We start from the raw sequence: 121,896 nt of genomic DNA, 5'->3' as shown, positions 1-121,896 counted from the left end.
GAACTATTGGGCCCGGTGACTGTGTAGGTCCTGTTGCTGGGCCGGGTGATTATGTGGGGGCTGTTGATGGGCCTGCGTCGTCGTCTCTTCTTCTAGGATTTAAAGGGCCATGTCGTTCCCTTTGGACACGCAATTGCCGCTGTCTTTCCTCTTCTGACAGTAAATATGGCTTGCCATAGATCCTAAACCATGGCATGTATTCCGGTACGCACGCCAACTCTGGAACGATGATCGGTTCCCGTGTAGGTATATAATCATACCGATCTTTCCACATTTGGATATAGTGTGACCAGAATCTCGGCCAATCTGTACACAATTGCCGTAAGTCGATTTTGTGATGATCATCCAACACCTCAGATGCCACAGGAATCGGTTGTCGGAATTCAAATTGCGGTAATAGTCAGTCTGATTGGTGCATCTCCACAATAGCAAAGTTGACCAATAGGACCTTCACGTGCCAAGCATTCGGATTTTGCAAGTATTCATCCGGAATTACTGCCCGAATTGCCGGATCCTCGTATGGTGTCCATTGAAACTATATAAAAATGATGGAAATATTAGTTAAATAAAAAATACTAAATACTAAATACTAAATACTAAATACGAATCCACTATTTTATTATGTATGTATATATATATATTTAATACTTACTTATGCTTCAGATCGTTGATCTAATAGAAGCCGTATGTCTTCAAGACAGGTAGGTAATCGAGCATAACTTGCCGAATGGTTCCACCTAATTAAATAAATTTTTAGCATGCGATTATATTTTAAATCTACGTAATAATTGTAAAATCTAATATAAAATTTACCTCGTTATGAGTGGGAATGTATATGGATGGTCCATTCGATGACGTAAAAATGGAAAGCGAAACCGTGCCCATGATTGCAGTAGTGATAGGCAACTTTCGATTTTCGCTTTATTAGGTCGCGTAGCCCCGCACATCTCCCGGTACAGTGTTGCCAACATGGCAGACCCCCAACTAAATTCACCAGCTGCTCTAAAATCAACGAGTTTCAGCAGCCATCTCAGATGTACAAGGTTTCGTGACAAGTCCGGCATCAGATAACCTCCAATTATTTGAAGAATGTATGCTCTAGCATATCAAATTTTTTCTAGTTCGGTAGAATCATCATCCGGCTCTGGAAATGTGTCTTGTAACCAGCCTATCTCGATTCGACCTCCGTTAATATTGTTCGGAATAGCACCCAAAAGCTCGTAGCATACCGCTCCCCAATCAGCAGAATGAACGGACCCAGTGACTGCGTTCCCGTCCACAGGCAATCCTAATTACAAATGCATGTCTTCCAAAGTGATAGTGCACTCTCCACATGGAAGATGAAATGTGTGTGTCTCGGGTCTCCACCTTTCTATCAACGCACTAATAAGTTTCGGGTCCAACTTGCACCCCCGGCCTATCATCGCTACGTGCCAAAAACCCGCTTCCCGTAGGTAATCCTCTATCAACGGTGATGGAGGACCAGTCATGTTACGGATATAGCGTTGCAATATCCGATCTACAGACTTTTATAAGAAATAATAAAATAAAAATTATTTAAATTTGCATAAATGACAGAAATCTTAAATAATATTTAAATATTAAATTTAACACTTACCATTTGCATTTGTTCAACGGATATGTGTTTATCATCGAAGCGAATTAATTTTCCGGCCATTGCTAACACGATCAAATTTTTTTATTTTAAAAAATAAATCTAGAAAAAATAAAATTAGAGCTTTTTTGAAAAAAAATTAACGAGAGTTTTGAGAGGAATTTAAGAGATTTGTGAGGAATTTGAGAGAATATTGAAAGATTGAAGATTGAAAGGATTTAAGTGTGAAAAAAATAAAAGGGGTGGGGGTTTTATAGTTTTTTTTTGGACCGTTGGGGGGTTACCAACGGTCAAAAAAGTAGCCGTTGCTACTGTTCAAACACGGGGAAAACGCTTCCTCAAGGAAGCGCTTTGCCTACGTGGACAGAAAGCGCGCCCTCAAGGAAGCGTTTTCTGTCCACGTAGGCAAAGCGCTTCCTTGAGGAAGCGTTTTCCTACTTTTTCCCCTGACAACGCGCTGACGTGGACACGTTTTGTAAAAACTGGCCCATTCCGGTTAATAATTTTTGACCTGGCCCATTTCAGTAAATTTAAAAAAAAACGAGGCTTTTATTGGTAATTTGTCCAAATAAATTGTATAAAGCATTAATCATATTAGTTAGAAATAAATTATAAATTAATTAATTAAGTCATTCTCTCGTCACTTAATATGATGGATGAACTTGCAAATTCCAAAGAAAAAAATCATATAGATTCAATACAAAGTAGAAAGAAAAAATCATAATTAAATTTAGATTTAATTTAAAGTAGAAAGAATTGAAGGAGAAATACATTTTAACTTTCATCAAAATAAATATCGATGGCAACAGTTGTGTGACTCAAATCTCGTTTGATTCGATTTGAAAAGTTTGATGTGCAACTCACTTGTTAAAAAAATAAAATAGAGAGGCAAAATAGGAGATCTCGTGGTACAAACCATAGCACACAAGTTGAATCTGTATTCTTTTTCTATTAGATATTAATCATAACAGGATTGTTTAACCCTTAAATTGTATAGTCAAAAACCTCTTGTATTGTTGTTTACACATCCACACAAAGTACTGTTTTTTTATAATATAATATTATATTTTAGAAATAAAATTATTTTTAAATTTAAAATATATTTTTAACTATTAAAGTTTACTACAAGTCTGTGCATCATAGTATAAAATTCATTGTAATCCATCTACTACTAAAAGAAACAAATTAACCTCTATACATTTGAAAATCTTACATTTTAGTCTCTGCACGATAACTTTATTACTATTAGAATTACAAGGCTTAACGGTAACTAACGTGACATTAAATTAAAATTGAAAAGGTATAAAACAATTTTGAAGAATGAGTAGAGATAAGAAACTGATTTTACTTTACCTCCAAATTAATTTAGATTCTTTTTTTTAACATAATTGTTGTGTTTAAGTTTTTTTTTTTTTACTTTGGTCTACATCAACCACAATTAAGTCATGTAATTCCATATGTTTTCAAGATCATTAATCTTTGTAATTTAATTCAATGTAGACCATTTTATTAATGACAAAACTAAAGTGCAGGGAGTAAAATATCAACTTTTCAAATATAAAATTAAAATAATTTTCTAATGATAAAAGAACTAAAATAAAGTTTTTGATATGATATAAAGACATGGAGTGAACATTAATTTATCTTTAACATATATAAAATGTGGAATCATTTTAGATAAAATTTCATCATATATATAAAATAATTTGGGGTATTATCGAATTAAATTTAAACAAAACCTAGGTGGGTGCTGACTCTAGTAATCAACTAATGATAAATTAGAAGAGTAAAAAATCATTATGGGCATGAATAAGATAGAGATGGACGAGGAAAAGTGATAAAAAGTGGTGGGTTTCTCCGAATCTTAAGATAGGTACATGCTTCTGGAAGATTTAGTGGAATTTTTTTTTTTATCTCTAAAAAGGAATATGTCTTAATCACTATCTTTTTCTTAAAATATAATTTTGAATTCTATATAAATTTAAGAAGTGTGTACTAAATGGATAATGATAATGTGAACAAACAAATACCAAAAAAGTTAATAATAAATGGATAACTATGAATAAACATGCCACCCCACTGATTAGAAACAAAGATATATTCACATGAGGTGGAAAATTCTTGTAAATTTATTTTTTTGGAAAAGGATATAAAATACTTTAATTATTTTTAATAGAAAAATTAATAATTAAATTTATTTTTCAAATATTTCTTTTAAAAATTATAAAAATATTGATCATAGAGATATTCATAACCCAGACCCAACTAAATATCAATAATGTTACATAAATATAAATGGAATTTTTAAGAAAAATCTTTATATTGATGTGAACGGTTATTTAATGGTTTTAATGCAGAAATATGGACAATAATTAAAATGAAATCGTTTAAATGTATTTTCACCAATTTTCCTTTTAATGCATACAATAATACATACCCTTTTATTATATTTTAATTTAGAAATTATGATAAATAATTTCACAAGTAGGTTTGGACTTGTGTATCTTAAGTTTATATATATATTTTTGTTTTCATTGTTTAATAAATCTTCAATTTATAGAAGTTTTTATCTGCTCTTTTGCACATTTTTTTAGTTTTATTTATACATGTAGTCTTGCTTTTGTAAGTGATTTTAGGTATAATTTTGTCGTCGTCCTCTCCAGTTTGATGGATACTAGATTCTTTTGCGGATATTTACCCATTGCTTTAGACTATCTAGAGCTAATTTCCTTATTGTATTAAGTTTGCAATTACTTCAAATCTGTCGTGCTTGAGTTAGGAGAGAGTCAATTGTCTACGTGTCATTATATTCATTTAATATTGAGACTAAAACCTTTGTTGTGTAGGTGGAGTTTCACCTTCGTCATTTACTACAGATTTTTTTTTCTCCAAATGGTATGGTACTATTCATGAAATAAAATAAATTTTCCTTTAAAAAATAAAACAATGTTAAATAGTGTTATTATTGTAATTAACTATACTTTTAATGTATTTCTCTCTTTATTTTAAATCATCTACATCATTTTCACTTTTTATGAAATTTAAAATTAAGCTTCATGATTCTGGCCTTCACTACACACCTTATGTTTACAACTAGAGTAAATTATACAATTAGTGACCAAAATATTTTCATTTTAACCATTACTATTAATCCAATGTTATTGCAACTAAATATATAAATATATAATTATTGTACATATAAAACAATTACTAAATTTTGAATATGCCATTATATGAAAATCACTGAAAAAAAGTTTACCTAAAAGTATCAGGATATATATTTATACAAATTCAGATTATTTATTTCCATATTTAAACATTGAATTCTTGACTTAGTATTATTTATTGGTTTAATTATATTGTTTGATGATATATTTGCAGTTGCTTAATTTAAATTTTTATTAAAATTATAAAATTTTCATTTGTTATGTTTTAATTTTATACTTAGATTAATTAATGTAACGTCCCTAACCCTAATCCGTCACCGGAATAGAGTTACGGAGCATTACCGGAGTTACCGATTCATTTATCAGATATTTCATTAATCTGATATCTTTTCTTTTCCACGTTCAAGTCTCATATTCAAGTCATCCAGATCTTTATAAAGAAATTTGATCGTCGTTTTCATTTATTTCATGTTATAATACATTCAACTAATGCTCTAAACAAAATTATCATTTTACCCTTAAACTTTTAATTAATGACGATTTCATCCTTAGGTTAAAATCAAATAAATTTAACAGCCCTTTTCGTGCGCGCACATCAAAAACGGAGCACCCTCCTGCACGCAACGCTGCTCGAACACGGGACCTCTTGGGTGCCCAACACACTGCTGACCACTGGGACGGGCCTCCTCCTTTGATATAACTGTGTCGCGTTTACCTTTAAACCTTAACTGCTGACGTCCTGAGGTCTTTTAAAAATAAAACAGAACACATGCGCTTGGACTCGAACCGAGCCACCCTGGGACTCCTAACACACTGCTGCCGCTGCGCCACAAGCCTTTTAGTGGCATAACTCGGTCGCAACTATACTTAAGTTTTACCTTAGCTCAACCTGGCTTCTAAAATAAAAAGCAACTTATGCGCACACCGTGCCTTAACCCAGACACTCCTACAACCTCCTAGCGCCACTGCTGCTGGACCAAGCTTCCCCTTTTTGCCTAATTTAGCCTACCTTATTATTAAAGCCTTATTGCCCAGTTCCCCTAAGAAGAAAAAAACTAATTTCTTTGCTAAAGTCTTGGATCGAACCAAGATTTTTCCCACACTTTAAATACTTCTAAATTTATTTAAAAACTAAATTTAAACACCACATTAATAATAATATCCTCTATATTTTTAAATAATAATAATAATAACCATAACAATGAAAATTTCAAATACGATAATATTATTATATTTTTTCCTAATAATAATAATTATAATTTCCATAAATCAATAAAAATAGATACAGTAAAATTTTCTAATAATAATTTAATTTAAACATTAAATTAACAATAATAATTTTATAAATATATTTGTATCTAATAATTATAATTTTCATAAAAATATTAGTAATAATAACAGAAATATTTTATCAATATATATATATATTTTTAAACACTAGTAATATTTAAAACTTCTCAATATTCAGGATTTCTTCTATCCAAATCCCAAACTCAAAACCCAACTCTTCTAGGCTCAAATTTTGGGGCGTTACAATAATATATTCAACTAATGCTCTAAATAAAATTATCATTTTATCCTTAAACTTTTAATTAATGACGATTTCATCCTTAGGTTAAAATAAAATTAAATTATTGCAATTTAATCCTTATTTCCAGCCGTTATTCTCACAAAAATTGATAACAACCTATGAATTCTATAAAATGTCAGAATTTTCCATAATTTCTACACTTTTCAATTTAATCCTTAAAACATGTTTTTCCCCGATCTTGAGCTAAATTAATAATTTCATTCAATTTTGTAATTTAAATAATAAAATAATCCATTTCACGCAAATTGGTCATTTCTAATATTTTTTTTACAAAATTGCCCATAAAATTTTACTTTTATTCAATTTAGTCCATGAGCCTAAAACATACAAATTAGCCATGCTAGCTGAATATTCATACATATTTTCCTCCTCCCCCTCTCCATTCCACATCCTTAATTTATATAACATGCAACAAGTAACATTATCAATAATTTCACTATTTACTTATGTATATTCAAAACTGTCCATTTGCGTCATAGTCACTAAATTATTTATATCTTAAGCTACAGAACTCAAAATTAAGATCCGCTAATTTTCCTTGAAACTTGACTTATTTATCTTATTACCATAAAATTTTTATAATTTTTGGTTTAGCCAATAAGTACAGTTTATTCTTTAAAGTTGCCCCTGTTCTGCTGTCTGACAGTTCCGACCCTTCTTCACTAAGAATTAATTATCTCATCGTACGAGATTCGGATGATGTTTTCGCTTATTTCTATTGAAAATAGACTCTTTAAGGATTTTAAACATATAAATTTAATCCCTTAATTATTTTTCTCCAATTTTTGATGATTTTCAAAAGTCAGAACAGGGGAACCCGAAATCATTCTGACATGGTCTCTCAAAACTTATTATATCTCATGATTTACAATTCCATTACTTACACCATTTCTTCTATAAGAAACTAGACTCAATAAGCTTTAATTTCATATTTTATTCATCCTCTAATTAGATTTCTAAAATTTTTGGTGATTTTTCAAAGTTAGACTACTGCTGCTTTCCAAAACAGTTTTAGTGCAAAATGTTGATTTCTATTTTGCCCCAAATTTCACAATTCATACAATTCAGTCCTTACTCAATTAACCCCTCAATTAAGATAATTTTCTCAATTAATATTTTTCCTAGACATTATAAGTTATTTCATAACTATTGAAATTCAGAATTTTCACATAAAACTCTAACTTCAAACTCTTTTACAATTTAGGTCCCAAACATTCACTTTCTATTCAATTCTTTCAATAAAATCAGCATATAAAAAATTTAAAGCTCTAATTCTATGTCAAATCATCATATACTTCCAGCACATATTCATAGAAACTTTCAATTTCTTTCATAGAATCAAGAATTAATGAATTCAACAAATCGACCTAGTTGTAAAAGTCATAAAAACACAAAAATTTCAAGAAATAATCAAGAATTGAACTTACTTGCAATAAAAATATGAAAAACCAGCTTAAGGGAACTCTTCCATGGTATTTTTTCTGATGAGAATGCAGAAAAATAAAGAGAAATCTAGATAATTCCACTTTAGTCCTAGCTTTATTAAGTAAATTTTGCAATTTTGCAATTTTTCCCTTAATTCCCCTTATTTTCTTGGTGATTTCATGCTCTTGCCGTCCAGCCCAAGTAGACCTTGGGTCTATTTTCCTTTTAAACCCTCTTTCTTTTATCATTTAAGCTATTTAATCATTTCCCACAATTTTGCATTTGATACAATTTAGTCCTTTTTGTTCAATTAGCTATCAGTACTTTAAAATTTCTTGACGAAACTTCAATACTAACTTATTAACACTCCATAAATATTTATAAAAATATTTATGGCTCGATTTAAAATTTTCGAGGTCTCGATACCTCGTTTTCAATTTTAATTATTTTAATATATATATTTTAGTACATTTCACTATTTCAAAATTTTTCCTAACTTCACATTTAACTTATACTCACTAAATTAATAATATTTCCTACTCATTTGTCGGATTTACTGATCTCGAATCACTGTTCCGACACCACTGAAAATTAGGCTGTTACAATTAATCATGTTAAGGGGAGTTGGGTCTCGAAACCTTAATCGAATGTATTGTTCAATAGGGGATTTTGTATCCCTACTTTGAGAAGAACCCGAAGGTTTCACAAAAGTTAGGGAGTGTCTAGATTGATGTAGATACAACTTGCAAGCTTATGTGAGAGGTGCAACTATCGTTAGAAATTTAATTATGCAAAGTGTGTGAGGGATCGAATCATCAACCAAGGCTTAAATGCCTTACCTTAACATACCCAGGCCCGGCCAAGGGGTTGTTTGAGAGTGTAGTTGCCCAGGGCTCAAGGTTGGAAGGGGCCCAAAAATATATTTTTCAACTTTTATTGTAAGAAAAATAATTCAGGTTAGAATAAACTAATTAAATGCTTAGAGCTTTTAATTTTTCACCATAAATGCTTCATCTTTTAGGGCCCCAAAATTTTTTTAGCTTTTTTTGTATTAAATTTTATAATTTTTTTTAAAAGGGGCACAATTTATTGTTTCGACTAAGGCCTTAAAAATGTTAAGAACGGGCCTGAACATACCAGTACCACTTGGTTAGCGCAAGCTTGCAAGTCGTATCTACATCAACCGAGATGCTCCCGAACTCTGTGAACCTTTCGAGCTCTTCTCAGAGTAGAGAGAAAAAACCCCTAAGTGAAACAATACCTTCCGTTGAGGATTCGAGACCGAACTCCCCTCAACAATCAAATATTAAAATGATAAAAAAAATAAGTATATATAAATGAGATCCATGACAATCTTTTAACCTCGCTAATTATATATCAATAAAAAAATTACACCATCCTTCGACGTGTTTTCTTACGTTTAATCTTAATCGTTAATCCTAATAATTAACATTATTCTAATAAATTGTCTTAAATTGTGTAGAGCGGTAATTAAAGTTTCTATTAAATATTCATTTGGCATAAATTCAAACCCTATTACAACGATCTTCACCTTTATAATTGTAAAAAAAAAAAAAAAGAAAGAACATCAATTCCATGCCATTTTTATTTTTGTAATCCTTGTAACTGTTGAGTCGGTAACTCCACGTCTTACAGAGGTTAATTTCTCAAAGACTTGGTCATAGAATGTGGAGAAGAGCCCACTATTCACTTCATTTCTTGAAATGCAGTAAGGGTTCGGCTGTTTTCCATCTTTGGCCGCAACAAATTTAATTGGTTTCAAAGGGTTCTGCTAATGGCTACTTATAATTATTTAACTAGAAATATGATCTCTTGGTTGACTTTTAATATTTATAAAATAATGATTTTATATTTTATAAAATTTTGTTTTTCAAATTTGAGGTTTTGGTTAAAAATTCTTAAATACTATTAGATTACAGTACACATTTACAGTAATAACTAAATATGATTTTGATTAAAATAGTAAAACTGAATTATTAAAAGTTATATATTTTTTTCAAATTCCATCACGTACAATATTTTTTTAACTTTTATATGAAAGTATAAAATTATTCTCAAAATAATATCTATTGCCATGTAATAATAACTAATTTTTAGTAAACTCTTCATTGAGTTGAGACTCGGTCAAAGATAAAAATTTTAAATATTAATATAAATCAATATTAAAATAATTCTAAAATATGTTATAATTAAAAAGCGTAATATATTTTAATGTATAGTACTAAACCTTAGATGAAAATTTTGTCTCTGTTTATTTAAGTTCATTCCTGATATAAACCAAAAGGTTTTTTTAAATGCTAAATTGTACATACTAGATTAAAAATTTTAAAGGATAAATCTCAAAATTATACATTAACTTTGATCTAATATATAATTTTATATATGAATTTTGATTTTGTATAATTTTATACATAAATTTATATTTGACCCAATTCTTATAAATGATTAACACATTTTTTGATATATCATTTTATGTTTATATATTACATAAAAAATAATTATATTTATCTAATATAAAAACAATATGATGTATTTATTTTTTTAAAATTACATAATTGAATCAAAATGAAAGTTTCAAGTATATAATTGAACCTCAATCTAAGTTTCATATATATAATTGCACCAAATCAAAGTTTATGTATCACATTATACATTAAACCAAAATTAATATATAATTTTGAAATTTGTCCCAATTTTTAAATGATTTAATGTGATTTAGCTATAAAATATATATTTTAATGTGAAGGTGAGATTTATTTATCTATAAATATAGATGTACATAATAAAATTAAAATTATAAATCTGATTTTAAAATATTTTAAAATATGAAGATAATGAATATTAAATTAAATTAGATTTAAAAAGAATTTATTTTTTTTTAAAAATAACAACAAAAAAGAGAATGATGACTCAAAATACTAAAAAAAGTACATGTACACCAACTTATCTAACTTTTATAAAAATTACAATCGAAGTATAAGTGTTATAGGTAGCAGATTAATACATGTAATAATTACATAAAGAGTATTTCATAGTGGTCAATTGATGAAATGGGGTTCATTTAACCTGTTAAAGTCTTGATGGTCTAATAAAACACTCCAATAAAACTAGAGTTATCAAGATAAATAATGAAACCCTAAAAGGATAAGATTATATATAATTTAAACCTCTTAGGACTCTCAATTATAGATAGACCCTAATCTTGACCGTTGATGTAACTCAATCTGTCTTGTTGATTTTGGGGGAGCTTAACGTCTTACTCTCATTTGTAATTATTTCATTCATCCATAGTTGTGAATATATTTAAGAGTATTTACTCGAACACTTGGTGTGCGATATATATATTGCTTTTCTATTCTTCGTTGCTCTTTCGTTTTGAGTTTGCTTCTGCTTTGTTTTAGTGCCTTAAAGAGTTTTTAAGAGAATTTTCACTTTTTCGAGTGTTAGGCTAACTTAGACAAATTCGAAACAAAAAAATTACTTAAAATTACACGATTTATGAGACTAAAATTTTAATCCCGTGACATAAGAACCAATAAATTTCAATAATAAGTAACTTAACAAAATTTAAGTCAAATAAATTTCAATAATAAGTAACTTAACAAAATTTAAATCAATCCACCATTACCATTTCTATCTCATCTTACATGGGCATAAAACCCAAAACATCAAGGCATAAAGATTTTTTTGGCCCTCTAACTTTACAAAAAAAAAAGTTATTTTAATTTTTTATTTAATTTTAACCCTTAAATTTGTATTGTTTATTTATGTATAACTACAATATATATATTTTTAATAAAGTTGAAGGATAAAATAAGCCATTATTTGGAATATTAATTATTCTAGCTTAACAAACAAGTATAGGCATTTAGGTGATTATGAATTACCCTTTTCAAAGGAAGGCAAGCCCATATAAAAACCAATATTGGGCTATATAGCTATTTGACCAACCCTATATCCAAAACTTCTGGTTTTGAATGTTGTATGGTTTAAACTAAAAATGTTAATATATTTGGGCATTTGGTTAAAGGAGTAATTAGTAGCACTAGTTAATATTGGCAAGGTTCCAATTGTCTAACACCCTACAATTTTGTTTTTATCACTTCATTTTAGATGGATATAAATAGTAAAACCTTTTCCAATTTATTCTTCTGATTAAAAACGAACACAAAGCAGCATGCATATTAAAAGAATATGCTCCCTCAAAATTGAGCTACAAATCAAATTACCTTGCTATTTTTTTTTTTAGAAGAACAAATGCACATGCACCCATATGTGCAAATCACATGCTATCCCTTGGACCCAACCCTTAAGTGGCCAAAACCATTGCTTTGCTTCACTCATGCTCCCAATAATCATCACAAACAATAAAATGGTAATATATTGTTACAATTTAATATATATATATAATTAAAACATTAAATAGTATAAAAATATAATGGATATATGAATTTTTAAAATTAATAAAATAAAAATTATTAACATCACAAAATGTTATTAAATATAATTATAATACAAAAATACAAATGGATACATGAAATCGTGGCCTCTATGTAACGTGAGAGCAATCAGTTGGAAACAAAGAATGGAATTGAACATCATGCTAAGAGAGTGACACTTTATTGGTGATCCACTCATAGGTCTTGGAACCTTAAAAGGAAAAAAGAAAAAAAGGGGAAAATTAAAATATATATATATATTTTTATGACTGTCATATGGTTGGGGGAGAAGATATTCTAAAAATTGAACAATTATTTTAATGGTAAATTACACTACAAGTCATTCAACTATAGGTCATTCTTTTTATCAGCTAACTATGAGCTTTTAAATTTGGTCATCCAACTAAATTAGATTTTTTTTTGTCTATTTTCATTAACTGCCATTAAATGTCTAACATGAGGGAGACGTAGTAGTTAAAAAAATCGGTATAATAATAAATTTAACCATCAACTTTTACATATTATATTGATTTAGTCATAATTTTAAAAAAATTAACCCTTAAAATTTATACATGATCTCAATTTGATCCTAATTCTAAAAAAATCAAATAAATATATAAAAATACACAAATACTTTCAAAAAAGAAATTTAATATTAATATTAAATAAAAAAAACTCTTCCCTTTAGTAAAATTTGAGGTTTAATTTTTTAAAATTATGACTAAATTGATATAATATATAAAAGTTGAGGACTAAATTTGTTATTATATCAATTTTTCAACTACTAGATCACCCTCTCGTTAATGCAATTAACGGAAATAGACTAAAAAGTATTATTGATTAATTGAATGACTAATTTAAAAAAAAATTATAGTTGAGTGGTTAAAAAAAATGATCCATAGTTGGGTTAGCTATGGTGTAGTTTAGCCTTATTTTAATTGTTTAAGACATGTGATACGTAGACAATCTATCATTATTTTGCAACCAAGATTAGAGGGCTTTCATGATTTTGCCTCCAAATTAGATAGCAAAAAGTTTTTATTAAAGGAAAATCATAATTTTTTTTTAAAAAAAATTAGGATAGAATTTTTATATTATTTTGAAAAAGATAGAGAGAAATGGTGATAATCATAGTTATGAATGATGAAGAACTTTCTTGTTTGATTGGTGTAATTTTTGTAAGTAGTATCTATTTTTGGATTGGTAAGCACATCAATAAATTAAGAGTAGTTAAAATTAAGCATCAAAATAAGATAAATGCAGTTTTCAAACACGTTTAACTTAATGTTAAAGGAAGTTATGATAGATATAATGGGAGAAATGAGGTGAATTTTGATTTGTTGATGATTGAGTGGCAAATGCTAACTAACACCACTACACCACATCTTCCACACAAAATCTCCTAAGTATAAGTAACAAGTTCAGGTATCTCATATATATATATATAATATTTACCTTTGTTGTTATTATTAGGATTATTGAGTCAAGGAATAATGATATAAAAATTGAGTGGTCAATATATAAACTTATAATTTTACTAATAGTTTAGTGACAAACTTATAATTTTTTTAAATTAAGTGATCAAATTATAAATTTACTTGTCCCTATATTCGACTAACGCAACTTTCAAATAATTTAGTGATCAGTTTGTAACTTTTTAAAAAAATTAAATGAACAAAGTATAAAATTATTAATAGTGAAGTGAACTTGGGTGTAATTTGGCATTCAAACTCAAAAGTGAAAAGGAATCCATGTATCCAGTATGGTAAAATTAGGGATATGAAGAGGAGACAAATAAATGGTCAAGGTTTAGGGTTGCTACTACACTAATAAAGCAACTTTCTAAGATATGTGCTGCCTCTTTTGACCATTTCTTTTTCTTTTACAAATCAGATGTGTTTTTAATCATTTATGTTGGAGTTTGTAACCTGGAAGGATTTATTCCAAAGATTTCCCCTTTTTCAATTCGCTTTTTTTTTTATTGACAAATTTGACCATGAATATTTACATGTATTGTCAAAATGATCTTAATTGTATTTTTGAGTTTTTTTTTAATCATCAACATTTATTCTTCTTTTTTTCAAATTGTTTTTTTTTTGACAGAAATGATAAAAGTACCGTTACAAAATTTAACGGGATGATGTGAAATTTCATATGTGTAATATTTTTAATTAGATAAAATTTATTATTTAAATAACCCAAGAAAATAATTACATGTGGAAAATAATAAAATAAAAAATAATTTATGAAGTTAAAAAAATAACTCTTAATTTAAAGAAAATAAATGTAATTATCTAAAAAGATGTTTCAAAATGAATGCATACATTCAATATTTTCAGTTTGATTTATTAATTATGTTTTTGAAACCTCTCAGTAAACAAACGTATACATTCATTTTGAAGCATTTTTTTAGATAATTATATTTTAAAAGTTATTTTTTAAATTTCATGTAAGATTTATCTATTTTATTATTTTTCCACATGTAATTATCTTATTAGGTTACTTACGTAATAGATTACATCTTATTAAAAATATTTCACATTATCCCATTAAATTTTTTAACGGTATTTTCATCAAATCTGTTAAAAAAATTCAAAAATATAATTAAAATCAGTTTGAGATGTTAATGATGTTATATTAAAAGGAATTCCTTAAAACACTCTAATTATGCAATCTTTATTAGTAATTGGAAATTGATTGTTTTCAATCACATGAAGCAAATGGTTGCTAAAATGTATACATGTTGTAGTATTATTGTGGATCCCTCAAAGTCATGTGTCATAGCTGGGTACTTTAATATTTTAATAAGAAAAAATGGTTGATGTATATTCATATTTATCTTATTTTTGTCCAATTTATTATTAAATTAAATCAATCATGGCAATCACCTTCTACATTTATTTTCTTAGCTCAATGTTTTTTCCAATTTAAATTATCTAATGTTGCCTTTTACTCTTTTATCTCCTTTAAAATCTCTCAAATTTATATTTAAAAAATTTGGTAGAAATTTAAATGTGGAATTATTAATGGTTTATTTATATTTTGACACTTATAGCTTTGGTTCAGTCAAGGGAGTAGTCATAATAATTTATTTTGACTCGTTAAATAATAATTTTTTTAAAATTTTATCTCGATTTCTTTAAACAAAATTTTTAATTTCAATCCCTAGTTTAAATATATCAAATCTAATGTAGTTGAGAATTGATAAATTTATAATACTATTAATTAAACTCAAATATCATAAACATAACATAATTTGGATTGAAATCAAATTTAATAACTTGTTATTTTGGTAAGATGTGAGCTTTACATATTTATTATTATTATTTTCTAAAATTGCATTTTATATAAAATTGCCAATTTAATTATTTTAGTGTCTCAGTAGAATTTAGGTGTGTTAGGTTGAGAGGTAACCTATATCAGTTTATGAGCAACTCTCATAAATCAACATCTACTTCCATTTTTTTTTTTGGCAAAATTATTTACTTTCTGAATTTGAATTTTAAAATAATTTAGATCAAAGTTTGTACCATTAAGCTTTATATGTATCTTTTGTTACATCTAATACTTAAACGCTTTTATTTTGCTCTTACATTTAATAATTTAGAGATTTTTATTTTTTTATTTTTATTTTAAATGTTTTACGTAGTAAGATATCTCTAATGGAATTGGTGTTATGAGTTAATTAGATATCAGTTTGATTATGAAAATTATGAAAATATTATTTCTTAATTAAAATAAGTTATATTATTTAATGGTATTTTAATATTTTTATTAAACCACGTCAATTAAATTACTAAATCCTTAAAATTACTACACATCCAAAACTTCATTTTAATATTTTTTATTCGTTTTTATTTTAATATGTCCTTCATTAATTCTAGATTATATTATTTTTAAAAACTATAATCTATATTCTAAATATATAATATTCACACATATATGCGGATGATAAAGTTTTGTAGGAAATACATATATATATTTGTGCCTAAAATTTCAGCAAATAGAAGAAAATTGGAAAATATATGCTTATAAGTAATTGAAAAAAAATTATATATAAATATTTAAAGGCCAAATCAATACCTGCCGGATAGATTAAAGAGGCATCTCGCACTTCATTATCTTACATGCAAACATTAATTTATTTATTTTTTAAAATAAAAAGTAAAAAATATTTATAGTAGTTTTATCTAGTATGAATGTATGTATGTATATCACTGTTATCCAAGCAATTAAGAGTATTAATGTATATATATAAAATAAAAATATACACTCCGTATATAATTTCCATTCCATATATGTTTTTTTCAACTTTCAGAAACCTCTCTTCCCAGACCTCAAACCTCAGATTCTTTCTTTAAAATTCCACTCAAAGAATCTTAGCCACATTTTGATTGCTGTTTTTCTCTTTTATTCCTTGCTCCAAAGAAACCATGTAACTGAAGAGATGTATGGTTATTTTTTCTTTGTATATTGATATAGGTACGCTTTAAAGTTGATGTTTTTGGTTTATTTCTTCATCAATGTATTTCATTTTACCTTTTCCATCGGAAACAAATTCTGGGTCTTTTTCGTATCTGGGCAACGTTTCATGTTTTTCATGGGTTAAAACTTTTCTGGGTCGTTCTTTTTTCTTGCTTTGTACTCTGTCTGTTTGGTTGGTTTGAAAGCTTGGGAAAAAGAAACTGTTAACTGAAAGTATAGTGGAGATACTTGCTGGTTTACTCAAGCTTTTCGTTTTCTTGAATCTCTTTTGGAGTTTGTGAACTTTTTCTTTTTTTTTTCTTTGTAGCCAAACAGATCAATTAGTAATTCTTGTCCCATAATCCATAATCAACTGAAAGTTTCAGTTTTTTATTCATAAACGTATAATTAATAAGTTTCTGAATGATGCTAACCAGATCAAGTATATGTGCTTCACAAGCTTTAGTCAAAATTTCTTTTTTCTTTTCAATATGTGAATCTTTTAGGATAAGACTATTCAGATAGAAGGCTGAAAATTTGTTCATGTATCTCAATTTTGACTTTTATTTCATTTGCTATATCAAAAGCTGACATTCAAGTTCTAGACTTGACCTTCTAGATTCGGTAAAATTAACATTCTTTGACTCAGTATTGTGTTACAGTTTTTCTTTATTTTTGTCAAATTGTTGATGGTTTAGAAGTGGCTTAGTTTGACCCCAGAATTGTATTTGCAGTTGTTTCAATGGATTCCAGTCCTGAATAACAAATAACAAAAGAGAAAGTCGAGATGAGGGGGGAGTCATCTGGTTTGATTATTGGGATTTCTATAGGAGTGGTAATTGGTGTGCTTTTAGCTATTTCTGCATTGTTTTGTATTAGATATCATAGAAGGAGATCCCAGATAGGAAACAGCAGTTCCAGGAGAGCTTCAACTATTCCTATAAGGGCTAATGGAGCTGATTCTTGTACTATATTATCCGATTCAACTATCGGTCCCGATTCACCTGTGAAATCTGGAAGAAATGGAATGTCTGTGTGGATTGAAGGGTTTAGGAGGAGTAATGTTGTCTCTGCGTCTGGAATACTTGAATATTCGTACAAGTATGTTTCTTCGAAACTTGTTGAATTATGCATCACAATGGTTTGTTTTGATTGGTATTTGCAAATATTTTTCTTTAGTTTTATATGTGATTATGATTTAACAGTGCTGAGTTGGTGATTGGATTATGTTGTTTTCCATTTGATGGATTAATGATAGGCAATGGAAAATTATTTTTATGCTTCAATATGGAATCTAATTTGCTTAATTAGATTGCTTAGTTTTATATATGATATCATGATATGAACTTTTCAAGGTTCTCCTGCTCTGCAATCTGTGAAGTAGTTTGTTTTCAGTAAATGAGGGCATTCTGGAAGAGACAACAACTGGATTATCGCATTTCAATATCTTTTTAACATCACACAATTAGTATCTCGAAAATCATTCTAATGGCTTGAAATTAGGAATATGTTTGAGCACCTAATCCGTTTATTCATGTTATAACAAACTAGTTCCCAGAGTTGGATGGTTTATGGCTTGAAATCTGAAAATTGATTTTTCCATGATCTTTTTTCTTTGCTAATTCATTGATTGCATTACTCGTACAGAGATTTGCAAAAAGCAACCCATAATTTTACAACACTAATAGGACAAGGAGCTTTTGGTCCGGTTTATAAAGCTCAGATGTCAACAGGTGAGACTGTCGCTGTAAAAGTGCTTGCTACTGATTCCAAGCAAGGGGAGAAAGAGTTCCAGACAGAGGTAGCGATGGTTAATAATTAATATTTCACTCTCATTGGCATCTTTCAATGGCAAGATATATCTATTCTGTATTAAAAATTGCAGAAGCATTTGTACTATAGTATTATTATTGGCTTTACAAGATACTTCCACTTTAGCATCTTTTTGTTGTTACCATCACCCATCATGCTTTCTAGTTTCTTATGAACTAAATACAAGTCACCATCTGAGGAAGAATATTAGTACTAACATCTATTTCCACTCTTTCTATAAGAAAAAAAACCAGAAGAGAAGCAGACTAGGGATTGATGATAGTTACAGGGTTTTTCTTTTAGGTGAATAAGGTAAATGAAACAGTGATGCATGGAACATCATATTGAATTGAAAAAATCCTCAAATGCATTTGAATTTTGACCACATGAAATCCAGGGAAAACTTGCTTAGTCAATTATAATCATGCACAGTCCTTTACCCAACTTATTATTTGCCCTTTTTAATGTGCCTTTATTGCTGGCATTTCTGTGTGTATGTGTGCTTTTTTTGTCCCTTTTTTGTTCTTTTCTGCAATTTCAAACTCGTTTAATGTTTCACCCTCAAAACGTTTCAGGTTATGTTGTTAGGAAGGTTGCATCATAGAAACCTTGTAAATTTGGTTGGATATTGTGCAGAAAAGGGTCAGCATATGCTTGTCTATGTATATATGAGTAAAGGCAGCTTGGCTTCTCATTTGTACAGTAAGTTGTCTCAATTTTCAATAGAAGATCAGTATATTTTTTGTGAATGACCAGAACTGAAATATCGTATTATAGACTTGTGTATTGGCTGATTTTGCTCTTCTCTCAGTTAACCTTGTTTTTGTGGGTCTTTGGCATTCAATATTTTCTGTCACTTGTATTTTCTGCTCTTCCTCCTGTTGAATTTATGTGCTCCACTTTACTAAAACAAAAGTTCCATCTTTTTGTGTTTAGTTCATCAAGCCATTGATTATCATTCCAATGCTAAAAACTGTGTTAATGAGCTGGCCAACCTTGCTAGTTGTACACTGTCATTACTTCGAATGCTTTACATGCTTAGATTATGCAAATAAGTGAAATGGTTAAAACAAGTATGCATAACAATCAACTTGTTGCCTGCACTTTGAAAATTCAAGCATGTGCCCAATTAGAAACAGCCTTCTGTCTTTGTGCAGGTGAAAATCATGAACCTCTGAGCTGGAATTTGAGGGTTTATATCGCTTTAGATGTAGCAAGGGGCTTGGAATATCTTCATGATGGGGTAATATTTCTTCTTATTCGGACTATAGATGGACCTGTCCGTGTTTGCAGGCATGTATCTGCAGATTCATGTGCCTGCATTTTATGCTTCTCGACTACGTATGCATTTATAAATTTATTCATATTTCTTTTTCAGGCAGTTCCTCCTGTAATACACCGCGACATCAAGTCATCCAATATCCTGTTGGACCAGTCCATGAGAGCTAGGGTATGTTCTTCGTGTTTGTTATATATTTCATGGAAATCTGTTGAAAATCTATTTGTTTTTGCTTGGGTAAACCTTTGATGTTACAACTAACTTTTAGTTTCTGAAATATTGTCATATTTATGCACATTAACGAAATATATAAAGTTTAATCTTATGGGACTGTCATTTCAAGTAGGTAGCCGATTTTGGGCTTTCAAGAGAAGAGATGGTAGACAAACATGCAGCTAACATACGAGGAACTTTCGGATATCTTGATCCAGAGTATATATCAACAAGGACCTTTACGAAGAAAAGTGATGTTTATAGCTTTGGGGTATTGCTATTTGAACTCATAGCTGGCAGAAACCCTTTACAGGGTCTCATGGAATATGTTGAGCTAGTAAGATCTCTCTTTCGCTTTCTCTCTTATAACTTGATTCTTTTATATTCTGAATATAATAATGATACGACAAGCAGGCAGCTATGAGTACCGAAGAGAAAGATGGGTGGGAGGAAATTGCGGATTCCCGATTGGACGGGAAATTCGACGTGCAAGAGCTCAATGAAGTAGCAGCTCTTGCGTATAAATGTGTCAACCGTGTTCCTAAAAAACGGCCTTCTATGAGGGACATTGTGCAAGTGCTAACACGAATCCTCAAAACAAGACACATCAAGAAGCATCAGATATCTCTATCTGTCGCCACTGCAGGTGAGGTCTCGGTTGACCTAGAGCAAGGAGAAACTAAGATTCCGATAACCGTACACCAGAGAGACGAGTCCATGGATAGTGCAACTGACACATTCGAAATGTAGTCAGCATTTCATAAATTGTTAAAAATTTTCACGGTTTGATTTTTGCCATGTGACATAATTCGAAGGCGAGGTTTGATTATAGCATTTGAGTTGTGTTTTGAGGGTGTTTAGGGTTGAAAAACCATTGTTGTGTAATTTGGTGTAACATATATAGGATTTTTTCTTCATTTATTTATTTTTTTCTCTTTGCTGATTTAATTTTGTATATTGATACTTTAGAAATGAAATTATAAATCATGTCTTTTGAAAAATGTTTTTATTTTTTTTATTATAATATAAATTTCAAACTAATATTAATACAATTAAAAGCACAATTTAATACCTCACATACTCAATTAATCATTTCTAGTTGTTCATAAAAAGTAATGTGGTAAAGTGATGTTCAGTTAACCTGTAGTGTAAGTGTAAAGAGGAAATATGACCAATATTAACTTTATGATTGAAGTATTGAATCTGAATGTCTAAAATATAATTTCATCTTGATAATTCCTCTTATGGATGCACCAAAGTCCAAAGCAAAATACAGACCATCAACCCAAGGCTTGATCCAAAAACCTAGCTACCTACTTAGCCGCCCCCGCCGTCACGCTCCGACGAGCCCACGCAACTGGTCAAGGAAGTCGACACCTCCAGATTTCAGTAAAAATTAATTATCCTTATTTACGCATCACTAATTCCTTAACTTATAATTCACATCAACATATATTTGTTTCAATTCATTGGATATCGCTTGATAAGTATCATATCGAGTTATTAGGATTTATGCATAGTTTACTTGTAATTTTTTCAAACTTAATGAATAAATAAATATTTAAATATGATTATTTAATATTTTTTAAGACTGTTTTTAATGGTTTTTGCATTTAAACTAAAATGAATAAACAAATTTTGATTAGTTGGTTACCTAAAATTTGACTAATATTAACCTGCATTATATGGTTAAATTGTAATACAAAAAATAAAATTATATTAGTAAGTAAACTAAATTGTCCAGAGTCTATGGGTCAATTGAACAAATGATGTGGTCTATAAGTTCAAATGTGGAGATAACTTTTCTTAGCTATTAGAGTTTGTTGGAAAAAATAGATTTTTTGGAAGTTTTGAGGTATATTCTCGATTAATAAAGGTGGAGATTTGAATTATAAAATTATGGTTTTATATTCTAACTCATGAAACCTTTACAACGGTATATCATATGCTCAAAATAGTTGAGTGATGAATGAGAAATTGATGCTCAAAGTAAGCCACTTGTGAATTATGTTAAGGAAAATGGAAAGCTTAGTCCCACATTGGTTAGATATCAAGTGCGGAATATGTTTATATATATGAATCATCTTGATAATTATTAAATGACTAAACTAATGTTTTACTTCATGTGTAGAGGGTGCAAACCAAACTCATTGGGGTTGAGGGTGCACCTGCACCACTTGAAGTCTTAAGAAAATTATGAAAACAGGACTCAACCTACCAATTGGATTTTTGCCACCTACGAGTACAAAACTTATCTAAACGCATAAACTTTTGCTTCAAACATGAGATAAATGAGATATTTCAATTAAAAGTCATTACAAGTGTTAAATGAACTCAAATAGGCCCACATATAATAGACATGTAAGGCCATTTTTCAAGACATACTTCCCCTATTTTTGCTATTTCAACTTCGAAGTTTGAAGTCTTGAGACCTTAGTACCTATGTCTTGAGGAAATAAACCACGTCTCGAGACATTGTGTTGAATATTTGAACTTTTACACCATGTTTGGTTCATTGAATGGAATAGGGTAGGAATGGAACAAATTATTGATTGGAATAAGGTAGGAATGGAATAAACATTTATAATAACATTACACTGTTTGGTTGGTTGAATTAAGTGGCAGATATAGAAATACAACTTAGGGGGCAAACTTATATTAGCATTGTTGACTATGTAAATTTCTAAAGGGTTTAGGGCGCAAAATTTAAATTTTTAAGGGTTTAATGTAATAAAATTTATCTTAAAGGGGGTGCTATGTAAATTTTTAAAAGGCTAGGGGGCGGTGGCCCCCCCTTCCCCCTTGTATCTGCCAATGGTTGAATTATTAGTAAGGAATATACAAGTGAAACAAGGCGTAGCAAGTCACACATATGGACTAAAAAGTAAATGGTAAATAAAGAATTAACACTAAAAAGAGAAAAAAAATTATCAAAACATAAAAAAAAAGTAGTTTCAGTAGTGGACCGAGTTAACAATAAGAAAAACATAAAAAAAAATTAAATGACTAACCGCATAAAAATCAACCAAAACCAACATAAAAAATAACTTTCTATTGGAATAAACAATGAGAAAAATATAAAAAAATAAATGAAACTATCACATTTTGCAAATCATTACCAAAAGTAACCAAGCATGACAAATAGTAGTTTCAGTTGTTTGACTAATTTTGAAGCATGACAACAACAGATAACTAACTAGCATCACAATAATATTGAACTTTTACGTGTAAATTGATTTCCCAAATTCTACTAATAAACTATCAAGACATCTAAATACCTCTTTCCCATTAAGAAATTGCACATTGGTAGGTTGAGGGTATATCCCTTAACTGATGAAAATGCTAGTATCAAGACCCTGTAAAGTTCAAAACTTGTATTAACTCTGCAATAGTTAAGAAATAAGACAAAAAAAGGATGAAAAAATATGAAAGAAACTGTGGAAGTTTCAATTTATACTCCTAAATTTGGCTTAGTCTTTTCATATTCCAATTTTTACTCTCAGATTTGGCTTCTTTAAAAAGATTTTCCCTTTGTTTTTATCAAGAATAATTTTTTTAGTATTATTTTTAGTTTTATAAAAATATTGGAGGGCTTACTTCAATTTTTGGGAGGGCCATAGTATGGGGGGAAATTGAAAAGTCTTAGACCTTGGGGGGGCCATGACCCCTTGGGTCTCTTAGTGGCTTTGCCATTGTGGCGAATACACAACAAACATGTTAGTTCTGATATTTCATATCTTGGGACATGTACTTAGAAATGTGTAAATCACATGGAAATGTTCTTAAAGTTTAAAAACATGTTCTTAATGTCTTAAGACACAAGCCTAAAATTGTAGAAAATATACATAGTCATGCAAACCTGTTCTTAAATGTCTCTAAACAATACCAACATGCAATCAACTCATGCAAACATATTTGTCATATCAAAACAAGTTAAAAACGTGCAATTTTAAAGCTATTAACACTTTAGATCAGGAATTCACTAAGTAAGTAAAATGGAAATTGTAACAACAAGCATCTAACATGAGAAATTACATTACAAATCCAATATAAAGATGATCAACAATCCCAAAATATCATCAAAACATACCAGATATGTCAATCATCTCAAAACAACATAGAAATTAGTTTAAAGACATGAAAGGTCTACCTAGTGATTTAAATACATGCCAAAGACCAAAAGTTTGAAAAGAAAAAGTTACAAAACTCAAGAGATGAGTTGAGTCTTGATCCTTGGATGCAAATAAATGTCCAAAAAAACCATGATATACATGCTGCCTACATACAGAACAAACTTTCTCACACTAAACTTCTATAAGCTCAATGGTGCTGACCAAACCAATTTCATAACATATATCCAAGAAGTAATTAAACATGCTACAATATTAACATAACATCAATTAAAATATGCTTAAAATAAGCTGTCACACCCTCACTTGGAGAATTGGTATGTTTGGAAGGTTGTATTGGTGAAACCACCTAAGTCGTAAGATTTAGACTGGTTGGTGTTGGCAACTTCCCTGGCGAAGTATGTTGCTGAGCTTTACCAAGCTTGTGGATTCTCATTCCGTAGTTGGCAAGTTATTTGTTTGGCGGATCCTCCCACTAATAAGTCTACAACCTGTGTTTTGTGTTACTGTAAACGTATTAGTTGTGTTAGAAATCATGGTGACTAGGATACGTATAAGTCATGTGGCATCGTAGTGGAGGCAACGTGTTAATAACTAGGACAACTGAATAACCTTGCAGGATGTGATTAATTAGTAGAAACGTGTGTACATGGATATTGATTAGAGAACCTACTTAGAGTAGGATTTGGATTAAAGTTGACTATAAATAGGACAACTTGGTAGTGGAGAGAAGACTTTCATTTTCATATTCTCTACACACTTTTGTTATCATCGAAGAAAAACTCAAAAGTGTTCTTCATTATTAACAGAGGAACTGATCATTAAGCTTGTCGAAGCTACCTTCTTTAAGTTGTCTACTGGTAAACTCTTAAATCATTCTTTGAGTTTTTACCAGAAAATAATAGGTAGTTGTAGGAGCTATTCATTAGGGTTTTCATTTGAAATACTTGACATGAAGAAAACTTTCTTCTGAAAACTATTTGCATTTTACCAATTTTTACTATTATGTTGAATTTTGGTTGTTTTTTTATTTAAAAGAGTTATTTGATTTTTTTAGCCAAAGAAACGGAGAAGGTCCCAGTATAAATGGAAAAAAAATCTGTTGATTAGATAAAACTCTGTGTGAAGGTTTCTAGTGAGTTCCTTTGTACTCTATGTTTGTTAACTGTATCAACATATTTAAACTATCCTACTGTTTACTTAGGTGAGTTGTTCTATTTTCTGCATTAAGGTCCTAACCTTTGGTTTTCGTGTGTCAGTTAAAGGAATGTGGAAGTGAGACGATGCATGTACCGGCACTATCGGTAAATCATAGATATGAGTCCCGTATGTGCATCAATATGAATACTCATTTCTTGGTGTATAAACTTCGTATCTGGATCGATGAAAAGAGGTATCAAAATGTTGATACATATGATGGTGAAAAGAAGAAAATAGAATCGTTATTATATGTTTCGCCTCCGGTATGACACATTGATGCAAACCATGATTCGTGAATACCTGACCTTGCAGGGTAACACTTAATTGTTCGAATTAACAATGAGGATTTGTGGAGGTTCTATTGGTATAATTAATCTACTTGCTCTATGGAGCGGCATGATGGAAATGGAATATTGGCTCTTCTGAACAAGGATTATAAGCTAGCACAAAGAAAGAGGTGTATTAGTATCAAGGTGTATAAATGTGTTTAGACAGTGTGTTGATATTTGCATGAAGTGTAAATAGTATGTTGAAACGGTTAAAAAAGTTAGTTTAAAATGGTGACATGTTAAATAGAGTCGTCATGGCATGTGTCTGCTAAATATTGGTATCTGGTAGTAGATAATATCCACCAATTAACTGTATCCACTTGCGGATGGTATCCCCTGGTGGATACTTCAAAAAGGGAAAATTGTATATGCCTGTAGTGGTGTATATTTTAAACAGTCTAAGTAATTTGGTCATGTAGTGTTGGTTGAACCTTGATGCGAGGTTGTACTTCTACGAAACTCACTAAGTTCTTATGAACTTATTTAGTTTTTTTTATTTTATTTTCAGGTGTTTAGGTTGAAAGATTATATTTAGAAGGGATTCAACCAGAACTACACCCTTTTTTGTGAGCCTTCTCTTATTTGTGCTCTTAATATGTATTCATTGGGGATAGGATAAATGTTAGATTCCGCCAGTTTCTAATTTTAAAACTTGTAACTGAACAATTGATTTTGTACCCTTAGGTTCTTATTAGTAGTATTGTTGTGGTACTTTGCCAAACTATTTAAAATGGTTACAGTCAACAAAAAATGAATTTTGAAATTTTGAATGAAAGCATATTTTATGTTTTATATGTGTATCAAAGAATAAAGGGCTTCCGCCAAATGTTTAATTAGATATTGTTTATTTGTACATAGCGTATTACCACATAAACATAAAGTCTACTATTAAACCCATATGTCATTTGATGTTTTGGGTTAATGTCACAATTCGTAAAGTAGTTTGTTGAACTCAAGGTGTTTGATAAACCGTAAATTATACATATTTTTACCCCATGTTTAATGCATTTTATGGATGATTTCTCATTAGAATTGGTGAATTCGATACTCCTAATGCTTTAATTTCATGTTTTATACTTAGGAGAGCATAGGAGAGCGAAAGGAATGAGAAACTGGCCAAACATAGAGAAAATGGGCCAAAGTGCGAAATCAACATGCTTGGACCTCCTCACACGGGCAGACCACACGGCCGTGTCAATTTGGCAGGCTCGAGCACGGCCTGCAGTAATCGAACACAGGCGTGTGCCACGGGCGTGTCCCTGCCGAGCCCAAGTTGAGTCCAATTCAGAAAAGGCTAATTTTGAGGGCTTCTAGGCATTCCAAAGCCTATAAATACACCCTAGAGGAGGAGAAAAGGGAGACGGAGAAGGGGGGTAAGGAATTACCCCAAAGAAGCCGATTGATCCATCTCAGAAGCCAGATTCATCATCAAGACTGAAGATCTCTCATCAATTTCCCTTCAGGAGTTTTGGGTTTTCTTTATGTTTTGTATTCTTTATTCTTCGGAGATGTTTTCTTATTTAGTTATGAACTAAATCCCCTAAATACCTAAGGGGAATGAAACCTAAGACGAATCTTGTTATTATTTTCTAAATCTCATGATAAATATTTGACTTGTTCTTAATTCAAGACATGCTCTTATTCAGAGGAGGAATAGACCCTGTCTATGAGTATTTTTGTCATAATTAAGCAGAGTTGATTGCGTGCCTAGAAATAGGGTGACAAGATTTTGCCGGATTAGGGTGAAACCTAATAAGGGGATCCATAGATCGAGTTAATGCAACCCTAGAGTGGTAATTAGAGAAAAATCTCGGTTTTTCAATCTAGGGATTAGACGTTATTAGTCTTGAATATGGATAATAACATAACTTAGGGATCTCTACGGAACAAGTTGAATGAATAAATCGTCCGATTCGGAGCCAGAATAACAAGTAAAGTCTAGGTGGGTTTTTCCTTAGGTATTGTCTCAAGTCAATCGATTTTCCCAAAAGTAATTCCCCAACTCTTTTCTCTGTGCGTTCTTAGTTTAGATAATTAGTTAATTAAAATAAAACCCCATTATTCTTAGGCTAGATAATAAAAAGACAGTCATTACTAGTACTTTTGGTTCCCTTGGGTACGATATCCCAGTCTTTCCATTACTATACTATTGTTCGATAGGTGTGCTTACCTTTTCGTCGTAATAATAGTTAGTTTAGGTTTGATCTTCATTATAAATATTTATTACTTGTTACGAATCACGCGATCAGTGTTAGATTTTTATTTGGTTCTTCAATTTGTTTTATTTTAAATTGTGACACTCCATACCTGAACCTGACAATCAAGTCAGGTCTAGGGTGTTACATGACTATGGTATCACCAATTTAACTTCAATGATCATATCACTTCTAACACATTCCAAAGGATCAATATATCTCAAAGAATACTTGGTCTTAGCCTCAAATCAATATATAGCGTATCTCTAAAAACCATAATTATCAATATTTTATTTTCATAATACCATTAAAACATTTGATCAATATAATAATCTTGTCCCTATCAACCTAATATGGAATAAAGGACGGATACATGGATTAATCCCCAAACACTTCACATAGTTGATCACAAGCGCTAAATGAGCAATGATACTTCAAAGTGTGTATGGTACGACTTCTTAAACACTCTAATAACGCACACAAATACCAAACTATAATTGCACACAAGCACCAAATGGAAATACAAACAAGTGTCAACTTTATGTTCCCAAACACAGATGTTGTATGGCATGCCAACTATACTCAAATTATTTCCAACTTTGTTTAATAGGACATTTTTTATTAAAACATATATTAGCATCATTATGCATCAACATCCAATTTGATATATCACATGAATTAATCTTATATCCTTTTCAACAACCAACATCACAATGTAATAGTATGCATCCTTGTAAAATTCATTATCACAACATAGATTCCGATATAGGAAAAGATCAACATAAATTATTAGCAACCAATCTTAAGGAAATTAGTAAATTACTTAATCAAGTATATATCACAAACCTAAATTAAGCTAGCACGAATCTAAATTTGTTACTCCTTAGAAACCTTTCTTTTTCTAGGTCTTAGATGTCTTGGCCACGTCTTTAGCTTCAAAATCATAGTCAATCATTAAAATCAAGTTAGTACATCAATAATTAGCATTAAATACCCCCTAATCTAATGATGAAATGTAATTCAATTAAGCAAGACCTTTATTGTTTCCCTTGGCAACTTAAGAAAACTTTAATCTAACCTAACCAAATTTAAAATCTAATTTGAGAACCAAGTTTAAGAATTTATAATCACTCTCAATCTAGCAACATCTCAAGCTCTTGAACCTTTTTGCTAATTAAAACTCTTCAAGCATTAAAAAATCACAACATTCTAGAACTCACTAGGTCAAACTTAAAATTTATTTATCCTACTTGATTCTAAACTCAAATCTAACAAGAATCTAAAAAAATAACAAGAAACACCCTAATTAGTTCATTGATCTTGTTTTTATGAAAGATTTTGATGAAAAATATACTTACATTATGACTTGGATCAATTGAAATCAAGTTCGAAACTGAAAGTGCAAGAAAATTTGAAAGTATTTTTGGTGATTTTTGGAAGACCAATTGAGAAAAATATTGGAGTAACTGTTCCTTCCAACATGATTTTCAAAATGGGTAATTTTCTAAAATGGGATTAGGAAAATAAAAATTTAAGGACCTTGCAAAAATCCAATCCTATTATCTAACATGCACGATTGACCCTTTCAATTTAGCCACTCTTACAATTTAGTCCATAAGCTTTAAATAAGTAGATGAATAACTGGACCTTAATTATGAATTATTTTAGCTTTAATTATATATGTTCAATCAGTCATTTTGCTAGCTTATAGTAACTCTTAAATGATTTGTACAATAAAAACATTGAATGTACATATAAAATGACAAATGAAAAATAGATTACATGAATTACTATCCATTGTAAATGCATTTTTTCAAGAAGGCAAGATATGACTTAGAATTAATTTAATTTTTTAAATTATTAATTAATTAGATGAATAAATTAAATAATTGAGTTTAAAGTGAAAATAAATTATTAAATAATTGTGGTTTAATTTCATTAAGATAATTAAATGAGTTTGCACATAAATTATAATTTAGTAGAGTCCTCATGATTTTAATGGAATTAGAATTGGATTGAATAAATTATCTAATCAAACTTAATTAATTTTTAATAATTAATTGTAAAATAATATTTAATTAAATATATGGACTTGGCTTTTTTTTTAATCAAGAGATGCAAGTTTGAAAAATTAGACCAAACTTGAAATGACCCCAATTGGCTTAAATGGACTACAGTCTATAGTGCCATGTGACTTTGGAACCATTGGCCATGTGACTTTGGGAAGTTCTACTCAGACTAAAACTCCTCTAGATTAATTAATTAAGAACTTCGCATGAGAATTTAACTCTCACATATTTTTCTCTATAAATATTTTATGCTAATCAAAACTCATAATCACCAAATATTAAGGAAAAACTACAAAATTTTAGTGATATTTTATTTGAGTAATTTTTTCTTGTACTCAAATAATTTCTATTTTTTAAGTTAAGATTCTAGCTAAATTAGCCATATATGTTTTTTTTAATTGGCCTTTTAGGCCATTTTTTTAAATTAGGGAAATAAACCGATTTTGGAGAAGTGTGTGAAAGCGTGCCCAGTTGGATGCGCTTTCGCACACTCTCTTCGGTCTTTTTTTAAGGTTAATGTTAGGATTTTTTTGCTAAAAATTAGGGTTTCAAGTTTAATGGTGAAACTGTAAAAGTTTATAGATAGATTTGAGGGGTCGAGGATGCGATAACGCGTCTCAGAACACATTCATTTCATATGTCATGCCGGGATAGGACCATTACCTCAGAAACTCATCTTATGGAAATCAGGCTTCTGGGTGACAGTGCTTGATACGGTCATGGATGAAAGTTTAAGTGGAGGTCCCAGTCGGCGGCCGTTATGCGAACATGGGTTCGAGTGTAACCGGGGGCCAATTGATGGCCGTTATTCGGTTACGAGTTCAAACTTTTTGGATACCCGCAAATGAACCTTTTTATATGCCATACATAAGATTGAAGTCATAATCATAGGGAAAAATGAAGGATTATCCGATATAAATAATGTAATTTTTTTTCTATTTCCAGGCAGTCGGTATCTTTAACCTTTCATTCTTATCTGAAGGCTGACACCGAGGTTGACACAAAATGACTTTCAAGAGGAGAGTGGATGTTTCGGTAGAAGTAAAGGTTAAACTAGGGTTGGCACGACAGTGATTGTAGTTCTTAATAGGTTGTTTAAAAATGAAAACCATTGTTGCACCCTGCTTGAGAGTCCTCTTGCGTCCACAGCGATGCTAGCCTTTGGATAAGAAGGAAGATTAAATATAATGGTTGTGTAGAATTAGAGAAAAAATTAAGTCGATTATAGCGGGAAGCCCTACAGTTTTTCTTTATGATTATGCCGTAAAACTCTATATGGTATTTATAGGGAAACATTTTCAGGTACCCGAAAAGTTTGAGCTCATGCCCTCATAACGACCATCAACTGGCTCCCCCTTTATACTCTGATCCATGATCTAATAATGATCATCGATCGAGACCTCTACGTAGACTTCCGCTCATGATCGTATAAAGCAAAATCACCCTAGAACTCGACTTCTACAGGATATGTTCAAGGTAATGGTCTCATCTCGGCAAGATATATGAAATGTGTACATTTCGAAGCGATATTACATCACTAGTGACTTAAGGATACCTTAAGTCAGAAATTTTATTAGCGACAAAAATTTTTAACATTGAAACGGGAAAAAAATCGACAAATAGAAATATTGAAGAGTGGAAGGATGGAAGCAGGGAAAGATGATAAGTGGTTTAGGGAAGATAGAGTATAGAACGAGACCCCATTTTATAGGCGCAGGGGAGGGCTGAGATTGTAAAAAAAAATCCCCGTGGTCGAAAATGTATTGTACGACCATCGTTTTTATCAAATATATGAAAAACGTGCCTCAAATCTTACTCAAGATTCTTAAGATCAAGATACTTTTTGGCAGACTTTAGTGGAAATGGTAAGAAAGCTTTTCCACCTGGAAAAGCTTTCTTACCATTTCCACTAAAGTCTGCCAAAAAGTATCTTGATCCCAAGAATCCCAAGTAAGATTTGAAGTACGTTTTGAGGCACTGAATACCCTTTGAAGCACGTGTTTAATGAAATTATTTGATCTATGAGTTTTCGAGCACCAAAGAACGTTTCATTATTATTATTCGATGAAAGCACGCCTTTTGAAATGTATTTTGAAACACATATTCCCTCTCTCTTCGTTATATTATGCTATTAAAGTACCGAAATATTAAAAACTTAGACATGCCAAATATTTATATCAAACATTGAAGAGTTGCACTAAGAGTGTTGTTTGCATTTCTTTGGTTAACCATCTAAAGAAATCTTTTTTTCTAAATATTTAATTCGGTTTAAATTGAAATAAGTCAACTAGTGAAATTTGTCATTTACTACGATGGTCAAATCTACAATACAGAAGTCGGGGTCGTATTTGTAGGAGTTCAGTTCGCGAAATTGACTTTTAACCGTACCATTCAATTGCGTGAGCTAAAGACTAGAATCAGGAGGAAAATTTAGGGTTCAAGCTGAAAAAGAATTTCAAGTTTGCAATGTCGATATCTAGTATTGGTTGACCCTTTAAATATAAGCTATTTAATGTGAAAGGCGAGCTCAAGCTGGAGGCTGTAATATCATTGCACTGCTCAAGTGAAAATGCTATAATGGAGTTATATGTCGAATTTGTCGAGATTGATAGAGCTGGTCCATCTTAGAAAATTGTTGCGGCTAATGCGAGAACCGAAGGAAAAGCATAAAGTCCTACTATACAGATGTGCAATGGGTTTACTAGTTTGATACAAAGCTTCTATTATGATGTCCTCGAAGCATCAATAGATAAACCTTCTTCGGTTTCAGGCATTCATTTCAACTTCAGTGACCACTATCAATCAGAATATGAATGTAAGCTAAACATCGGCACTCGGGCATGATATCCAGTTAGTGCGTTTGATTTCAACTTCAGTGGTTCAATGTCTAGGGCAAAAGCACTTATACACTGAGGGGCCATCAACCCATACCAGTTGGCGATCCAATGTAGAATTTATTGAGCATATGGGGTATAGAAGAACTGATGACTTACTCCTTACGATCGGGTCTAGAGAGGGAACATTGAACTATTTGATTGAAGATGACAATGAAGGTACAGCTAAGGAAGAAGATGCAATCGAGGAAGAAGGGGCAACGGAAGCTGTTGATGAAGCAGATTCAATCTCTAATCCAATTCGACAGTACAGTTCAGATGGTTTGGAAGTAGCACTTTTTTCTGAATCAGAACAGGTTCCAATTGAGCCAAAACTTTACGATTTTGACGATGATAGTTCAGACAATGCTCTAAATTTAAATCTACGATTCAAGGCATATAAACCTTTGCCCCACATGACCAACATCGATCTTTCCGCCAAGGGTGGTTTAGAGTTTTGGTAGCTCATGCATAGAACACCTGACCATGCAAGCTCATCTTTAGATGTCTAGGTATTGGAAGTTGGCATGGAGTACCCCAGTAAAGATGTTTTTCTTGCTACACTAAAGCGGTACAACTTCAAAAATGGCGTCAGCTATCATATTATAAAATCCTGTTCAGAGAAATTCGAAGGAAAGTTTACAATGCATGATGGAGGTGCAAATGGAAAATTATGGCATCTTTTCAGAAGAAGACGAGCTTGTAGATGATAAAGAAGTATCTTGTTCCACATACTTATGTTGCAGTAAATACGCAATATGATTATCCGATTTTCTAACATAATATAACCTGATTAGGGTCTTTGTTTTTTCCAATTGTGTAACTTTAACTTGTAATTTTTAGGTGTAAGTCAAGACCTTCCGAGGCTAGACTTTGACATGATATCTAACATAATTCTACCTATGGTGAAAGCGAGTCCTAGGATTCTCATCCTTGTGTTGATTACTAGCATCTGTAGCCAGTATGATTACACGCTATCGTACTATAAGACATGGGTCCCAAAACAAAAGGTTATGGATAAGTTGCATTACGACTAAGACAGATAGTACAATGATTTGTGGCAATGGTGTCAGGTACTTGATCGGTACGTATCAGGTTCTGTAACCGATTTGGAAATACACCTAACATGCTTTAGCAATCGTCTAGTCATTGGGAAAAGAGCATTCCACCGATTCTTTTGGACCTTTGATTAATGCAATGAAGCTTTTTGACATTACAAGCCTTTGGTGCAAATTGATGACACCTGGCTATACAGAAGGTATGAGCATTGATTGTTGATTGTTGTTGCCCAGGATAGTAATCAAAGGATTCTACCAATTGTATTTGCAATAACTCCTTCTGAAAAGGCAGATGATTGAGATTTTTTCCTTAGTTGATTGTGCCATCGCGTTTGCTCACAACTCGACATATGTGTCTATCCGAAAGGGGAATCAGAATCTTTGTCGCTATTGAACGGCATGGTAGCCTTTGGAATCGCACCTACTATAGGTATTGTATAAAACATGTCAGCTCTAACTACCACTCGAATGACCTCCGGAAAGTGAATGAGATTAATGCATTGACATGGGTACATAGTTTTCGCTATTTCTGTAATCATGCTAAACCATATATAGAGTATATTTTTGCATTCATGGTATACATTTCTCGACAGGGTACGAGCTCATCCCACATCATTTCCATGATATGTTGGATAACTTACACGCCATTAACAATGTTGGTGAAAACTACCTCGCCAACATACCCTTCATATAATGGACACAATCGTATGACGGGGGTTTATGGTACGGGTAATAGCAACAAACCTAACTGAATGTATCAATTCTATACTGAAGGGGACACATCATTTGTCAATAACACCGATTGTCAAACAAACATACTTTCGCCTGACTACTTTATTTTTAAAGCGGGAGACGACATATGCTGGGTGGATAGCGGGTGGTTACGTTTGGTACGAGTATGTCATGAAAGAAATTAACGAAATGCAGAGAGAGCAAACATTATGTATGTAGTGTGTCACTCGCGTTCAAACTTGATATTTCGGGTTACGGAGTATGCTAGACTCGACCAAGACATGTAAGAGGCATCATACCATGTTGACCTACCAGAAGGGACGTGCGATTGTGTAAGATTTCAGGCACTTTGATTCCCATGCGTACGTGTAATTGCTACATATCCTAATTTACGTATTGAGTATACGCCTTATATTAACAATGTGTACATATTGGAACGCATGCATAATGTATAGAGATCTAAATTCTTACCAATCCTAAATGAAAGTATGTGGTCACCAGCGCTCAGCGCCCCGTTCGAGTTGGCCCCGAACATGAACTTTCGTCATATCCCGAAAGGTCATCTGACTTCCACTTAGATGTGCACCAAGATGGATGTTCAGGAGAGGGATAATCAACAGAGGTTATGCAGGTACTGTAGAAACCAAGGGATATGAAGGCAACATGTTCCGTATTGAGGGATTCGTTGAGGCCTTAACATTGCTAACGTTTATTTTTTTGCAAAATAAAATTGATTACAATGCTTCTTCCTCTTTTTTTGTACAAAATCTGTTATTTTTTTATTGCTTTCATTTGAATTTGCCACTGTCTATATTCATATATTAGAAAAATTACTACTTTAAGTCCTACTTCAAGTACCAATTACAATTTCTATAGCGATTGAACTTTTACCATTTTTATGATAATAATTCGATAAAGGTACCTATCCAAAGTTACATATTTTATATCAAATATTATATATAGAAAATTACATATAATTTACATTAGAATTTAACGAAGACAAATATTAGTTGCAACAGAAATATAAAAAATTGATAATTTTTTATTGATGTCATTTATATTTACATCACTAAAAGTAAATGAAAAATACATCATCGGTGCCATTGGGTCGAATATGTGCCACAGGAAGGTGGCTAACGGTTGCGCATAGGATTTCTGTATATAAGTGGTGGTGTCTGCTCCTGCTCTTCATTGTGATCATTATCTTCATCTTCTTTTTATTTACCTCAATTTTCGTACTAGTCTTCATCTCCACTGTTGTCTTCATCTTCATATTTACCATTGGCTTCATTTTCGTCTCCATTGTCTTCCACTGTGCTTGAATGCGTCCTATCCTTTCATTGTGTGTCCTCTACTCCATGAGAAGGTGGTTGCGTCGATGACCCACCTCGATAAAGCAAAAACGCAGTAGGTGTTTGTGACACTATCGGTGAATAACTGTACGATGTCATAAAACCTAGATACTTTGACATTGATATGGGCATCGGTACTGCCATTGATGATGGCATCATTGTCGGTACATGTGTCGACATCTGTGTCGACATAGGGGCATAGAATGTTGGGAAGGAAAGTGCCCCAAGAAAGGTACCTACGTGAGGTGTAGATGCAGGGTGTTGTGGTGGTGTATATTGTGGTACTTGTGAAAAAAAAACACGGGGTTAGTGAAATGAACAGGAATAAGTGGAGTGAACTAGCCGGGATGTGGTGTAGACATCAGTGGTGCTTGTTGGGTTAGAGTTAGGGATGAACTCGTCACGGCACCTCCTCCGGACTTACTCTGCTAGGGCGGTCGTCGTGGCCTTTTTTGACGAAGTTGCCTACTCATCGCCTCCATCGACAGTAGATACGGCTTGCCAGCTACTTTAAACCAAGGCATGTACTTCAAACAGGCCGTTGTATCTGATAAGAAAAAAAGTTCACAGATGGGTAAGAATTTCATCCTACGATCCCAAATGTCGATGAACTCATTGTGGTAATCGCGCCAATTTTCGTCAATTTTCTCCTGCAAATCAAGCTTGTGCCGTGCTTCCATGTCTTGCGATGACAACAAAATTTTTTGCCTCTACTCGAACTGTCGCATCACTCGATCTGATTTGTACATCTCCATCGTTGCGTACACTATCAATGGCACATTGGCATCCAACATACTCTAAAATGACAAAAAATTCTAGCGGGATGTAGTCTATGATATCTGAATCGGTGTATAACATCCATTCAAACTACAATGCACAATTGTAAATTTTGTTATGTATGAAATTTTAAATTAAAAATCATTGCATAATTATTATAGGTTTGAAGAAAATCAGTAACTAACATCAGCTTCCAAGCGTTGATCTAACAACAGCTGAATATCTTCGAGGTGCTCCGGTAGTCCTGTATTACTTGGCCCATGGTTCCTTCTATTTAAGCGATATGTTAATTCAAACATATAATAAATAAACAACATTTATTATATTAACTGCATATTATTATCAAATGATTTTTACCTTTTCACCAATGGGAACGTATAAGGGTCGTTCATTCGAGGGTGTAAAAATGGCAGTTGTAACCACGCTCATGACTGCAGTAGGAGGAGACAACCATCGATTAACATCTTATTCGATTTCGTCGCCTGACACAACTCTCGCTATAACGTGGCCAACATGGCTAATCCCCAACTCAGTCATCTACATTTTTTGAAGTCTACTAGGCGTAGTAGCCACCTTATGTGTACCAAATTTTGAGATTTATTAGGCATTAGAATGCCCCCGATTAACCTTAGGATGGATGATCAGGCATATTGTTCTTTGACAACATCGGGTGCGTTCGAAGGAAGTTCTTTGAAATTAGTTTCCAACCACTTCATATCTATGCAGTCACCTTGAAACTTGTTCGACACCTTCCCCAAAAATGCATTGCAAAGGTCCTTTTTATCGGAAACGATCGTTGGCCCTATAACAATTGGTTCATCCACCAGTAAATCAAGTTGTAAACCTACGTCCTCAAGTGTAATTGTACACTTGCCGTATGAAAGATGGAATGTGTGTGTCTCGGGTTTTCATTATTCCACCAACGCACTGATGAGTGTAGGATCCAATTTGTAGCCCTCGAGCATATTAGACATGTAAGAATCCCACGTCTTGCAGATAACCACAAATTTTAGTGTCTAACCTCTTTGACAAATTATGTATAAACTTCTCCAAAACACGATCATCCGCATATTTATATCAATAAAATAAAATATTTTAAAAATTAAAAAACTTCAAATTTAACTTAATTGAAAATAACGAAATTTAAAATTTCTTTTTACCATTATCGTTTGAGCAGCGGAAATGTGCTTGTTATCGAAATGAATCAAAGAGCTTGTCATTTGTGAAAATTTAATCAAAATGAATATATGAAATAATTAAATAAAACTATAGTAGTTTTAAACAAAGTGTATAGGAAAATTTCGAACAAAAATTGAGAGAATTGAGAGAATTTGATTTGAGTGAAAAGAATGAAAAATGGCCTGATATTTTTAAAAAAAAATCATTGGCCCTGTTAAAATTTTTTATCATTGCCAACATTTACGAAGCTATTGGGAAAATGACTGTTGGAGGAAAGCGCCTCCAGCTGGATGTATTTTCACACATTCTCTCAAAAACCGACATCTTTCTCTAATTAAAAAAAAAAGGCATATTTTTCTAATTTAACCTAAGATTCTAGCTTAGCAATAATTGTAATTGCATCATCTAATAATTATATTCAAACAAATTTAAATTTATTAGAGATTTTCTTTATAATTAAGAGAGGGATAAGGTTACATGAAATCAAACTCAAAATTTTATACTTACAACATAATACTTTATTGTTAGAGCAAGAGGTTGTTGGCAGTTTATTAGAGATTTGCACAAAGCTCTTCCTAAGAATTTAATACTTTCAAATGTTGTATTATTTGCATATTTGAAATTTGATACTCTACTTTTAATACCATAAATTTTATTGAAGTATAATTAATAACATTATAAAAGGAATTATGTGATATTTTTAACATCACATTACTTTAAAAGAAGTCAGGTGGCGAATTTAAAGCTGCCTGAAATAAAAACTACTTCTTGAATTTCACAAATTCAACATTTTATTGGAATTTCACAAACTAAATTTTATCATATTTTTGTGAAATTTTTAAAAACTTTAAAAACAAAATTTAGTTTGTGAAATTCCAATAATATGATATGTAAGGTTATTCTAAAAAATTTTAAAAATTTAAACTCAACATTTTATTTGCTTATTTAAAATAAAAACTAAGTTTTAATGGAATTTCTTTTACATTATTATTAATGAGACTTCGGATCCTAAAAAAAAAATAAAAAAAAAGTGATTAAATTTCAAATATGTGAAGAATAGAAGGATTGAGAGCAAAATTAGACCTAAAACTTTCCCTCAGATTTTAACTAACTAAAATCCCCATAATCAAAAAAAGCCGAAGCGGTGTTCAGTTCAAATCTGAACCGTTTATTTCTTCATCATCCATCGGTTTTTGTCATCGATCCGCGTCCTCTCTTCCCACTGGCTAATTCCCTTACGCTTCCAATATATATGTATATATACCTAAACAACCAACAATTGTATCACTTAGATCTTTCTCCATTCCACGCCTTTGTATTTTGCATTTTCGTTTTTTTGGAATTCATCATCTTCGTTGCGAGTATACAATGGCAGGTCGGGGTAAAACTCTTGGATCCGGGGCCTCGAAGAAGGCGACATCGAGGAGTAGCAAGGCCGGGCTTCAGTTTCCGGTGGGTCGTATCGCTCGGTTCCTTAAGGCTGGAAAATATGCTGAACGTGTCGGAGCTGGAGCTCCTGTTTACCTCGCTGCCGTTCTTGAATATCTTGCGGCTGAGGTACCGTGACTTTTCTAATATGGGTTTATTTGGTTTTAAATTCTTAGGGATTAATCGATAAGTTTTTTTTTATTTTTTTTATTTTTTAAAGTTGTTTATTTTTGTTTGTGACCTAATCCAGGGTTTCCAATTTTCTCCCATAGAGAAATTTTTTTCTTTTATTCAAAATACTTTAAAACGAGAAAGTTTCAGCAATTTTATTTTGAAAATTTGGCTTTTTAAAAAAAAAAATTATGGATCTGTTTCTAAACTAGGGTTTCCATATATTTTTTATGAATTCAGATCTATGCTTTATATTTTTAAATGTAATATCTTTTCAGTTCATTGGGCTGCTAAATTAGGGTTTATCCACTGAAAAACAATTTGCTACTAATTCTGAAAGCTTAGATTTTCACGAGATTTCGATACTTTAATCCTCAAATTTAGAAGAAATTAGGGTTTGTATGTACATAAAAACCATATTAAATTTATTGAATATTCAGTGTTTTCTCCTTTCCTAATGTCAATGCAAATTGTATCCTTATTTCAGGTTCTCGAGCTTGCTGGAAATGCCGCCAGAGACAACAAGAAAACCCGAATTGTGCCACGTCATATCCAGCTTGCTGTGAGGAACGACGAAGAACTTAGCAAACTACTTGGAGATGTAACGATTGCCAATGGAGGTGTGATGCCCAACATCCACAACGTCCTCCTCCCCAAGAAAGCCGGAGGCTCCTCAAAGGTTTCCGGCGGGGATGATGATTAGATCCAGATCAATTAGTTTAGATTCTGAAAGCTGGCGAGAAATGCATCCCGGTTCCTTATGTGTTAATGCGGTTCTGAGATGGAACAGGTCTTGAATTTTAGTTTTGATTGTTGTCATTAGTTTCTTGAGATTAGGGTTTGAAGAAGATGAAGAAAAACATGTGTTTCAAATGTCTTTTGTGGGATTGTAGTTTGTTCACGGTGTTTAGTTTAGTAGGTAGTTTAGGCTTCTTAGTTTAATGTGAATATAATCTAATCATCAATATCTGTTACTTGGTCAATAGAAGAGCTGTGACTTTTTTTTCATTAATGAAATGAATGCAATATTTCAATTTCAATTTGTGTATTTTCTTGTTTTTGATCTTAATCTTGATGATTGGTTTTGTTGTTTGTTCTGGTTAACATGTGCGTTAATTGAAGCTTGTTACTTTTGCATAGTGAATGCGTATTTAATGTAATAGTTGACTGTTTTATTTGTAATTATATGCATTATAATATTTTAAAAGTGTGTTTTTACTTTATTTGTTAACAAAATAAAAAATCTTATTATGACAAGTGTGAAGGTGATTAATGCTTGTGCTGGTTAAAGTTTTGGTGTTGTATTTTTGTGAAAATTTGTTGCCATTTGGAAGGGGGTAGTATTTAGATGTGTGTTATATGACTACTAAAACAGATGTAGAATCCTATGTAGTATGTGATGTGTGTTGTGAATTTGTAGGATTTCATGATTTGGGTTGTAAAAAGACCTTAGAAGTGAGATTGATGTGATGGTGTTGGGATTCAGAATCTTGTTCTGGTTTTTTATGTTGCAGGTTGAAATTGTAGGCCAAAACCCTAAAAGTGAACCACCCCCCCCCCCCCGCCCATAGCCATTTTCATGCAACTAACCAACATGTAAGTGCAAAGGCCAGAAGGGCATAATGAAACCAACATTTATGGCAAAATCAAAGATCCCTTTTAGCTGAAGGACCTATACATGCATGTTAAGCTTAGCTCAGCTTGTGTTTCTATAACCTATTCTATAACATCCTTGGGAATGATGTTGGTTCATATTCGTGTTAATTGGTACTATTTTTCTATTTTGTATGTCTATGTTGTATTTAAATTACTACGACATCGTTTTTAATATTAAACGAAAAAGGTGTATTAAAATGTTGTTTTGGCTAATCCCAACTGATGAGCCCCAGTAATCATTTTAAGACTTTGATACTTCTCATGGTTCAATGGAAAATCAGCTTGTCATAATTCATTTTTAAAATTTTTATTGATGAAAATAATGATCAATTGAATTTATATGTCCTTGTTAAAAAATAAAGCATCCAAAATGGATAATAAATATAGCATCCTTGTTAACAATCTGTAATATTTCATATCTGGTCCTTGTGTTTGTTTCAATTTTTAGATACAAAAACATTAGTTAAAAAAAGGAATAATCTTTTCAAAACTAGTAAAAATTATCACTAATTTATGAAAGGTTTTTTCTCCAATTAACCTGTCATAACAGATCCTTAATTACTCCGCTAATTACCCACCCCCTGAAAGCCTCATTTTATATCCCTAAAATGCATTCTTTAAAATTAAAATGCTTTTTTTGCCCCCTCTTCTTTTCTACTCTTTTTTTTCATTTCAAACCCAACAAAAAGAGGAAGCCTTAACCTTGGAAACATTTTATTTTATCTGTTCATTGTAAGAACCCGTGATCAAAATGAAGGCAATGTTTTCCTTATCAACTTTTCTACATGCATGATAACAGCTAATGTATATATATGTTTTCAGTGAGCTGCTGCCATTGATGGGATCTGGTCATAACAATAGGATCCTATCTTTCCCCATTTCTGGTCAAATTTCAACATCTTTGAATTACCAATACAAATGGTCGGTAAAATTAAGAAGAAAAGATTTGAAATTTATTGGTTTTTATTTTTATTTATTTTTCTTTTCAAGCTCATTTCTGGGTTTTTTTGTTTCAAAATAATGATCCTCACCCCATTTTTTATCTCTCTGAGGGAAGATAAATTCCGTGTTTTGTTTGGTTTCTGGATTTCTGATTCCAAGTTTCAATATTTCATCAAGTTTTGGAGGAAAAAAATTCTAAGGGTTTCTTTTGAGGGAAAATTGAATTGAATTGGTGCTATATGATAAGGATAATTTTGAAAGGTTTTGGGTTGTGTTGGTGGTGAGGGGTTCTCTTTATTGATGAAATGAAATGACCCCTTTTTCTGTTTGTGATGATGCTGATGGTACAAGGACAAATGGGTCTCATAAGAACCAATAGTTTGTGGTTTTTGGTAGTTCTGCTTTTTGCATCATTTGCTGTCAGCTTAGATTACACTAAGGAAGAAGAAGAAGAAGCATTCCTTAATCAATTAGTGGATCCATCAACTGGGGAGATTTATGATGATCTGGTAAACCAGTTTGCTCTTCTCTTCATTCCATTATTCTCCTATAAACTCATTTTACACAAACAGTTGGTTTTGTTATTTGTTTTGTTTATTTTAATGTCCATTGAATGCAATTGGTTTTGCTTGAACAACGTTTGTTTATGGATTGAAATCAATTATGGATTTGTTTATTAGAAAATTCTTCAGGTTCTTTGAAACGGTGCTTAAGCCTTTTATTGTTGGTGTTGTAATGGTTGACAGCTTGTTCAATGAGACCACAATCTAGCAGTTAACCAATGCTTATTTAGAAGTATGAAGTAGTTTTTGTAATTTCCACATTGATTATTGATGAGGTATGTACGTAAGTTGGTTGGAACAATATTAGAGGTGGAAACAAGTATGCATCAATGCATTGAAATATCTGCTGCAATTTGCAAGGGTTTTTTGACAATACCAGCAGCTTGCATATATGGGTGGATGGTGCATGCTCAACTTTTGAGAACTAGAAGAGGCATTACATGTTTGACTTTTTGAAAACTGCTGAAATTGTCTTGAATCATGTTTTGTAATGTTTTTCAGGCTTATTATTACTGTTTTCTGATAACGGTGGCATCGAGAATTAACAACATAAATCATGAAAACAAATGTTAAGTAATGACAATTGTTATTAATAAGTTCAACGCTTGTAATATGAACTGTGAATAGGTTAGGACATTGAGATGCTTTTTTGAAGTAAAAACTAAGTCCTCTTTCCTTCTGTTACCAGTGTTTGAAATTCTTAAGTTGTTTACATACAGGCTGAGCTGTTATGGATAAGTTGCAGACAAGATTTGAATAATTTAAAGGAAGCTTTTGAAGATCCCAAGTTACGTCTTTCGGAGGAAACACGAAGTACAATCAATGATATCGGTGCAAAAAGTCACTTATTAGCAAAAGAAAAGTTTCAGAAATTTATTAAGGTTATCCGTCCAGAGTTAAAGCAAGTTCTTTCTGATTGCGTAAGAAAGAATAAACTTCTATTCCAAGAATCTGGAGAGGATAGCTGCTTTAAGACTTGTTACCCCCAGTATTCTGGGTCATTGTTTCGCTGGTGTGAGGTTTCTAGGAAGAGTTTAGCTGCTCAGAGCATAGCTGTAGGCTCTGCCTTGAACTTACGTCCAACCACACCCCGATCCTCAGCTCCGGCCCCTTCTCTTGCTAATGAATCTCCTGATTCTAGTACAGATCTATCAGTAAGTCTGGCATTGTCAACTTCACCTAGTATACATGATAAACGAGCTGTACCTGCAAGAGAACTTGCCGATGATTCAGTTTCAGATTACGAAGAAGATTATGAAGAAGAAGGAGGAGAAGGAGAAGGAGGGACTGATCACAATAAAATAATTATTATTGCTTGTGTTGCAACGGCAGTAGTAACGTCTCTTATTGCAGCATTGATCTTATTTTTATGCTGTCATAGAGATTCTGGATCTATGGTAAATGATGAGAGCCCCCTTCTCAGTTTAAGAAGTGACGCCTCTGGTGGTATAGGCTTTCCCTTTGCCACATACTGTTGTCCTCTAGAATCATTTGACAATTTTTTTAACTGAAACATTCCTTTTCTCCAGGCTCTACTCATGCTCCTGGATCTAGTAAAGAATCAAGCCAACATCAAAAGGCTTCAACTAATGGCAGTGATTACATTGAATCCGATGCTCTACAAATCTCCTTGGATGGAAATTCATCAGATGGAGCTGCTGCTGATGCCTCCAAAGCTTCATCTGAATCTTCTGAGACACCAGGCAATGCTAGTTCGCTGCTACCCTTGCCCCCAGGAAGGGCAGGTCCTGGTGGATTACCTCCTTTGAAGCCTCCCCCTGGCAAAGAAGATCTCACCCCTGAAGCTCCTGTCCCAGCTAAGTCTGCACCTCCTCCTCCACCACCTCCCTCCCTGAAATCTGCCTCCACCAATGTAGGCCCTCCACCTCCTGGTGCTCCTCCACCACCTCCTCCGAAAGCTGGTGCCCCTCCGCCACCTCCTTCTAAAGCTGGCGCTCCTCCACCACCTCCTCCAAAAGCTGGTGGTGGTCCTAGACCACCTCCACCCTTGGGTTCAAAGGGGCCTCGACCACCAAATGCTCCCGGTCGGGGGGGACCTGGCTCAGGCAGTGCTTCTAAAGCCAAACTAAAGCCATTTTTTTGGGATAAAGTTGCAAATACCCCTGAGCAAGGACAGGTGTGGAATCAGATTAAAGGCGGATCATTCCAGTATGTAATAACTCTTTTCTTGTTTCCTTTCTCTTGATGCCGACGGATCATTATGGGATGCTTAATACTAACATTGCAGGGTAAATGATGCGAAGATAGAAACACTGTTTGGGTATTCACCCGTTGAGAAGAGCAAAAGTGATAAAAAGGATTCCACTGCACAGGAACCTCAGTTTATTCAACTCCTGGATGGCAAGAAAGCACAAAATTTAGCAATCATGTTAAGGGCATTGAATGTGACCTCAGAAGAAGTTTCTGATGCACTTGTTGAAGGTGCTTTCCTCCACCTTATTTATCCTTTCAGAAAATAAGCAACATATGTGTAGTTTGATGAATCAGTGCTAAGGACAGATGTTTACAGGGTTCATACCTAGAGATTGTTGTTAGAAGCATTTTCACCACTATAATGTCCCTCCTTTCTATTACTGGTGGATAATTGTTGATAATTAACTCAGCCAGTTCAAATTCTTATACCTTTTGTTGATCCTTCAAAGTAGCACAACCATCCATGGAATCGGGAAATTTTCTATATCCCTCGTAGTTGATTCCTATTGAATTTTCATACATTGTGCCTCATCTTGAGAAAGGATCTCAGTTTCCATGTTCTATATGTCTACCGTGACTGTAGTTATGCTAGTGCCTGAAGAGAGTTGAACATGGATATCTAGTTCAAGCTAAGCATATGAGATAGAATAGCCTGAACTGTTCTTCTCCTTTTCCTTTGAAAAGGAGTTATCACATTGAATGATCTTTTCTATCCTTGAAGTTAATTTGAGCATAACATAGGCATGAATTAATAACATTATTTGCTTATGCATCTTTGTTACCCATCTTGACGTTTGGAGAAAATAGACATAACTACGTAAATTAAAAATTTGAAAATTAGTAAAATAAGCCGGGTTCCTAAAATTCAGTTAGAACATGAGATTATAAACAGCCAAACAAAATTTCTTAAATAAGAAATTATGTTAGATAAATCTTATTATTAGCCCTGAATCCAGTTTCAGATCTGAAAATATTTAAGAAAATATCGTGAGGGAATAGTTCATAACTGAAAGAGCTTCAAGAAACTTTATGTCACTGATCAATCATGTGTTTGATTCATGTTATGCTGTTACTCTATCGTGCTCTTTCATTTGGTATAAAAAAAAGGTAGTACTAATGTGCTGATGTTTCAGTTGTGATATTTTAACTAGTTATTCTGAAATTAGGAAATGAGCTCCCTGTCGAACTCCTTCAGACTTTATTGAAGATGGCACCGACATCAGATGAAGAACTCAAACTTAGACTGTTCACTGGTGAAATTACTCAACTCGGCCCTGCAGAGCGGTTCCTGAAAGTTGTGGTTGACATTCCTTTTGCTTATCAAAAAATGGAAACACTGCTATTTATGTGCTCTCTTCACGATGAGCTTACTGCCACTAGAGAGTCCTTTCAAATATTAGAGGTGGGTCATTATATTTTAAATTGGGTGACTTGCATGATAAATATGGTCTGGTAAATTCATACAAGGTATGTCATGCATCGGAAACATATTTTGGATGGCAAACCAAAGGTAACTTTAAGGATGTGTATTTTCATGGAAAAGCCCAATTTGTTTAATGTTTTATTCAATCAAATTTAGGCTCTTTCCTATTTTTCAGGCTGCTTGCAAGGAACTTAAAAGTAGCCGCCTATTCCTCAAGCTCTTAGAAGCTGTCCTTAAAACTGGAAATCGCATGAATGATGGAACATTCCGCGGTGGGGCACAAGCTTTCAAACTCGACACACTTTTGAAGTTATCAGATGTTAAAGGAGTAGATGGTAAGACAACACTATTGCATTTCGTTGTCCTAGAAATAATACGCACTGAAGGTTTGAGAGCTGCCCGTATTGCAAGAGAAAGCAGAAGTTTTAGTAGCATAAAATCCGAAGATCTGCTTGAGGATGTTTCCCCTGATGATGAAGAGTACTATCGCAACCTTGGTCTCCAGGCGGTTTCAAATCTGAGTAGTGAACTTGAATATGTCAAGAAAGCTGCAGCTCTCGATGCTGAAAACTTATCATCTAATGTTGCCAAAGTTGGCCATGCAATGGTAAAAACACGTAATTTCTTGAACACAGAAATGAAGGATAACGGTGAAAAAAGTGGTTTTCATGAAACACTAGAGAGTTTTGTGAAGAATGCTGAGTCTAGTGTCATGTCGTTGCTTGAAGAGGAGAAGAAAGTAATGGATTTAGTAAAGAGCACTGGTGATTACTTTCATGGTAATGTAAAGAAGGATGAGGGCTTACGAATATTTTCTGTTGTTCGGGACTTTTTGGTTATTTTAGATAAGGTGTGCAGAGAGGTTAAAAATGCACCTAAGAAGCCAACACAAGCACCGAAAAAACAGACGTCCAATGCATCAACTTCCTCTGAGTCTCGTGTTGCACCACCTTCTCCCGACCCTCGTCAGAAGCTTTTTCCTACAATTGCTCAACAAAGGAAGGATGATTCTAGTTCAACTTCTAGTTCAGATGAAAAGAGTTAATATCGTTCACATTCGAGAAAGGTACGATGTTCTTATCCTTATCAAGCAAACCTTTTACCTTGCCACATTTATATGCTGAAACTTCAATACTAAGACAATATGTGGCATAGATAATATTGCTGGTGAGATCTAAGTTCCGTTTCTCCTCAGATGCATGTTCCATTGGCAGTTGATCAAGATGGGATACCGCCAAACTAGTGGTGATGCAATTATCAAATACATACCAAATGTCAACTGAAAGGGGATAAGCTGATGGAATTACAGCTGCAATGCTAGATAGCTATAGAGCTAACATTGTGAACTGCAGTTGATCTTTCTCTGGTACTCGATTCATGGTTCCTGTTGGATTCCCTTCATCTGCCAACTTGTGCATATTTCGATTTTGAAGGAATATTAACCAGGGTAGTGGAATATTAACCAGGGTAGTGTTGAAATTAGAAACTGCTTTAACCTTAGAGGGAAGAAATTTTGATATCTATGATTCTTGATCGAGTCTGGAGAATGATATTTGCTGCCACGTCCTGCTTTGGATTACTTAATACTCTGCTAGGTAGGACGGAAAGGGATCAAAAGGGAGGGAAGTTGAATCCCAAATATTAGATATCGTTATAAATTTCAACTATTGTATTAGATTAATGGTTAATGGTTACTTATTGCATTTTGCCTGGGATGCCTGCAACCTGCAAACCAGGAGATCAGATATGATCTTTAGATTCCTATTCATTGAAGGAACTGCAACTTAGGGGCAATGAATAAAAAAAGGTGTAATGCTTTCTTTTTGTAGACTTTTTTCTTTCTGTTTGACTCAGTTCTGTATTAGTTTACTAGTCATTTACATGCACTGGACCATCAATTTCTGGTTGAATGCTGTCAAATTATTCCAAGATTGGAGTACAAGATGAGCATTTATCTGTAGGAAAGGAATTGTTATGTGGCTTATTTTCCAATATCCAAAGTGGCTGCTGCATATTTCCACAGCTATAAATTCAAGCATCTATGAAGGAAAAGGAAGATACCATTTCTTCTTATCAAGGAAAAGTAAGGTCTAAAAAGATGCCAAAACCAGATGCATGTGCCATCCAAATATTTATTGCCACTATAATAAGTAACAGGTGGAAATGGAACTAACAGCTGCCATCCATTTCATTGAAACAAGTTAATACTCATACCCGAACTTGAGGTAAAATATATTCCTTTCACACACACTTATATTATTTTAATACAAGTTAATACTTATACCTGAATTCCAGTAAGGAAAAGAAATATTCTTTTCATACACACCTTTACATAATTTCCAAGTGTTTTTCAACCTGTTCATTGGTAAACTGTTAAACTGGAATATAGGACACATGTATATTTCAACAACAAACTATAACTGTCTCATGAAAATGGATTCAACAGTGAAACTCGAGATTCCGTAGTCATCAACAGTTTGTGTAGTCGTGTGGTTCATTGGTGCAGCCAAAAACACAAAAATCTCCATAGTCTTGAGTCAACATGGACTCTTCTGTGTCAACTCTCACAGGTTTTATCCACCATGCCTGATCATGATAAGTCTCGAGAATCTTGGTGATCAAACAATCATGTTTTTGAGCCTTTTATCATGAATAATAAGGAATAATGTTTATGTTATGCCATATGAGTTAGTTTTGGATTAACGTCTCTGGTCTGTAATCTTCTGACAATCAGTTCTTAGTTTCTCTATGGAACAATATTGGAACTTTCATGAAGATTATGATGTAATGATTGTTGAAATTTTGTGGAGAGCATAAAAGCAAGAACTGATGGTTCTGCAAATAATTCCAGAAACTTATATCAGATTCTCAGCAAAACAGCATTAGTTCGTGCCTAGTCTACAGCTCGGACTCGAAAGTGACAGATATGGACATGTGTCCGGTACCCATTTCTTAATTTTTTTTTTTTAATATACTCGGAAGATCATGACATTATATTCATATCGGAATATGTATGGGACATAAGTACTTTAGACCAAATGAAAAGTCCGGGTTCCATCTCATCGGTGATCAATGTGCAGAAGAGAATGATTCTTTTTCTACTTTTATACTTTACACTCTTCAAAATATTCCAAGGGAATTTGTCCACTGCTTTACCTAAAAGACTCTCTCTACCACTATAAGATGCTAAATTCCACAAAAACTCTCTCACAGAGAAACTCTGAAATCAAAACATTTTTTTTTCTTTTGGGTTTGGTTACAATCTTTCAATGACTAGTTGCCTTAAACTTGAAGTTCAGACAGAAGACCAAACTCCTCACAAATGGTGTATTTCATTAGCCGAAGACGAATTCAAGAGGTTACTCTCCCAGGGAAATCCATTAGTGCATAAGGTATTTGGAGAAGGATCATTGTTTAGTCCATTGTTGTTTGGGAAATTCTTTGATCCATCAGATGCCTTTCCTCTGTGGGACTTTGAATCAGATAGCTTATTATCAAATCTAAGGAACTCTGGTAAAAGCTCAGTTGATTGGTTTCAGACAGATCAAGCTTATGTTCTTAAAGCAGAGCTTCCAGGTAAGTGTTTTTCTCGAAGCACCCGTTTTGGAATTCTCAAGTTAAAATATAGATTTAATGTTCATAAAGATAGATATGAACCCTAAGTTGGAAATCATTGTGTGCCTTTTAAAACAAGGAACCTTGTTTTTGGAACACCTTTTGGTTCTGAAAAATGGGAAAAATAAGATGAAGTTAGTTATAAAGATAGATATGAACCCAAAGTGTCTTGTAAAACAAGGTACCTTGCTTTCGAAACATTTTTGGTTCTGAAACTGGGAAAAATGAGATGAAGACATTCCTTAGGTTTAGTGATCGTTTCTCTTTGTCAAAACTGATCAAATAATGTTTTGATGAATTGAAGCAGGGGTAGGGAAAACGAATAATGTACAAATCCATGTCGAAAAAGGGAAAATTGTTGAAATTTTTGGGCAACTGAAGTTGCTGCAGAGAGAATCCCAGAAAAAGGATTGGAGAAGCTGCAATTGGTGGGAATATGGATATGTAAGGCGACTTGAACTACCGGAAGATGCGGATTGGAGAAGAATAGAGGCATATCTAAGTATCGATGCAGTTCTCGAGATCCGAATTCCTCGAAATCTTTTGCATTCTGATACTTCTGCCAGTGGAGTTGGAAAAAATTCAGAATGAATGTGGAACAATTGACACAGAAACACAAAAATGTGATAATCTTGACATGATGAAAATTTTTTAATCTGATTTAAAACCATGAGATAGACCATGTGAGAATATGTGTTCAGTTATGAACATTTGGTTTCAGATAGCAGATACAGGCCATGTTAATTATCTGCAATTCAGACCTGGATCTCTTGTTTTTCCATGTATTTGGTGGGTCTTTGGAGGGTCATATTCCCATACTCATATATGTGTCGACTATGTACTGGAAATGAGCACTACAATAAAAATGAAAAATCGGGACAACATGATAATCTGCTGAAATTGCTTCCTACCATCAAAATGAAAACAGCCACCATAATCCCTTTTCTTTGTTCCCTTTCATATATGCTAATGTACTTAAGGATAAATGAGCTGCATCAATGTTGGAACATATAGATTTTGCCAATATTTGACAAAGAAAATGCAGCAGATTTAGGCCATTCGCTCCATGACCTCTTGGAGAATAACTTTTGTGTCTTGGTAACATGATTCCGTCTGGGGCAGATTACGCATCTTTGCTGCATCTTCGAGCTGCCAACAAAATCGGAAAACATTTACAGTTGTTAGCATCTGATATTAAACTCTCATTTTCTGCAAAGATTGATTCAGAGATTGAGTTCTTTTTTACCTTTTCAAAACTGTCAAATAATCTGTTAGCCAAGGTAATAAGAGGTTGCTTATCATCAGTGGCTGCGGCGGAGATGATTTTGTCGAAATCGTAGTACATCACAGTAGATTTAAGTCTCAAATACTTCTTAACATAATTCAAAGTGTCTGGTCCAATCAAATCCGCCATTGCAAGAAGATCAAATGCATATTTCTTGAGCCTATACATGCGGTTCTTGGTGTTAAGATTAGCCACATACAGTCCTTTCTTGACGAAAGATCGAGTTCCGGTATCCGCGTTCGTAATCTCTGCTGTTCAAGAAACCAAAAACCAAAATGAAAAACGCATTTCAATTCATGTCATAGTAGAACTATTTGTTTATTACAAGCAATGAACAGCAGCAAGAATGAGGAAATGATGATAAGAAAGCTTACTGTTTTCGACGGAAGGAACGGGTAAAAGATCGGTAATCCAATAACCGTTATCTTCGGCAAGGGAGATACCGTTGGTAGAAGTTCCAATAAGTGCAATGGAGGAAAAGGCTAATGCCATTCTTCGGGTAGTTTGCAGTGGTGGTTGTTCATGGAAGTTTGAGGTGTTTTTGCCAAGAAATCCGATGATTTTCGATGTTTTGCGGGTTCTTCGGATGGTGGGAAGCTTTGGGATAGCGGGAAGGGTCTCGGTGATTCCATTTAAGCTGGCTAAATGCGCCATTTTCATCACGAATTTGAGAATTGTGTTAAGTTACAGATAAGAGTAAGGTTTCTTAGTATTTCAGTTCATATCCGTTGGGAGCATTGGGAACTACTGTCCACCAGAAGGATATCCATAATACGGGTAGTTTAGTCCTTTTGGCCCATCTCTTCAATGAAAAAAATATTTAAATGTTTAAATCCATTTAAATCCGAATGTATTTATTATCATAAATTATCCGAATATTATGATTCAAATTCATAGTAAATACTATTATTCATCTGAGATATAAAATAGATTTTAAAATTTTTAATCATTTTTCGAATATCTAAACTTTTAAAATTCTAAATTTGAATCTATTAAAATATATAAATTAAAATTATAAATATTTTACAATCAATTCTCTAAATTTTAATCCGTTAATTAAATAAATAATATAAATTTAAATAATGAATAGCCAAATATGAATACATATTTTTCAAATAATAATTTTTAAATTTAAATTTAAATATTATCTAACTCTATAAAAAAAAAACAAATTATAAATACTGTATTGGGTCTTTAGTTGACCTTCATTCAATAAATTTGAGTTGCCAAAGTGGGCTTTCCAACTTCAATTTTCCAAACATTTTATAATTAAAAATACTCGATTAATTTTAATTCGATTAATTAATTATATTACCAGTAGTTTTAAACATTTATTAAAAAATTATTAAAAAGTATTATATAGATTACTAATTTTATCACAGTTCACAAATAAAAAAACAAATAAATACGTGAGGCACATGAGAATCCATGATATTCTTTTTTTTTTCAAAAAATTAAATGAAAATGAAATAAAATAAAATAATTTAATTAGCAAGGTAAAAATTGGGTATAATTCTGTATCAATTTGCTAGTAAAGTTTTTATGAGGAATAAAATAAGATAGACGCACCTGTTATTTTCTCTCTTCCCACACAGAGGCAGAGCCCCCTCCTCTTTTTGAAAGCCGGAAAATCAAACAAAACCATTTTAAAACTTTCCGGCAAAAATTTCGAAGTCAGCGGAGAATGGTGCCCCCTGAAAACCCCAGTTACTGGTCTCACTTCGATTACTCAACCTTGATCGACGATATCCCTGTTCCCGACGGACCTTACACCGGTTTTTCTTGGTCCACGCAGCCAACCAACGCTCCTACCGCTGTCAAGTATCCCGCTAAAATATTCTCTCTCTTTTTTTCTCGCTTTTTCTAATTTTCAATTAGGGTTTGAAAAATGTTTATTTGAGTGGTTGCCTTTGTTTGGAGAATATTTTAATTATCTGGCGGTCTTAATTTTGTTTAATCCAATTAGGTTTCTTGGAGTTCGTTATAAAAGAAATTTACCGGTTTTTCATGGAAAAGTTAAGGCATTTTGGTGTATAAATGGGGAGTTGATTAAGGTTCTTCTTTAGTAAATTATGAAAAACGGTTGGTCTTTTTTTCCTTAAAAATTGTAATTTGATTGAAAGGTTTTTCATAAGTCTAGTTCGATTGTATTTGGATAGTTATATTGAACTTGGTGTAACAAGAAAAATACTATTAATTTGTTCATCATAGCTAAAGGTTGTTAATCTCTGAAGTGGACAAGGTGCACTATATTTAAGCGACCTGTTAGGGTGTGCATTTGGTTTGACTATAGTGTTTGTATGCAAAATAACCTGCCAAGATACTTTCTGTAGTGCTTTCGTCATTTGTTAGTGTTAATGTGGTTTCTGTATCCACATTCCACTAATACTCTCGAATGCATCTTACATTTTGTGTTTCAAACCTGATCCACAATTGAAATGATCTGGGTTTTGTGGTCATGCTACTTGGAGGATTCTTTGAAATTAAAGCAATGTTATTGAAAGTGAGATATGAACTAAGCTGCTGCATGTGTTATGAACGTATGTTATTTGGTGAGGGCGCTATAGGGTGTCCCTTTGAAGTGTGTTACCATGCAATTCAGTTGTTTATGCCGACTTGATTAGGCATGTTGTTTTTATGAATCTTTTCTTGCTTATCGAATCTTTGCGATATTTATGGAATAAGAATTCAAATTCGCTGGGAGGGTAGGAGCACATTAGGATCAACTTCTTTGAAGTCCTAGGCTGCTAACAAGAGCCTAATGAGGTCTTTAGTTATCACTCCCAAGTTCACCAGTGTGTGGTGATTTAGCCACCAACACCTTGAAATGTTGAGGATTTTCATTTAGCGATGTTTGTCATTTTCATGCCAGTGTGTATATTTCAGTACTTTGTTTATATTAATTTAAGCTTGTCAACCATGTTTTACTTCTTGCATTGGCAAGCAAGATTATCTCTCTTTTATTTTTGTGTGGTTGCTTGTGTTTCTCCTGTCTTATTTTTTCTTTATGGTTTGGTATGATCTGTTCCTAGTGTGGAAATTGACAACTCATTTGGGGATCTGGATGGCCTTGCGGAATCTGGTTCAAAGAAGAGGTACTATTCTGCCCTTTCATGCTCTCTATTAAATAGTAGAAAAAATACATATATGCATGTATATATATATTTCCAGTTAAAGTTTCATGATGAATTGGCTTTTGCTTCTTATTTCCTCATATGTGTGTTTAGAAAAATTATAACTGTTTTGGTGGGTTTAGAATACCTTTATTGAAGGAGTTGCATTTAGATTTTTGAAACTTCCAAGGCTTACATATGGCCTAAGGGCCTTTACGGGCTAAAGCATTTTAATTTGTGTTAGCTTTTAACCTGCTGCTATATTCTCTCAGTAAAGCTGGAAATAGTGTCAGTCAAGTCGTATTTATAAAATGATTTAGATGTAGCATGAGCTTCAGAGTTTACTCGAATCTTCATTTTGCATTGTTAGATGACATAGTTAACTTGGTATCTGCAAATGTGTCAATTGTGCTAACAAAAAATCTACTTGAAAGAAGTTTGATATAGGAGGAACCTTGTCACTTGTTTTGTTGCCTGTTGCAGGGGTAGATCTGAATCATGCAACCCTTCTAGCTCAAAAGCATGTAGGGAGAAGTTGCGTAGGGATAGGCTAAATGACAAGTACTCTCATCTCTCTTCTCTTGGTTTTTCTTCGCTTTCTTTTCTTTTTCTTTTATTTGCATAGCATGACTGTTCAACATTTCAAATTACAGGTTTATGGAGCTGGGTGCTATTTTGGAACCTGGAAGGCCTCCCAAAACAGACAAGTCTGCTATTTTGGTGGATGCTGTTCGAATGGTGACCCAGCTACGAGATGAAGCCCAAAAAATGAAGGATTCAAATTCAAGTCTCCAGGAAAGGATTAAAGAGTTAAAGGTGAGACTGCCTTGAAGGTCTTATTTTGGTTAAAATATTATTGAAATGTTTAAGCTTGTGATTTTTCTATTTAGGAACTGCTGGTAACTTGAAATTGATTAAAAGAAACATGAGCATGTCCATTGCATCATATTAAGCTGTCTTTCTGCTGGTTTAGGCGGAGAAGAATGAGCTTCGTGAGGAAAAGCAGAGGCTGAAAGCCGAGAAGGAAAAGCTGGAGCAGCAACTCAAAACCATGAATGCACAACCTAGCTTCATGCCTCCTGCGCCAGCAATCCCTGCTGCATTTGCTGCTGCTGCCCAAGGTCAAGCTCCTGGGAACAAGTTGGTTCCTTTCTTTGGTTATCCAGGAGTGGCAATGTGGCAATTCATGCCACCTGCAGCAGTGGATACCTCACAGGATCATGTACTCCGCCCTCCGGTTGCATAAGGTGGCAACCGATAATGAATTGGGATTTGCATTTTGATGCAAACAAGGGTATTGGTTTTGTCATTGTTCTGGGATGTTCCAGTATTTACTGAAGTTCTCTAACTGGGATTTCTTGGGTGACTATCATTGTACTCTTACAATTTGATACTGGTAATCACATGCAAATTTCTAATAAGTTCATCAGGGCAACCTGTGTTTCTCTGTTCTATAAGCCTCTCATTATTTGCGACTATTATTAGGCCTTTCTTAGAAGTAAAGGGATCTAAATAATTTACTGATGAAATCCCGAGAATTGCATTTTATTTCCGTCGCTAAAAACCAGGAATTAAGAGCTCCACAGAATCAGAAGCCTTTTGCAAAATTTCAGTCACAAAATCAGTGCTGAAGGCCATGAATTCGTAAAGAACTCTCACCTCATTTGATTGTCATATACAGACACTTAATTTTATCATCCATCATTATGGGACACTGAAATTTCTCAAAAAAAAAAAAAGCCCTTTGTTTTAATATACCCGAATGTGACAACCCTTGATGAATTTATCAGAGAAACCAATGTACTTGGCCCACAAAGGTCGAAGTTGAGGGAAAGCAATGTCAAGCCAAGGCTTTGCTCTGCCATTGAAATGGATAACCCCAGCTGTCTCAGCATCAGATAATGTTGTATTATCCTGGTAACCCAATCCCAGCATGTGCCAAAATGGATCAATCACATGAACTTGACCATGGAATGCAATTAGACCAGGCGGTAATGTTCCCAGTTGCCACAAACTCAGGTCTGATTTCAAGTTCTGCACCCCCAAAGTCAGATAATATTATATACCTAAGTTCCACTGTTACTGAAATCAAAGATATTTAATGAAGCTTACCTGTTCAAGCCAGTGATAGTATGTGAGGGTAATGTTGGTCTTCCTCCAAGCCTCAAGATCAAAAATGTTCATACCATAAGCCCATGCACATTCATTAGGATCAAAGTTGTTGGCAATCAAAGGGTGTGAGAAGTTGAGATAGCTCTTGAATCTCTTCGACATGACGAACGAATCTTCGCCTCTGCATGTCTCCACTGCTCCATTAACTTTCCCATTCATATCAATATCCCATAGAGCCGAAAGATCGGTTTGTATCACAATGTCATCATCTAAGAAGACTACCTTGTTCAGGCTCGGAAACAGCTGAAAAAAAAAAAAAGAAGAGTTTTTAGCTATGTTATTCGGACCCAGAATTGAATGTCGGATATTAGTACATGTCTAATATAGTAGAAGGATTACACTTTACCTCGGGTAAATGTATGCGAATGTGATTCATCAAGGAGTTGTATTTAGGACTAAGTGCTTGTAGTTTTGCCGCAATGACTTGAGGCTTCTCAGTATAATTTTTTGCTACAATTGCTGATGAACCCCCTCTGAACTTGGACCTTACTCTTTGATCTTTTTCCATGGCTTCTAAAACAGGGACCTTGCCTTTCGAAAGCCAATCGAATTGATGCAATGCCTTCACCTCAATTACAGCAGGAGCCAAAGGATGCAACGAGAACCATGCCTGCATGGGGGCGTATGTCTTACGATCGGTTATTATGTGTAGCACGAACTTTCGAGGGTGCAAGGCGTTTTTAATGAGGGATTTTGCGACGACGGAGACGGCAAGCACATTATCGGAGGCCAAGACAAAGTGGAAGTAAGAGTTGTCGACGAGGGTGGGGACGAGATCGGCGGAGGGGAGCTGGAGGCGAGCGGCAGCATTGTTGGAGTGCTCATTGGCTAGCTTTAGTGCCAGGCAATGCAAATGTTTTGGTATGCTGCTTGATGCTACATGCCGGTACAAATATTCTTGGATTTTGGCTTTTCTTGTTCTTTGCTCAAGGAGAAGTACCTGGAAAAAAGATTTATTTTATGTTAGATCCAAAAAAACCTATTAATTTAAAAGAAAGTATATTTTAATAATTGAAACACATACCATTTGTCGAAGCTTGAGAGCAAAGGCTTTGGCATCAGGTGTGGTTTGTTTGATGTCAGCCATGAAATCTTGTAGTGTCTGAGGAATATCAGATTTTGGTTCTACTTCCTCTTCGCTGATTGCTTCATCTAGTATCTGGTATATCACCTCTGGAACCTTTAATTAAGAATAACCCACAATTTATTTCACTTACTTGAAAGAAATAAAAATTAATATTCTTAATAACTGAAATATATATATATATATATATATATGAGTTTAAGAATTTACATTTGACTCCATTCTTCCCAAAATCCTTGGCCCTATTCTTTTTCCCAAGCAACCTATCATAAATAAATCAGTAATTAAAATTGAAACCCAAATTTATTTCTATTTTTATTACTTTTTTTAATAATACTAATAACAACAATAATAAGTATTTTTCTTTTTGCTACTGATTGGAAGAAAACATAAAACCCATTTTTATTTTTATTTTAAAACTATTCATGTTTTTACTTATTTAGATGTCAACTAATAAAAATTATATATTATAATTGAGTTAATATTACAAATTCTTCAAAGAATGACCTAGTATTCTTTTAATATTTGAAAAAAATAAATTAAACTCAAAATATATTTATAAATAATAATTAATAAGATTTAAATTTAAGACGTAAATATATTCAAATCTTACAATAAAATTTTTTTTAAAATTAGAAGAAAAAAAGTAACATTGAAAGAATTTAATTCGCTCCCACTTGACTCTTGAATATGAATAATTAAGAGAATAACATTGTTCGGAGATACTTGTATTAAAAGTTAGATTATATTTTATTTTCTTTATTCAAGAAATGAACATATTAATCCTTGTAAGTTAAATCAAAGTGTAAACTAATTTTTCAATTAAAATTTTCATCAATTTCTATTGATAAAATATTATGAAATTGACAGAATAATCAAATAATTAAAATTAATTTAACAATAAAAATAAATAAATTTTTAATAAAATAATTAATTTACTTGTTAATTTAATATAAAAAAAAAGTCACATTAGATCTCATTGGCTAAGACACCTTCAAAAACCAAACTAAAAAGCATACAAGAAAATTTAAATAATATAAATTATTAACAGATTCAAACTTAATGTATATAATAGTTTAACAATGAGATAATAAATACCAATGGTGGAACACTTGGAAGGATCTCCATCAATGGTATCAACGGTGGAGAAAACAAAGATGAATCTAAGAAGGAATGTGAAGAAGAGAAGCGAATAAAACAGCATTCGATAGGAAATCCATCTGGAACCAATCCTAACTTTGATGAATTCTCTTACACCTTTCCCAGGAAACACTGTTACATGCCTCAAACTCGGTGAAACATGAAGCTGCATTGCTGTTTGATTTCTTGTCTTCAAAATAAAAAAAAAATCCCAAAAATACCCGAAAAAAAAGAAGACAATGGGGTTATCAATCTGCTAGAGCTCTTCTGAGCAGTTTTGAGAGAGCTGAAGAAGAACAGAGAGAGAGAAGAAACCCGAGGGAAATGGGTGTGGAAATGGAGGATTTTGAAAGGCTGCTGTGTGTTGGAATTTGCGGCTTTCATTACTTACCTAACATTGCTTGGAACCAGGATGGTTTTCTAGAAGTTTTTTTTTTAATTTTGGAAATAAATAAATTAAAAAAGAAAAAGAAAAAGGTTGTTCAAGAGAAAAAGACATAAGACTTTGTTGTTGTTGAGTTCGCAGGTTTTGGCTTGGTTTTAAAGTATAGAGATCGGGGACGTTGGGAGATCATACTTGACAAATAGAAAAATAAAATTATTAAATTTTTAATAAATTTACATTTTTATGACTTAATTTTAAAAGTTATAAATAGTGACTAAATTATTTAAAATTTTTTATTTAAATTATTAAACTATTAAAATTGTTATTACATAACCTTTTCTATTTGTATTGCCTGCATAAATTGAAACATCTTATTCTCCTCTTTTATAATTCAGTTTATTTTCATGAAATAACTTTAAATGTATCTAAATAACTTTCTTTTTATATCTCCGACATTTACTGTTAAATCAATTTGAATCTAAGATATGTTCTTCTACTCATTAATGTGTACTGATCCACCATAAAATTATCCAATCGTCACTTAGAACTCACTAATTGAACTTTAATATATATATATAACAATCCAATGACTTTAAATTTTTTTTAAAAAAGAAGAAACGTTTGAATAGTTTAATAATTTAAATAAAATTTTTTAAATAATTCAATAACTATTTTGTAATTTTTTAAATTTAAGTGATTAAAATATAAATTTACTAATAATTTAATGACATTAGATATAATTTATCCAAAAGAAGAAAGGGAGGAAAATTTGGTTGGGTGTAAGTAGCTTTGCCTCCACATGAAGGCTTTTATGTTTTTGGTGTGTGTTAATATTATATTCTTCTTCTGAGCATAAACCAACATCCATTGGAGAAAACATTAAGCATTATTATTGTTTTTAATACACTAAATTATCCTTTTGGTATGAGATTTGATATTAGGTTGGGATTTGACTAGCATTACACTTAATTTTTTCACTCCAAATTTAAACTCTAATACATTCCTTAAAAGGTGATCCAACAAATGTTGGTTATTTACTAAATTATTTTACATACTTGTTACAAAATTTTCCTATAAAAAGGAAGCTAAATAAATATATGAAATTATTCTTATTTATTTATATACAACGAAGATAATTAAAATTTTTATTAGACATCGATTTAGTACGAATTCAAATTACGTTATTCTTATTCTCTATCCTAATTTCTATAAAAAAAATTTAATTATAATATTTTTTATTAAAAATGTTTCTATGATTGTGGTAGCTATTTAAAAAAAAAGTAAGACCTTTTTAGATTTATTTTTTAAAAATATTAAAAATATATAAATATCTCTATAATAATATATTTTTAACTTTATCAAAAAAAATTTATATCCTTGTATTTATATATGAGAAAAGAATTCATTTACATTTGTATAAAAATAATTTAATTTTATATTTTAACTTTTTTTATATGATGCATAAAATTAGACATACTTTTTCTCCAATTTTAAATAAAAAATTAAATGTGTTTTGCATTCAAACTTTCGCGTCTTTCTATACTAATAATAATGTCAATGCTAATTAAGTTACAGTTCAATTGATAAATTTTTTACAATTTAATCCTTTATCGTATAATAAATTATTTTCAAACACTATAATGAATCAAAATGTATCACAGTTTATGTTTTTTATTTAGCAAAAGAGAGAAGACATTTAATGATGAGATGATAGAAATGAAAAATGAAGAAGAAAGCATGAAAAGTAAAACATCACCTTAAACAATCTCTTCACATATTTACATCAGTTGGTCAAAGGGAATCAATTTAGCTTGCAATTTAATCATATCAGAATTAATTTAATTAATGATTTGTGTGATGCCAAATTCTTTTTAGTTTTGACCTCATTTCTCACCAAATGTCTAAACCAAGTGAAATAGGAAAAATAAGACTTTCGATTTAATTGGTTTAATTATTATAAAATTTAAAAAATATTTCAGAAAAATAGAAAAATCATTAAAAATAAAGAAAGATAATAATAATAAACACAAATAAATAATATTAGAAGCATTTATTATTTACTGTTTTTTTTACTTGATTTAATCATTTTTTTTATTAATTCAACCCTCTTTTGATTATAAAGTATTGATTAAATCACTAATTTTCGATTCAATCAGCTGTTCTAATTTAAATCTGATAACCATTGGATCGAATTATAATTAAAATTTTTGAGTTTAAATCAAGATTATTTTTTTATATATTTTTATCAAAATATGACAATAATCGTTGTTCGAAAATTTTTATTTTTCTTATTTAAAACTTTCAATCCAATCGTTGGACATTGTTAATATTTTTCTTATCAAGAATTTTCTTACTTTCAAGAATGCTTATTTAGTTTGTAATGATTTGCTTTAGAAGTAAGCATGATTGCATGGATATATTAACGTAAATTTTAACAAAAAAAATACTAATGATGATAATAATTAAACAAAAAATTTTAAATTAAAAAAATAAAATAATTTAACCTTTTTGATATAATAGCTAAATCTCAAACCTTGTTTTTATATATTTTCATCAAAATTCCTTAATTTTGTAAATATTTTATAATATACTAGGGATATGAACACCTTTGCATGGTTCAATTTTTTTTTTAAATTTTAATAAATTATTATTTATAAATTATTTTTAAAAATTGAGTTAAATTATTTTTTTCTTGAATTTGGCAACTATTCCCACATTGAGACTTTAATTTTTTTGGTCCAAGTTAGACCATAAACTTGACAATTATTCTCATATTGAGACTTTGACCTTCTTTTGTTTAAGTTAGTCCCTATATTTCCTTGAAAACTATAAAATTTAGGCCCCAGTGTGGGAATTCAAACCCTAATAAAGAAATAATTACCAAGTTCAAGGACTAACTTGGATAAAAAAAATTCAAACCCCAATGTGTCTATATTTTTTTTTGCTCAAACTCATTTTTCAAGTTTATATTTTTAACCAAATCCTTCCACTTTTTGAATGGCAGGTCTACATTTTGGGCATCACGTAATCTCACACCACAGCATGGTGTTAAGATGTCGTGATATAGGATGTAATCTCATTACAGCTGATTTTTTAGGTTAACTGAGATTACGGGTATAATATTAAAATTTGGACTAATTTACCTTTTTTTTTATTTTAACCAATTTAGATTTTTTTTATTAAACAAAAGTTTAAGAATAATTAAAAACAATTTTTTTATTAATAGTGAACCAATAAATGCCATACGGTAATATACTTATTATATTTTATTTAATAATTTATTTATTAATATATTAATTATGATTATAGTTATAATTATGGTTGGTGTTATAATAACTTTTCATGAATTATTATAATTATGGTTTATAAATTATTTCAATATCATATATTTACTTATTAATATATAAAGTATAATAATTTATTATAATATTATAGAATTTGAGACTAAAAATTATTAAAGGAATTAAATTTGTTAAAAAAATAAATTTTATAAGAAGGATAATTGAGTAAAATGTGCTTCTACATAATCTTATATTCCGTCAACCAAGCACTTGAATCTCGCTTCCCAATCAAATGAACCAAACAATGTGATCTTACATTACACCCGTAATCTTACATTCTCGTAATTTTATTGAGGAATGTAATCTAAAATTCGGCAAACCAAACGTCCCCTAAAAAGTTATCAATGTTTTGTTCAATTACCAAAATGTGTAATTTTGTCAAATATAGATACCACATTGGACCGAAAAAATAATGTGTCGCATTAAAAAAAAGTGTCAAACTCAAGTACCAACTTATGCATTAAGCCATAGTTGAAATGCAGAGAAATTATACCAGATTATGGGACACCCGCAATGTGAACGAACATTTTATATAACCAATTTTAGAAATTTTGATATAACAACCAAATATAACTTTAATTGAAATGGTAAAATTGAGTTATTAAAAATTATAATGCTTTAGTTTTGAATCGTGCAAATATTTTTTTTCTAAATTTTATATGAAAAAATAAAATTACTCTAAAATTAATATCTATTACTTAGTAAAAATAAAAGGTAAATTCTTCGTTGACTTGAGATCCAATTGAAGTTGGACACCAACTTAATAATAATTGTAATAATCTTAAATATTAGTATAAATAAGCTACAATGTCCAAACGTAAGACTTGAATTTTCATAATTAAATAATCTTAAAACTATACATAAATTTTAATTTTTTACATTTTATAAAATTTTGATTTGATCAAATTCTCACAAATTATCGATATAACATCATTTTAAATTTATATAATGCATACACACATAATTACATTTATCCAATATATTTCTTTAAAGATGTATAAGTGAATTAAAATTAAAATTTATTATATACACAATTAAAATTTCTTGTATATAATTGCATCAAATTAAAAATCGTATATAAAATTACACATTAAATCAAAGTTTATGTAATTTTAAGATTTAGCCTATTAAAAATATTTTAGATTTATACAAATTTTAATACATAAATAATTTTTGTGACGGCAGTTGCTTGCTTGAAATAAGTTATGAATAGATTCAAGGATACAAAGATGTGGCCAATTCTGGTTTCGACATTTTGGGATTGGAATAAAAGAAGACAAGACAGGCAGTTCAACATGTTTGTTTTTCAGCTACTTTCCTACATAATCTAAAAATCAATTAACGGCAGCATTGCACAACGGACCAAAACATGCTTTGGTGATGTTCTTTTGGCCAACTTACGGGAGGATGATCATCAGTTGGTCTGGACAGAATCCCATCGCCATATCGTCCCATCCTCGCAGCAGCTGAGAATGGTGCTGCATCAATCAAAACCAAAGGTCAAAGTTTGTCTGGTGTATCGAAAAACATGGTGTTCCAATGGTAAAACAACATACAAAATCCGAACAGTAGTTACCTTCCATCAAAGGACGTGGCAGTTTGTCTAATTGGAGATTTTGACTGTGCATGAGATAGCCTACCGGAAAGACAAAATAAGAATTGACTATTAAATACATAAAGGAAGAATTTCCTTTTAGTGCCCGATGACAGCAAATCAAGCAAACCTGGCAATGAGAACAGGAGGGCTACTTTGCAGTTCCCAGACAAAAATCTTGCCTTCTCTATTCCCTGCCACGTCCGACAAAACTTATAAATGGGTACAAGCTTTAGCAGTAGATTATCAAAATGCGGGATTTGTTCGGGAGACCAAAAGAATGCGCGAGCAATAATCAGATAGGTAAGAACAATAGTTGTAACTCAACAAGTGATTATGCTGTTATTACTAATATTATTCACGTTCAGAAACGAAAAATAGAAAGCACTAGGACTTCCATATACCTATAGCAGCAGCATTGTAATGAAAGTCGCAAGAAAATTTGATGAACCAAATGTCGCACTCCGGGACAGGGTACTTTTGAAGGATGTCAGCTGTTCCCTAGAACATGAAACATCATGAAGTTCATTGTTGTTGCAGAAGTTGCGAGTTTCTGGGAAAGATACATATCTGTAACAATAAACAGAAAGAGAAACAGACGGAATTTTATGTTCAGACCTCTCCTGGAGATTGCTCCTTCATCTTTGGTTCCCATAGCACTATTTCGTTGTCAACACTCTGCAATTACACAACACAGCAACTTGTAACACCCCAGTGACATATAAAATTCCAAGAGAGAGAGAGAGAGAGAGAGAGAGAGAGAGAAAGAGAAGTTGAACTAACCCATGCTGGATACATAACCATGTCCAACACTCATACCCAAGACCAAGTAACAAAACAACATACATGATTTACAGTAACAAGCTCTAGGAAGTTTCATAAGAGAACTTCAACTTGAGCTTTCCACTAGTAAATTATAAGTGTCCTAACTTTAAGAAGGGATTTCATAAATGCTGCATCTCTATTCTCTAAGAATGTAACTTGATTTCTTAAAGAAGATAAGATGCCATTTCGAAGATGACCTAATGGTTAAAGTGACATGCAAAATAAGTGTTTTTCATCTTATATCTTAATTTTGACCCAAGCACAACCTTAGCAAAAAGGAAAGGAGAAGTAAATAACAATTTAAAGTAAGACATCCAAAAACTGCCTTCAGTTCTATACTTTGGCAAGTCATGTCCGCAAAGGCTGTTCAAATATACTTCACAAAATAGCTCAAGGTACTTATCCGAGAATGCAACAACACGATGAGGCAATTCTCATTAAATCAAATTCAAGCTCTCCACAGAAGATAATATAATAATATATAGAGCAAATAGTTTACCTTTGACAGAATGAAATCACCAAGCCACCGATTACAGTCCACATAATTTGAATGAACTGAAGCTAAGAACACCTGAAAATAATAGATACAATATTAGAGCAACAGTCATGATTTACATAGAGAAGATGAAGAAGAAGCCACTCACAGGGAATTGTACGTATTTTGTTGGAAATTTTGAAGGAAGATCCGTCCATGTGAATGATTTCTCCACATAAGTCCAGAACTCTGTAGAAAGATTAATAACATGACAGAAAGGAGTAAATGCCTGAACTGGTGTTTACTCGATGCTAATTCTTGCATGAAATCACCTTCCCGAGAATCATAACGTCACTCAATTCTTTTTGATGCTAGACAATATCTAACCTCAGATCCAACAGTTCCAACTCACCCCAGAACCCCAAAAAGGCAAGGTCCTAGACAACATATAACCATCGTCTATTGATAAAAATCTTGGATTCCCTAGTTCTCACTCTAATGCTCCAATTATATCAGATACATTAGTTTGCTGCCACCGAAAACAATAAAAACAACCCACTCTGATGACAGTCACAATTGTACCTTTCATTGACCAAATCTTTACAGTGTTGTCCATCCCGCAACTTGCAATTCGATAAATGTCTGAAGGATGGAAATCCTACAATAGCCATCATAAAACATAGCAAACATTATACGATTAGTGGAAAATATGGAAGTAGAAAACATAGCAAACATTATACGACATAGTCCCGTTCTCTAGGGAAATGACAACAACACGATAACTCAATATTCTCTGCACCTACCACACTCAAAACTTCATTGCGGTGTCCCCCGGCTCCAGCAAATATCAGAATGCAGATTCCAGTATGAACATTCCACAATCTAACCGATTCATCCTGCTCCAATTTCAAATGTTAGCCATTTGATAAAGCAAACAGTTGCCAAGCAAATGTTTTGACGCTTACTTTGCTTGCAGACACTATAAGTGATGGTTTCAGTGGCTGAGTCCTGATTTCGTTTATAGAGTCACCATGTCCAACAAAACTCTGCACATACACATCCATGCAATGGAATGAAAAAGACTAGGTATGCATACACTATAACAATAGCAGTTTTCAACAATAGAGAATGGACATAAAAATAACATATCTGATTGAGTAAGGATGATACCTTGTGTATTTTCTCATTGCTCGCATCAATTACACGGATTATGCCATTAATACCTCCAGCAACCACAAATGGTGTACCATCAATGTTGCAGGCCCAACTTACAGTGTAGAAAGACTCATCCTTCTGATCTAGAAAGCACACGGAATCAGGCAATGAATCAATAAGAAAACTTTAATGGAAGAAAGAAATACAATCAAAGTGCTGTTTATTACATCTTCATCAACATAAGACTGCAAAACAGCTATAACACCTCCTTCGAGGCATTGGTATACCGTCACCTGTAAACAAAAGGGCAAATTAACAATCACTAACATCACTTCAATGGATGGATCAAGGTGGTAGAAAAGCAAACAAAACTGGTAAAGATTGAAAATTTTCTAATCAAAATAAGAATCCAAAATAAAAATGAATACTGAAAGGGAAAGACTTAAAAAAAGAACAGAACATCTGGTAATCCTAAACAACAAAATATCAAAAAGGGTTAATTCATTCATGAAATTTAGTCCCCAAAAAAAAAAGGTTTTCCTTAAGGAAAGAAGTGCAAACAGCTAAAGTAAAGCTTCGGAGATTGAAGTAATTAATAACAGCTTCTCAAAAACTGGACCTTTTACTAAGCAAATTGAAGCAGAAAAATAATTGTTAAAAGGCAAGATAAAAAGAAACCCATTAAATCATAGGAAAAAGGGTACCCAAAAAGACAAGACTTACCCGATTACCACCGACAGTGGCAAACACGTTGAAGTAACGAGAGTCGATGAAGTTGAAAACGACGGCGTACAGGGGGCGTTTGCCCTCTTGGAGTCGATTAGTGACTCTGTATTCTTTCTTCTTAGAGGATGATAGGGATCCCACCACTGGTTCTAGCCCTATCGGCGTCTTGGCCATTGCCGCTTTCAAACTTTGGTTTCCCGGCAGCACAAAATCCGAGGTTTTAGTTCCAATTGAGTTTCACACTTTCACTTTCAGCTTTTTTTAACTTAAATAAATTATATCGTACTAAAACTTATAATAAAACAAAGGTAGTAATTTTCATTTTTTACCCCACTTTGAAAAATTATAAAATAGTACTAAATTATTTAAATATTTTTATTTAATTTATTAAATTATTTAAAAAATTTTATTTAAATCCTGTTAAGATTTTTTTTAAAATCTAGAGAGTGACAATTTGAGGATCGATATAGTAAATTATATTTTAGATCTAAATTAATCTGATGGCTAGTGTCAAAGATTGAAGAAAATATTTAATGAAAAAATTGAACTGTAGAAAAGATTGGAAAGAAGAACTTTCGATTAGTGCAAGTAATGTAAACAAAAAAAATCATATGATAATGATTTTAACATCTTATAATTTAAATAAAAACTTTTAAATAGTTTAATAATCATTTTATAATTTTTTAAGTAACCCAAAACATAAACTTACTAATATTTTAATGGTTTTAGATGCAATTTATCCTAAAATAAAAGTTCAACATATAAAATTTAAATTAGAATCTAAATTTACCACTTCAACATTTAATTAATTTTTTAAAATTTAAAATTTCAAAAAATTATAAAATAATATTTTTAAAATTTAATTAAATGCAGACTTATCATCTATATGGTAATTCATATGTGTTGGGTAATTTAACAAAAAAATACAAGTACTAAGAAAGACAAAAAAAAAGGTAGAGCTAAAATAAAATTTTTTATAAAGTTAAATCGCTACAAATATTATTATGCCTTTAAAATGTTATAATTGAATTATCGAAATTTACTCACTTTTTAATTTACATTTAGGTTTAAGTTATATTTTAGTTTAAATTATATTTCGATCACTAAATTTTAAAAAATTATGATATGATAATTAATGTTATCGGTTTGTTACATTTTAGTTATTGAGCCATTAAATTCATATTGAAAGTGTAACTTCAAGTCAACTAATACAATTAATTCCTATACTTTTTTCTGAGTAATTTAAATTTTTTATACAATATTAGAGATAAAGATACATTTTTTTTTCTTTTAGCTTTCACTAATGATGGTATAATATTCCATAATTATCATAAATATATATTTTTTGTCTTCTCCATGTTGGTTTTAAGTCTATATTTAGGATTTATGAATCAACCTAACTGCCTTATAAAAGTTTTAGTATAATTAAATTTAAATAAAAAAATTAACTAAATTTATTGGAAATAAAAAGAAATTATCCAAACTGCAGCGGATATTTTGCAAATATCTTCTGTAGCAAACCGCAATTGGCCTATACAGTATTTAACATCCTTATCTTCTTCACTGCAGTCTGGTTTTACAAAATTCTGCCATGGCTTCCACTCTGCTTCACTTCCTTTCTCCCCCAAACCTTCTCCATAACCATACATCAAACCTCTCATCAATCTCCAATAACCCATCAAAAACATTACATTTCCCCATCAAATGCACTTCCCCAACCTCAGAATCATCTCAATCGGATTTCCCATCTCCAATTTCCCACGAAACCACCACAAGTCCAGAAAGTTTCCCCATCGAGAAACGAAGAAGATCGGAAATCGTCCGAGAAAGAAGGCCGAGACCCGACATCGTAAAACCGGAACCGCCGAATTTCGAGGTGGGATGGAGGAGGACAAAGGAGATTAACTTGGAGAAACCCAAAGGGTACGTGATAATGGATTTTTTGGAGAAGCTGGAAGGGTTGATGGGGAGAGAGTTTGGGTCGACGGAACTGTTGGCGAAAGCAGGGGAAATCGTGGCGGAAAGAGCGAGGGAAGAAGCGGAGGTGTTGAGGGATGAAGGGGAAGTAGAAGATAGGATGGTGACGGAGTTTTTTAGGGTATTGAAGTTGATGGAAATGGATTTGGCTATGGTGAAAGCTGCTGTGAAAGATGAGACCTTGAGTGAGAGGCTTGAACAAGCTAAAGCTAGGTGCAGGCAGGCCATTCTTGTGGCTAATTCTTTTTGAATTTTAGGTATTGAAACGATGTCGTGTATGTTATTGGATTTCATCATGAGAAAATTGAATGATATAAAGCTGCATATACCACTCTTTGCCTTTCAGCTCTCACGGTAATGTTTATGTGCATATCTCATGCATGCCATGCCTAATTTGATTAACATAAATAAAAGTATTAGTATTATTATTATTTATTTATTTTTTATACATTCGAGGGTTTACAAGAACACAAACAACGTAGGGACTGGTGACAAAGAAGCATCTTCTGTGAACACTGGAAGTCACTGAGAGCATATCTCAAATTTCAGTGTGGGGAATCAATCTCTCATTTTCAATTGGCATGTATGTCATCAATGGCTGCTAACTTAACAGATGAATAAAACAAAGAATAGAGGCAATCAATGGTTGAAGTTTTAACCGCACACCCATTTTTGGTGTTATGAGATGTCCTCTTCCGGAAGCAATTAGGAACTTGGGTTGATGTGAGATTTTGATATCCAGTTTTATATATTTTAAAAACTATATACCCCGTGTTCAATTCTCAATGGCCTGCCTCTTTAAAAATAATAACATACGAAAGCATCAACGAGGGTGAAACATTCAATGTCCTTGTAACGTACACATTGGGCTATTTCAAGGCTTCACCAATGCTCCCACGAAGAAGACAATGGAAAGATGCGAACAAATTGCTCAACTTATAATCTAAATCTTTTGTTTTTACTACTTTGGATCCAAGTTTCCAAAGGCATCAAACGTGAAAACAAAGGCTAATCTTCAGAATTATAAAAATACCTGTGGCTGGCCAATCATCACGAAGCTCTATCACACGTCCCAGATTTGCTGTGTTTTTATTATTATTTAGATTTATCATTAGCCACTTGGATGGCTGGATTCATTGAAACCAACATTCATTCTGCTGTCCAAAGATGCCCAAAGCCGGCCAATTTAAAAACAAATTAATCAAATTCCATATGTCATTGGCGTAAAAACTGTAATAGAGCAAGACAATAAGCTAGATTCTGCCTGCAAATAGATTGTGGATAACTGTACATATGGTCCAGTATATAAAACTCCTTTAAGCTTCCATTAGAGCTGATGAAAGTAAACAAAAATCAAAAGATAGTGTCCCATTTCTACTGAAAGGAAACATCAGAAAAATGGTTTCCAAAGATGGCATGTTTCGATATGCTGACAATGTCGACAAGCTGTTAATGTTTTTCGGAACTTTGGGTAGTATCGGAGATGGATTGCAGTACCCTCTTACAATGCTTGTTCTTAGCAAAGTGATCAATGAGTATGGAGATCCCAATGCCAAATTGTCTAATGATACTGTAGATAAGGTATGTGCCACTAGCCTGTATGAAAATCTGGTTAACCGAAGCCCAGTTAATTGCCTTCGGACCAATTTGAGTTAATATAAAAGATAGTTGATGAAATAACTGTACCAGATCATTTCGATTTTCTGCAGTATGCACTTAGGCTGCTCTATGTTGCGATCGTAGTTGGACTTTCGGCATTTGTCGGTAAGTTGCAACTATCATTTTTGCATTTGACTGATAAATATTGGACATTAATTTCCGCTTTGCTTCCTTGGGATGCCATTTTATACATATACAGAAGGGGTTTGTTGGACACGAACCGCAGAGAGACAAACTTCCCGAATAAGGACAAAATACTTAAAATCTGTCCTTAGACAGGAAGTTGGTTTCTTTGACACTCAGGAGACTGGTATCTCCACGACCTTCCAAGTCGTGTCAACGATATCTGCAGATGCCAATGCAATCCAAGTTGCAATATGTGATAAGGTTAAGAATCAACTAGCATTCTTGCATACAAAAAATGATTCAATATGCTGTTTCTAACATTGTTTCTTCTTTTTTCGGCATGTAGATACCGAATTGCCTTGCATTTCTTTCAACCTTCTTCTTCTGCCTCGTTGTTTCCTTCATACTTTCATGGAGAATTACATTAGCAGCGATTCCATTGACGTTGTTCTTCATTGTTCCTGGGCTGGTATTTGGGAAACTGATGATGGATGTGATAATGAAAATGATTGAATCTTATGGTGTTGCAGGTGGGATTGCAGAACAAGCAATTTCCTCCATAAGAACTGTATATTCATATGTAGCTGAGAATCAAACAATAGAAAAATTCAGCCATGCACTTGAAAGGACCTTGGAATTGGGAGTAAACCAAGGTTTTGCAAAGGGATTGTTGATGGGAAGTATGGGAAGCATTTATGTAGGATGGGCTTTTCAAGCATGGGTTGGGACTTATTTGGTCACTGAGAAAGGCGAAAAAGGTGGTTCAGTTTTTGCAGCCGGAATCAATGTCGTAATGGGAGGATTGTAAGTAACTTTCTTTATGTTGATGGACTACATCCTCTGATATATCCTAATTAAGCCTTTTAGTTAACTCATTATTTTTTTGGTTTGACATTGCAGGAGTGTGTTGGGTGCACTACCGAATTTAACTGGCATCACCGAGGCAACCGTTGCTGCTACTAGGATTTTCGAGATGGTTAACCGGGATCCTTCTATCGATGCAGACGATAGCAAAGGAAAGGCTTTGTCATATGTAAGAGGAGAGATTGAATTTAAGGACATATATTTTAGCTATCCATCAAGACCTGATTCACCTGTCTTGCAAGGTTTGAATCTTAGAATCCCAGCCGGAAAGTCTGTCGGTCTTGTTGGAGGCAGCGGTTCAGGCAAGTCCACAACCATTGCATTGCTTCAAAGGTTTTATGATCCTAATGATGGAGAAGTTCTTTTGGATGGATACAAAATAAGGAGACTTCAGTTGAAATGGTTGAGATCTCAAATGGGACTAGTTAGTCAAGAACCTGTACTCTTTGCAACATCCATAAAAGAAAATATACTGTTCGGGAAAGAAGAAGCATCGATGGAAGATGTAATAAGTGCAGCTAAAGTGGCCAATGCGCATGACTTCATTGTCAAATTACCGGAAGGATACGAAACTCATGTGAGCTAACTTCTAATCTGTCAACCAGGAAACTGTCTTTGAATTGTTATATTTGGTTATAACAAGAGAACTATGTGGATTGCAGGTTGGTCAGTTCGGGTTTCAGATGTCTGGTGGCCAGAAGCAGCGAATTGCCATAGCTAGGGCTTTGATCCGGGACCCTAGAATCTTGCTTTTGGATGAAGCTACAAGTGCACTAGATGCACAAGCTGAAAGGATAGTGCAAGAGGCGATCGACAAGGCATCCAAAGGGAGGACATCGATCATCATTGCTCACCGCCTGATGACAATAAGAAATGCAAATCTTATTGTGGTTCTACAAGATGGTAGAGTGATTGAATCAGGGTCCCATAATGAACTAATGCAAATGAATGATGGAGAAGGCGGAGAATACCACCGGATGGTAGAGTTGCAGAAAATGGCATTGCAAAATGAAGTTTCTGATGACTCAAGTTACAAAACCGAAGGAAGATATCACCACAGGGTGAATGTTGCACAAAGTCCGATGAGCTATAGATCGAGTGCTGCGAGCACGCCAGCATTGAGCCCTTTTAGCCCTGCTCTATCAGTGGGAACACCCTATTCCTACACTATCCAATATGATCCCGATGATGACAGTATTGACGAAAACTTCAAGCAAGTATCTCATCCTACTCCATCACAATGGCGTCTGTTAAAAATGAATGCGCCGGAATGGGGAAGAGCCTTGGTTGGAAGTGTGGCTGCAATTGGCTCTGGAGCAGTTCAACCTATAAATGCATACTGTGTTGGCTTACTTATATCGATTTACTTCCGTGGAAACAAATCCGAAATCAAGTCGAAATCCAGAACTTTGTCATTCGTTTTCTTAGGCATAGCTGCTCTTAACTTCACATCCAGTCTCCTCCAACACTACAATTTTGCTATCATGGGAGAGAAGTTAACGAAAAGGGTACGGGAGAAATTTCTGGAGAAGTTGATGACTTTTGAGGTCGGTTTTTTCGATGAAGAGGAGAACACAAGTGCAGCCATTTGCACAAGATTGGCTACTGAAGCCAGCATGGTTCGTTCCCTTGTTGGGGATCGAATGTCGTTGCTGGTTCAAGCCATTTTTGGGTCCATTTTTGCATACATAGTAGCACTTAAACTTAGCTGGAGGTTATCACTTGTGATGATCGCAGTTCAACCGTTAGTCGTCGGAAGCTTTTATGCAAGGAGCATGTTGATGAAGAGTATGTCTGGAAAGGCGCAAAAAGCACAGAAGGAAGGAAGCCAACTAGCAAGTGAAGCTGTTGTAAACCACAGAACTATCACTGCCTTTTCATCTCAGAAAAGAATATTGGGGCTCTTCAAAGACACGTTAAAGGGTCCAAAAGAGGAAAGTGTCCGACATTCGTGGCTTTCGGGTTTAGGCCTCTTTAGCTCTCAATTTTTCAACACAGCTTCTACAGCATTAGCTTACTGGTATGGTGGGAGACTATTGACACAAGGGTTAATAACATCAGAGCACCTTTTTCAAGCTTTCTTGGTGTTGCTATTCACTGCTTATGTCATTGCTGAAGCTGGAAGCATGACCAATGATTTATCGAAAGGAAATAGTGCCATTCGATCAGTTTTTGTAATCCTCGATAGGAAAACAGAGATCGATCCTAATCATTCATGGGCTCTAGAGGTTAAAAAGACGATTAAGGGACGAATAGAGCTCAAAAATGTGTTCTTTGCATACCCAACCAGACCTGACCAATTGATATTTAAGGGTTTAAACCTTAGAATTGAAGCAGGGAGGACAGTTGCACTAGCGGGACAAAGTGGTTCTGGAAAATCTACCGTTATCGGACTTATTGAGAGGTTTTATGATCCGACGAAAGGATCAGTATTCATAGATGCGCAGGATATAAAGAACTATAATTTGAGAATGCTGAGAACACATATTGCACTTGTGAGTCAGGAGCCAACCTTGTTTGCAGGAACGATCCGCGAAAACATTGCCTACGGGAAAGAGAATGCTAAAGAATCCGAGATACGAAAGGCTGCAAAGCTTGCCAATGCACATGAATTTATAAGGTATGTAAACCACATTATAAAAAACTAATCAAGAATAGGAAACTCTCAAATTATAGCTGCAAACTCTCTGGTGTTAGTTTTAGAGCTTTATCAGTCAATGAAAACACCATTTTTGTGTTGTGATTTTGTAGTGGGATGAAAGATGGCTACGACACAAATTGTGGAGAAAGAGGTGTTCAACTATCAGGGGGTCAAAAACAGCGGATCGCACTCGCACGAGCCATACTAAAGAACCCTTCAATTCTCCTGCTGGATGAGGCCACCAGTGCACTTGATAGTGTCTCAGAAAAATTGGTTCAAGAAGCACTTGAGAAGATGATGGTGAGCAGAACATGCGTGGTGGTCGCTCACCGGCTATCGACCATTCAAAAAGCTGATACTATTGCCGTTATCAAGAACGGGAAAGTTGCGGAACATGGTTCACATAATGAACTACTTTCTTTAGGTCGTGGTGGAGCATATTATTCGCTGATAAAACTACAGGGTGGGAGTTCTCCTTATAGGTAAAACCTGAAGTTTGAAGTTGAAGACAATATGATTCGGTCATTCACCAGTTTGTAGATGTGAACAAAGGATTTTTGTTGATTGCCTTGCTTTGATATGTAGACATTTATAACTTCAATGATAAATATAGTTACATTCCAATATTAATATATGTCACAATTCCCTGTATTCTTTTTAAATAATATATTCAAAAACAGAAAATCAATGTTTTCCGATGCTCGACAAAATAGCTAGAAAAGCAAAAGATAAAAGAAACCCATAAATGGACTCTTTTCTCTTGATTTTTTGGATTTCTTGGTTGATTTATCTAAACTCTCTTAATTGTTTGGTTGATTTTGAGTTTTGTACTGTGTTTTTTTCTTTGCTATGGTTCGGTCGTCTTCTCTTGATTGAAGGAAGTTGTTTCACTCTAATCTTGAGCAAACTTTGGAAATTTTCCCTCCGTTGATTCAGGATGGCTCCAACATTGTTATGCCTTCGAGTGATATCTTTGAAGAGGGAGTTCGACGATGGCAATTTTCGTTGGTGGCTCAATTTTTGGGCAGGCTGCCAAATTTTGGATCGATGCAGAGGGGGTAAACAAGGTGATTGTGGAGGTAAAATTGGCTGGGGACAACTTGTTCATTTTTCAATTCACCAATTTAGAAGCTCAGTACTGAGTTTTGGAGTATGACCCTTAACATATTCAAAATAAACCTACGATTTTGCGCAAATGGGGACCTAATTTGCAGAAATTGGAGTTTAATTTGAATAAAATGTCTGTTTGGATTCAACTTTCTCATGTTTGTTATGGAACGGCTCCAACGATCATTTACATATTCCTGTTATTGTTGTTACTTCCTTCTCTTTGGAATGCTGCGTTTTAATTCTTGTTGTTCTAGTTATACGGTACGTTTTGACCAATACATTAGCATTAGCTTAAACGGTTCGTTTTGCAAGAAACACTATTTATTGAAACGATATTGTAACAACTTAATTTTTAGTGATGTCAGAAATAGTGGTTCGAGACCACCAAATTCGACGAATAAGCTCATAAATTTTATTATTTAGTATTTACGAGTCAAATGTAATTTTAGTAAGATTTTTAAATTAGTAATTTGTGTTTTATAAGGATTTATTAGGTTAAGTGGTTTAGAAAACGAGGTATTGAGACATCAGTTCTATAGACCGAGCCATAAATATTTATGGAGTGTCATTAAGATAGTATGAAAATTTCATTAGAAAATTTTAATGTTTTGATAGTTAATTAGTTAAAAAGGACTAAATTGAAAAAAGTGCAAAACTTGTTAATTAAAGAAATAAGTGATTAAATTGCCTAAATGATATATAGGGAGGACTTAAAGAGTAAATTAGCCCAAAGGGATAGTTGAGGCGGCATCAGCAAAAGAAAATAATGAAATTAGTGTGAACTAAGGGCAAAATGGTAATTTGAATGAAATTAAACTTAAATTAAAAGAGAATTCTAGACAATTTCTTCATCAATTGTCTGTTCAAAACGCCATAGGAGAGTCTTAAACTGATTTTTCTTAATTTTTTCTTCAAGTAAGTTCAATTCTTGTCTTTTTCTTGAAATTTTTATGTTTTTAAGACTTTTACAATTAAGTACAACTACCTATTTCATTAGTTTTTGATTTTATTGGAAATTTTGAAAGTTACCATTGATGAATGCTGGATGTTTTTGATAAATTAACATGGATTTAGAGCTTTAATTTTGTTATATGATGATTTTATCAAGTGATTTTGACAGATATTGATTTTTGTTAAATATTAAGGTTTAATATTAAATTCTATTTTCAAGTGTTGTATGATAGCTTAGAAAATTTAGATAAATTTTCAAATTAGAAAAATTGGCTCATTTAATAGACTAATTTAGTGGGTGACTAAATTGAAAAAGTTGTAAAAGTTGGGGAAAATGTGTAATTTCAAAAATTGAGGGGTATTAATTGTGAAGTGAATTGAAACGGAAATATATGCTAATAAATGAGTAATTTTATATTTTAGATCAAGAGCCCGTAGACAATTGTGAAAAAGGAAAATTAGCAGAATAGTCCCTGAACTACTACAAATCTTACAAATTAACCCAAGTAAGTTCGTATGGTTAAACTTTAATGTTTATATATTAAATTGATAATTGATATTATGAATTTATTTATATTTATTGTTAAAAGTAAAATATGGTTAAAATCATGAATTTGTACTGAACGCTCAAAATGAATGGAATGCGAGATTGAGTATAATCGTTCTGTGGTGAAAAATAGCAAAGGATGAATTGACGACAAATTACCCAAGTAAACCGAGGTTCAACATTTTTTGTGAACTTTCATGTTTACTTTCCGTTTAGCTCTCACGAGCTTCTGCTAACTCATATGAGTTTTCGTTCAACCCTAATGGGTTTCTATTCAGCTCTTTTGAGCTTCTGTTTGACCCTTATGGGTTTCCGTTTAGCTCTTATGAGCTTCCGATCAACCCTTTAGGGTTTCTGTTTAGCCTTCGGACTTTTGAAAACGATGTACTCATATCCGTAAGCTGTTCTCCGATTTGGTAAGATTTAGTAAATGACTTATGTGAATGGAACTGAAAGATTTATCATTTATTATTGGCATTGATTTGAAGGTAGTGTGTTCATCGATTTATGTTGTGCTTGACAGGGAAAGTATATGATTAATTTACTATTTAATTTATTATATTAAGTTCGGTAAGATTTACGTTTAACCTATCGAACTTACTAAGCTTCATTAAGCTTACTAGTATTGTTTAATGTTCTTGTAGATTAACGTGAGGTTGAGAGATCGGATTAATACATCAAGCTACACTATCCAACTTAATCCGGTAGCTTTTGCAATGTAAACTTTAGTTTATATGGCATGTATAGGGTTGATTTTGGAAAAGAAATAATTTGAAATGTGGTTGTAAATGATATATGTGTGTATATGTTTATGTAACTAGTAGTAGATTTTGATAAATCAATGAGATGGATTAAATAGGTAAGTCTAAGTATTTAAGTACTTGTGATGTTATGTCATGCTTGAAATGTGATTTTGGCTTGTGTTGATTACTTTTTTGGGATGTATTGGGGCGTTGTGTATGGGTTGTTATTAAAATGGGTGAGAAAAATGGCCTTAAAAAAAAGGCCTAATTTCGTCCACACAGGTAGAGACACTGTAATAGCTCGTTTTCAGTGAAATCAAAATAGTAATTTTGGAACTAAAAATCTGAGGTCGAATAATTTATTTTAATATTATTTTGTGATCTACAGTATGATAGTATTATAATATAAAAATTTCGTTAAGAAATTTTACTGTTTACATGTTCAATTGAACAAAAAGGATTAAATTGCATAAAGTGTGAAAGTTGTATTCTATTAGCTAAAGGTATTAAATAGCTATGGAACTTTAATATGGAAATTCTTATATGGTAATTAAACCATAAATAATGAGTGGGATGACATGATGACTGAAAATGAATTAAATAGTATAAAGTCAATGGCAATTTTGTAATTAAAGTGAAATTTAAACAAATTAAAGTGAAAGTAAAACACTTTAATTTCATTTTCTTATTCTTCTCCTCACTGAACAACATAGCTATGGATGGGTTTTTGGTTTTTGCTTATTTCCTTTATATGTGAGTATAATAGATCCTATTTCTTGTAATTTTTATGTTTTTGAGATCGTTGCAACTAGATCCAGCTAGTTAGTACCTTCGATTTTGAAACTGTTAAAGTATTTGAGTTTTTCCATTGATGAATATGTGAGATTTTTGAAGTTTAATGGGAGAAAAAATAATGGTTGTTGATAGGTATACAACTTTTGTAAATGAATTTTTGATGAAATTATGGATTAGAGATTAAATTGAGAAATATGAAATTATGTGTTAAATATGTGAAATTGTGAAATTTATAGGTTGTTGCAGGCTTATAAGATATTCGGCTAGGCTTGAGTGATAATTTCATGAATTTCATTTTTACGAGCCTAGGGACTAAACTGTAATTAAGTCAAAAGTATAGGGGAAAAATGGTAATTTTTTCATAACATGAATTTTGGATTGAATTGAATAGATTGAAGCTTAAATGGGTTAAATTTAATTATATAGAGCAAGAAAAGTAATGTACAGGATTATATCGAGGGAAAGACAAAGTTATCGATTGATCGATCATTTTTTTTTCGTTGTATGAGTTTGAGGTAAGTTCGTGTAATTAAATTATGTATATCTATGCTTTAATTAAAATACATGAATGTGAATGATTTAACTACTACGTATAATTATCGAACGCATAATCGATGTTGTACGGAAAATACCGAGCCCCGTTTGAATCTTAAGAACTCGTAGGATACAAATGACAATGTCATTAGGGTTACCGATTTGGTTGAGGTTCTGCATATGTTACGGACTCACCACAGCTCGCATGAGCTTATTGTTATCCAACTCGGAGAAGCTTACCGATATTTAGCTCACATAAGCTTACCGTTATTCAGCTCGAAGAAGCTTACCGATTATCGCTCGTATGAGCATATATGGATAAGACCATAACTGGGTTGTGGCACTATGAACGTAAGACCATGGCTGGACCATGGCAGTGTTTATATGTAAGACCATAGTTGGGCTATGGCATTCTGATGATAAGACCACAACTAGGTTGTGCAACAACAAATGTCAAAGATGAATTGACGGATTACAGTTTAGTACACTTAGTGTGTACTACCCGAGTATCCTACGATGTTCTAAGTGGTTCAAAGGGTAATGTTCTGATATGATATGACACGAGTTCAATACAAACTATTACAGGTATAGATATGGATTATATGGAAAATGGTATATATATGATCCACGGATATACGGTATATATGTTACATGTACATAGAACTTAATAATTGTTAAATTCATACACAATTCTATTACGAATTTATATGAGTTCGATATTATCTAGTACATGTATTTACAGGAAATACATGGAAATGATTTTACATAATGTATTGATACATGATATGGATGCTACATGTATATGGAAATTTAATTATTTGTTGAGTTCATCCATGATTGTTGATTCATAGGTGAATTTATATGACTCACTCGCTAAGTTGTGGTTGGATTATACCACATTAAACTTATAAGTTATGCATTGAAATGGTAAATGCCTAAATGGAAATATACTTGTGATCATGAAAAAGAGATTTTCAGTTTTATATGAATACATGGCTATATTGATTAATGATTATATGTTAGGCTTTTGAGCCAAATTGAGTTGTGATATACCTTGTTTCACTTACTTCATTTGCGGTTAAATGGGTATGTGAAGAATGAAAGATCAACAAATGCTTCCATTAGAATTGCTATAGTAGTATGGAATGGTGTGAGTTTTTGGATGATTGGAATATGTTTAGCCATATGTTGGAATTATAAATGCACGTAAGTAGTGGATACTTATGTTATGATGTTTTGAGGTAAATTGGCTTGATAATGTGATATTTAACCTTGAGAGGTTATTGTTGTTTAAGCTAAGACCAAGACACGTCGGATCGATTTAAATGGATTATGCTTATAAATTGAAGCGGTGAACTTTATTTTTTTAAGTTGAGAACTTACAAAGCTTAATTGCTTACTCTGTTTATTTTTCTGTAATTTATAGATATCGGAAGCTTGTTTGGGTTAAAAGTTGTCGAAGATTTCATCACACTATCTATCGGCTATTTTGGTACTTATAGTTTATAATTTTGGTTATAATGGCATGTATAGGTTGTTTAGCTGGTGTAGCCTATATGGTTTGGTCAAGTATTTAGCCATTGGATTTGGCTTGTTTTGATACAATTTGTTATGTATATATAAGTGAATGGCCTTGTTATATTGATATATGTATATCATGTAAGTGTTTGATCTTTTAGGCATGTTTGAACTACTTAGTTTGCATGATCATGGATGGTCTATTAAGGTGCCTAAGAGTATCATGGTTGTGTGTGCTATTATAAGATGTTATAAGCTTGATAATGGTTGGCTTTGAGTGCCTAATTATGCCATGGTTATATGCAAATTGTTGTATTTAGGTTGGTACAAATTTGGGTGAGAAATATGGCTTGGAAAATGGCCTATTTTTGTCCACACGGGCAAAGGCACGGGCATGTGTCTCAGCCGTGTATGACACACAGCCAGGTGACACGGCCATGTGTCCTCTGTAACTTCTTTTGAAAACAAGTCAGTAGCTTCACACGGCCTAGCACACGGGCGTGTGGCTTGGCTGTATGGCACAAGTCAATATACCCTCTAGTTTTCACACAGCTTAGCACATGGGCATGTGAGGCTATTTCGAAGGGTATTCGGCCTGAGACACGGGCGTGTCTATTGGCCATGTGTGAGACATGGCCTAGCCACACCGGCATGTGACCCTTGTACCTTTTAAAATTTTACAAGTTTTTCGAAAAATTTCTTGAGTACTCGATTTTGTCCAAAACAATTTTTAATGTTTATTATGGGCCTTGAAGGTTCGTATTAGGGACTATAGGAATGTATTTGAATGATTTTGATTTGAATCAGAAATGAACATGAAATGTATGATTGGTTGATTTATATGTCCGATAATACTCCGTAACCCTGTCCCGACATCGGATACGGGTTTGAGGCATTACAGACACGGGCGTGTGTCTCAACCGTGTGTGACACACGGCCTAACACATGGGCGTTTGTTCCAGCCGTGTGTCCTCTGCATATTTAAAATTGAGAAACAGAATGCCCAGGTTTTTGCACACAACCTAGCACACGGGTGTATGGCTTAGTCGTGTGACCCCTGCACCTTAATTTCATAACACATGGCCTAGCACACGGGCATGTGGCTTGGCCGTGTGACCCAAGTCAGAGAGTTACATGAGTATGGACATAGGTTGGGACACGCCCGTGTGCCTCACATCAAATGCCTGCACGGCCTAAGACACGGGCGTGTCTTGCTTACTGGCCTGGTCACATCGGCTTGTGTTCCCTGCACCTAAGGAAAATTTTAAAATTTTGGGAAAAATTTTATGAGTTTCCGATTTAGTCCCGATTTACTTTTAATGAATATTTTGAGCCTCAAGGGCCCATGCAAGGGACAATATGAGTTTTTTATAATTGGTTTATGATATGTATATTAAATAGTATGAAATGTTCGTATATAATCTGTAAAGTTTGATAATGCTTTGTAACCCTGTTTCGGCTATGAATAAGGGTTAGGAGTGTTATATTTAGTGGTATCAGAGCTTCGATTTAGTCAATTCTTGTATTAAACGTAGTGTGTAAAATGTTTAGAAATACATGACATATAAATCTGTGATAGTGTGATGTGTATGATCCGATCTAACCTTTTTTTTCTTATAAATTGAAAAAATGTCAGAAAGATTTGAACTTGCTGATAATGATGAAGTTAATAGTAGAACATAAACATCTGAACATGGAACGAGTTGTAATGTCCCAATTCCTCCGGCTTAAGAACAAGAACTTAAAAACATGTTCTTTAGGTATATGAATCAATGGTTTTGTGAATTCATGTAAGACAGAAATATGGCTCAACAATCTCATCCTCCTATTATACCACCTATAGAGCCGCCGATTGCACCTCCACCTACTGTAGTGACTAAATCTAGAAAACATACTGAGAGAAATATGGCTCAACAACCTCTTCCTCCTATTATACCACCTATCGAGCCGTCAATTGCACCTCCACCTACTGCAGTGACTAAATCTAGAAAATGTACTCCAAGCGAAAAACTTGGAAAGTGTAGGGCCGAAGAATTTTGGGGTAGGTTAGATGATGATCCAATTAAAGCTGAATATTGGCTTCAGAATGCAATAAGAGTTTTTGAAGAAATAAGTTATTCTCCCAATGATTATTTGAGATGTGTTGTTTCATTATTGAAAGAAGAATATTATAATTGGTGGTTAACAATAGTGGCTGTAGTGCCAAAAAAGAAAATCTTTTGGGAATTCTTCTAGAGTGAATTTAAAAAGAAATATGTCGGTAAGAGATATCTAGACAAGAAAAATAGGGAATTTTTTGACTTGCGCCAAAGAAACAGATCAGTAACTGAGTATGAAAGGAAATTTGTATACCTCAGTAAATATGCCTGAGAAATTGTACCAATCGAAGAAGAAAAGTGCATTCGGTTTGAAGAAGGGTTGAATGAAGAAATCAGAATGATGATTGGGGGCACTGAAATACGAGAATTTGTTGTTTTATCAGATTGTGCTCTGAAGATGGAAGAGGTGTACAACAAAAAAATATAGTAAGATAGATAGAATAAAGAGTCTTACAAAAGAAGTTCCTCCAAATCATTTTCAACATTACCAGCTAGAAAGTCTAGTGATGATTTCAGTCAAGCCAGCTCAATGCTTGAACAATCAAATAAAAACAAGGTTACTCAACCTGATTACGGGTTATCTACTCGACTCGCTATTAGCATGGGTAGTGTGCAGAATGTTCCTAAGCCCAAATGCAAATATTGTGGGAAATATCATCCTGGTGAGTGGAGAAGTAAAATAGGGGCTTGATACAAATGTGGAGCAACAAATCATTTTATACGAAACTGTCCTCAATTGCAAAAAGAAAACGAAGAGCAAAAAGAAAAGCAAGTGGCTACTTCCTAGAGAAGTAGACGTTCGGGCCAAAATAGTTCTACTGGAACTGCTTGTTAGGGTATGAAAGATTTTGCTGCCCGGTCAGAGGTTAGGGGACCTGCACATACTTATGCCATCCGAACGAGGGGAGAAGCTACAACTGCAAACGTGATTGCTGGTACATTATATCTCTTTGATGTTACTGTAAATGTGTTGATTGACCTTGGGTCTACTCATTCTCATTTTTGCGTTGCATTAGTAACAGAAATGAAATTGCCTATTGAGTCTACCGATTATGATATTCAAGTTACAAATCCACTAAGTCAAAGTGTAATAGTTAATTTAGTGTGTCGTAATTGTCCATTGAAAGTGAAAGGTTGTGAATTCTTTGCTGATTTGATGTTGCTACCTTTTCGGGAATTTGATGTTATTCTGGGAATGGATTCGTTAACGAAGCATGATGCCGTAGTAAATTGTAGAGAGAAACAAATTGATCTGAAATGTTAGACAGGGGAGGTAAGTTCAGTTGAGTCTGAGAATCTGAATGATATTGTTAAAATTATTTGAGCTTTTTCAGCTCAGAGATTGATGCGAAAAGGTAATGAGGCATTTCTAGCCTATATTCTTGATACTCGGGATTCTAAATCGAAGCTAGAACAGTTACTAGTTGTTAATGAGTTTGCTGATGTATTTCCTGAGGAATTGTCGGGTTTACCACCTGATCGTGAAGTTGAGTTTGTGATTGATGTAATTCTTAGAACAAATCTAATATCAGTAACACCATACCGCATAGCACCAACTGAATTAAAAGAATTAAAGGCACAGTTGCAAGAGTTATTAGATCGAGGGTTCATCAGGCCAAGTATGTCTCCTTGGGGTGCACCTATTTTATTTATGAAAAAGAAATACGGTTCTTTGAGACTATGTCTAGATTACAGGCAGTTGAACAAGGTTACAATTAAAAATAAATATCCTTTTCCACGTATTGACGACTTATTTGATCAACTGAAAGGTGTCGTGGTGTTTTCGAAGATGGACTTTAGATCCGGGTATTACTAGTTAAGGTTAAAGAGTGTGATGTGCCAAAAACTACTTTTCAAAATCAATATGGTCATTATGAGTTTCTAGTAATGCCATTTGGCTTGACTAATGCCCCTGCTGCTTTCATGGATCTAATGAATCAGATTTTTCAACCTTATTTGGATAGATTTGTGGTTGTGTTTATTGATGATATACTGATCTATTCTAGGACAGAATCTGAGTATACACAACACTTGAGGATTGTGCTACGGACTTTGAAAAAAAAGCAGTTGAATGCAAAGTTTAGAAAAAGTGAATTCTGGCTTCACGAGGTTGGATTTCTAGGTGACATTGTATCAGCTGAAGGGATTTGAGTAAGTTCGAGTAAAATTTAGAAAAATGTTTCAGAACTGCAAAGTTTTATGGGTCTAGCAGGTTATTACTGACGTTTTGTTAAGAACTTTTTGATGATTGCCTTGCCATTGACTCGATTGTTGCAAAAAAAATATTGAATTTGTTTGGTTTGATGAATGTCATCAAAGCTTTGATCAGTTGAAGAAAATGTTAACAGAAGCTCCGGTTTTGACTCAGCCAGAGTCTAGTGTACCATATGTTGTTTATAGTGATGCATCTTTAAATGGTTTGGGTTGTGTACTAATGCAGTCAGGAAAAGTAGTGGCGTATGCTTCTTGACAATTAAAACCGCATGAGAATAATTATCCTACACATGATCTTGAGTTGGCTGCAATCGTATTTGCTTTGAAGATTTGGAGGCATTATTTATATGGGAGAAATGTTACGTGTTTACAGATCACAAAAGTTTGAAATATTTGATGACTCAGAAAGAGATGAATTTGAGACAGAGACGGTGGTTAGAGTTACTGAAAGATTATGATTTGGTTATTGACTATCATTCGGAAAAAGCTAATGTGGCTGCAGATGTACTTAGTCGAAAGTCATTGTTGTTTGCACTGCGAGCATTGAACGCTCATTTTTCTCTCAATAAAGATGGTTCTGTATTAGTAGAATTGAGAACAAAACCTTTGTTCCTTCAATGGATTTGAGAATTGCAAGATTATGATCCGAAATTGGTGTTGAGACAAAAAATGGTTCAGAACAATGTGAGTTTAGAGTATAGCATTGATGATAGTGGTATGTTACGTTATCACAATAGAATTTGTGTTTCGAATAATTCAGATTTGAAAAATGATATTCTTTCTGAAGCTCACAGTAGCACGTGTTCTATTTATCTGGGTAGTACGAAGACGTATTGCAATTTAAAACAACTGGATTGGTGGCTGGGTATGAAATGAGAAATTTGTGAATTTGTACCTAAGTGTTTGATTTATCAGCAAGTCAAAGCGGAACATTAGGTACCAACAGGTTTGTTACAACCTGTCATGATTCCTGAATGGAAATGATTGCATGTTATGATGGATTTTCTATCTAGTTTGCCTGTGGCTTCGAGAAAGAAAGATTCAATCTGGATGATTGTTGATAGATTGACTAAGTCAACACATTTTATTCCAGTCAGAACAGACTTTTCACTTGAGAAATTAGCGGAATTATATATATCTGAGGTTGTAAGGTTACACGGAGTTCTGACATCTATTATTTCTGATCGAGATTCGAGATTTACATCAAGATTTTAGAGTAAACTACAATAAGCTCTGGGGATTAAGTTAACTTTCAACACAGCATTTCATCCTCAAACTAATAAGCAATCAGAACGAGTGATTCAGATTTTGGAAGAAATGTTGAGATGTTCTATACTTGAGTTTGGAGGTAGCTGGGAAAGGTATTTATCGCTAGTTGAATTTTCATATAACAATAGTTATCAATCTAGCATCAAAATGGCACTATTTGAAACTCTTTACGGGAGGAAATGTAAAACACCATTGTGTTGGTCTGAATTGAGTGAAACCAAACTAGTAGGGGTCGATTTGATCCGAGAGGCTAAAGTTAAAGTTGGATTATCAGGGATAGCTTGAAAGCTACCTCTGACCGTTAGAAATCATATGCAAATTTGAAAAGAAGAGATATAGACCGTCAGAAATCATATGCAAATTTGAAAAGAAGAGATATATAATTTGTGGTTGGTGATTGGGTATTCCTAAAAGTTTCACCATAGAAGAAAGTGTTATGGTTCAGTAGGAAAGGTGTAACAGCCCATTTTCAATGAAATCAGAATAGTGGTTTCGGGACCAAAAATCCGAGCTGAAAAGATTTTTTTTTATTTTTTGCACGGTTAGTATTTTGATAGGAATGTCATAAGAAAATTCTGATAAGAAAATTTTATCGATTTTGTGCTAAATTACAGATAGGACCAAATTGCATAAAATGTAAAAGTTGGATTCTAGTAGCTAGAAGGATCAAATAGCTATGAAATTCAAAACTAAAGGTCCTTATATGGTAATTAGACCATTAAAGAAAAGTTAGTAGATATTTATGATTCATCCATGGAAAAATTAGAAAAGGTTAATGACTAAATTGGAAACTAAAACAATTAAAAGATGATAAATTAATAAATAAGAAATATCATCATATTATTATCATCTTCATCCCCAAAATACATGAAACCCAAGGAAAGAGAGAAGAAATTAATCAAGCTTAATTGTGTAAGTATTCATGTCCTGTTTTTAATAATTTTTATATTTTTGAGATCGGGATAACCTAATCTATTTAAATTGGGGATCAATTTGAAAATTTATCAAAGTATAGAATTTTTTCCATGGATGAATATGCTGAAAATTTGAAATTTATGGTAGAAAATGAAATGTTGTTGATAGATAAACAACTTTTACAAAGTGAATTTTGATGAAATTATGATTTAAGGATTAAATTGTAAAGTTGGGAAAATTGAAGAAAAATTCTAAATTTTGTAGAATACATGTGCTATAAATTTTATATTGAAATTTCAGTTAGGCTTGGAAAATGGAGTAAATTGCATGAATTTCATTTTTCGAGCCTAGGGACAAAATTGAAATTTATGGAAAGTTTAGGGGCAAAATGATAATTTTTCCTAGGATGTAAATTGAGTTCAATAGAATATGAAATGTAAGAAATTGATGATTAAATTTGTTTATATAGATCCGGATAACACAAATTTTGTAACACCCCTTACCCGTGTCCGACGCTGGGATAGGGTACGAAGCATTACTGGACTTAAACATAATGAATCATACAAAACCGGGCCATAAAATTTCATCCAATTTAAAACCATTCATGCTGTAACACCCCACATTGTGCTCTACATTGGGACGGAATACGAGGCATTAGTAAACTTAAACACAAGCATTTCCAACGTTTTCAAATCATCAAGTCTTGATCAAATTTAAAACTTTTTTGAACTTTGTCTAAACTTGTTAATATAGGCCTATGAAGCCCTATATATCTATTGGAAACCATTCGGGACCAACCCGGGTCCTTTAGCTAACATTAGAAAAGTAACTCATGAAACAAGGCACACGCCCTTGTGGAAGGTCAACACGCCTGTGTGGTCATTATAACATGGACGTGCTGGTGGCTCGTATGACACACATGGCCTAAGCATATAAGGACACGCCCGTGTCCCATACCCGTGTGAATTAAATTCTAAATTTGAACCTATAGGGGTTTGCACACGGCTTGACACACGCCCGTGTGTATTGCCCGTGTCCCTCACACGGCCATGACACGCCCGTGTCCTAGCCTGTGTCTAAAAACCTTGACATTCTATTTCTGACCTCAGCAACCCTTAAGGGTCACACGGCCAAGGCACACACCCGTGTGCTAGCCCGTGTCCTTCACACGGCTGAGACACACGGCCGTGTCTCTGCTCGTATGTTTACTACCATGCATATTGACTTGTAAAATTTTTGTGCAGGGGACACACGACCATGTAACACGCCCATAGGCTAACCGCGTGTCACACACTGCCTAGACACACACCCGTATGTCTACCCGTGTGGACAATATAAGGTTATTTACCAAGCCCTATGCCACCCTGAAACAAAATTTAATACCAACCAACATATCAAAGTCTAACTTAATATGATTTCTCAACCAACAACCATATCTAAGGCCTATATACATTTCATATATTCAACCATGCCAACAATTTCATATTCATGAAATATTATCTTGCATTCATATAATAACTTTCAAAATTAGCATTTTCATGGCGTTATACAAAACGAGTCAAATACTAAAACAAGCTAACATGTTTGGCCCCAAAACAAGGTGACACCAAAGTAAAATCAAAAGTTCCTATATATGCCATAGTCAAAATGATAAAACTAGCTATACCAAGTGCTTCAAGGATAGTGTGGCTGGCTTCCCTGACGTAGGCGATGATCTACAAGTTACTTTGGCGACACTATAAGAAAATGGAAAGGAAAGAGGGTAAGCGTGGGAGCTTAGTAAGTACATATATGCAAATAAGTGAAAAAAAAAAACATTTATCAAACAATGGCTTATCATACTTAAATGATATTTCATTTTAAGCTCACTATCTTACTGTTCACTTCCTTTATGGATACCTACTACATCTCATCACACATTAAGGTCTTGTTCATGAGTTTAGTATACATACCTGTAATCATCCGTAAAATATCTCAATTTCATTCTCTCTAATAACATACCTCATTAAAATTCTCCCCAACTTGTTCTTCAAACTATCTGTTGAACACTCGAAATATTAATGGATACACGAAAATTTCGGTAGAGAGGTGAGGAAGATGATAACCCTTTTTCTTTTATTTTATTTTAATCAATTAAGTCACCAAATGTCACCTAACTTTGACATTTTGACCAATCTTGTCCCCTATGGCCGGCCACTTCTATATAAAAGAGTCTAATTTCCCTTTAAAGGCCTTAAATTTTGGTTCTTTAGCTATTTAACACATTCGGGTAGTAAAACAAAACCTTTGCCCTTTATGCGATTTAGTCCTTTTTCGCAATTAAGCATGAAATCATTAAAATTAGTTCATCAAAAATTTTCATGTAATCAATTAATCATTCTATGACACTAAAATAATAATAAAAATAATTTCCCAACCTCAAATTTGTGGTCCCGAAACCACTGTTCTGACTAAGCCCAAAATCGGGCTGTTACAATTCTCCCATCTTAGGGATTTTCTTCTTTGAAAATCTTACAGGTGAATAAGTTAGGGTATTGATCTCTCATAGTCTCCTCAGTTTCCCACGTGGCCTCTTCGACTCCGTGTCTCTGCCATAACACTTTTACAAGGGTGATACTCTTATTCCTTAATCGCTTAACTTCTCAAGCTAGAATCTTAACAGGTTCCTCACCATAAGACATGTTCGATCTAATCTCCACTTCAATCGGAGAGATCACATGTGAAGGGTCAGAGCGGTATCGGTGTAACATGGACACATGGAACACATCGTGGATCTTTTCTAATTCTGATGGTAAGGCTAACCGATAAGCTACCAGCCCTATTTTTTCTGTCACCTCATAAGGTCCGATAAAACGCAGACTCAATTTATCCTTTTTACTGAATCTGAGAACCTTTTTCCAATGAGACACTCTCAAAAATACTTTATCGCCAACCTGAAATTCAATTTCCTTTTATTTCAAATTCGCGTAGGACTTCAGTCTATCCGAAGTAGCTTTTAAACAATCACGAATCACCTTAACTTTTTCTTTAGTCTCCTTGACTAAGTTGACCCTGTGAATCCAACTTTCTCTAAGCTTGATCCAATATAAGGGCGTTCGACACTTATGCCCATATAAAGCTTCGTAAGGTGCCATTTTCAAACTCGACTGATAACCATTGTTATAGGAAAATTCGACCAGTGGTAGGTACTTTTCCCAACTGCCTTGGAATTCCAGAACACAACAACGCAACATATCCTCAAGGATCTGAATTACTCTCTCCGACTGACCGTCGGTTTGCGGGTGGAAAGCTGTGCTAAAATTCAACTTTGTCCCCAAAGCTTCTTGCAACTTCTTCCAAAACCTTGAAGTAAACCTTGGGTCCCTATCCGAAACAATTGACAAGGGTACTCCATAAAGCCTCACAATCTCGGAAATGTATAAGGCAGCTAGCTTGTCAAGTGAAAAGTCCGTTCGCACAGGGATAAAGTAAGCCAACTTTGTCAGTCAATCAATCACAACCCACATGGCATCTTTCTTCCTTGGAGTTACCGACAAACCTGTCACAAAGTCCATAGTAATCTGATCCCACTTCCACTCGGGGACCATGATAGGCTGAAGTAAACCCGAAGGTACTTGGTGTTCACCTTTCACTTGTTAGCATACTAAGCATTTTGACACAAACTCCGAAATTTCTCTTTTCATCCCCGGCCACCAATACATTTTCTTCATATCATTATATATTTTCGTACTTCCGGGGTGTACTGACAAACAACCACTATGTGCTTCAAGTAAAATTTTTTGAGTCAAGCCAGTGTCCTTAGGAATGCAAATCCTACCCCGGAACCTCAAGCAACCATCGGAATCAATCCAAAAATCCGATTCAACACCCGATTCACACTGTGTTCTCTTGGCTAGCAATTCACTGTCACTCATCTGAACTTTACAGATTTCTTAGAGAAACGTCGGTCTAGCTTTTAATTAAACTAGAATCGAACCATCTTTTGACATGGCCAATTGGGCGTTCATTGCTCTCAGTGCAAATAATAAATTTCTACTCAATGCATTTGTGACCACGTTCGCCTTACCCGGATGGTAGTCGATAATCAACTCATAATCTTTTAATAGTTCCAGCCACCTCCGTTGTCTCAGATTTAAATCTTTATGAGTCATCAAGTACTTCAGAATTTTATGATCAGTGTATACATGACATATCTCTCCAAACAAATAATGCCGCTAGATCTTCAAGGCAAACGCTATGGCAGCCAACTCTAGGTCATGTATCGGATAATTCTTCTCGTGAGGTTTCAATTGTCTTGAGGCATAAGCTATAACCTTGCCTTCCTACATAAGTACGCATCCCAAGCCATTTAGAGAAGCATCGCTATAAATCACGAACTCTTTTCCTGATTCGGGTTGTACTAATACTGGAGCCTCAGTCAACAACTTCTTCAACTTCTCGAAACTCTACTAACACTTATCTGACCGTTCAAACTTAACTTCTTTTTGCAGTAACCTCATCATGGGAGTAGCAATCATGGAGAAGTCATTTAAAAATCACCTGTAATAACCAGTCAAACCCAAAAAGCTTCTAACCTCGGTCACATTCTTTGGTGAGTTCCATTCAACAATAGCAGAAACCTTGCTGGGATCAACCCTAATGCCATCACTCGAGACAATGTGACCCAAAAATCTAACTTCTCGGAGCCAAAACGCACTCTTACTAAACTTGGCATACAACTGATTGTCTCTCAGAGTCTGCAGAACGGTTCTCAAGTGTTCGGCATATTCTACCTTATCTCTAGAATAAATTAGAATATCATTGATAAATACAACCGCAAACTTATTTAAATATGACCAAAATATTCTATTCATTAAATCTATAAACACGATGGGGGCATTTGTTAAGCCAAAAGGCATGACAAGGAACTCGTAGTGGCCATACCTCGTCCTAAAAGTAGTCTTAGGCACATCTTACTCTTTAACTCTCAGTTGATAGCAGTCGGATCTCAAGCCTATCTTAGAAAACCATGCTGCTCCTTTCAATTGATCAAACAAATTTTCAATCCGGGGTAACGGATATTTATTCTTGATTTTCATCTTATTTAACTGCCAGTAATCTATGCACAACCTCATGATTCCATCTTTTTTTTTCACAAATAGCACCGGAGCATCCCATGGTGAAAATCTTGGTATCATAAAACCCTTGTCGGTCAACTCTTGCAATTGTGACTAGTTCTTTCAATTCAGTCGGAGCCATTCGATACGGAGTAATCGAAATAGGCATTGTCCCTGGCATTAGCTCTATACCAAATTCAACTTCTCTATTAGGGGGTAGCCCAGACAATTCTTCCGGAAATACATCCACATATTCACCTACAACTGGCACTGACTCAACCCTCAACTCAGACTCCTTAGTATTCATTACAAAAGCCAAATAAGCCTCACAACCTTTTCTCAAACATTTCTGGGTAGACATTGAGGATATCACAATAGGCAAGTTCTCCAGTTCATCTGATTTAACCCAAAGAGTTTCACCATTTTCACATTTCAATTTAATAACCTTTTGCCTACAATTTACTACAGCATCATGGAGTGTCAACCAGTCCATACCCAAAATGACATCAAACTCATGGAATGGTAACAACATCAAATCGGCCGAAAAACAGTGACATCTAACTATCAAATGACATTTCTTGCATACTTTATCGACTATCGTAGGCTTGCCTAGAGGGTTTGACACCTTAATCATAAGTTCCATAGACTCAACAGGTATATTCATGCTAGACACCAATTTTATGCACATATACGAATGAGTAAAAACAGGGTCAATCAAAGCAATAACAGTATTATCATAGAGAGAAAATATACCAGTGATCACATCGGGAGAATATGCATCTTCACGCGCACGTATGGCGTAGGTTCTAGCCGGAGTTCTAGCTTCTAATCTTTCTGTGGTGTCTCTTGTAACATTCTTGCTGCTAGCCCCAATTCCGACATTCTTTTGAGGTCTTCCTTCAGAATTTGTGCCACTTGGCCTTGCACTTTGAAAATTTTCTTTCTCGTTCATCTCGAGGCAATCCTTGATAAAATGGTCTTGAGAATCACATCGAAAACAGGATCCATCGTTCATTCTACACTTGCCAAAATGACTTCACCACAATTCTGACACTTTGGTCGAGAAGATCTGACATTACCCACACTAGCCACTGATGTAGCCCGGGATTTAAAACCTGAATCTTACTTCTTACGATCTCTGTACGAGTGTCCGGCTGACACATGAGGACGAGAGTAAACATCTCTAGGTTTCTTAGACTGGGACAGATATGACTTACTTGCATGCCTCTTCCTTGCATCTCTAGTCTTAGCCTCGATTTTCTTCTTTTCCTTGATCAACTCATCAGCTTTACATGCCCGATTAACAAATACTACAAACTCCTTCAATTCAAGGACGCCCACTAACAACCTAATATCCTCATTAAGTCTGTCCTCAAACCTTCTACACATCTTAGCTTCGGAGGACACACACTCACGAGTATATTTACTAAGTCGGACAAACTCTCTTTCATATTCAGTAACCATCATGCGACCCTGCTTCAAGTCAAGGAACTCCTTACGCTTTTGATCCATGAATCTCTCACTAATATATTTCTTCTGGAATTCTTCTTGGAAGAATTCCCATTTGACTCTCTCGTGAGATACCACTGAAACTAACGTTTTCCACCAGTGGTATGCTGAGTCCCTCAACAAGGATATGGCACACTTCAAGCATTCTTCGGAAGTACAAGATAATTCATCGAATACCTTGATGGTATTCTCAAGCCAGAACTCTGCCCTTTCAGGATCATTATCTTTAGTAGCACAGAACTCTTCGGCTCCATGCTTTCAGCTCTTGTCCAGTGAGGGTCTATTCAATCTCACAAAATCCATACCCTGGAGTGCTACAGGGATAGGTTGAGGAATAGGGGGAGGTGGAGGGGGTTGAGCATTCAGGTTAGCTCAGATGAACTCCGTGTACCATTCATTCATCATATGGAGACAGACTTCCTGAGCCCCTTCTCCCCCTCCCTGACTAACTGTGGGATGTCAATTATCGGATTGCACTGCCCCTTCAGCAGGAATCGGTGCATTACTTTCAACATCATCTGCCATAGTTCGATTGGGATCCATTACTATAAGAAAATAGAATAACAATATCAGGAGCCATCACACTATCACAATTTATCTTTGGCATGTACAGCTAAACTTGTACACATGCTAGGTTAGTCTGAGAACTGACTAAATTATAGCTCTGATACCACTAAATGTAACACCATTACCCGTGTCTGACGCTAGGACAGGGTACGAAGCATTACCGAACTTAAACATAACCAATCATACAAAACCAAGCCATAAAATTTCATCAAATTTAAAACCATTCATGCTATAACACCCCACACCATGCCCTACACCGGGATGGAATACGAGACATTACTAAATTTAAACACAAGCATTTCTAACGTTTTGAAATCATCAAGTCTTGATCAAATTTAAAAATTTTTCAAAGTTTTTCTAAGCTCCTTAATATGGGCCTACGAAGCCTCAAACATCCATTTGAAACCATTCGGGACCAACCTGGATCCTTTAGCTAACATTAGAAAAATAACTCATGAAACAGGGCACACGCCTGTGTGGAAGGTCAACACGCCCGTGTGGTCATTATAACATAAACGTGCTGATAGTCCGTATGACACACACGTCATAAGTATATAAGGACTCGCCCGTGTCCCATACCCGTGTGAATTAAATTTTAAGTTTGAACCTACAGGGATTTTCACACGGCCTGACACCCATGTCTATTGCCCGTGTCCATCACACGGCCATAACACGCCCGTGTCCTAGCCCGTGTCTAAAAACCTTCACATTCTATTTCTGACCTCAGCAACCTTTAAGGGTCACAAGGCCAAAGCACACGCCCGTGTGCTAGGCCGTGCCCTTCACACGGCTGAGACACACGGTCGTGCCTCTACCAGTGTGTTTATTACCATGCATATTGACTTGTAAAATTTACGTACAGGGGACACACGACCATGTAACATGCCCATGGGCTGACCGTGTGCCACACACGGGCTAGACACACGCCTGTGTGTCTACTCGTGTGGACAATATAAGGCTATTTACCAAGCCCTATACCACCCTGAAACAAAATTTAATACCAACCAACATATCAAAGTCTAACTTAATATGATTTCTCAACCAACCATAGCTAAGGCCTATATACATTTCATATATTCAACCATGCCAACAATTTCACATTCATCAAAGACTATCTTGTATTCATAAAATTACTTTCAAAATTAGCCATTTTCATGGCCGTAGACAAAATGAGTCAAATACTAAAACAAGCTAACATGTTTGACTCGAAAAGAATGCGAGACCAAAATAAAATCAAAAGTTCTTATACATGCCATAGTCAAAATGATAAAACTAGCTATACTAAGTGCTTCAAGGATAGTGTGGCTGGCTTCCCCGACGTAGGCGATGATCTACAAGCTACTTTGGTGACACTATAAGAAAATGGAAAGGAAAGAGGGTAAGCATGGGAGCTTAGTAAGTACATATATGCAAATAAGTGAAAAAAAAAGTCATCAAACAATGGCTTATTATACTTAAATGATATTTCATTTTAAGCTCTCTATCTTACTCTTCAATTCCTTTATGCATGCTTACTACATCTTATCACACACTAAGGTCTTATTTATGGGTTTAGTATACATACCTGTAATCATCCGTAAAATATCTCAATTTTATTCTCTCTAATAACATACCTCATTGAAATTCTTGCCAACTCGTTCTTCAAACTACCTGTTGAACACTCGAAATACTAATGGATACACGAAAAGTTTACACTTAAGTGTCATATGAGTAGCCATAGCTACCTCGTACTTTGTAATGCTCGTATTTTGAGTTACTCACGGGCCTTTTTGCCATGTTAGTACCTGAACCCCATAACTCTATCATGTAATGCTTGCTCATTGAGCTACTCACGGGCCTGCACTCAAGGTCAGTACCCGAACCAACATTACATATAACATTTATCTCATGAACTCAGACATAACTCATGAGTTCAGACAATATAGTTCTTTATGACATACCTTTTGTATCCTATACTATTTCTGAGGTTCAACGGGATTTCATATTTAACCTGATGTTGTCGTACTTATTCGTCATGTAGATTACTCTTATATCACAATGTTTATGCTTCTATGGTAACAAGTAAGACTATAATACATGATAACTAATCGCGTGATTTCGTGATAAGTTTTAAATATTTATAATTAGTTGTTCTTGAACTAACTATTATCGCGATGTAGGAAAGTGTACCTATCGAATAGTAGTATAGTTTTAGCAAGACCGGATTGTCGAACCCAAAGGAACTAAAAGTACTAGTAATAACTGTCTTTTTATTATCTAGCCTAAGAATAAATAGGTTTTTGTTTTAACTAACTAATTATCTAAACTAAGAATGCACAGAGAATGGAATCGGGGAATTTTTTTGGAAAAATCGATTGACTGAAGACAATACCTAAGGAAAAATCCACATAGACTGTACTTGTTATTCTGGCTCCGAATCGGACGATTTATTCATTTAACTTGTTCCGTAGAGATTCCTAAGTTATGTTAGAATCCCTATTCAAGACTAATAATGTCTAATCCCTAGATTGAATAACTGAGACTTTTCTCTAATTAACACTCTAGGGTTGCATTAGCTCGATCTATGGATCCCCTTATTAGGTTTCACCCTAATCCGACAAAATCTTGTCACCCTATGTCTTGGCGTGCAATCAACTCCGCTTAATTATGACAAATGTACTATTAAATAGGGTCTATTCCTCCTCTGAATAAGATCTTATCTTGAATCAATATCCTGGGATATCAAAATAAGAATTAAGAACACATAATTAAGAGTAAGTCAAATATTTATCATACAATTCAGAAAAAAATAACAAGATTCATCTTAGGTTTCATTCCCCTTAGGTATTTAGGGGATTTGGTTCATAACTAAATAAGAAAACATCTCAGAATAATAAAGAATACAAAAAATAAAGAAAACCCAAAACTCTTGAAGGGAAATTAAGGAGAGATCTTCAATCTTGATGATGAATACGGCTTCTGAGATGAATCAATTGGCTTTCTTGGAGTAATTCCTTACCCCCTACTCTGTCCTCCCTTTCTTCCTTCTCTAGGGTGTATTTATAGGCTTTGGAATGCCTAAAAGCCCTCAAAATTAGCCTTTTTCGAATTGGACTCAACTTGGGCTTGGCAGGGACACGTCCGTGTGACACGCCTGTGTGTGATTACTTCAGGCTGTGCTCGAGCTTGCCAAATTGACACGGCCGTGTGGTCTGCCAGTGTGAGGAGGTCCAGGCCGTGTTGATTTCGTACTTTGACCTATTTTCTCCGTTTTTGGCCCGTTTCTCATTCCTTTCGCTCTCTTATGCTCTCCTAAGTGAAAAACATGAAATTAAAGCATTAGGAGTATCGAATTCACCAATTCTAATAGAAAATCATCCATAAAATGCGTTAAACATGGGGTAAAAATATGTATAAATTACGGTTTATCAATAACAATAAAACGTTTAAGAATAAGCTACAATGACACATTATTTACACATGCACTTACCTCGGCACAAAATGATGGGAACGAGCCTAATCCTCGTAAACTTTGTTCTTCTCTCGATCAAGACCCGAATCACGTTTCTCTTGATCTAAAATGTCAAAATTTAGCTTATTAAATACACAAATCATATAATTCAACTTGAGACTCATACTTTGGTAAAAGGACCGTTTTGCCCTTAAACTTTGCAAAAATTATGATTTTACCCCTAGGCCCGAAAGTCGATTTTTATCAAATTTCCTTATTAGCCAAGCCTAACCGAATTCATTTTATAGCTATAGCATCTCAAAATTCTCATTATTTCTCACATTTATCTCCTATTTCATAGCTTATACAAAATGATCATTAGTTAGGGTTTCCATGAAAACTACTTCACAAAAGTTATTTATTTCACAACCATGATTCATTTTCTTCCGTAGAATTTAAAAAACAACATGAATACTCTCATAGAAAAACCCTATACTTTTAACCATCTTGCAATATAGTCCCCTCATTAGCTAGCTCATGCTACAAGGGTCCTAAAAATGCAAAAATCATCAATAAAAACCATCTAAGTCACTTACTTGCAAGGATGAGAAGTTGCTGAAATTTTGAGCTTCTAAAACCCTTAGAATGGTTGAAAATTTCGGTGGAGAGTGAGGAAGATGATAGCCCTTTTTCTTTTATTTTATTTTAATCAATTAAGTAACCAAATGTCACCTAACTTTGACATTTTGACCAATCTTGTCCCCTATGGCCGGCCACCTCTATTTAAAAGACTCTAATTGCCCTTTAAAGGCCTTAAATTTTGGTTCACTAGCTATTTAACACATTTGGGTAGTAAAATAAAACCTTTTCCCTTTATGCGATTTAGTCCTTTTTCGTAATTAAACATGAAATCGTTAAAATTAGTTCACCAAAAATTTTCATGTACTCAATTAATCATGATATGACACTAAAATAATAATAGAAATAATTTCCAAACCTTAGATTTGTGGTCCCAAAACCACTGTTCTGACTAAGCCTAAAATCGGGTTGTTACAAATTCAAAAATAGATCGAGGAAAAAAGAAAGTTTCAAAATAGTAGATTTTCTTGTATGAATTATTATTGTGGTAAGTTCTTATAACTTATTTATGTATATTAACATGTTTGAAATGAATGTTATATTTAAATTGAATGAAGTAAATGTTTATGTGATTATATGAATGTTATAAATATATAAATGGCCACAAGATAGAAAATGTTATTAAAATGTTAAGTTTCGTTTGAATAATGAAAATCGATGGATACATGTGATTTCCCGTATATGAATGTGATTCTACATATGTTGTAGAAGGGATTTAGCTCGGACGAGTAGTCCCGATATAGCCTCTCGAGCATCCTATTACATAGTTCCTGCGAGCATCCTAATCGATAGTGATTTAGAATTTGTTACACAGTACCGTAGCTCTTTGTGAGCGTTATGATACATGATTCGGTCAGTTGTGATCCTGCATATAATGCAGAACCAAACACAACTCTTCATGAGCATCCTGTTAAGCTCGCTTGAACTCTCAGTTACTTTATTCGAAGCTCTCTGATATTATCTCTTTGGAGATATCTGAAAGGTTATGAGTTTCCTAAGTAAAAACTCTTATGAGTTTCCTGATTAGCTCAGATAAGTGTCATGTTATATGATTATATGGCTCGTTTGGGCATCCTGATATGTGGCTTGATAGTATGCTCCCTGAATAAGAATTGACAATTTATATATATATGTACACCTTGAGTGTACTATTTAAGTATCCATCGATATTTCAATAATTCAACGAATAAAACTCTTGACATGAGAAAATGATGAAATAAATAGAAATATGTCCTGAATATTTCTAAATTATTTGATGGAGGATTATATGATGAGCTTGTCAAAATTATATGGCTAAATAAATTATATGGCTAACTTGTTTGATTGAGTATATGTGTTTAGGTAAACTTGTCAAAATGATGAAAGCATGTTAGTTGTATTCTTAATATAATTAAATATGAATGGTAAGTTTTAATTCTTGTTATATGAACTTACTAAGCATATAATGCTTACAAGGTTTTATTTTCTCTATTTTATAATGCTCGGAAGCTTACAAAGGTTGGAGATCGGTTGGAGCATCATCACACTATCCATTAACTTGTTTTGGTATAAATAGTAAACTTATTTTGGTATTATGGCATGTATAGGTAACTTGGCCTTTGATGGCATATGAATGTGGTTTGTAAACTAGCTATTGGAATGGCTAGTAATGGTTTGTTTGGTATAATTATAAGGTTATATTAAGACAAATACCTATGTGTTAAGTTTATTAAATATGGTTGATCAAGTTATGTTTAACATATAAGTGAAACAAAGGTAAGATTATAATCATGATTGCATATGATAAAATATCATATTAGATGTTAGAATTGGCTTAATTATATTGTTTGGATTGGCTGGTATATACTTGTAAGTGTTGGTGTAGGTTAGTGACAAATTTGGGTGAGAAATAAAGCTAGGAAATGGCTTTATTTTGTCACACACGGTTAAGACATACGTGCCCGTCTTAGGGTCACACGGGCGTGTCCCTGGACCACACTAGCGTGTGTTCCCTATATCTAGCAAATTTTTTGAAAATTTTGCAAGAAATACTTTGAGTTTTCGATTTATTCCTTACTCGATTCTAACACTCATATCAGGCCTCGAGGGTCCATTTAAAGGACGTTATGAATAATCTCAAGAAATGAATAGTAATTGTCATGAATTATCTATAAATGTTATGAAAAATCTAGTAATGCTCAGTAACCCTATTCTAGTGACAGAAATGGGTTAGGGGTGTTAAAAAAGGAAAACTGAGTCCAAGATTTATCGGACCTATGAAATTATTGAAAGAATTGGCCCATTAGCTTATAGATTAGCACTGCCTCCTGAACTTGAGTAAATTCAATTTCCACATATTGATGCTAAGACGGTACAAATCAGATCATTCACACGTGATTCCTCATAGTGAGATTGAGCTACAACCAAATATGACGTATTCAGAATAACCAGTGAGAATTTTAATTCGAGATGTTAAAGAATTGCGGAATAAACGAGTACCATTAGTAAAAATATTATGGCATCGTCATGGTTAAGAAGAGGCTACCTGGGAAATAGAAGAATCAATAAGCTCACAATATCTGAACCTATTTCCAGGTAATAAATTTCGAGGATGAAATTTTCTAAAGGGGGAGAATTGTAATAGCTTGATTTTCAGTGGTGTCGAAAATAGTGGTTTAAGACCACCAAATCAGACGAATAAGCTCATAAATTTTTATAACAGCCCGATTTTGGGCTTAGTCGGAACAGTGGTTTCAATACCACCAATCCGAAGTTAGAGAAAGTATTTTTTTATTATTTTAGAGTTATATCATGTTTATATTAGTGCATGAAAAATTTGGTAAAGTAATTTTAGCGGTTTCATGCTTAATTACGAAAAATGACTAAATCGCATATAGTGCAAAAGTCTTGATTCGATAGCTAAGGGTGTTAAATTTCCATGAAACTTAAATTGTGGGTCTTTAAAGGGCAATTAGACCCTTTAGAGAGGCTTGGCCGACCATAAGACAAAGAAAATAAAATAGTCAAAGTGTTAGGTATTTGATGAACTAATGTGTGATAAAATAATACCCTAAAGCCTAACCTTAATCTTTTTCATTCATTCTTTCTTCTTGACCGAAAATACCAGCCATAGGAGGGTTTTGGAAGCTTGAAAAATTTTAGCCACTTAATCTCCCTACAAATAAGTGGTTTTGATGACTTTTTCTTGATAATTTTTGTACTTTTAGAGCCCTTGTAGCACGAGCTTTCAAATAAGGGGACTATTTTACAAAATGGTTGAAAGTCTAGGGTTTTACCATGAGTGTGTTCATGTTGTTTTCTAAAATTTTATGGAAGAAAATGAATCATGGTTGTGAAATAAAAAACTTTTGTGAAATAGTTTTCATGGAAACCCTAACTAAAGATCATTTTGCATAAGTTGTAAAATAGTTGATAAATGTGTGAAATAACTAGAATTGTGGGCTGCTCCTAGTACAAAAAGTATTTGGCTAGGCTTGATTAATAAGAAAATGTGATAAAAATTTGATTTTCGGGCCTAGGGGTAAAATATTCATTTTGTGAAAGTCTAAGGGCAAATTGGTCATTTTGCCCAATTATAAATTGTTGAATACCTAGATCGATAAACTGATTTAAACTTGTGAATTTTTATCATTTTAGATCAAGAATTACAAAATTTAAGCCTAGACCAGGGAAAATCAAAGCTAGTGGACTAAGCCGAAATAGTCGCTATATTTTGAATACCGAGGTAAGTTGTATGTAAATAACAAAACTACATTGTTATTATATAAGTTTGAATTGATATAGCATAAATTGCTTGTTTGTGGAAATGATTATGCATGATGAATATTGAGATAGTAGAACTCCCATTTGAACCTTAGGAAATAAATCGGATATTCATGCCATTGCATTCGTGTTATTCGTGTGCTAGTGTAAGACATGTCTGGGATATGCATCGGCCACATTATGAGAGCCAATGTACGACCATGTCTAGGACATGACATCAGTAATGAGACGAGAGCTAGTGTAAGACATGTCTGGAACATGCATTGGCCTTGAGATGTAAGCCAGTGTAAGGCATGTCTGGGACATGCATCGGCTACGAGATGTGTCAGTGTAAGACCATGTCTGGGACATGGCATCGGCACATATAGAGGTGTTAGTGTAAGACCATGTCTGGGATATGGTATCTGCACGGATATGTGAGAGCTAGTGTAAGACCATGTCTGGGACATGGTGTCGGCCTCGATTTCGATAGCCAATGTAAGACCATGTCTGGGACATGGTATCAGCATCATACCCTATGTTTGAGGCTTAGTGAATATCGGATAGCATTCCAAATAGTTCAATGGTGAGAGTTACAATTTAAGTTAAACGAGAAAAGTATAACCATGTTGTGAGTGGCACAGGTACCTATTTGAAATGTATGAGATGTGAGCTCAATATATGCTATGTGAGTTGTATTGGATAGTGATGAGTAAGTTGTGCTTATGCCTACTTTAGTACTATGAGCATGATGATGAATTGTAAAGTTGTTATATTTATTTGCATGCAACTTGCTAAGCTTTATGCTTACTCCCTCTCCTTTCCATTTTCTTATAGTGCCGCCTAATTAGCTCGAGGATCATCGGATGTCGGAGGCACTGATCACACTATTATCCGAAGCACTTGGTATAGTTAGAGCTTTTATTTTGATTATGGCATGTATAGGACCTTGGCTTTTGAGTTTTGTGTCACTGTTAATTGGCTAAATGTGTTGGCCTGATCTAATATTTGATTTATTTTGTATAAGACCATGGAAAATGGCTAATATTGAAAGTCATTATATGAATGCAAACTAGTCTTTCATGAATGTGAAATTGTTGGCATGGTTGAATTTATGAAATGTATGTAGGCCTTAGCTATGGTTGTTTGGTTGAGAAATCATATTAAGTTAGATTTTGATATGTTGATTGGTGTTAGATTGTGTTACAAGGTGGCAAAGGCTTGGTAGATAGCCTTATATTGTCTATACGGATAGACAGACGGGCGTGTGTCTAGGCCGTGTGTGACACACGGTCAGCCCCATGGGCATATTATTCGGCTATGTGTCCCCTGTACGTAAAATTTGCAAGTCAGTATGCATGGTAGTAAACACACAGGCAGAGAGACACGACACTTGGCCACAGCGTGTGCCTTGTCCGTGTACCCCCTATTGGATGCTGACGTCAGAAACAGAATGTCAAGGTTTTTAGACACGGGCTAAGACACGGACGTGTCATGGCCGTGTGAGGGACACGGTCCACAGATACGAGCGTACGTCAGGCCGTGTGAAAAGCCCTGTAGGTTTGAATTTAGAATTTAATTCACACGGGCATGGGACACGAGCGTGTCCCTAGATGCTTAGGCCGTGTGTGTCACACGGGCCATCAGCACGGCCATGTTATAATGACCATACGGGCTCGTTTCCCTTCCACACGGGCATGTGCCCTGTTTCAAGGGTAATTTTTATTAAGTCGCTTTTAAGGACCCGAGTTGGTTCCGAATGGCTTCAAATGAGTGTCTGAGGCCTCGTAGGCCAATATTAAGGAGTTTAGACAAAGTTCAAAAAGGTTTTTAATTTGACTGAGCCTTAATGACATCGAAATAATTGTATGTATCTGATTAAGTGTGGTAACACCTTGTATTCCATCCCGGTGTAGGGCTCGACTGTGGGGCGCTACAATTTTGTTATTTAGTATTTACGAGTCAAATGTAATATTAGGAAGATTTTTAAATTAGTAATTTGTGTTTTTATAAGGATTTATTAGGTTAAGTGGTTTAGAAAATGAGGTATCAAGACCTCGAATCTATAGGCCGAGCCATAAATATTTTTATAAATATTTATGGAGTCTCATTAAGGTAGTATTAAAACTTCGTTAGAAAATTTTAACGTTTTGATAGTTAATTGTTAAAAAGAACTAAATTGAAAAAGGTGCAAAACTTGTTAATTAAAGAAAAAAGTGATTAAATTGCCTAAATGATAAATAGGGAGGACTTAAAAAGTAAATTAGCCTAAAGGGGATAGTTGAGGTGGCATAAGCAGAAGAAAATAATGAAATTAGTGTGAACTAAGGGCAAAATGGTAATTTGTATGAAATTAAACTTACAAATTGTAATTAAAAGAGAATTCTAGACAATTTCTTCATGAATTGTCTGTTCAAAACGCCATAGGAGAGTCTTAAGCTGATTTTTCTTATTTTTGCTTCAAGTAAGTTCACTTCTTGTCTTTTTTTTGAAATTTTTATGTTTTTGAGACTTTTACAATTAGGTACAACTACCTATTTCATTAGTTTTTGATTTTATTGGAAAATTTGAAATTTACCATTGATGAATGTTGGATGTTTTTGATAAATTAACATGGATTTAGAGCTTTAATTTTGTTATATGATGATTTTATCAAGTGGTTTTGATAGATATTGATTTTAGGACTAAATTATTAAAAGGGCTAAATGTTAAGGTTTACTATTAAATTATGTTTTTCAGGTGCTGTATGATAGCTTAGAAATTTTATATAAATTGTCAATTTATAAAAATTAGCTCATTTAATAGACTAATTTAGAGACTAAATTGTAAAAGTTGTAAAATTTGAGGCAAATGTGTAATTTCAAAAATTAAGGGGAATTAATTATAAAGTGAATTGAAACTGAAATATATGCTAATGAATGATAATTTTATATTTTAGATCAAGAGCCTGTAAATAATTGTGACAAAGAAAAATTGGCAGAATAGTCCCTAAACTACTACAAATCTTACAAATTAACCTAGGTAAGTTCGTATGGTTAAAATTTAATGTTTATATATTAAATTGATAATTGATATTATGAATTTATTTATATTTATTGTTAAAATTAAAATATGGTTAAGATCATGAATTTATACTGAAAGCTCAAAATGAATAGAACTCGGAATTGAGTACAATCGTTCTGTGGTAAAAAATAGCAAAGGATGAATTGACGGAAAATTACCCAAGTAAACTTGTAATATCCTGATTTTGGGCCTAGTCAGAATAGTGGTTTCGTGACCACAAAATCTGAGATAGAAATAATTATTTTATGATTATTTTGAGGTCTATGATATGATTGCATGATTGTGTGAAAATTTCGTGAAGAAATTTTATGCATAAAGTGCTTAAATTGAAATTAGGGACTAAATCGAATAATTTGTAAAACTTGCATTCTAGAAGTTTCTAGTATGAAATTGTTTTGAAATATTAATTAGGAGGTCTTAAATAGAAATTTTACCAATTTCTAAGTCTATGGACAAAAATTGGACATGGATGGAATTTTTGGAAAGTTTAGTAGCAAGGGCATTTTGGTCATTTAGGGGTAAAATGAATTAAAATACAAAATTAAAAGCCAATTTTGCTCATCTTCAGCCCCATGGACGAATATAGCAAGGAGAAACCATGGCTAGGGTTTTTCAAGCTTCCAATCTCGATTGTAAGTCCGTTCTAGCCTCGTTTTTAATGATTTTTACGTTTTTGGAGTCCCGGTAGCTCGATTAAGTTTATGCTAGCAATAATTCAACCTAGGGTTCATATTTGGAAAAATACCCATAGGTGAAATTTGTGTATTTTGGTGTTTTATGATAGAATATGAGGTTTTAAATTATGTTAGACAACTTGTGCTACTCGGTTTTAAGCGAAAACTAGCAAAATGGCTTAATCGGTAAAAATACCTAATAATCATAAGTACATGTTAGAGTGAGAATTTGATGTTACCATAGAATGAAAAAATGATCAGCATGTCATAAAACATAAGAAAATAGGCTGAATTTTAATTTACGAGCTTTTGGGCAAAAGTGTAAATATGCAAAAGTTTAGGGGCAAAATTGTAATTTTGCCAAAATATGATTTTGGGTCAATTTGAATAATGTGAGTCCTAATTAGACTATATTTTAAATGATAGAGCAAGGAAAACTAAAATTCGGGATAAAATGGGGAAAATACCAAGTTGTGGACGAAATGGTAAAAGTAGCCATTTTCGTATACGAGGTAAGTTCATGTGTAAATGTAGTAACATAATTGTCATTTTAAGCAATTTAATGTTGTTTATATGATATGATGCTGATTATTATCATGAAATATTATGCTTTGTGGTTATTGTTGAATAATATGTAATTATGTTAATTACTTGATGAGTATGAACTATCACCGAAGTATCAATTTCGATATTCCGTGGAAGATGGCAAAGATGTGTGATCGAGGAAAATGCCCGTTTGAACCTTAGGAATAGATTAGGATACAAGTGACATGTCACTAGGATGTTTGGGCATCCGAACTCGTTGAGTTGAGTCCGAGTTCACTTATGGATGCAAATGTCTGAACTCGTTGAGTTGAGTCCGAGTTCGAGAGATGTAACTAGGAATCTGAGCTCGTTGAGTTGAGTCCGAGTTCACTTATGGGCGGGTTACATGGTAGCTTGGCTACATATGTGGCACTTATGTGCAAACTTTCCATGTATCCGAATTATATTCCAATGTGTTCAACGGGTAAAATTAAACTCCAATGGAGGAATACTCGAGATGAAAGGGACGTATTGGTAAGTGTTGTGAAATGAATACTTTGAACAGGTATGTACTTAACCCTCAGGTTGAAAACTCGATATAACAACAATATGGTAAGATGATAAATGAAAATGTGATATGAATGTCTCGGTGATGATTATGCAAATGATGTTTTATGTTTGCGCATATAGTTGTGTTACTTGCTATTTGCATGTGAGATTACTAAGCATTTATGCTTACTCCCTCCTTTTCATTCCTTATAGTGTTGACAAGCCAGCTCGGAAATCGAAAACGGTCGGAGGCACGCTCACACTATCCGTATACCATCTTGGCATAATGGCTTGTATATTTTGAGTATGGCATGTATAGCATTATAATCATTTTGTGTATATGGTCTTATGATATGGTTATTGAGTGGTATGCAAATTCTTGGTAATGATTAGCCATTGGAATGGCTAATCATGATCATATTTGGTGTTATGTATGCTAAATTGCTAGCTAATCCATGGAAACCATGAAATAGGTAAAATTTACAATAAAATAGATTCAGTCAGCAGCAGTGACGTGAGTTTGAAAAATCACTAAAAATAGTAGAGATACAATTAGATGATGAATAATATATGGAATTGAATAATTATGAGTCTATTTTCATATGAATGGAACAAAACAGGTATATGAGTTATATTTTATGAGATGTTTAAATTTTTGTGAAACAGGGCCAGAACAATTTCTGGATCCCCTGTTATGACTTTGGAAATTCACCATAAATTGTTCAAAGATAATTAGAAGTCATAATTTATATTTACAGATTCCTTATTGAGTCTAGTTTTATTAGAAGCAAACGGTATAGTCATTTAAACTCTGTACAGGGAGATATTTGATTCGTAATACACAGAGGCAGAGCAGTCAAACTCTGAAACAGGGGAGACTTTAACTAATAAAATGTACTAATTGGCCCAACCAAAAATTCTAGAAAAAAATTAGTAAATAGATATATGAGTCTAGATTTAGGGAAAATTTACAGATCTTGATTTCTATTTTCGTAACTCAAGTTATGATTTTTCTTGTAACTGTGATGCGAGTAGCTAGAAAGCTGTGAATGTAGAAACAAAAGATTTGAAGTTCTTAATTTGATAAATTATGTTTGGTAACTCCTCAAGCTCGACTCCGGTGACGGTTTCGGGCGTGGGGGCATTACATTTAGTGGTATCAGAGCAGGTTTATTCGGTTCTCGGACTAACCTAGTATGTGTAAAAGTTTAGCTATACATGCCACTGATCTGTGATAGTGTGATGTCTTCCGACGCGTATGAGTATCGTCTTATTTAGACAGGGTACTCTCCAACCGAGCTGCGCTGACCATGTTCAATGTTATACGAAGGTATTTGAGTAAAGTTATGATTATGATAAGTCTCGGTTCAGAAAAGTATGAATAAAAGTTTATGATACATATGTGATAATATGTGAGATGAAAGTTCATGTTGTGATAAATATCCATATTTGCTTCATGCTCATATGATGTAGTGTATATGGCTTACTTGATAAGATGAACGGAATAAATAGAAAGTAGTAGAGGTATGAATAAAAGTCATAATATTATGATACGAATGAAAATGTCCTTGTCTTGATTTGGACGTTGAATGTTGATGAATGCTAATGATATATAATTTTTATGAGATAAAGGATTATAATGAAATGAACTTATCTATGTTAAATTGTTGGACTGAATTATATGATTGTAATGATATGTACATGATGATGCACGAAATGAAAGTTGTGATTGTGATGCAAATATCTATGTTTGTTTGGCCTTATATGATGTCATGAGCATGAATTAATTTAATTAAATGAATGGATAAGTAAAGCTATCTAGAAAACATAGAATGTATGGATAAGTATATTGTCTAAATGGACAATAGGAAAATTTGTGTAAGCCAACATGAATGTTGCATTGCCTGAATGAATGACATGATTTTGATGATGTTGCTATGATGATGGGAGTTATGTCATATGTGTATGTATAAGAAAGTCGAGTTAGAGGTCCTACAACCCCTCTCCCTTACCAAAGTGGTACTTATAATGGAATTTCATGAGATTTGTATTGAATAAGTTTTCGGTTAAGAACCCAAAGAGTTCACTGATAGAATAATTATAAGTATGATCAGAGATTGAAAATGAGCTGATAAGTAAAGTCAGAGCCAGTAAAGTATCGGATTGACGTAAAGATTATTGGAGTTATGCACTATCCTAATTAGAGAAGGAATTCTCTTTGGTAAATCGAACTACTCAGGTGCAAGGTCGAGAAAAGTGTAAATCGAAATTTATTCAGAACTGGCCTTCTTTAGTGAATGGTTTAATATGAAATTTGTGACGGCAAAACTAGTTGGGGAAATGATATTTGAAATGTGAACTATCTGAGTGTGACAGTTATGACTGGACAGATTTAGCAGTCTTTTTTTAGATGTTCTATGTGTTTACCCGTTCTCAGAATATTTCTATGGCTATTGATCTTCTAAAGAAATTCTTGTTATATGTGAATGTCTTCTAATTCTGGTGTTGGATGAAAGCATTGGTAGTCTGACTGGTTTATAATTTATATTGCTCTATTTCATCGGGTATTCTATTTCATTTCGTCTGATAAGAATTGATGAGAGAATACATATGATATTATGATTCTGTTTCTTCTACTTGATGCTTCATCTGATATATATGTATGGGAAGATATATTGTTCTTGTTATATTTGATTCCAGTGGGATTAAATGATGTTTTCTTTTGGACTTTCTTTCTTTGAAGAATTATCAGGGTATTCTGTATTTTCTCTATGAGTTTGGTTTTTGTTTCCCCGACATAGTATCGTATCTTGGGTTTCTTTATCCTGGATCTCTTTATTCTGGATTTCTTTATTCGGTTTTCTTGTTATCTTTGTTCCATAATTTGTCAATTATGACTCATGTTCGAAGTATGTTCTTCAGCTCGTGATAATCATGTCAAATATGACTATACTTCTAATTTGATCTTGGTAATGTGGTGATTTTAGTATTGGGATTTTTTTTCTAATTTCTATATAAGGATTTGACATCAGTAAAGGCATAGGTGATAAAAGCGCGAGTTTCAGTCGGTATGGTGAATTATTTATTTGAAAGATTTCATGTGACAATTATGCCAGGATTATTTTTCTCAAGTCTGATAATAAAATTTCATTTTGTACAGATAAAAGAGTAAATAGTCTGAACGAGAAGTGTATATTTATTAGAAAGAGTTGGATATTAGTTAAAGTCACTACGAATGATAAGGTTTTCGTCTTGTGAAAGCTGAAAAGTTTATTACATGTTGACAGAGTTCGGATAGATGAGAATATTGGTAACCGAAGCGTCTGAACTAGACTAGTCTACATTGAGTAAAGACTTCCTGACTTTCAGTAATGTACTGTTGTATGAATTGTGATGTGTTTCAAGACAGTGAGGTAATGTGATAGTTTAGAGCATTCGATGTTACATAAAATCGAAGTTGTTAAAGAGGTTAAAGCCGAGCATTGGGATCTATCAAAATTATCTTTTCCAGTGTTGATATTGGGATGGAAATGAGAAGGATTATTCTTGAGGCCATATCAGAATTATTTCCATGGCGGAAAGAGGAAAATGTGATGTATCCTATTGTTAAATGTTTGGCGAGATCTATAAATCATATCGGTATTGAATGAATTCCTACTCATCAGATTCATGGAATTTCAGGTCTTTTTTATTGTTGAATTTCTTGGAATTCTAGTCTCCATTAACCAAATTGAGATCTGGTTTTATGTCAAGATGACAAGGGAAACAGAGAAGGGTTGAAAATTTAAGAACAATTAAGAGATGAGTTCGTAAACTTTCAGAATATATGAGAAATTAATGAGATATATTGGAGGCACCGCCTGAGTGAAAGTTCTTCAGCACCGAATATGAAATTGAGGAATCTAAGTGAAGACCACTTTTCTGGTAAGATTTTCGGGGACGAAAATCCCTAAAGGGGGGAGAGTTGTAATATCCTGATTTTGGGCCTAGTCAGAATAGTGGTTTCGTGATCATAAAATCCGAGATAGAAATAATTATTTTATGATTATTTTGAGGTCTATGATATGATTGCATGATTGTATGAAAATTTCGTGAAGAAATGTTATGCATAAAGTGCTTAAATTGAAATTAGGGACTAAATCGAATAATTTGTAAAACTTGCATTCTAGAAGTTTCTAGTATGAAATTGTTTTGAAATACTAATTAGGAGGTCTTAAATAGAAATTTTACCAATTTCTAAGTCTATGGACAAAAATTGGACATGGATGGAATTTTTGGAAAGTTTAGTAGCAAGGGCATTTTGGTCATTTAGGGGTAAAATGAATTAAAATACAAAATTAAAAGCCAATTTTGCTCATCTTCAGCCCCATGGCCAAATATAGCAAGAAGACACCATGTATAGGGTTTTTCAAGCTTCCAAGCTCGATTGTAAGTCCGTTCTAGCCTCGTTTTTAATGATTTTTACGTTTTTGGAGTCCCGGTAGCTCGATTAAGCTTATGCTAGCAATAATTCAACCTAGGGTTCATATTTGGAAAAATACCCATAGGTGAAATTTGTGTATTCTGGTGTTTTATGATAGAATATGAGGTTTTAAATTATGTTAGAAAACTTGTGCTACTCGGTTTTAAGCAAAAACTAGCAAAAGGGCTTAATCGGTAAAAATACCTAATAGTCATAAGTACATGTTAGAGTGAGAATTTGATGTTGCCATAGAAGGGAAAAATGATCCGCATGTCATAAAACATAATAAAATAGGCTGAATTTTAATTTACGAGCTTTGGGGCAAAAGTGTAAATATGCAAAAGTTTAGGGGTAAAATTGTAATTTTGCCAAAATATGATTTTGGGTCAATTTGAATAATGTGAGTCCTAATTAGACTATATTTTAAATGATAGAGCAAGGAAAACTAAAATTCGGGCTAAAATGGGGAAAATACCAAGTTGTGGACAAAATGGTAAAAGTAGCCATTTTCGCATACGAGGTAAGTTCATGTGTAAATGTAGTAACATAATTGTCATTTTAAGCAATTTAATGTTGTTTATATGATATGATGCTGATTATTATCATGAAATATTATACTTTGTGGTTATTGTTGAATAATATGTAATTATGTTAATTACTTGATGAGTATGAACTATCACCGAAGTGTCAATTTAGATATTCCGTGGAAGATGGCAAAGATGTGTGATCGAGGAAAATGCCTGTTTGAACCTTAGGAATAGATTAGGATACAAGTGACATATCACTAGGATGTTTGGGCATCCGAACTCGTTGAGTTGAGTCCGAGTTCACTTATGGATGCAAATGTCCGAACTCGTTGAGTTGAGTCCGAGTTCGAGAGATGTAACTAGGAATCCGAGCTCGTTGAGTTGAGTCCGAGTTCACTTATGGATGCGAACGCCCGAGCTCGTTGAGTTGAGTCCGAGTTCACTTATGGGCGGGTTACATGGTAGCTTGGCTACATATGTGGCACTTATGTGCAAACTTTCCATGTATCCGAATTATATTCCGATGTGTTCAACGGGTAAAATTCTACTCAAATGGAGGAATACTCGAGATGAAAGGGACGTATTGGTAAGTTTTGTGAAATGAATACTTTGAACAGGTATGTACTTAACCCTCAGGTTGAAAACTCGATATAGCAACAATATGGTAAGATGATAAATGAAAATGTGATATGAATGTCTCGGTGATGATTATGCAAATGATGTTTTATGTTTGCGCATATAGTTGTGTTACTTGCTATTTGCATGTGAGATTACTAAGCATTTATGCTTACTCCCTCCTTTTCATTCATTGTAGTGTTGACAAGCCAGCTCGGAAATCGGAAACGGTCGGAGGCACGCTCACACTATCCGTATACCATCTTGGCATAATGGCTTGTATATTTTGAGTATGGAATGTATAGCATTATAATCATTTTGTGTATATGGTCTTATGATATGGTTATTGAGTGGTATGGAAATGCTTGGTAATGATTAGCCATTGGAATGGCTAATCATGATCATATTTTGTGTTTTGTATGCTAAATTGCTAGCTAATCCATGGAAACCATGTAATAGGTAAAATTTACCATAAAATAGATTCAGTCAGCAGCAGTGATGTGAGTTTGAAAAATCACTAAAAATAGTAGAGATACAATTAGATGATGAATAATATATGGAATTGAAGAATTATGAGTCTATTTTCATATGGATGGAACAAAACAGGTATATGAGTTATATTTTATGAGATGTTTAAATTTTTGTGAAACAGGGCCAGAACAATTTCTGGATCCCCTGTTATGACTTTAGAAATTCACCATAAATTTTTCAAAGATAATTAGAAGTCATAATTTATATTTACAGATTCTTGATTGAGTCTAGTTTTATTAGAAGCAAACGGTATAGTCATTTAAACTCTGTACAGGGAGATATTTGATTCGTAATACACAGAGGTCAGAGCAGTCAAACTCTAAAATAGGGGAGACTTTAACTAATAAAATGTACTAATTGGCCCAACCAAAAATTCTAGAAAAAAATTAGTAAATATATATATGAGTCTAGATTTAGGGAAAATTTACAGATCTTGATTTTGATTTTCGTAGCTCAAGATATGATTTTTCTTGTAACTATGATGCGAGTAGCTAGAAAGCTGTAAATGTAGAAACAAAAGATTTGAAGTTCTTAATTTGATAAATTATGTTTGGTAACTCCTCAAGCTTGACTCCGGCGACGGTTTCAGGCGTGGGGGCGTTACAAAACTGAGGTTCAGCATTTGTTGCGAACTTCGTGTTTACTTTCCGTTTAGCTCTCACAAGCTTTTGCTAACTCATATGAGTTTTCGTTCAACCCTAATGGGTTTTTGTTCAACTCTTTTGAGATTCTGTTTAACCCTTATGAGTTTTTGTTCAGCTCTTTTGAGCTTTTGATCAACCTTTATGGGTTTCTGTTTAGCACTTATGTGCTTTTGTTTAGCCTTCGCACTTCTAAAAATGATGTACTCATATCTGTAAGTTGTTCTCCGATTCAGTAAGATTTAGAAAATGATTTATGTGAATGGAATTGAAGGATTTATCATTTATTATTAACATTGATTTGAAGGAAATGTGTTCATTAATTTATGTTGTGTTTGACAAGGAAAGTGTATGATTAATTTACTAATTAATTTATTATATTAAGTTTAGTAAGATTTACGTTTAACCTATCGAACTTACTAAGCTTCATTAAGCTTACTAGTATTGTCTAATGTTCTTGTAGATTAACATGAGGTTGGGAGATCGGACCAACACATCAAGCTTCACTATCCAACTTAATCCGGTAGCTTTTACAATGTAAAATTTCATTTATATGGCATGTATAGGGTTGATTTTGGCAAAGATATAATTTGAAATATGGTTGTAAATGATATATGTGTGTGTATGTTTATGTAACTAGTAGTAGATTTTGATAAATCAATGAGATGGATTAAATAGGTAAGTCTAAGTATTTGAGTACTTGTGGTGTTATGTCATGCTTAAAATGTGATTTTGGCTGGTGTTGATTACTTGTTTGGGATGTATTGGTGTATTAAAATGTTGTGTATAGGTTGATATTAAAATGGGTGAGAAAAGTGGCCTTAAAAAAATGGCCTAATTTCATCCACACGGGCAGAGACACGGGCGTGTGTCTCAACCGTGTGTGACACACGGCCTAACACATGGGCGTGTGTTCTGACCGTGTTTCCCCTGCATCTTTAAAATTGAGAAACAGATTGCCTAGGTTTTTGCACATAGCCTAGCACACAGGCATGTGGCTTGGCCATGTAACCCCTACATCTTAATTTCATAACACACGGCCTAGCACACCGGTGTGTGGCTTGCCTGTGTGACCCAAGTCAGAGAGTTACACGGGTATGAACATGGGCAGGGACAAAGCTGTGTGCCTCACATCGAATGCCCACACGACCTAAAACACGGACGTGTCTCTTGTCACATGGCCTAGTCACACGAACGTGTGTTCCCTGCACCTAAGGAAAATTTTGAAAATTTGGGAAACATTCTCTGAATTTCTAGTTTAGTCCCGATTTACTTTTAATGAATATTTTGAGCCTTGAGGGCTCATACAAGGGACAATATGAGTGTTTTATAATTGGTTCCTGATATGTATATTAAATGTTATGAAATGTTCATATTTAATCTGTAAATTCTGGTAATGCTCCGTAACCCGGTTTCGTATTTAATCTCAAGATTATTTTGAGCAATTGGATCTAGCAGATCAAGTTCTAGAAATTCCTACTCCTGTGTTATCTTTACATGCTCTCCAAGAACTGTAGGGACATAATACTATGAGATTTCCAGCTGTAATTGGTCAAACTGATGTGGTTGTATTAGTGGGCTCAGGCAGCACACACAATTTTATAGATTTTAAGGTGGCTAAAAGATTGAATTTGGCAATGGGATCAGGGAGTACATTGAGAGTGTTGGTGGCAAATGGGGTTCTATTATCTACTCATGTTTTATGCAGATCGGTTTATTAGGAAGCACAGGGTTATAGTTTCACTATTGATTTCTTAATACTATCAGTGAAGGGATTTGATTTGGTGCTTGGCATTCACTGGTTATTATCTCTTAGTCCTTTTGTATTGAATTTCTCTAATCTAACTATGTAGTTTAATCATATGGGGCAAAGTTGCATTCTCAAGGCATAGTGCCAGGTTCATTACATATTATTCCTAGTAGTCAACTATCCAAATGTTTAAGTCTGGTAGGCAATGGTTACCATATGTTATTGACTTCTTGTGATCAGACTGCCCTCAAGATGCTGCCAGTTCAGTTGCCACTAGATTTGCAAGCCCTTTTTAATGAGTTTGAAGATATATTTCAGACTCCCACAGGCCTACCTTCTCCTCGATTACAAGATCACATTATTCCCTTGATTGATGAATCTAAGGTAGTTAAGATGCAGCCTTACAAGTACCCTGCAGTACAGAAAACTGAAATTAAGAAACCGATACAAGAAATGTTGCAAGATAGGATAATTTGAGATAACAACAACCTTTTTGCATCTCATGTGGTGATGTTGAAGAAAAAAAGATGGCAGTTGGAGGCTGTATATTGACTACAGATAGCTTAACCAGCTGACCATCAAAGACAGGTTTCCTATACCTGTCATTGAGGAACTTCTTGATGAATTGGGACAAGCAAAATTTTTCTCTAAATTGGATTTGCGTTCGAGTTATCATCAGATTCAAATGTTAGAGAAGGATGTGCACAAAACAACTTTTAAAACTCATGCTAGCTATTAGGAATTTTTGGTCATGCCATTTGGCTTGACCAATGCTCCTTCTAGCTTCCAATCATTGATGAATTCAGTCTTTAGATCATTTTTGAAGAGATCGGTTGTTGTTTTTTGATGATATACTCATGTACTCCCAGAAGTGGACTGATAATTTGATTCATTTACAAGAGGTGCTACAAGTATTGAGGTCTAATTAGCTTTATGCTAAGAGATCTAAGTGTATTTTTGGAGCTACTTAGGTAGAGTTTCTTGGGCATGTTATTTCTTAAGGGGTTGTCAATATGGATAAAACTAATGTGGCAGGTGTTTTTGATTGGTCTCCTTCGAAGTCTGTCAAGGAGTTGCAAGGCTTCCTTGGATTGTTCGGATATTATAGGAGGTTCATCAATGGGTATTGTAACACCCCTTATCCGTATTCAATGCCGAAATAGAGTTACGGAGCATTACCGAACTTACAAAACAATTAAACATCCATTTAGCATACATTCAATCATTTCATACAATCATTATACAAATTCAATCAATTTATCCCTTATATGAGCCTAAGAGGCCCTAAACATGCTTTAGGAGCGGTTCAGGACTAAACCGATAACTTATGAGACATACGCCCTTGTGGCTAGGCCGTGTGAGACACTAGAAATGCACGTGTCACAGGCCGCGTGAACATTTGAAATGGAAGTACATGGCCGTGTCCCAGCCCATGTCTAACCCCGTATAACTCTTTGACTTGGCTCACACAGCCAACACACATGCCCGTGTGCCCTAAAAATGGCCATAATGCCCGTGTGCCAGGCCGTGTACTAGGCCGTGTCAAACCTGAATGGTATACTGACTTATGCCACACGGCCAAGTCAAATGCCTGTGTGTGAGGCTGTGTGGAGTATGCTGAGTTGTTTTCAAAATCAACACCAAGGATGACCGTGTGTCACACACGGCCGTGTAACATGACCGTGTGTCACACACGGCTGAGACACACGCCCGTGTCTCTGCCCGTGTGGACAAAAATAGGCTATTTACCAAGCCATTTTGCCACCCATTTTGCACATACCTATTCAAGTTCAAATGGCACTATTTCAAGACACTAATATGCATCAAAATACCATCAACCAATGTTCAAATCATACCATTTCTTTACCATCAATACCAATCACAAATATGCTACAATTTTCCATCTAATTTCATAACTAAATTCATATATATAATTCAACTAATTATACCCTTCCAATCATGCATTATTATGTACCAATTCACAAGCATAAATCTTCCCAAATATCAATCCTTTACCATTCAAATTATCTAATATCATTAAGCATCATAAATCCAACTTCAAATACACAATAGAAGTCAATTACCAAACTCAAAACAAAACCATTTGCACATTTATAAACATTATTAAATTTATCACCACAAGCCAACTCAAGTGGCCAAAATACATTTTCATCACATACCAAAATGACTTAAGCCTATACATTCCATATACCATATATACACACATTTCAAAAGTACCAAAATAGATGTTCGATAGTGCGATGAAGTCTTTGACGATCCCCGGATCCAAGCTAGCTTCAAAATACTATAAAATATAGAAGTAAATAAATAAAGTAAGCTACAAAGCTTAGTAATTTCGTATATAAATATGAAATAATCTCGACATTCATTAGCATTTCAAAATGGATAACATAATTAACATTTAAAGCATCAATCAGTGAGCTAACACATAGTTTAACTATATCGTAACTTATAAGTCCTCAAATTCTTCTATTACTTGAATAGTTTTCTGTACATACCTGTACCGATACATGTCTATTTATCTCCAACTCTCTTACCAAATCACTTCGAGCTTATAAATGTTTACAGTACAAATACTTCAATTTTTCCGATGCCATAGTCCAACTATGGTCTTACACATACATTGCCAAGGCCCTATCGTGGTCTTATATTCACAAGGCATAACCCGGTTATGGTCTTATTATCCGATTGCCATAGCCCAGCTATGGTTTTATTTGGTAACTCGTCTTACTCAAATCATACATTTAATTTAATATCTCCACATTTAACTAATAGAATAATTATTATCTCAATTTCGTCCTTCAAATAAATAGGTACACATTTAAGTTCAATTATACAAACTTACCTTGTGTACGGAAATGATGAAACGGACCGACTATTCAATTACTTTGCCTTTTTCCCAATCTAAGTCTGAATTCCTCTTTTCTTGATCTATAAGTAATCAAAATCAACTTATTTATTGTTCTATTTATACAATTCAATCCAAAACAAACATTAGGGCTATTTTACACATTTTCCCTAAACTTTCACATATTTACAATTTAGTCATTATTTCATAAATTCACAAATTTATGAAATTCCAATTAAACCCATGCTATCCAAATTACCATTATACCCCTAGCAGGCCATATTTTCCATTTATTTCACATTTCAACCACATATTTTCAACATTTCTCAATTTAATCCCTATTTTGCGTTTTCACTGAAAATCACTTAGCAGAACTTGTATATCTATTAACAAGCATTCATAATCTATCAAGATACTTCAAAAATCATACATATTCATCAATGGAAACATCTAAAATCTTTAATAGTTTTGCAAATTAGTCCTTGGGCTAGCTAGTACTAGTTGCAACGATCACAAAAACATAGAAATCATTAAAAACCAAGCAAAAATCGTACCTAATTAAGTCAAAATAGCATGGCCGAAAGAAACCTAAGAAAATAACTTCTCTTATCTTCAATTTTCGGTGAAGAAAGTGATAAAAGATGATAGAAAATTTGTTTTGTTTTAATTTATTAACCTTATTTACTAATTTGCATTTTTAACCTTATTCATAAACCATTAAAAACATTCATATTATGCCCTTAAATGTCCACCCAATATAAAAATGGTATAATTATATCATAAGGACCTTCATTTTAATAAACCATAGCTATTAGACATATTTAACTAATAGCACACAAGTTTTACACTTTACACGATTAAGTCTTTTTTTTCAAATTGACCAATTAAACGATAAAATTTCTTAACGAAATTTTCACACCAACATGATATCATACTGTAAACATGAACATAATAATAAAATAAATATTTCGAATTCATATTTTTTGTTCCGAAACCACTGTTCCGATTTAACTAAAAATAGGCTGTTACAACTCTCCCCCCTTAGGGATTTTCATCCCCGAAAATCTTACCAGTGAATAGGTTAAGGTACTATTTTCTCATAGCTTCCTCGGGTTCCCACGTAGCCTCATCGACACCGTGACTTTGCCACAAAAATTTCACTAAATCTATGCATTTATTTCTCAATTCTTTAACCTCTCGAGTTAGAATTCTGATCTGTTCTTCATTGTATGCCATATCAGGTTGAATTTCAATATCAGATGGAGAAATCACATGTGATGGATTAGATCTATATCGGCGTAACATTGACACATGTAAGACGTTGTGAATCTTTTCTAACTCTGATGGTAGAGATAGCCGATATGCCACTTGCCCTATTCTTTGAATGATTTCATACATCCTAATGAATCGTAGACTCAATTCGCCCTTACAACCAAATCTAAGTATTTTCTTCCACGGAGATACTTTTAGAAACACTTTTTCACCGATCTGAAATTTAATGTCTTTTTGTTTTAAATCCGCATACGATTTCTGACGATCTGAAGTTGCTTTCAAATAGTCGTGAATTACTTTCACTTTCTCTTCAGTTTCTCTAACCAAATCAACCCCGTGAATCTGTTTCTCACTAAGTTCGGACCAATACAATGGAGTTCTGCATTTATGACCATATAAAGCTTCGTAAAGTGCTATATTTATACTCGATTGGAAACTGTTATTATATGCAAATTCAACCAATGGCAAATATTTCTCCAGTTGCCTTCGAACTCTAAAACACAACATCAAAGCATATCTTCGAAAACCTGAATTACTCATTCAGACTGTCCGTCAATTTGTGGATAAAAAGCTGTACTGAAATTCAACTTTGTACCCAGAGCTTCTTGCTATTTCTTCCAAAACCGTGACATAAATCTCAGATCTCTATCCAAAATAATAGAAACTGGCACCCCGTGCAATCTAACGATTTCAGAAATATACAATTCAGCCAATTTTATCAAGTGAATAGCTTGAATGTATAGGGATGAAATGTATAGATTTCATTATTTGATCAACGACAACCCAAATTGCATCTTTATTCTTCGGAGACAGAGGTAATCCTGATACGAAATCCATCATCACTCTATCATATTTCCACTCCGGTATCATAATAGTTTGAAGCAAACCTGAAGGCACTTGATGCTCGGCTTTCATTTGTTGACAAACTAAACATCTTGATACAAATTTTGAAATGTCTTGTTTCAACCTGACCACCAATATAACTGTTTCAAATCGTTTTACATTTTAGTGCTTCCCAAATGTACGAATAAACAACCACTATGTGCTTCGTTTAAAATCTTCTGAATAAGCTCGACATTTCTCGGTATGCAAATTCTACCTCAGAACGTCAAACAATCATCAGATCTGATTTCAAACTCTGAATTAGAAGTCAACTCAAACTGAACTCGATTAACTTGCAATTCTTTATCAAATTTCTGGGCTTCACCGATTTACTGAAGAAATAACGGTCTTGCTTTCAACTCAGCTACACTCGAACCGTCATCAGACAAAGCTAATTGTGTATTCATCACACCTAAGCGAATAATGACTGTCTGCTTAAAGCATCAGCAACTGCATTCGTTTTCCTGATATGATAATCAATTACTAACTCATAATCTTTTAGTAATTCAAGCCATCTTCGTTGTCACAAATTCAAGTCTTTTTGAGTCATTAAATATTTTAAACTCTTATGATCTGTGTAAATGTGGCATTTCTCACCAAACAAGTGATGTCGCCAAATCTTTAATGCAAACACAATTACGGCTAACTCTAAATCACGCGTCAGATAATTCTTTGATGCGGCTTCAACTGTCTAGAAGCATAAACTATTACTTTGCCTTACTACATCAGTACACAACCAAGACCGTTCAACAATGCATCACTAAAAATTACAAATTCTTTACCCGAATCAGGTTGTACTAAAACTGGTGCCTCTGTCAATAATGCTTTCAACTGTTCAAAACTCTGCTGACACTTCTTAGACCATTCGAACTTTACATCTTTCTGAAGTAATCAAGTCAGCGGTGTAGCAATCATTGAGAACCCTTTAATGAAACGTCGATAGTAACCAGCCAGTCCCAGAAAGCTTCTGACTTCGGATACATTTCTAGGTGGTTTCTAGTCAACAAATGCAGAAATCTTGCTCGGGTCAACTCTAATACCTTTGGCTGAAACAATATGCCTCAGAAATCCAACCTCTCGGAGCCAAAACTCACATTTGCTGAACTCTGCAAATAATTGCTTGTCTCTCAAGATCTGCAACACTATTCTCAAATGCTCGGCATGCTCAGACTCATCTCGAAAGTAGATCAAAATGTCGTCAATAAATACAATAACAAATTTGTATAAATACGGTTTAAAAATTCAATTCATCAAATCCGTTAAACTGGCAGGAGCATTAATCAATCCAAAAGGCAAAACAAGGAATTCATAATGTTCGTACCTCATTCTAAATGTAGTTTTCGGAACATCTGAGTCATTAACTCG

The 121,896-nt window shown here is 33.6% G+C and overlaps 10 protein-coding genes across 17 annotated transcripts; 7 read left to right on the top strand and 3 right to left on the bottom strand.

The window, feature by feature from the left end:
• Window positions 1-16,383: 16,383 nt before the first annotated feature.
• Window positions 16,384-21,027, top strand: LOC107895203 (calcium/calmodulin-regulated receptor-like kinase 1). 3 transcript variants are annotated; one of them, XM_016820465.2, is made up of 8 exons: window positions 16,384-16,740; window positions 17,457-17,823; window positions 18,370-18,523; window positions 19,110-19,236; window positions 19,692-19,777; window positions 19,913-19,984; window positions 20,160-20,363; window positions 20,441-21,027. In XM_016820465.2, exons 2-8 carry the CDS (start codon window positions 17,510-17,512, stop codon window positions 20,774-20,776), a joined length of 1,293 nt encoding a protein of 430 aa, XP_016675954.1. In that variant the 5' UTR covers window positions 16,384-16,740; window positions 17,457-17,509; the 3' UTR covers window positions 20,777-21,027. The 3 variants fall into 3 exon arrangements, with proteins under 3 accessions (XP_016675954.1, XP_040941269.1, XP_040941270.1); XM_041085335.1 differs by having other exon boundaries at window positions 16,504-16,740; window positions 19,674-19,777; XM_041085336.1 differs by lacking the exon at window positions 16,384-16,740 and adding an exon at window positions 16,753-17,346 and having other exon boundaries at window positions 19,674-19,777.
• Window positions 21,028-38,993: 17,966 nt separating this feature from the next.
• Window positions 38,994-40,559, top strand: LOC107895202 (histone H2A.6). Its single transcript, XM_016820464.2, has 2 exons — window positions 38,994-39,477; window positions 40,007-40,559. Exons 1-2 carry the CDS (start codon window positions 39,289-39,291, stop codon window positions 40,220-40,222), a joined length of 405 nt encoding a protein of 134 aa, XP_016675953.1. The 5' UTR covers window positions 38,994-39,288; the 3' UTR covers window positions 40,223-40,559.
• Window positions 40,560-41,679: 1,120 nt separating this feature from the next.
• Window positions 41,680-48,311, top strand: LOC107895201 (formin-like protein 5). Of its 3 annotated transcripts, none has more exons than XM_041085333.1 (7): window positions 41,680-42,626; window positions 43,400-44,123; window positions 44,210-44,849; window positions 44,929-45,122; window positions 46,046-46,296; window positions 46,493-47,383; window positions 47,513-48,311. In XM_041085333.1, exons 1-6 carry the CDS (start codon window positions 42,450-42,452, stop codon window positions 47,360-47,362), a joined length of 2,856 nt encoding a protein of 951 aa, XP_040941267.1. In that variant the 5' UTR covers window positions 41,680-42,449; the 3' UTR covers window positions 47,363-47,383; window positions 47,513-48,311. The 3 variants fall into 3 exon arrangements, with proteins under 3 accessions (XP_040941267.1, XP_040941266.1, XP_040941268.1); XM_041085332.1 differs by having other exon boundaries at window positions 41,686-42,626; window positions 43,400-44,126; XM_041085334.1 differs by having other exon boundaries at window positions 41,695-42,626; window positions 43,400-44,126; window positions 46,061-46,296.
• A 1,198-nt stretch (window positions 48,312-49,509) lies between these two features.
• LOC107895200 (21.7 kDa class VI heat shock protein) lies at window positions 49,510-50,941 on the top strand. Of its 2 annotated transcripts, none has more exons than XM_016820462.2 (2): window positions 49,510-49,893; window positions 50,237-50,587. In XM_016820462.2, the coding sequence occupies exons 1-2, from the start codon at window positions 49,587-49,589 to the stop codon at window positions 50,521-50,523; spliced, it is 594 nt and encodes a 197-aa protein (XP_016675951.1). In that variant the 5' UTR covers window positions 49,510-49,586; the 3' UTR covers window positions 50,524-50,587. The 2 variants fall into 2 exon arrangements, with proteins under 2 accessions (XP_016675951.1, XP_016675952.1); XM_016820463.2 differs by having other exon boundaries at window positions 49,511-49,893; window positions 50,240-50,941.
• Window positions 50,772-52,037, bottom strand: LOC107895199 (photosynthetic NDH subunit of lumenal location 3, chloroplastic). 2 transcript variants are annotated; one of them, XM_016820460.2, is made up of 3 exons: window positions 51,592-52,037; window positions 51,179-51,468; window positions 50,772-51,081 (listed from the first exon to the last, which is right to left on the bottom strand). In XM_016820460.2, exons 1-3 carry the CDS (start codon window positions 51,875-51,877, stop codon window positions 50,983-50,985), a joined length of 675 nt encoding a protein of 224 aa, XP_016675949.1. In that variant the 5' UTR covers window positions 51,878-52,037; the 3' UTR covers window positions 50,772-50,982. The 2 variants fall into 2 exon arrangements, with proteins under 2 accessions (XP_016675949.1, XP_016675950.1); XM_016820461.2 differs by having other exon boundaries at window positions 51,179-51,465; window positions 51,592-52,036.
• Window positions 52,038-52,635: 598 nt separating this feature from the next.
• On the top strand, window positions 52,636-55,751 carry LOC107895198 (transcription factor ILR3). The gene is made up of 5 exons (XM_016820459.2): window positions 52,636-53,038; window positions 54,250-54,312; window positions 54,814-54,891; window positions 54,984-55,146; window positions 55,304-55,751. The coding sequence occupies exons 1-5, from the start codon at window positions 52,902-52,904 to the stop codon at window positions 55,574-55,576; spliced, it is 714 nt and encodes a 237-aa protein (XP_016675948.1). The 5' UTR covers window positions 52,636-52,901; the 3' UTR covers window positions 55,577-55,751.
• Window positions 55,752-55,934: 183 nt separating this feature from the next.
• On the bottom strand, window positions 55,935-59,179 carry LOC107895197 (probable galacturonosyltransferase 12). The gene is made up of 6 exons (XM_016820457.2): window positions 58,685-59,179; window positions 57,797-57,849; window positions 57,527-57,682; window positions 56,849-57,442; window positions 56,443-56,745; window positions 55,935-56,364 (listed from the first exon to the last, which is right to left on the bottom strand). Exons 1-6 carry the CDS (start codon window positions 58,896-58,898, stop codon window positions 56,080-56,082), a joined length of 1,605 nt encoding a protein of 534 aa, XP_016675946.2. The 5' UTR covers window positions 58,899-59,179; the 3' UTR covers window positions 55,935-56,079.
• A 4,462-nt stretch (window positions 59,180-63,641) lies between these two features.
• Window positions 63,642-67,494, bottom strand: LOC107895196 (polycomb group protein FIE1). 2 transcript variants are annotated; one of them, XM_016820456.2, is made up of 13 exons: window positions 67,225-67,493; window positions 66,729-66,794; window positions 66,517-66,639; window positions 66,312-66,392; window positions 66,150-66,242; window positions 65,929-66,004; window positions 65,516-65,595; window positions 65,371-65,442; window positions 64,665-64,724; window positions 64,451-64,547; window positions 64,177-64,240; window positions 64,029-64,088; window positions 63,642-63,930 (listed from the first exon to the last, which is right to left on the bottom strand). In XM_016820456.2, exons 1-13 carry the CDS (start codon window positions 67,399-67,401, stop codon window positions 63,867-63,869), a joined length of 1,113 nt encoding a protein of 370 aa, XP_016675945.2. In that variant the 5' UTR covers window positions 67,402-67,493; the 3' UTR covers window positions 63,642-63,866. The 2 variants fall into 2 exon arrangements, 1 of the variants encoding a protein (XP_016675945.2); XR_001683443.2 differs by lacking the exon at window positions 63,642-63,930 and having other exon boundaries at window positions 64,024-64,088; window positions 64,451-64,540; window positions 67,225-67,494.
• A 1,203-nt stretch (window positions 67,495-68,697) lies between these two features.
• On the top strand, window positions 68,698-69,549 carry LOC107895195 (uncharacterized). The gene has a single exon (XM_016820455.2). It carries the CDS (start codon window positions 68,819-68,821, stop codon window positions 69,452-69,454), a length of 636 nt encoding a protein of 211 aa, XP_016675944.2. The 5' UTR covers window positions 68,698-68,818; the 3' UTR covers window positions 69,455-69,549.
• Window positions 69,550-70,546: 997 nt separating this feature from the next.
• LOC107894373 (putative multidrug resistance protein) lies at window positions 70,547-75,118 on the top strand. Its single transcript, XM_041085331.1, has 7 exons — window positions 70,547-70,785; window positions 70,914-70,968; window positions 71,063-71,250; window positions 71,336-71,793; window positions 71,890-72,430; window positions 72,516-74,473; window positions 74,605-75,118. Exons 1-7 carry the CDS (start codon window positions 70,603-70,605, stop codon window positions 74,978-74,980), a joined length of 3,759 nt encoding a protein of 1,252 aa, XP_040941265.1. The 5' UTR covers window positions 70,547-70,602; the 3' UTR covers window positions 74,981-75,118.
• Window positions 75,119-121,896: the final 46,778 nt, after the last annotated feature.

The sequence above is a fragment of the Gossypium hirsutum genome, chromosome A13 (assembly GCF_007990345.1).
Source record: "Gossypium hirsutum isolate 1008001.06 chromosome A13, Gossypium_hirsutum_v2.1, whole genome shotgun sequence".
Lineage (NCBI taxonomy): Eukaryota > Viridiplantae > Streptophyta > Magnoliopsida > Malvales > Malvaceae > Gossypium > Gossypium hirsutum.
Note: the sequence above shows the minus strand (reverse complement) of the source record. Positions and strands in the feature narration are given on the sequence as shown.

What these genes read in the sequence shown, in the direction of transcription:
- LOC107895203 (XM_041085335.1), top strand. Translation starts at nt 17,510, where the DNA reads ATGAGGGGGGAGTCATCTGGTTTGATTATTGGGATTTCTATAGGAGTG. An exon ending in CTTGGCTTCTCATTTGTACA is followed by an intron (nt 19,237 to 19,673) that starts GTAAGTTGTCTC and finishes AATTAGAAACAG; the next exon opens with CCTTCTGTCTTTGTGCAGGT. An exon ending in TCATGGAATATGTTGAGCTA is followed by an intron (nt 20,364 to 20,440) that starts GTAAGATCTCTC and finishes TACGACAAGCAG; the next exon opens with GCAGCTATGAGTACCGAAGA.
- LOC107895202 (XM_016820464.2), top strand. Translation starts at nt 39,289, where the DNA reads ATGGCAGGTCGGGGTAAAACTCTTGGATCCGGGGCCTCGAAGAAGGCG. An exon ending in TTGAATATCTTGCGGCTGAG is followed by an intron (nt 39,478 to 40,006) that starts GTACCGTGACTT and finishes TCCTTATTTCAG; the next exon opens with GTTCTCGAGCTTGCTGGAAA.
- LOC107895201 (XM_041085332.1), top strand. Translation starts at nt 42,450, where the DNA reads ATGATGCTGATGGTACAAGGACAAATGGGTCTCATAAGAACCAATAGT. An exon ending in GGGAGATTTATGATGATCTG is followed by an intron (nt 42,627 to 43,399) that starts GTAAACCAGTTT and finishes GTTTACATACAG; the next exon opens with GCTGAGCTGTTATGGATAAG. An exon ending in TTCTGATGCACTTGTTGAAG is followed by an intron (nt 45,123 to 46,045) that starts GTGCTTTCCTCC and finishes TATTTTAACTAG; the next exon opens with TTATTCTGAAATTAGGAAAT.
- LOC107895200 (XM_016820462.2), top strand. Translation starts at nt 49,587, where the DNA reads ATGACTAGTTGCCTTAAACTTGAAGTTCAGACAGAAGACCAAACTCCT. An exon ending in TCTTAAAGCAGAGCTTCCAG is followed by an intron (nt 49,894 to 50,236) that starts GTAAGTGTTTTT and finishes GATGAATTGAAG; the next exon opens with CAGGGGTAGGGAAAACGAAT.
- LOC107895199 (XM_016820460.2), bottom strand. Translation starts at nt 51,877, where the DNA reads ATGAAAATGGCGCATTTAGCCAGCTTAAATGGAATCACCGAGACCCTT. An exon ending in CGTTCCTTCCGTCGAAAACA is followed by an intron (nt 51,469 to 51,591) that starts GTAAGCTTTCTT and finishes TTTCTTGAACAG; the next exon opens with CAGAGATTACGAACGCGGAT. An exon ending in TATTTGACAGTTTTGAAAAG is followed by an intron (nt 51,082 to 51,178) that starts GTAAAAAAGAAC and finishes TTTTGTTGGCAG; the next exon opens with CTCGAAGATGCAGCAAAGAT.
- LOC107895198 (XM_016820459.2), top strand. Translation starts at nt 52,902, where the DNA reads ATGGTGCCCCCTGAAAACCCCAGTTACTGGTCTCACTTCGATTACTCA. An exon ending in AGGGATAGGCTAAATGACAA is followed by an intron (nt 54,892 to 54,983) that starts GTACTCTCATCT and finishes TTCAAATTACAG; the next exon opens with GTTTATGGAGCTGGGTGCTA. An exon ending in AAAGGATTAAAGAGTTAAAG is followed by an intron (nt 55,147 to 55,303) that starts GTGAGACTGCCT and finishes CTGCTGGTTTAG; the next exon opens with GCGGAGAAGAATGAGCTTCG.
- LOC107895197 (XM_016820457.2), bottom strand. Translation starts at nt 58,898, where the DNA reads ATGCAGCTTCATGTTTCACCGAGTTTGAGGCATGTAACAGTGTTTCCT. An exon ending in TTCCAAGTGTTCCACCATTG is followed by an intron (nt 57,850 to 58,684) that starts GTATTTATTATC and finishes TATTTATGATAG; the next exon opens with GTTGCTTGGGAAAAAGAATA. An exon ending in ACTATCACTGGCTTGAACAG is followed by an intron (nt 56,365 to 56,442) that starts GTAAGCTTCATT and finishes TTGGGGGTGCAG; the next exon opens with AACTTGAAATCAGACCTGAG.
- LOC107895196 (XM_016820456.2), bottom strand. Translation starts at nt 67,401, where the DNA reads ATGGCCAAGACGCCGATAGGGCTAGAACCAGTGGTGGGATCCCTATCA. An exon ending in TTATAGTGTCTGCAAGCAAA is followed by an intron (nt 66,243 to 66,311) that starts GTAAGCGTCAAA and finishes AAATTGGAGCAG; the next exon opens with GATGAATCGGTTAGATTGTG. An exon ending in CAAAATACGTACAATTCCCT is followed by an intron (nt 65,443 to 65,515) that starts GTGAGTGGCTTC and finishes TATTATTTTCAG; the next exon opens with GTGTTCTTAGCTTCAGTTCA.
- LOC107895195 (XM_016820455.2), top strand. Translation starts at nt 68,819, where the DNA reads ATGGCTTCCACTCTGCTTCACTTCCTTTCTCCCCCAAACCTTCTCCAT.
- LOC107894373 (XM_041085331.1), top strand. Translation starts at nt 70,603, where the DNA reads ATGGTTTCCAAAGATGGCATGTTTCGATATGCTGACAATGTCGACAAG. An exon ending in CTAATGATACTGTAGATAAG is followed by an intron (nt 70,786 to 70,913) that starts GTATGTGCCACT and finishes GATTTTCTGCAG; the next exon opens with TATGCACTTAGGCTGCTCTA. An exon ending in AATGTCGTAATGGGAGGATT is followed by an intron (nt 71,794 to 71,889) that starts GTAAGTAACTTT and finishes TTGACATTGCAG; the next exon opens with GAGTGTGTTGGGTGCACTAC.